The 133412-nt window shown below is 34.4% G+C and overlaps 9 protein-coding genes across 15 annotated transcripts; 4 read left to right on the top strand and 5 right to left on the bottom strand.

The window, feature by feature from the left end:
- Positions 1-12128: 12128 nt before the first annotated feature.
- Positions 12129-14644, top strand: LOC106720214 (eukaryotic translation initiation factor 1A, X-chromosomal). Of its 2 annotated transcripts, none has more exons than XM_014514806.2 (2): positions 12129-12743; positions 14445-14644. In XM_014514806.2, exon 1 carries the CDS (start codon positions 12266-12268, stop codon positions 12710-12712), a length of 447 nt encoding a protein of 148 aa, XP_014370292.1. In that variant the 5' UTR covers positions 12129-12265; the 3' UTR covers positions 12713-12743; positions 14445-14644. The 2 variants fall into 2 exon arrangements, with proteins under 2 accessions (XP_014370292.1, XP_014370291.1); XM_014514805.2 differs by having other exon boundaries at positions 12129-12737; positions 14445-14619.
- A 1553-nt stretch (positions 14645-16197) lies between these two features.
- Positions 16198-23628, top strand: LOC106720378 (A-kinase anchor protein 1, mitochondrial). 4 transcript variants are annotated; one of them, XM_045686719.1, is made up of 8 exons: positions 16198-16290; positions 18006-18877; positions 18968-19208; positions 19282-19421; positions 19993-20170; positions 21002-21220; positions 22172-22305; positions 22616-23628. In XM_045686719.1, exons 2-8 carry the CDS (start codon positions 18032-18034, stop codon positions 22685-22687), a joined length of 1830 nt encoding a protein of 609 aa, XP_045542675.1. In that variant the 5' UTR covers positions 16198-16290; positions 18006-18031; the 3' UTR covers positions 22688-23628. The 4 variants fall into 4 exon arrangements, with proteins under 4 accessions (XP_045542675.1, XP_045542674.1, XP_045542677.1 ...); XM_045686718.1 differs by lacking the exon at positions 16198-16290 and adding an exon at positions 16981-17016; XM_045686721.1 differs by lacking the exon at positions 16198-16290 and adding an exon at positions 17209-17359.
- A 1587-nt stretch (positions 23629-25215) lies between these two features.
- On the bottom strand, positions 25216-46219 carry LOC106720355 (NADPH--cytochrome P450 reductase). 2 transcript variants are annotated; one of them, XM_014515013.2, is made up of 12 exons: positions 45873-46219; positions 34796-34982; positions 34568-34717; positions 28629-28753; positions 28015-28209; positions 27809-27936; positions 27231-27472; positions 26807-27004; positions 26146-26309; positions 25740-25914; positions 25505-25662; positions 25216-25437 (listed from the first exon to the last, which is right to left on the bottom strand). In XM_014515013.2, exons 1-12 carry the CDS (start codon positions 46055-46057, stop codon positions 25293-25295), a joined length of 2052 nt encoding a protein of 683 aa, XP_014370499.2. In that variant the 5' UTR covers positions 46058-46219; the 3' UTR covers positions 25216-25292. The 2 variants fall into 2 exon arrangements, with proteins under 2 accessions (XP_014370499.2, XP_014370500.2); XM_014515014.2 differs by lacking the exons at positions 34568-34717; positions 34796-34982; positions 45873-46219 and adding an exon at positions 28998-29227.
- Positions 46220-55586: 9367 nt separating this feature from the next.
- LOC106720184 (60S ribosomal protein L23a) lies at positions 55587-57955 on the bottom strand. Its single transcript, XM_014514770.2, has 5 exons — positions 57861-57955; positions 56904-57358; positions 56301-56428; positions 55987-56163; positions 55587-55714 (listed from the first exon to the last, which is right to left on the bottom strand). Exons 1-5 carry the CDS (start codon positions 57889-57891, stop codon positions 55630-55632), a joined length of 876 nt encoding a protein of 291 aa, XP_014370256.1. The 5' UTR covers positions 57892-57955; the 3' UTR covers positions 55587-55629.
- An 846-nt stretch (positions 57956-58801) lies between these two features.
- Positions 58802-61945, bottom strand: LOC106720334 (serine/threonine-protein kinase PLK4). Of its 2 annotated transcripts, none has more exons than XM_014514974.2 (4): positions 61831-61945; positions 61581-61739; positions 61362-61454; positions 58802-61058 (listed from the first exon to the last, which is right to left on the bottom strand). In XM_014514974.2, the coding sequence occupies exon 4, from the start codon at positions 60960-60962 to the stop codon at positions 58935-58937; it is 2028 nt and encodes a 675-aa protein (XP_014370460.1). In that variant the 5' UTR covers positions 60963-61058; positions 61362-61454; positions 61581-61739; positions 61831-61945; the 3' UTR covers positions 58802-58934. The 2 variants fall into 2 exon arrangements, with proteins under 2 accessions (XP_014370460.1, XP_045533719.1); XM_045677763.1 differs by having other exon boundaries at positions 61581-61701.
- A 173-nt stretch (positions 61946-62118) lies between these two features.
- On the top strand, positions 62119-80167 carry LOC106720127 (protein phosphatase Slingshot). Its single transcript, XM_045677761.1, is given in 9 exon segments — positions 62119-62429; positions 64944-65002; positions 72438-72606; positions 74296-74459; positions 75505-75570; positions 76162-76356; positions 77732-78001; positions 78076-80056; positions 80058-80167. Coding segments are annotated over 9 exon segments (2994 nt in total). The 5' UTR covers positions 62119-62375; the 3' UTR covers positions 80094-80167.
- A 305-nt stretch (positions 80168-80472) lies between these two features.
- Positions 80473-84587, bottom strand: LOC106720209 (transcription initiation factor TFIID subunit 5). Its single transcript, XM_014514800.2, has 6 exons — positions 82875-84587; positions 82116-82339; positions 81623-81812; positions 81200-81401; positions 80838-81035; positions 80473-80679 (listed from the first exon to the last, which is right to left on the bottom strand). Exons 1-6 carry the CDS (start codon positions 83090-83092, stop codon positions 80506-80508), a joined length of 1206 nt encoding a protein of 401 aa, XP_014370286.1. The 5' UTR covers positions 83093-84587; the 3' UTR covers positions 80473-80505.
- Positions 84588-85965: 1378 nt separating this feature from the next.
- Positions 85966-89136, bottom strand: LOC106720169 (TAR DNA-binding protein 43-like). Its single transcript, XM_045686758.1, has one exon. The coding sequence runs from the start codon at positions 88987-88989 to the stop codon at positions 87763-87765; it is 1227 nt and encodes a 408-aa protein (XP_045542714.1). The 5' UTR covers positions 88990-89136; the 3' UTR covers positions 85966-87762.
- A 1456-nt stretch (positions 89137-90592) lies between these two features.
- Positions 90593-112165, top strand: LOC106720366. The gene is made up of 23 exons (XM_045686832.1): positions 90593-91738; positions 92445-92575; positions 92782-92942; positions 93221-93490; positions 93562-93676; positions 94184-94455; positions 94681-94809; positions 94974-95083; positions 95679-95889; positions 95963-96452; positions 96534-96644; positions 97396-97560; positions 97964-98025; positions 98491-98642; positions 107218-107378; positions 107601-107674; positions 107755-107852; positions 109471-109630; positions 109831-109948; positions 110054-110242; positions 110356-110497; positions 111426-111659; positions 112005-112165. The coding sequence occupies exons 1-23, from the start codon at positions 90661-90663 to the stop codon at positions 112163-112165; spliced, it is 4794 nt and encodes a 1597-aa protein (XP_045542788.1). The 5' UTR covers positions 90593-90660.
- Positions 112166-133412: the final 21247 nt, after the last annotated feature.

Here is a 133412-nt window from a genome sequence, read left to right as displayed (position 1 = left end):
CAATTTTACTGTTATATATTTACGACTACATCAAGTTGATATTTGAAAATACTTTATAATTTAGTTATTTCCTAATAGCATTTCTTTTTGCTTTGGAATAGTTCAAGTATAAACATCAACTAACTACGAATTATGAAATATCCATTTATCCCTACAAGATTTGTGCATAGAGTTACTAATCCATTGAGCTTTGGATTAAACGACTGAAACGGTTTACTTGGAATCACTTTGCTACCTTACCTTTACAATTCTATTATTAAATTGTTAATGAGCCATGTCTGTTCAGATCAACGAACCCAAATACTCGGTATGCTTGGGTTCAATTAGAAGTTGGATTGCTTGTTTCAAATCGAACTTATTGATCAGAAAAGTTCTAGACGTTTTGTCTCTGTCTGAGAGTTTATTGCACTATGGTTAACGTTGATCATAAATATGTAGAACTTAGTGAAAAAACGCACAGATACTTAGATCATGAAGAAAAACGAAGCATTTAGAAAAATTCAACGCTACCTACTTTATTCAACGTCAGCACTCTTTGGTAGTCGGCTTTCAAATACTTATGTGTGTGTAACTAGAGATTTTTAAAATTATTTATGACATTATTTGCAATAATTCGATGTCATACGACCAAGTAAGAAAGATTGTAAAAAACAATAAGTGACTACAACATCATTGTACCTTGTCTATTGCCTAGTACTAAAATGTATTAATTGTAATATTCTTTTCATGTCATTATGTAGGTTAAAACAATGTCATTGCATAGCAGTTGAATAATAAAACGGCTGTACCGTAGAGTTCATTTTAACCGAAAATATAGTCCGCGAGTGTTTCGACCCCGCAGGCCTTGAAGACTGCAGTAGTGGAATGCCCTTGCAAGGGTATCTCAATGTCGGACTTTAGGTGCAAGTCGTCGCCCTCTTGCGCTGCGCTCCCTTGCTCCCCCCGCCCTCAGTCCGCGCCCCACCACCCCGCACTCAAAACACTTTTTCAAGAATGCAATTGTGTAAATAAACAATGGCGGCAACCGTAATCAATGGATTAAAATTACGCATCGCATGTGATCAAAATATAGAAGCCTTAAATTTTACGAAAACACACCACACAACAATGGAAATTTAATCATCATCTTCCAGTCCATATCGCAGTGATTTGGGGCCGGTGCTTTAGTTTTTCGTCATCCAAATAGATCTATCTTCCTACAGTCCAAAGTTGAAATTTAATATTAGGTATATGGTTTGTTACGACTTATTGACTTATAACTTTATTAATTTATTCGCCTATCGTGCAGAAAAACGCAAAAATTGCAAGCATCAGTTACCATCGAAATATTTCGCAAAGGTAAAAAAGGTATCAGCTTTAACTACATAGGAAAGATCCGAAAGGAATTTATAAAAATATAGTAAGTAACCTATGAGTTCTTGCAAACAGTCTCCTACATCTATAACAATTTCCGACCAGATACATGCAGCTATTCTAGAGACACCTTCTAAGAAACATCCATCCATTCATCCAAATTTTCGTTTATAATATTATCACTAGCTGTCGCCCGCGACTCTGTAGGTACGTGCGGAATAAAAAAGAACCTTAATTAGTAGCCTAGTAATATCGAATGTAGGGATCTGAGACTATAAGTTTCATCAACTCCATTACCTCAAATGAAATTGTTGTGTTGTCAAAATTGGGAAATCTACGTACTTTTTTGGAAAATAATATTAAACATTAATACAAATTGGAAAGTAAGCAGGTTATGTGAGGTTGGCAGGGTGGGGGATGGGGTATTGAAGGGGGAGGGGACATTCAGCACGCGTCGAGGCCGGCTGTCGTTGACACGGCTCGAGGACAAGCGATCCAAGGTCAATTTCCCAAAACTGCCTCGCTCCTCGCTCCTCCTAACTCAGTTTATTTAACGCACCCGCTACTAATGCTTTAAGGAATCTGTTACACAACAAGTACTCTTTCGTGACAACTCACAACGAAACGAATAACCTTTTTCCTTAATTTATGCATTGACTAATTAAAACTTTGTTGATACATAAATATAATTATCATGAACTAAATGTCAAGCGAATGCTCTTTTAAACAATTAAGAAACATGTACAATATTTGAAAAAAGGATCTGTGACATTGTGACGTGAAACATCCAAGTTCTCTCTGCGACGAAGAGTGCTGGAAATATTTAGGGAACACAATCGTATCTTTAAAATGCTTATGCCATCAAATCCTCAAATACAATTAAATTCTAATTGCAAGAAAAATAATTACCTTATCGTCTATTCAAGAGACTAGCTGTCGCACGACTCCATCCGCGCGGTGTAAAAAAAACTTAATTTATAGACTATGTGTTCTTCCAAACTATGTTCTACATCTATGCCAAATTTCAGGGATATCTCCAGCAGATCAGAGTAATCGTTTTGAAGATGTCTTCTAACATACATCCATCCATTCATATATCCAAAGATAAATTCCAAGTCAAAGAAAATTCGTCGTCAAATTGACATTACACTAAACGGGACACAGTTTTAAGCCTTCGATAGTAAGAGAAACAGGTACTAACCTTGAAATTTAAAGGGGGGTCACACTTTTTTCTTACTTTCTTTCCAATTTTTCAGTTTTGAATCTTAAACATTTAAGCTTAATGTAATAAAAAGATATACTAGTAAATAAATATTGCTTATTAATACACTGCACTGAACTTTAAAAGAGAGGTAGTCGTAGAAAAGCAAATAATATGAAATCTGAATATTTTTTTAATTATGAACGAAGCTGAGAACAAGTGAATACGCTTTACACATGCAGTGTACGTACATACAGGATATTGTTAAGTTTTTAACCATCATTCAATTTCAAATGAATAATGTGTACGAGGAAATATTAAGAAAACTTCTATATTTATAACAATAAGTGACTCGATAGATGAGACATAAGGAAGGTTCTTCACACTCAGGGTTCAAGGTGAGCCCAGTGTCTATAACTCGTAACCATTATCGCTAACGACCTTACGCAGAGAACAACACAACACGGACTTCGTTCGTATATAATAAGTATTTGTATCGCGTTGTGGTTTTATATTTTGTAAAACAATTCAATGTCAATGATAACGACATAACAAGCTGGTTTTTTCAATTGCAACAGCTGAGCCGATGAGCAGGTCGAGCGAGCGATTCATTATAATTTGTGAATTTTCGAAGACAAAGAAATGAGTGGTAATCGCCTCGTTTCAGGTCAATAGCAAATTCCAGAAAGTGGCTAAGGGGGTTGCGGTAGTCTGGCGCCCCCTACCGGCGTGGGGGTGGCGCGAGGGTTACGGTGCATCGTACGAAAGGGCAACTGCAGATAACGCAGGCGGGAGCCAGACAGTCAACGTCCCGATGCACTCCGGGCGCTTCGCCCCGCGCCCCCCACGTGTCCCCGCGCCCCTCTCTCCCTCGGGAACCCGTATCCGGCGCGACTCCGCACCACCGTTTTTGCAACGCTCCCATCGGCCGCTCTTGATGAACCTTGATTTGTTCGACTAATGAAAACGATTACCCGCCGCATACTCGAGACAATCAGACACCGAGACACGTATTTTTCCCACTCATGTCATTGCTACTTGGTTAATATTGACTCCTATTCTACTTACACATAGAGACCTTGCACTATTTCTTATAACACTAATAGGTCAATGAAACATATTTGATCATTTTATAACTAGCTGTCGCCAACGACTCTGTCCGCGCGGCATTAAGATAAACTTTATAAGTAGCCTATGTGTTTTTCTAGATTATGTTCTACAACCGTGCCAAATTTCATCAAGATCCGTTGAGAAATATCAGAAACATTATAGACTCGACCGAATGCTTAAATTAATAAACCACAATCGAAATTATTGGTAATTCCTGAGCTAAAAATAGTCAAAGGTTAATTAACATCTAATAAATATATAAAATAAAACAACAGTTATTCTATCGCAGCACAATTTTTTTCCAGAATAATGTATTTTTCAAATTTACAGTCGTTAATAACATACTATTATCGTACGCTCATGTTCCTCTACTTAAGTGTTGTAACTTGATTATTAGGGTTTTTTCTTCAAAAAAATTAAACAAATATATACTTAAATAAAACTATTATTTTTTGGTTTAAGTAACTTTAATTGTTTTCTGTTATAGCTTATCCGTCTGTTTTAAGCATTATCATCTCCATCATCCTAGAGAAAAATACATTCAATCCCATCTAGCGTTGCGAGGCGTCCGGATAAAGCCGGACATAATAGCTAGGCTTTTTGATTGCGTGTCCGGCCAAAATAAACGGTGTCCGAGTTGTCCGGCTTTTGTTAGGCTTTTTACATTTCCAAAACGAGAGTGTACCTATTAATGCTGAGAAAAAATTCTAAATAATATAAGGTGTCCGACCTTTCTACCAAAATGTCCGGCGAAAGTGGCTGGTCTGTCCGGCTAGTAGCTTTGGCGACCTGGCAACCCTAATCCCATCATCCAAAGGAAAAACAATTTCTGCAAAATAACACAAAATCCAACGTCCTAAAAAAAACAATTTCTGCAAAGTAAAGTATCGAGATTTAAAACCACAAATTAAAAAGTATCGCGATAGGCATAAATTTATTTTATCCTATTTTTTAGCCCACTTCAAAAAGAAGGAGGTTATCAATTCGACTGAATTTTTTATATACTTTATACAGCCTAGAAACGTTGTGAAAATTGCCAACTTTTGTTAATAAACTTAACGCCATCTGTTAGCCAAGCCTTGCACTTTTCCTAACTTCTCTTACTATTCCGTCTTTCTATGATTCACCTATGTATATAGTCCAACTTCATTGCTATATTTCAGCACTTGAAAATTAGAATGTACTTTTAAAATACATATCTTTGTCTCACTCGACATTATAGGGGTCCGTAAGAGTAAAATATATATCACACATACAAATATAACCTTTTCATAATAATTTTTACTACAAACTTAAAAGAACAAGAAAAATAATTAAAACTGTACAGTCATGTTTGATTCCAAAGTATATTCATGTGGAGTTAAATTCAATTTTTTATCATTTGTATTTAATAACATGATTTGATTTAAAAACATGTTTGGAAGTAAATAATGTTTGTTGTTTTTGTGTTTCGGCTTTAGCTGTTTTTGTATAGGATATAAAACAATTCCGTGTTACATTCAAAGGTCGCCTGGTGCCTCATTAACTCAGATTATTATATTAATACACTCGGCAGCAAATTATTGATTGACCTATTATATTACATCATGAATAAAAAAAAATTACTGTTTAAAATAGTACACTTATAAATAAAGTTACCTATATTAAGGTAGCGTAGAACATTTTAAATTCAGACACGGCGTTAAGATACCACAACTCCTTAAATAGTACAAAGAAGTACTAGGTATTAGAAAAAAAATAATCGCAAAAATAATTTACATTTAAATTTATTTAATATATTGTAATAGTTTAGTTATTAATTAGTTTATAATCTCCTTAAAAACATACATAATATTGGCGGCCATTCGCGTACGAGCTGTGCTGCATGCAGAACAACAAAATAAATGCGGAAAAGGTGATGAATAAAGTATAACGGAATTATAATCTCGGTCTTGAGGACGGAAATAAAAAGAATATTAGGTCAGACCAATGACCAATGTTGTATTTTAGAAAGTAATTTTTGCCTCTTATAACTATTTAGCAAATTACCATCTAATATTCCATACCAATTCGTTTGATATTTATCAGTTGCCAAAATATGACGATCTATAAAAAAAGCATTGAGAGATGAGAGATGAGATGTATGAAGGAGTAGCACATACTGTGCAGTCTCTCCATAGCGTTAAGATTGATAAAAAAAAATTAAAAGGTCTTTGAATTCGCCTTTTACCTTTGCAAAATAATTTAAATTGTTAATAAATTACTTCACAGTCCCAAAACATATGAAATGTAAATGTAATTAACTAAGTAAACCTGAACACGAGTGTTAGCCGATTGCGGGGTATAGGCGCGGGACGTGCGAGCTTCGCGGAGGCTGCGCGGCGCGTGTCAAGGCCACGTCCTCGACCGTGACCGCCGCGCAGCCCCCGCCTGCCTCACCCCGCTGCACCCCGCTGCACCCCGCTACACCCCGCAACCGCCTGTAAATCGGCGCGTTTATACGATTTAATAAAAACCTTTTAAATTGAATACTATGGTTTTATACTTTAGCTATATAGCTAGAGCTACCATGGTTTTAAACCCTATTCTGTTAAAATACATAAAGCTTACAAAATATTTTATCCAAAAAAAATACATAAGTATGATATAACTATCTATTTCGATTCCAAAATTCATTTCAATTGAAAATAATCGTAATTTAAATTAAATAAATTCGAAACAAATTAAGGTGTCTGCGTCGGTAAAGTTTACAATTCAAAAAATTGAAATCAACCACCAACAACCCCTTTACAATAAATAACAATGTATTGAGACCATATGAATAAACATAATGTATTGATTTTTGTGATATTATTAAACTCCCTTGACCTAATGACAGCTACAGTAGACTAGAGGGAAGAATCCCAGGGTCGTATCGAGCCGAGGTCGAGGTTAATTATTTCGTTATGTAAACTACTTACATACTTATATTTTTAAGACTTGTATTTTTACTTTATATAAATTGTTACCAGCAGCACGGCAGCCAAAAATGCTTTATTCATAAGACAAAGTTCTTGATGGCCAGTAAGTCACTTCTTTGGCAGAATGTTTAATTCTACACTCAACAATTTAAATTTTATCTATAGAAACAAAGATAAATTAACATGTCCGCTTTATCCTTAGACAAAAATAACCTGTCTTGTCATTTGCATTATTTTAAATTAATTTAATAGAACTTGTTTAGTATTCGCAAACTAGTTCTTAACGAAGACTAGGTTGGTTAGGGTAAGTTCCAAGGTTTGAGGCATCTTAGGGTAAAATATTATTCATGTATCCATATCAAACAAATACATAATCAGAACAATCTGGTCAAAAATAATAACAAACAATTTTCGTGGCAATCGGATTTGTTTTGAAATGAAAAAAATGGATAATTTTTGTTATATAGTTGTTGCTAGTATAGTCTAACTAATATACTACAATAAATAAAAAATATAATATTATAAATAATAAAAAATGAAAACCTTTTTTATTGTTGTCTCTAAAAATGAAAATACAGTTTCGTATGCACTATAGTTTAACATAAATTGACAACAATGGGCTGCAGGCTCAGCGTGAAACGCAGCCTAAGCCAAGCGGAGCTGGTTTTCAGCCTGTCCAATAATACATGTTATAATGAGACAATGTAAAATTTTTAGAATTCTGCAAAGTGTTGGCCCTCACTGTACTAAATTAGAAGTGGGTGTAGTTTTATTAATCTACTGTTTTATTTATTAGTTTTATTGGTTATTGTTTTAGTTTTTATCTTTTTACTTTATTATTTTATATAATTGTATTTGAAATTTAAAAATTTTTACCGTAAATTTTTAACAATATTTATTATTTATTGGTTTTAACAATATTAATTTACTAGTTTTTATCGTTGTTACTTCAGACACTAAATTTATTTTCTAATAAATAGGTATATCAATAATTGAACACTCAGCATCAGATATTTTCCATTTAGCACAATCGTGTCATATCTTTCTAACTTTATCTTCAATCACATATTATCTGTTCATACATGTTCTTCCAATGCATTTTAATTGATTGTTTAGACTTAGGTATATTACGCACGGACAAAATTCATTCTCGGAAAGGTAGACCTTTAACTGACGAACGTATTGACACAGATCTGTTGAAGTCGAAAATAAATAAAAACAAATTTTATGGTCGATTTACAGACCTTTATAAAAAAGTTTGTATAAAACATGGTATGAGCAGTAACGAGCAAACGGTAATTCGGTTACTATTTTATTAGGGAGATAAAATCGCAGGGTTAAGCCGAGGTGTTTCGCCTACACGTGTCGTAGCGCGGCCTTCACTTAGTTAAGGTCACGCGTCCCTACGCGTCCTCCAACAACCCCGAAATAAGAACCAGGGCCATCGAACTTCGAGAAAATCTTCCAGGGTTCTCGGCCCTGACCTTTACACGCGCAGGCGCTCTACTCCTCACCCAGTACCCTGACCTTGTTACAAATAGATCTTAAGGCACTTAGCGGCCTAATACAAAAATATGTATTCAATGTTTCCAGCTACTCTTTATTAACTTTATCAGTTTGGTATATATTTTTTCTTTGAATAAATGACATGATGTAATATGGGCCTTTCATGAGGGCCAGCAGAGAGAGCCCTGTATTATCCCACAATGTAATACTAACAGTTTTGTGGTAGACTGTGTGTACTAAGACACTATTACTTTTTCAGATTTGGGCTTCGGAACATTAATAATGAAAAATAAAAGATTTCATTTAATTCGAACATTATTGTATTTCTAACATCTGTTAGAAAATTATAATACATATGTACTATTGCATATAAAAAACCTATACATTAAAAGGTATGGTCTTTTTTTAATTATATATTTTACAAATTATGACAAGGTAGAAAGCTTCGCGAACAATCCCTAAGCAATTTGAGGCAAACAAATCACATCTAACAAGTTCTAAACTCAAATTCATTAGTTAATTCGTTATGTCAATTTAAATTTAATAAAAGCTATTTAAATAGAGTTGTTAAACTTACTGTTGAGTGCGGTGTTATTTGATTCATTCGTTCGATTGAGAGGTTTGTTTGAATACCATTCGCCATAACTTTGTAAAATTGCTATTTTTTTATGTTTTCGTGTACATTCTGAAATAAGAAAGTGTTACATATAAAATAACCGATAAATATGTTAAAAATTAAAAATGTCTGGTTTGAAATACAGATGGCGCTATGTCATCTATTAGATAGTCGGTCGTGTTTTTATAAATGAAGATTAGGATAAGCATGTGGGTTTGTATGTATGTAAATTCCATTATGACGGCCTAGAGCAGTGTTTCCCAACCTTTTTGGATCCATGTCCCATTTTTCAGGATGAACATGACTATTGCCCCCTTATAAATTTTGATAAGAAAAAAATTTCTCTCGAGGCCTTAATTTACAAAATTAGAGAAATAACTAAATACTACTTTTGGCCGACTAGATCAATTTCATATATAATTTTTAAACACGAAAACACATATAAATAGTTTAAATGCAACAGATTTTTGTCTCTAAAACGTTTTTATGTACTTTTTAGCACTGGCTATCATTGTAAGGAGGCCTTAAGTTTTTAAATCTCCGAATTTCCCCCTCTAAATCCAAATGTCCCCCAGGTGGTGCGTACGCCCCACCTTGGGAAACACTGGCGCAGAGACTCAACGAATGTACCGATTTTGAGGAAGAAGTCATTCGATTCATCTTATTTCTTGATGTGGCATAGTACGTAGCAAGTAAAATTCGAAATTTTATTCGTCACTACTTTTTCGAATATACTCTTATATAAAAAGTATTTTATGTAAATCAGAGTTTATTTAGTTTAACTAAAAAAGGTTAATTAATAATTGTTTTAAAAAGTACCCTGTAGATGGTGCTATCCATTAGAGTTTATAGCCTGTCAGTCGGATTTTTTGGTACCAAATAAAGAAGTAACTAGAAGATATTAGAATTGTACGCTGAACCTGTCAGTTGGGTATGTGCGTATAAATGTATAGATGTCGATGAAGCGATGGAATTAGCCTAATATTGCACCAAATGGAATTCCGAGGGGTGTACCCCCTGGATTAAGGACGATGGTACTAAAAATATTTACTTGCGTCAGCCAATTTTTTTGTATCGACTACGTATTAAACACACATATCTCAAAGAAAATTAATAAAACTGGTTTTGAAAATAGTGTACCCCTAAAAAAGATGAGGACATTACCATCTAAAATTGAATTCTGTGTTTGTTCTACCTTTTTAAATTATGAATATCATTACATATTTCTTTTCATTCTTAAATTCAGATAAAATGGAAGCACGTTTGAAAACAAAGCATCTCTTTTAAGACTTTCTCATACAGTACACAAAGGTAGGAGCAGTTCAGTGGCAAAAAACTAAGGTGGGCGCAGGCTGTGGTGCAGGGGAAGCGAACATTAACCCTTTCTGCAGTTCATTCGCCGTCTGGCCTCACCCCCTGCACCGCCCACGCCGGCCGCCGCCCCGGCTGCACGGTGTAGCTTGCCGTTTGCAACTGCAAACCAACACTTTTTCATGTATCTACAAACAGCTACTCTTACCCTTTAATGCTGAAAGTTGCCAATATTTTTATGTAGGCGCTTAGTTAAATGACTTAGTTTTAAATTTTATAGCTACGCTCTCAATTAAATTTACTAAAACTATTTAATTTGATTGTGGTATGGTTTAATTATAATTATAGGTAAACTTCTGCAACTATAAGTTGGAGTAGCCAACATAAGTTAACTATTATAGGTCAGCAAATAATAATAACATCAGGTCAAATTGCTTTCAAATTTTAAGGATTTTATCGATTATATTAAGAATTTATTTTACCTATGGTTTAGTATCTTTATCTTCATTTTATCAGGAGATTAACGGTTGTACCCTGTATGAGGTGCAAAAAGAAACTACAAAGAATTGCCTGACAATTAAAAAAACTGTAAAAAAAATATTAAGTGTGACAGACTTTCATTAGCCAGTTAGCTCTTATAAGCAGCTTTCTTTGAATATACGGTTGATTCGTTATGTAATGACTAACCCCGCATGCTTTCAAGGCTTGGTTGTTACTTAAAGCAGGCGCAGACACTACGCCGCCGCTGTAATTAGTGCGGGCGAACGCTACATCAGAGACGGGCCCTCAGACCTCTCGTCTCTTCAAGTGGCCCTACTGCCTGCGACACCACGCTGAATGATATCGTCATTACCATCTTTAAATTATATACCTCTATTTACTTCTCGATATAAAATTGGAACCAAAAAATAATTTGATCATACCATCTTTAAATCAGAATCAAATCTTTACATATAAAAAAAACATGCAGTGTCTAAATATACCTAAAAAATATATATTTCATGCATGATATATTTGCATAACTGATAACGAAAAACCAATTTTTTAAATGTTTGTCTGTCTGTCGGTATGTCGTCCGCAAAGCTGCGTTTTTCCGGGTAATCTTCGGACGGATTTTGACGGGACTTTGATGGGAAAGTAGCTGATGCATGTGGACATATTATGGGCTAATTTAATTTTAATTCTACGCTTATGAAAATCACGGGCTACCGCTGGTTAGCTATAAAAGAGTAGGTCAAAGTATACTTGCTTTATTTTTTTATTTCATCAGGCTAATATTAAATCCTTTTAACTTGAATAACAAAAAATAACAGTTTTGCTTAGTTTAACAAACAAAACCCATGGTTTCAATATGAATAAATACTATTAAAGACTTTTTGAGATAGTTTAATATATTATAAAAATAAATTATAAAATTTGGAAGCTTCTAGAGCCTAATCTACGTAACTTTGGATAAAACTAAGATGGGTTAAATCGTCATATTTTCGACCAAAGAATCCGTTGTACAAGTCATTCCCGAACATACTGTATACCGACAAGACTATCTAAACCAGTGGGCATTATCCAAACTAAATTATCATAGCTCACTAGCGCTTCCCTATCAACGAAAACAAGATCCTCTTTGTACTGTAGTTACTCACTCACTCACTTCGCTGGCGCAGCGACCCAAAGTGAGTCTTGGCCTCCGACACAAGAGATCGCCAAAGTCGCATTTAATCTGCCTTCTCCTGCCAGTCCATCGCTGGTAGCTCCAGCAGGTCCAGCTGTACGGCGTCTCGCTGTACTGTAGTTGGCATGTCAATTTTGAAGCCCTAATCGATTCATTCAATTCAATCGATGTTTTTAAGCAAAACACCACTATGAAGCCAAAATTGATAGATGTCCAATGTGGCGTATTAAATTGGCCCTATATAGTAGGTGAAATTTATCTAAAAACAAAATTAGATATTTAAAAACGTTGTTTACTGAAAATTTAATTGAAGATCAAATGAAACGTACGTTTTATACTTTAATTCAATAATTATTCTGGCAATTTTATCATGTTGCCGGAACACTATATTTTTTAATCTTTTGTAAAATTTTAAGCCTGTGCCACTTACTCTATACTCTCTGGTTGCGCGGTTGTGCGACACGACTGATTGTCAAGCGCATCTGTCAATCAACATTACCAAATTTATTAGATTTCCGTAATTATAGTTGTATATGTTTTTACTCAAGATAATTTAAACAATGCCGAAAAACAAAGGAAAAGGAGGTAAAAACAGAAGGAGGGGTAAGAATGAAAACGAAACTGAAAAACGTGAGTTGGTCTTCAAAGAAGACGGACAAGAGTACGCCCAAGTCACAAAGATGCTCGGTAATGGCCGCTTGGAGGCCATGTGCTTTGATGGCATAAAACGTCTATGTCATATTCGAGGAAAATTAAGGAAAAAAGTGTGGATAAACCAAGGAGATATTATACTTATCGGCCTACGAGATTATCAAGATGCCAAGGCAGATGTCATCCTGAAATATACTCCCGATGAGGCAAGAAATCTGAAAACGTATGGAGAGTTTCCTGAAACAGTACGCATCAATGAAACTGTTGTCTATTCTGTTGACGGTCTGGATGAAGACATTGAGTTTGGAGACGAAGTCAGTTCAGAAGATGAAGCTGATGCAGTAGATGCTATATAATACCATTCAAAAGTATACATCTACCGTAAGTTTATGTAAATTTATTTTCTGTTATAAAAATAAATTACGTATATGATCTTTAATGTCTTGTTCACAAAATTAATATGTTATGCATATTAGCAAATTGTCTGTTTTTTTTTTGACACTGGCTATATTCAAACTTAGATGATTCAAAAACATATCTAAGAATTCTAGTATAATTTATCCTAAGGACTACACATCTCGGACACCTATACCTATACACAACAGATATAAAAAACAAACCAAGCACAACATTCCTTGAATTTATGGATCATCTTTGAAGAACATATAAAATAAGGAATGTATATAATTAAATTATAGTAACAATATGTTTGTTTTATTTTTAAAAGCGATATGACATATTATTTTTACTTTTATGTCTTTTACTATTAAGGCTTCTTTTAAATCTTACCAATATAATAAATGTGAAAATTTAGATGAATGGATGGATGTTTGTTTGAAGGTATTTCCAGAATGGCTCCTAGTATCTTGATAAAACTTGGCACAGATGTAGAACATAGTCTGAAAGGACACAGGCTATTTTTTTTTATTTCCCTCTAGATAGAGTTGCACTCGATAGCCTGTTCATTATAAATACTACAAAAATAATGTTTTTCTGTTAGATTTATTAATGGTCAAAGTTTTGTCTTTAAGGTCTCGTTTTATCCTATTTCTTATGACCACTAACTAACCTTTGGCTTCTTTTACATGTTAATTAGTTGTGACTGGTGTAAAGGATAAGGTTGAATCATCTTTCCATTCATCTATTTCTTTAAATAGTATGATAGGAACAGCACTTGAATTAAAATTAAATCAATGTTGATTGAAGGAATACAAAGTATAGCTTGACCAGGAATATAAAAAACCATATTGTGGAAAAATCAGACTAGTTCCTTAGTGCACATATTATATACATTATTAACTGATGCTACAACAAAGGCAATTAAAAGTCCCGCAGGCTAGGATTTTATCAGAGACATTGAGGGATTTTATTGGTTCAACTGATTAACAGAATAGATATTGTTACTGTTGACTTCCACTGTTAGGACTTGCTACAGTTTGTTACCTTACTTATTGAAAATATAAATATGATTTAAAACGATTTATGAACAGTTGGAGAATGAAGATCTGTAAGGGACACACAAATAATTACATGGTCTACAACAGGGATCCCCAAACTATTTTGGACAAGTGACCCCCTGTTCCAAAATGAACCGTTTCCACAGACCCCATGCCCAAATTATCTACTTTTAAGATCAATTATTGTTATTATTATTTTTCATTCTGACTTAGGTCAATAGAAGAAGACAGGGACAAGGTATTAGCAATGCTTTAAGTTCGATTTCAACCCCTTTGGGAATCCTGGTCTACAATATACACATTACTGTAGTAAATTGTAGATTTAACCAATATTAATTTGAAAATCTAAGTGCGATATAGATTTTTTTATAAAAATAACATCCTGTGATATCAGCATTAAAAGTTGTCTATAATAACTCAAAGGTAGGTGTACCTACCTACTAATAGCTATTGAATGGTTCTCTTAATTCACCTTTCTACTAGTTTTACTTATTCTTGTACCTTATCTTGGTTGCAAATTTAACTGCCAAGAAATCTCATTTCCTAAACACTATTTTAAGCATATTTAACATCTTTATAAAAAAACTATTTCTGAATATTTAATTAATTATTATACTTATTTCAATTTCAGAGATGAATTCTGGGCTGATTAGCAACAATTCGGAAAACCTTGAATAGGTCCTGGATGGCGCATACATGTGTTACATGTATGATAAAATTTAACTTGGTTTCTAAGACAGCATTGGTAATATTCAGGCAGCATCTTAATATCCACCACCACTACTACTACTACTGTATTAGTAACCATTTTTTCCTTTCAATCAGGATAGATTCATTTCTTGTATAAAATATTTATTTAATGTATGTTTATAATAAATTACAAAATCCAATCTAAATAACAATTATTTATAACTTAATTACTGTAATAATGTAAATTAATTTTTACATCTGAATGTGAACATTGACAACAAAATCTTAATCTTTTAAAACCCCCGACTGACTGACAATGGATAGCGCCGTCTACTGGGTGATTTTTAAAACAAAGATTTTAATTTAAACAAAATTAACTCTGACTTACTCTTAATACTCTATGAATAATAAATATTTGTAAGAACCACCTGTGACCCACGACTCTTTACGTGTTAAATAAAAAAAATTAGTAACCTAGGTGTACTGCCAAGCGGATATGTTCTACAACTAAGCCAAATTTCACTGAGATCAGCGGCTCTGGAGATATCTTCTAACAAATATCCATCAATCCATCTAAATATTCGCATTTATAATATTTGTAAAATATACTTGAAAAATTCGGAAATAGATTTCGCTATTTTAAAAAGTTGTGACGAGATTTGAACTCGTTTTTCAGTAATTTAGAATTTTACTTCCACTACGTGTGTTTTTTGTCGATATAATATACCCTATGACACTCCTAGGAAGAAGACGAATCGGATAACACTTAATTCGTTCACTCGTTTAGGCTCAAGGCCATCACAATGCCATACATACATAAAAACAAACATTAGTACGTGCGAAAAACTATACCCGCTGTCAGTCGGGAAATTAGAGTCAACAGTATTTGCTGATCAGTACCAGAACCCTTAGAAGCCGAGCAATCAGACCATGTTCCCTCGCCAGCGCCATCTAGGTTAAGGAGCTGGTTTCATCATTATTAGTCCAAATTCGTCCACAGCTGAACGTACGCCTCACCTTCGTTTGCAACAATGCCCAGTATTATTCCGCCCGCATCCAGTGCACTCCCGCAATCTTGACCTGCCACCTGGGTTGGCTAGTCAAATGACATATAGGAGTAAATCATAAAAAAGCGACATGTTGTATTTCGACACTTCATACCGATTAAAGTCCCGCTTCACTTTTAGAAGTGAATATTACTTAGGTAATAGAGCCAGGATTGTGATTTAGCGAGGGGCTTTTGACAGTAGATTTAATCGTAGAGATAGTCATTTACTAGTCACTGTCGGCGGGTATGTGCAATGCTGGTTAAAATATATTAGGACTAACTGCCAGACAGTCTAACTGTTTCTATGATCTAAATCTATGCCAAATTTCATCGAGATCCGTTGAGCCGTTCTATAAATACCTTCAAACAAACATCCATCCATCCATCTAAAAATTCGCATTTATAATATTAGAATTAAATCGCATTTAAAATAGTAAAAGTAAGATAGTAGAAAGTAATGCAAAAAAGTATCAGCACGCTCATTTAAAAATAGAACTGTATAGCAACTCCCAATTCCTTTATTACCTGTTTTTGTTTCAATAAGGAGTGAATTTACATTGTTGGTTGATTGCCAAGGTCTAGAAAAGATTTATATAATTGCGAATGCAAAGTTCAAATCGCTACACACGCCAACAACTGTAGCAAATGATTTTACTGAATAAAATAAATAGTGTGCAGTGTAAAATAAAAACAAAAGAAAATTCCTCGTCACATAATGATGAATCAATCAAAAGAAATTGTAAGTAGTAAAATTGAATTTGTTATAAAGACGTCCTCAACCAAAAGATGCAACCACAATTTTGAACTATAAACGTCCTTTTAGAATTACATTAATTTTCTTTTCATGAACCACGACTTCTCTTTTTTTAGTAGGTAGAAATGAAAAAGCATTAAGCTTATAATCTTATTGTTGTAAAACGTTTGCCTTTATAATATTAAGCATGTTCACTTTGTTGTAAACCCATTCGATTTTACAATTAAAAGAAGTGTGCCTGCACCTGGATCGTGAGTTTCGGTGTCGCATATATCGAAATGGGTATTTCGATATAATATGGATACGATATGGTAAAATTAAATGGGTAACTGAACAATGATCTAAGTGGCAGTGCTTGCGATTTCAACCATATAAAAACAGGTATGTATAAGATGTCAACATTTTTAAAAAACTCAAAAAATAATTATAGAAGCGTGTTAATTTTTTAGTAAATCTGTGCTTCTCGATAGAAAGGAAGGCAATCAGTTTTTTTCTGAGATATTTTTTCTGTGCTTTAGAATGTTGCCAACTCCTACTTTTGTCGCCATATTGGATTTTGTTGTGCTTCGGTCGAAAACATTGTGAGCACGTGGATTGTTAGATTTTAATTTTGGGCTAAATTCTTTAGTTAATAATACAATTTAGTGAATTCATTTGCTTTGTTTTTAATTCGGCGTTTCATAGTGCAATCATTTTTATTTGGATACCAACGTAAGTTTACAGTAAACGTGTCTACCGGCAAGTAATATTTCTGGTTAAGATTCAGATCACGGGTCCAACCTCTATATGAAATAATTTTATGGTTGTATTTTAGTTCTTTTTAAGTAAAAAAATGATCTAACTAGAAAATTGATTTTTTGACAGCTTATTCTAGTCTGAATTGACATTCTCAAAATTGCGTAACCTTTCATTTTACAATATCGTGTGCGCTTACGTGTTGTCCGTGAAGGTTTTTACAGCTCGTGACCCTCGCCGGACAACATATTACGTATACGTAGAAAAGACCAAAAGCACATGGTTTCCATTACTCTTATTGGCTTTGAGAAAGTGCTGTGTACGTGTCTTATAACTGTCAAGCACTAATCGTGATTGTAGCGATTGTAGATTTAATTAGTCCACACCTGAAACGTGCAAGTTGCTTTCTAACTTTTATAACTGGTATTCCTTGTGCTTAAAAATGGTTATTTTTTTGTTATTTCATTCTAAAAAATAATCTTATCTCTCTTGTTCTATTTTTGTTATTGATAAACTACATTAACCTAATTTTTGTATGTTCACAAAAAACATGTGACTTTTGTTATTGTAGTAAAAAGAGCTTTTCTAAAACAAACAATGATTAATTTAGAAAAGTTTACTGATTTATATTTTTACTTAAGTTGTTTATAATCGGTTTTTACTTTTTTTTATTTCAATATACTTTCTAAAATACCAATTTCCTAACCTCAATTTTTTCATTGGCATGGTGTTGTTTTTAGTTTTATTTTAATTTATTATACTATACTACTACTACTTGAAGAATATTTTTAAAGTTTGTAAAAATGCTTCTTCAAGTTTTTTTTTATGTTAAAATGAAAAATAATATAATCTCATGTTTTTAAGACATTTGCAAGATGGTTAACATTTATTTAATTATATTTATATATATTATTTAACATAATAGTGCATCAATAAATTAATATTTTTTTTCTATTTATGTTTAGGTTTCTGGTAAAAGTGGCTCGATACAATGGCACCTTGTCGTCAGCTGCTTATGTGGTCAGTGCCATCAATAGCAGTGCTAATCGGCATATTTTGGTTAAAGAAAAAGAAAGAATATGCCAAATCTGACCCAGGAGGAAGAGAAAGACTAAAAAGTTTAAAAGAGGAATTAGCAGAAGCATTGAATGCTCAAGCTGAGTTGAACAGGACCTCTCCTCTGGGAAAGGCTGAGCGATCAATAATTAAATCTGCTCCAATTGACATCATTCCTAAAGGTAGCGGATCACAAAGGTCTTCTTTTGAACTGACTGATGAAGAGGTTGACTTGGAAATAGACAAAATAATAAGAAAGAAATCTCTTGAAAAAGATAAGAAATCGTCAGTGGAAGTAGGGAAACAGTATATGAACTGTTCATACATTTCTTCAACAATGAATCAAAACCCGGTTGCAGCAAAAGAATCTGTAGCACATAAATTTTCACCACTTCAAACTGAAATGTCTTGCAACAAAGGTGATAAAACACTTGACTTAAAAGTCAGTGTCACCGATGCTGCCATCATTGAGAAACAACATTCAGAAGATGAGTCTGTGACAGAAATTTTGCAACAAGATAGTACAAATTTTGACAATAACAAAACTGAAGATGTTTCCACTGAAGAGGGGGATATGGTCAATGACCATGATGATCTTAATAGTAACAATAATGTAAATGATAACAATAATATTAATGAACCTAGTGAAAGTAATGAAAGCAATAATACTTACTCATCACAGAATAGAAGAATTTCAGAGAGGGATTCAGCAAATCATAGTCCCGTAGATCCTTTGTTAGCTAGTCCTTCAATGTGTCATTTTTCGGATAGCCACAGCGAGGTTTGTAATTATCAGACTTTATTTATTTAATTATTTTTCTTTTATTTTCAGTATATGTCTATTGTTTCATTATTGGTTTGTGAATTTTAGGGATCAAGTGATAGTGGTAAAGGATGTTCAGAAGCAGCTAGTCCACCCCCGGCCAATTTAAATATGGTTCCTTCGGATTCAGGTCTTAGAATACATCAATTTGTAATACCTCAGAACTTGGTCGGTCTATTAATAGGCAAACACGGATCATTTGTTAACCAAATTAAAGCTAAAACTGGGGCAAGTGTTTATGTAAGAAGACATCCAGATTCTGTTAAACAAAAAATTTGTGCAGTAGAAGGTAACACTGATGCTTTATAATTAATGTTAAAAAAATTAAATTCATCTTTTCATGCCTTTATTTATTATTTTAGGGACTCAAAATGAAATTGAGGCAGCTATAGATATGATAAAAGAAAAATTCCCAGAAAAGAGATTCCCCAATTTTTCAATTCAAGAAATTAGTGCAGAACTATATCAAAGATTAGCACCATTTATACCAGAATTTCTTCAAGTAAGTTGTTGTCTTGTGTTATTATTAAGTTTTCCAAAAAGTATTAAATTAGTGTTAGACTTGACAGCAAAAATTCGCTTCTTTATTCACATTACACTATTTTCAACTAATTATGTATATATGTATCATACATATAAACAATAGACAAATAATAAAGTTATTAGTATATAAATTATGTATACACACTTTTGTGATGCATGTCTGTCTTGGCATTTTAGTATAAGGTAAGAAGACTTATGCTTTGATGTTGTATTTATTTTTATAATTCTGGAACTTATCCTAGCTTAGTTAAAAAAAGCAGTTTTTCAAATTTAACCCAAGTCAATATATTTTATTATCATCTCACAATTAAAACTTGGCATCTTACACCTTAAAAAACACAAGAGAAAGTTTTTCTCAGTCTTTAATGATTTTTTTTATCAAATTTTATATACTCCACATCAGACACAGATTATATATATTAAATTAATGAGTAAAATAAAACATAATTCAAGATGTCATATATATTTTTAATTCTTGATTAAACAATTATTAACATGTATAAAAATAAGAAAAACCGCATGTTTAACAGTTGCAGCTTGTGGAATCTGTGAACAATGACACCATAATGACCTGTCTGGTGAGCGCGGGGCACTTCTTCCTGCAACAGCCGCTGCATCCGACCTTCCCTTCGCTGCACGCGCTGCACCGTCTCATGGCGGCCACCTACCAGAACCCGGACGTGCCCTCCCTGCCGCGCCCAGTGAAAGGTACCCTACCCTGCCCTTGACATTTAAGACCACTTTAATTCGTACAGTTATGTAATCGTGTTAAATGTTCGTATACGTATGTGCGATGTCGGAATATTCATTGCGCGATTTAAGATTGTTTTTTAAAACTTAAAATTTTTAAATTCTATGATTTATTTTTAAACTTAATTTCGATTTATTACAGTTTTGTCATATAACTTAATAATAATTTAGGTTTTATCATGATTTTAAATTATGACATTACAAATTGAAAATGTAATAGCTTTATCACAACTTTTTATCTTTTAGTTAGTTATACAATAATGTAATAATAGAAAGTAAATATTATTAATAAATGTAATGAACATTGGTTTAGAATAGTAAAAATTTAATAATAAACTTTAGAGTTTATTTAAAAAAGATGTTTAAAATGAAAAGTAGTAAAGAGTAGTGTAGACAATTAGTTTGCACTCCAGAAGTACTGATTAAATCTTGTTATTTACACTGTGAATGTGGAATTAATACATTAAGAATTTACTTAGATATTTCAGTTTTGGCTAATCAAAAATTAATCCTTATATACCTAGATAACCTATTGATCATATCTTTTTTTGTTTAAGATGTGCTTATAAATTAGTCCAATCAATAAAAAAAAACTTGTCTGCATTCTTTTATTATAAATGGGAATGTTTAGATGGATGGATGAATGTTTGTTTGAAGGTATCTCCAGAATGACTCAATGGATCTTGCTGAAATTTAGCATAGATTTAGAATAATTCAGTTTTTTTTTTAATTCGACGCGGACAGAGTCGTGGGCGACAGCTAGTAAAATGTAATAATGTTATTCCACAGAGGGTTCAATCTGCGCAGCGCCAACAGAGAACAACTGGTATCGCGCACAAGTTATATCGACGTCGGAGGAAAACGACACATCTGTGGTGAAGCTGGTTGACTTTGGTGGTTATCTCACCGTTGACAACGACCAGCTCAAGCAGATACGTTCAGACTTCATGACTCTGCCTTTCCAGGCGACAGAAGCACTTTTAGCATTTGTCAAACCCGCCAACAATGGTGAGTATCAATGATAATATTCATTTCCATAGAAGACATTCTGTTAGCAGGTCGTAGGTTCTGTGATCTATGAACATCCTCAACAAAAGAGGGACCGCTGATGCTTTTAAAGGAGGTACACTCTTTTCTTAAAGGTCCCCGAGGCGTAATTTGAAAAAATACCTTTGTTACCACGTCTAAACTTCCACATAAATCCCTTTGTTTTTTATAACCTAATTCCTTCAAGATACGAAATAATTTAAATTTATCTTATCTTAACATGATTGATATTTACACAAGTTTCATTTACCTTACAAAGAAGTTGTTTTTTTTTAAAGATTATATAAAATGTGTATGAATCATTCAAAGCATTTTTAAATTTAATGACCGATTCAATAATAAAATAATTCGTGATAATTAGAATGGTCTCATACTTATTTTATTCCAAAAGCGTGATGTTTACGATCAGTTTCAATTTTATATTACGATAATTTTTGATCACCTTTCTTTATATGTGAAATAAAAAAAAAACTTATCCCTAATTTGTCACAATTTTCTTATGAACTAATTAAACAAATTAATGTTCTTAGATGTAATCTAAAATTATGTGATTCCAACTATCGTGAGATTATCATTAACTAATATAGAAAACGGCAAAAATAGTCACGTACACATCTCCGGTGTCGGCACCGACTCGTTTCGAGCCCGGACAAATGTATGTGAGTGTTTTAGCCGTTTTCTATATATGTTAAAATTAAGTGCTTTTCAATAGCATTTGAGTTTTAACAATTACTCTAGCTTTTACAGTATAACTTTATTCATTGTGTCGTAATAGCAAACCCAATTCAAAGTAATCAATATTTGTTAGGTTAAATGTAAAAGTACTTCTCTCAAGAGATGTAAAACACTATGTCGCACAGGTAGAGATGTTTTTTTTTTATTTGATTCTACACTTAATTGTAATATGTGCAGAAGAGGATTGGAGCAGCGAGGCGCTGCGTATAATGGCGGGACTGACTGCGGGGCAGTTGCTGCACGCGCAGGTCGCCGGCTACGACGAGGCCGGCCTTCCTCTCGTGCACCTCTATCTTACACTCAACCCACAGGTATATCTCCCATTTGGGCTTATTAACCGTCTGTACTCTACACTAAACATCTCTCATTCATATTTTTAAATGTCTCGTGTTTTTCCTTTTCATAACATCCCCATAATCAAATATACCAACAGTTAAGTTCCTAGACAATTAATCCAAGGTTTTCAAACATCTAGGTGGTCTCAGATTATCGCATGAATGTTGTATAGAACACAATTTTAGGTGTAGCGGGGCGTTAATGGATATGAGGCAGATGACCTTGAGCCGTCCCAAATGATTGAAATGGCTTGTAATAATTTAAAATGTTGTTTATTTGTTGCAGCAAGTAATATTCTTGAACAGAGAGCTGGTGGAGCGCGGGCTGGCGGAGTGGGACATTCCGCCGGACTCGTGAGCCGGTCACCGTTTGCATTTCGGTCAATGTACTTCAACAGACCCCATTGTCCTCTAATATCTTAAGAAACGCAGTTTCGCAATGTGAGTTGTGTCATACATTTGTCTCGCACGTTCTTCGATTTAAACACCAACAGGATTATGTTTAAATTATTTAATTTTTTTACGACTGGTAATATTGGTTGTGTTTTGACACGACTTGTAACAAAATATACTTATTTTACATGTCAACTTGTTTCAGTTATAATTTTACTAGTTCAAAGCATTCAGATGCTGTTACAATATTCTTTATTATAAGGGATTGAAAATTCTTTTTCGCGACTTGTTCATCTAAACTCAAGTATAAATTTGCAATAATGTTACTTTAGGATACGTAAGTTAATTTTAGATCACCAATTGGTTCGTAAATTTCAAGTTTACTTCTATAATATTTTTTTAATGATTTTCTGAACGGTCAGGATGCTCATTGTAATACTGCCTTATGCATTTCTGAAGTCAAATGTTGAAGATATTAACAAAGAGAACAATTCAAATCTAAATATTGATCCATTTTAATTGTATTTTTATAGAGTGCTTTAAGACTGCTTAAATTGTGCCTTTGAAACAGATATCCGTTACAGCAGCCTTATTACAATAAAATATACGAGCCACATTCTGTTGGAAATTGCAGTATATAAATGTGTTACGTATAATCGACTGTTATAATAAATATAGTTATTGTAGATTATTTGTATAATACCTATGTAAAATAAGAAAGTAGAAGTATAATGTTGCGTGTTTGCTTTAGTGAAAATGTAGTTCGAAAGTGTGTAAAATTTAGAAGCGGCACTTCCATACATACAAAAATATTGACAAATTAATTTTGACTCGTATAAATGACTAATTGAATACATTTATGCATACAAAATAACACATTACAATAAAGTGAATAATTGAAGTGTTAAAAGTATATAATATTTAGTGATATATTGTGAGATTTATCTCACAATATTTTAATGGTATGTATAAGTTGACTCATTGATTCAGTCACTAAATTCTCATGTGTTTCAAATGTAATTTTGTATATATGGAAGATCCGTTGGCTGGTTGTAGTTGTCTGGTACGAATTTGACAAAGATTTTCATGTCTTCATTCAACAATTTATTCCATCCTTTTACTACCTTTGAAAATTGTTATCTACTAGAATTCTAGAACTTGTTACTCTTACAAATTGTTACACCACTTTAACAAATTATTAAGTAAAAACGATTTTCAAACAACAAATGTAGCTTTGATGATATATAATGACTAGTAATGCATTGACAATCTTTGAGCAAATTTAGTTATAATGAGCATTTCGATATTCCTGACTTAATGTAAATAATATTAAGTAATAAGTAGTAAACAGTTTTGATATTTCAGTTTTTTTAATTAGTTTGAAATTCAGTATTTTGAAAGGTTAAGTGTTCTTTTAATAGATTTATGATAATGTAGTGTACTTGTTGGAAGCTACACTTAGCTTAAGATACAAGATTTTGTAGTTTTGTAGGTATTTTTGAGATGCTATGTGTTTTTTTTTGTTTATTTATAATCAAGTCCACCAACATTGATTTCCATCGCGGTAGTTTTACGCGTAATTAGTTGGTTCACTGTATACCCGCTCTCCTTTTGCATTTTGTTGACGTCGATTGTACATATACTAATATATTTGCGGTTAAATAAATTATCGTTTTAACAATTTCAGTTGAATTATTTAACACACAAATACCTATTGAAATTCCAGCCATCAATTCTGTAAGATTGACATCTATATCATCTCTACACCTGTCCATCCCTGCATTGTGTTCCTCTTGACTTATGAAATCTTAATTTTCCTCTCACCCTTTTTCTTATTTATGACTTTAAGGTCTTTCTATTTTTTTGCCGACTTCAAAAAGAAGTTTATAATATATAATAAGCGTCGTAATTAGTTGAAATCAAAGTATTTGGAAATATCCAAATAGAAAAATTATCATCAATGAATATGTTCGCAACAGCAGCCTTAAAAAGGTAAGTACAATGTTTTCTAACAAACACAAAAAAATGAAAAAAAGTGTTGCAGCAGTGGTTTTCAAATCTACAAAGCATCAACAACTTATTTAGAAAAACTTTATGGGTATAATCAAACACAAAACATTTACATGAAATGGTTTATTGATATATAATATAAAAAATTAGAATATCCTCATTTTCTTAGTCTAATTCCCAGTCCACTTAAATAGAACATACTAACAACTCGGAAAATGTACACAACAATAACAATCACTATTAACTTGTTAACACAATGTAATTCCTTTCAGGAAATCGTCAATTACAATATTACATTTATAATGGTAAATTTCACTTCATGTCAATTTGAATAAAAATTATACTATCGTTTTTTGTACGTCATTTAATAAAATTTATTTTAAAAAAATTTGTACAATTATAAACATTTAAAAAAATATAAATCGTACTTTGATAAAGTAATGTCATTATTATATTTTACTATTACTGCTTCAAGCTGTCATATTTTACATATTTTAATATGTATTATTTGGATAATGTTCTTAAGTAGATAAATTAAATTAATATATGCGGCCTGTGCCTTAACTCCATACATCTGATGAATATTTCTTCATAGACTCAAGTTTCTTCAAGAATTGAATTGCGTCTTCCTCGGGTTTTCCTCCCACCTCCTGTATCGCTCTCAGCACGATGTTACGAACATCCACAGCCATGTATTTAGCGTCCCTGTATTCAAAACAATTATCATTACATTGTAATTAATCATTGTAATATTTTATTATAATTTACATACCCGCAGATGTAAAAGTGTCCATTTCGATTGCCTATTATATCCCAAAGTTCTTCCATATTCTTTTCAAGGAGATGAGTCACGTAAACTTTCTTCTCTTGGTCTCGTGAGAAGGCTACATTCAGCTTTACATCACCATTCTTTTCATATTCTTCGAGCTCCTATAATTTAATACATTTGTAGTAAATTCTAAAATAAGTAAGTATACCTATATATTTAATAATAGTATGAAATTTACATCTTGGTAAATGTAATCTTGGTCCCGGTGTCTGCAGCCAAAGTACAGGACAGTGGTGCCGACTTCCTTTCCACTGGCACGGGCGTGGGCTCGTTCCTGCAGGAAGCCGCGGAAGGGCGCAAGTCCCGTTCCTGGACCCACCATCACTATCGGAGTCTGCGTTTGCAATGGCAATCTGAAATCAAACAAAATATTAATAGAAAAGGTAAGTTAAAAGAAATACACAATGTATTAATAAAAAGAAATGTAATTTGTATATCTTTTCAAATATCTTGACATTGAGCTGCACAGTGGCCTCCCTCTGCATCCCCTTACTCATCGAATGTCCAGCGACGAGTGTGATGTTAGGAGCCACTAAGATATTTCAAAAATAATAGAATTAGAAGATATTTCATAAATACTATACCTGAATTGAGATTTTCTAATGTAGACAGGGACTCTTGGGAATGGTTTGCCCTCTTCGGGTTTGTGCTGAGCGAGCCAGGTGGTGGCCACACCCTTGTTAGTGCGGCCCGTGGGAGTCTTGTACTCCACAACAACAGCTGTTATGTGCACAGTCTCGGGATACAACTAAAAGTATTATTATTATTTAAAGACCATACTCTATTTTTTTTTTCTTTTAACTGGAGCTTAAGTTATTTCCAATACAAAGCTAAGACCATACAAAGACTTACTAAGTAAACATTAGTTGCTTAAATGCATTTGCTTCCATTGCATCTACTTAAAAGCTCTTCTTAGACAATACATTTTTTATGATACATAAATATAAAACAATATATAGTCAGACAAATAAAAAAAACCAGTTTAGAAAATCATTTTTGTTTAAAAAAAATTTTGTGGTATAGAGAGAACTTATTAAATACTAGCTTTTACCCGCGACTCCGTCCGCGCGGAATTAAAAATTGAAAACGGGGTAAAAAATTATCCTATGTCCGTTTCCTGGTTCTAAGCTACTTGCCCACCAATTTTCAGTCAAATCGATTCAGCCGTTCTTGAGTTATAAATAGTGTAACTAACACGACTTTCTTTTATATTTGAAAATAATTAATTGCTATTTAGTAGCAAACCTTAGGGCTGGAGGATATTGAGTAGTATCTCGGTTGGAGACGAGGCAGCAGTTCACAGAGGTGGTCTAGCGTTGGCTTACAAGATTTTAGATCTTCCAAGATGTGCACAATATTCCTGCAGGCGTCCACTATGAAACTCTGGTACAACGCCTTGCCTTCTTGTGAATTAGTTGACATGAGCAGAAGTTGGTTCTTGTCCTAAAATTTTAATTACATTAACTGAAACTTACTAACTTACTATTTTGCTTTGTTGAATTATGGAAAGACTTGTACGAGCTTCGATAAGGTCAACAGTTGATATGTTGATAGGAAAGTCTATTGAAAGATGTCAAAACTATTAAATCTCTGTTTTAGTTGTAAATTGAAAGTAATTGCTTTAAAAATATAATTCTGATTTTTTTTATAGTCAATGTGAATTACTCACTTCTTCATTGGTACAGTACTCTGCAAGTTCTCTAAGAACATGCGTACGAGGTAAAGCTGTGATTTCTACATAATGAGAAAGAGCCGTGCGATATGATGTTGGACAAGGGAAAGGATTCTTTTTACTGCTGTCTTCGTCTGTGTTGATCAGCGAAAATATTTCGTCAAGATTTGCGCCGGTCAAATCACCAAGACGGTTGACTAAATCAATATCATTGATTGGGTAGATTGCCACATGATCACCTGCAATATAAAACAATTTATAATTAATGGAAACAACAATTTTTAATCAACAATAAGCCTTATTAAATTCCCAATATTATGAATAATGTAATAGTAAAAACTTTAAAGTAATATAGCAATTGTTAAGAAAAAAATTAACATTGCTTGATCATATTGCTATTTTATTAAGTTCATACAAAATTAGCATTGTTTTTATAAATTTTTCTTTGTCTACCCTATGTATTAAATTTATCTACCCTTCATCTCCTCCTATTACCACTAAAAAGTTTATCTAAGCATCCATTATACTTGATTTTGACTGTCTTAAAAAATAAACATTTTTTGAATGTGTCTTACCAGCATCATATCGCATTTTCGAATCTGAAATGTCAAGTTCCACATGAAGACATGACCTGTCTCCACCTTTGTGCAGTTCTTTATTGACTATGATTTGTGCTAAGAATGGATTCTTAGCATCATAAGGTCTGCAAAGTAAATATTTCTAATAAGAATCTCAATTAAATTAGGAGAATTTAAAAAACAAATCTTTGTGAATTACTTACGGTTTCTGTACTTGTAGTGAATGCAGTCTAGCAATTTCACCCTGGAATATTTGATTGGGAGTAAATTCATCAGGTTGATGTGTCACCAGACGGAACTGCCTTGTCAACTCTTCTTCCCCTGTGCTCTGAATGTTAAACTTCTCACAGACTGCAGGCCAAAACTTTTCTTTCCATGTGATGAAGTCATCTTCAATGCTAGAATTGTAACAAAATTAAATTCATTGTGAATAAATCATATGTTATACAAACACAACAAAAAAATTATAGATTTAAATGTATATAAAAAAAAAAAAAAAAAATGGGACCCATCTGCAAGCACTTCCTTTCGATTAAAATATTTTTTATCAAAATCGAACCACCAGGGGCGGAGTTTCGCGGTAACACACATAAAAAAAAAAAGAGTCGAATTGATAACCTCCTTCTTTTTGAAGTCGGCTAATAAATGATGGTTTTTATAAGCAATTTTATCCTATGTATTTATAAGTTAATAAATGGTAAATAGTATTTTGTTATTTGTGTTTATCTATTATCTCAGTTAGTATTCTTTTAAGGAATTACCAGCAGTTGTTAGGTATAACGATGAACGGAATAAACTTTCATAGAGCAATACTTACTTTGCATCATCATCACCTAGTCCAAGTTCAAACACTCTGTTACCACCGAGTTCTTCAAGACGCTTGTCAAGAAATATGGCCACTTTATTGTAATGCTCGTATGTTTTGTTGCCCAAACCAAACACCTGCAAAATTTATGAATGCCTTTAATTCTATAATTACACTACATTTCAATCAATTGATAATTTTTGTTGTGTTAATACTAATTATTACACATATTAAATAGTAAGTTTTTGTGCACATAGTTTTTAGGTACGGAAAAATCTTCAACTTTAATTCATTATGAATCAAAGACAAAATTAACGTTTTGGGGTTAGAACCGATTTTAGATCGGTCAGAATAATTTAAAATACTCATAGAATTACATACCGAATGGCGAAGTTTTAACAATGGTATAACAATCTTTTTTTGGGATATTAAATATGTGATGTAACGCGGTAAAATTTTTTCAGAAATATTAAAAAGGGAAACAAACATTCTAAATGTTGGTTCACCGATAAACCCACTGAATTACTAACTTATGCTATTTATACACATTTTCTAGTGTTACTTATATCATAACAAAAAGTTTCTGTTCATATTCCTTTTCATTTAAAATATAAAATAACAATTATACGACCGACGACAAATATTTGAAAAAGTCACCAATGATCTGTCACTTTTCGTTATCAAAGATTTACATTTTATGTCTAAAGTCCAACCATAGACAATTTTATAATCACAACGTCAAAGATTAAGTACTGCGTACGAAGAATGAACGATCTAAAAATATTATTATGCTATGAAATACGCTTATTTACTGGAGAATACCAATGATATGTGGTAGTTGACGATAAAAAAAAATCTTATGCAGTTTTGCAATTAATATTGAAAAAGTAAGTATAGCCCGCCCGCGACTCCGTACGAGTGGAATTAAAAAAAAAACTTATTTAGTTGCCTATGTGTTCCGACTGACTATGTCCTATATCAATGTCTAATTTCATCCAAATCCGTTGAGGCGTTCTGGATATACTTTCATCTATCCATCTAAACATTTTTACATTTTTTACAAATAACAATCAATTCAACAAATCTGATTCATATTATATTTCGCATCAGCCGTTATAGTTATCACATAAGTGGTTGTTCTTATCTTAAAAAAGATAACTGAATTACGTTTCGCTTATAAAACTACATACATACATATTCAACGATGCCTAAAAGCACTTTTCGAAGTAAGATATTTTAGAATATAACTATATTTGTACCTCTTTGGCTCGATAGCAACATATGTAAATTCTTTGTGTTTTATGAAACAAAGGAACCTATTAACACGGACGGATACGGAAAAATTACGGAAAATTTGGTAAATAAGTTTTAAAAACCTCTATTCATAAACAGGATATGAAACGTATTATATGACAATGACAACTACCTTGATGTCTTTAGAACACACTTTTCATGAATATTTTTAATTGCTTTTCCTAACATGGTGAAAACCGTATTTTGATCCTGATGTAAACTTTTTACTTGAACTATCAGCCATAAGCTAATGTCATTGTCAATCAGTTTTTGTTAGTGTCTTTGTCAATGTATGTAATGTAACCAAAAGATATAACTGTTAATTTTAGCTTATTAAAACCTTATATTCATTAAAGGTTTTGTCTTATTTCAATTTAATAAGCTAAAATAAAGCAACATGGACAAATATCTTCGCCCTGAAAGGTTTGATATCGACCCGTCAGATAGCTCTGGTACGAGAGCTTGGATACACTGGCGTAAGACTTTCGAAAGCTTCATTTCCGTGCAGAAACCGACCGCTCCAGAAACAGATGCACAGTCGGTTCCTCCGCCAGAAAAATGGGACTGCATAAAGTTTCAGCTTTTAGTAAATCATATATCACCAAATATCTATACATATATAAGCGAAGCTACGAACTACGAAGAAGCGATCACTATTCTGCAAAAACTGTATGTAAAACCAAAAAATCTGATTTTTGCTAGACACATGTTAGCAACAAGGAAACAACGACCAGAAGAAAGTATTGATACATATTTACAAGCTTTGAAACTACTTTCAAAAGATTGTGACTTTGCGACTGTTGATGCAGAAACAAACAAAAACGATAGCGTGCGTGATGCTTTCATATCCGGCATATCATCGCATAAAATCAGACAAAGGCTTTTAGAAAACTTAACTCTAACACTTGATCAAGCTTACAACCAAGCACTCTCTCTAGAAACTGCAGAGATCAACTCCCAAAGCTTCAATACTCTGTCTTTAAATGCTGTTTCCCAAAAAGAACCAACATTAATCTCTCCAAAACCACAAACTATGCACGACGAGACCTGCTCTTCTCTTAATAATCCTCGACGTCGAAAATGTTTCTTTTGTGGGGGACAAATACATCCTCGTAAGAACTGCCCTGCATTTGAAAAGACTTGTCAGCTCTGCAACAAGAAGGGGCACTTTGCCACTGTTTGCAGAAGCTCTTCTAAACCTATAAATTCTATGGTAGAAGGGACTGAAGATCTTTCCGCTTGTATCACTGCAGCATCACCTTCTTCATTACGTAAAGCTACTGTACCCGCTTATATTCGAGGAATAAGAGCAGAAGCACTTCTCGACACCGGTAGCTCCATCAGTTTTATAAATGACAGTTTTGCAAGACTCTGCGGGTTCAAAAGAAAATCCTGCAATCAGACTATTTCTATGGCCTCTCTTAATCATACTTCACAAGTAGAAGGTCAAACTTTGCAAACTCTGAAAATCGGAAATCATACATATGTTAACGTGAATCTTCTTATCGTGAAAAATCTTTGTGCTGACATAATTATCGGCCATGACGTCCTCGAAGAACATTCATCGCTAGAGTTCTCTTTCGGTGGGCCAAAACATCCACTTCAAGTATGTAACGTGGCTGAAGCATCAGTACCAGCTGTACCGCTTTTTGCGAATGTATCTCCCAACTGTAAACCTATTGCTATTAAATCTCGAAGACACAGCAAAGAGGATAGTGAATTTATTACAGAGGAGATCAGAAATCTTATAGCAGAAGGGGTGATTGAAGAAAGTAAATCACCATGGAGGGCCCAAGTCCTAATAACAAAAAGCAAAACTCATAGAAAACGCCTTGTGATTGATTACTCTCAGACGATTAATCGTTTCACGGAACTCGACGCGTACCCTTTACCAAACATTGAGGACTTAGTTTCGAAAGTGGCAAAGAATACATTTTTCAGCCTAATAGACCTGAAAAGCGCGTACCATCAAGTACCTATACTACCCGAAGAAAGGAAATTTACCGCTTTTGAAGCGCTGGGAAATTTGTACCAATTCAGGCGTATTCCTTTTGGAGTAACAAATGGTGTTTCGAGCTTCCAACGAACAATCGATTGGATTATAAGAAAAGAGAAGCTTCAAAACACATATGCGTATCTTGATGATATAACTATTTGTGGCCGTACTCTTGAAGAACACGATCATAACTTAGAAAGTTTTGTGAATGCCGCAAAGAAATACGGTTTAGCACTGAATATACAAAAATGTAAATTTTCTCAAGAGTCAATAAATATTCTAGGCTATAATATTCAAAACCACATAATCAAACCTGACAGTGAGCGACTCAAGCCACTGATTAATTTGCCTCCACCAAGCGATTTACCGACCTTAAGAAGGACACTCGGCATGTTCGCACATTATTCTAAGTGGATTCCAAACTTTTCTGAACGGATCCACTCACTTGCTAATACGACAAATTTTCCGCTCACAAGCGAGCAAATTAAATGTTTCGAAGGCCTGAAAAATGATATCGCAAAGTCTTCTATCCATGCAATTAATGAAAAAATACCTTTTACAGTCGAAACTGACGCATCCGACCATTCTATTGCGGCGGTACTCGCGCAAGATTGTAGACCTGTAGCTTTCTTCTCGAGAACTTTGACTCAAAGCGAACGAAACCATTCAGCTATCGAGAAAGAAGCCTACGCGATCGTTGAATCTTTGAAGAAATGGAGACATTTCCTTATTGGTAGACACTTTAAGTTGGTAACTGATCAACGCTCGGTTTCTTTTATGTTTAATATGAAACATTCAAGTAAGATAAAGAATGAAAAGATTCAAAGATGGCGACTGGAACTTGCTGCTTTCAAATACGATATTATATACAGACCGGGGAAAGAGAACTATGCTGCTGATGCACTATCCCGAATTTGTGCCACTGTAGAAACACGTACTGCAAAACTTTTCTCGCTGCATGAGGCTCTTTGTCATCCAGGAGTAACGAGAATGTTTCACTGGGTTCGCTCTAAAAACCTACCGTATTCCATTGAAGAAATCAGAACAATGACAAAATCTTGTCGAGCCTGCTCTGAAGTAAAACCTAGATTCTTCCGAAATACCTTTGATGACCAGAGGAAACTTGTTAAAGCGACGGCTGCTTTTGAACGCCTTAGCATAGATTTTAAAGGACCAGTTCCAACAAACAATAATAACAAATTCATACTTACCGTAATTGACGAATTTTCACGATTCCCGTTTGCTTTCCCATGCTCAGATGTAAGCTCGAAAACAGTGATCAAACACCTTAACAACTTGTTCATGATATTCGGCATGCCTTCTTACGTACATTCAGATCGCGGAACTGCGTTTCTTTCTGCCGAAGTACAGGAATTTTTACATGTTCGAGGTATTGCCACTAGTAGAACTACAGCTTATAACCCTCAAGGTAACGGTCAAGTAGAAAAATTGAATTCTACACTTTGGAGAACGATTCTTTTGGCGCTGAAGACGAAGAATCTTTCGGTAGAAAATTGGGAGCAAGTATTACCACAAGCCTTACATTCAATTCGATCATTACTTTGTACAGCCATAAATTGCACTCCACATGAAAGAATGTTTAGACACCCACGAAGATCTACTAACGGCACTTCTGTTCCATCGTGGCTTACAAATTCTGGACAAGTCTTGATGAAGAAATTTAATCGTACAAATAAATATCAGCCATTAGTAGAAGAGGTTGAATTGATACACAGTAATCCTGATTTTTCATACATTCGGTTCCCAGATGGCCGAGAAACAACGGTGTCGAATCGTCATCTAGCACCATTGGGTTCAGAAGGGGTAGATCTGCGAATAGATAATGAACACACTACTGATTATCATAATGTCGCAGAACCACTTCTGGAAACAGAGGACCAAAACTTGGAGATTCCTTCATCTAATGAAACGGGACCTGTGGAACTTGATAATAGCAGAGAGCTAGAGACCGAGTTACCATCATCACCACCGTCGGAGCCAACACTTCGTAGATCTGACCGCGTCCGTAAAACACCAGAATTTTTAAAGGATTACGTTTTAAAATAGTGCGGGAGAATGATGTAAACTTTTTACTTGAACTATCAGCCATAAGCTAATGTCATTGTCAATCAGTTTTTGTTAGTGTCTTTGTCAATGTATGTAATGTAACCAAAAGATATAACTGTTAATTTTAGCTTATTAAAACCTTATATTCATTAAAGGTTTTGTCTTATTTCAGATCCGTTTCATGGTTTAGCAGAACATTTGTGTCAAACAGAGGTCACGAAAAGCGACTTTCATTTATAAGATTTAATAGATACTACATCTAGCTATGTTATAAACTTTAAGTACTAAGTTTTATGTAATTTTAAACAGAATTGATAAAATTCACGATTAAAAAGCAATGGTTCAACCAAACGAAGGCCATGGGGATGACCTGCTGCGTTGATTGAAATAACCTTTGGTGATAAGCGGATAGGACAATTTAATGATTGGTCGAGTCGACCTCCAAATAAAAAATACGACGCAATAATTTTGTTACGACTAGTTCATACCTAGACTATTATGAATTATTTTACAAGTATCCTTGAAATTGATAAAATGAAATAATTAGACTGTATTAACTACTCAATAACACAAGTTCATGTGATTTGCTACATACCGCGAAGTTAAGTCCTTCTAGATTTGGATCTTCATTTTTCAACCAATCGAAGAATTCCATAGCATTATCAGTCGGGTCACCTTCACCGTATGTCGCCATGCAGAAGACAGCCAACGAATTGGGTATTTCCGGTAACTTAGTCAGTTCTTCCTATAGATCAAATAAAATATGCTATTATATAAATAAAATTGTTTAATTTAAATGACTTTTTCTAGTTATTTTACATACCATATGACATTCTTCGGGGTCAGCGACCATACCCTTCATTTTATACCGGGCGCCCTCCTTAGCGAGCCGACCGGCAAATTCCTCTCCGGTACCAGTTTGGGACCCATAGAATACAACAAGTTTACGTCCAGAAGATTGTAGTTTTTTTATGAACGAATTCTCTACTATTTGTAAAGAAGCAGCTGGTCTGTAAAAAATATAAATAAATGAACTATGCATGCATGACTAAAATTATTAATATTAATATTTAATATAAAACAACATCGGTGTTAATACATGTATTAACAACAATTTATTCATTAATTCTAGAAACCGATAGAAGTCAACACAGTTTATGTAAATATATTCACACAATAAAAAAAGTGACTGTCCCGAGACCAAATTTATCATTATGTAGTAAAAAATAGCGCTTTGAATCGAACGAACATTCCAGTTCTTAATGATATGTTTTTAATTCGCTTTTTAGGTCCGATCTTATTTCAGGTAAAATGTTTTTTCCCATTTTCTAAAAGTTTTTGTTTGTGCTCATTTTGCAATGATAATTTGGAATAACATGGTCCTGTTTGTTACCCGATTGACACAGATGAGAATTTTTACCGTGTTTTTCCATTGTTATAATAAGATTAAAATGGGCGTTATTTCCTATTCAATGAACATTCTTGAATGACTTGTATTAAGTTTATCTTTTGCTAAAATTTTTGGTTGAGACTTAAAGATGTTCGATAGTTAACAACTCGTTTATGCAAGATTGGTAACATTTTAAGATTGATGTATTCGTATTTTTTTTTAATATTATGAAAATAAAAAAAAATAATGGTAATAAGAGTAACCTACTTTTGTCCACAAAAATCAGATTTATTTCAAGAAAATTTTACTCACTCAAGATGACAAGAAACATCTTATTCCCTTTACAAGTTAACTGCACAACTAAACATTACATTATGTAGGCTTTTATAGTGGAAATTGAATACTATTGTTAAGAATTCAGCGACAAAAAGATTTTTAATATGATTTCTATATAGGTAACAGTGGTAGACGCCAGCAACATCTGTTGCATGAAAAGGCCGGCTCGAACAGTGAAGTACCTCGACCACACAGAAGATAGGCGTGAAGTGGAACTAATTCCGCGTTTCATCTGATGAATGTACGTGCGGGGGCCTGATTTAGTCCTCTTTCCCTTCCCAATCTTATAAGGAAAGGATAGTAAGGATAATCGCATAATCGTTTGCTACCTTATACTATAAAAAAAATCAAAATACATTAAACTTTATATATATATTCAACATTCGTATAATTAACCATTTTACGTACTTAATTAAGTAACAACAATTAAACTTCAATCATATTGCAACACGTGTACTAACATTGGTAACATGCTATCATAAAGTTATTTAAACTTTGACCTTATATTACAATAATTTACATAATAGTGAGACATGGTGCTATAATGAACGTATGACTGACTAGCCAAATATTCGCAAGTCATTAAAAATGTACTTGTGACGAGACTCTTGTATTGATACATATAGTTGTCTCTGTTTTGTCAAAGACAATGAAAGGGATCACAATAGGTATTAATAAAAATAAATATTGTGTCCAAGGGAACCCACAGTAATATAGAGAACCTCCTAGGACGAAATAAACATAATCTTTAACAGCCACATTTTCAAGTTTATAGCATTTGAAGTACGCTTCGTTTATTACGTTTAAGTTGGCACTTGGCATGCCGTCAGGTAAAGCTTGCACATTTACTGTCTTCTACTGTTAAAAATATAAGGATTAATTTTTTTACAATAATATGAAAATGTTATTAGGGAAGAAATGTATCAAATGTAAAACGACTTCGATAAGTTATGATAAAATTTCTGATATTGTCTTTAATGAAACAAAGATAGGAAGGCTTATTCAGAGCGTTAAGTTTAAAATTGCAACTAATAATGACTGGGCGAACAAGATTATACGTAGATTAAAGTCCAAACTAACGTCATTTAGCATGTCCAAGCTACGTGTAAACGTTACAAAGCGTTTATTTCAAGGCCTACCTTATTATAATTCACTATTAAAATTAAACATCGCCTATATATATGTATATATAGGCTGCCCAGAAAAATACAACTCGCTATACTGCGAGAAACCTACGGAACTAATTTCTTGTAAAGGCAACAAAAAAAATTCTAAATAAAATTCGTTACCATGGCATTAACATTGTCGATTGTTGTCGAGTTGTTAAAGTATTTTATTGTAATCGCGATGTAATTTTTGATAATTTTCCTAAATATACTTATAGCGTCGTCGTTGAAAAAAACTTTTAAGCAATTAAAATAGGATAAGTAGAAAATAGAGCGTCGGTGGCTCAGGAGTTAAGCACTTGACTTGCAATCTGCAGGTCCTGGGTTCGAATCCCGCCATGTACCAATGTGTTTTTCTATTTTCGATTTACATATGTACATTTATCCGACGTTCTTACGGTGAAGGAAAACATCGTGATGCAACCTGCACATATCTGAGAAGAAATTCAATGATATGTGTGAAGTCAACCAACCCGCACTTGGCCAGCGTGGTTGACTATGGCCTAGTCACCCCTAACTTGGGGTAGGCTCCGAGCCCCTCGGTGGGGACATATAGTGAGCTGATGATATTAAGTAGAAAATAGTGAATTTTAAATGACGTTAGTTCGTTTGATGTATTGAAGATATAAAGTGTTGCAATATCAATGAAGATTGTGGCGCCCTCATGATAGGGTTTTTATATTGTTATAGTTATATTAAAATTTGTATACGCGTAGTTAGCGCGCATTATTGCTTTGATTTAACTATCGAACATTCAATGCAGTCAATAAGATTTTTGTACCCTTTCCTTTTTAATTGTTTACATTTTATTTAAAAAGTGGCGGTTCCTGAGATTACCCAGAACAAAGGCCGCCTTCCGGACTGACATACAGACAGACAAAAAATTAAAAATTTATTTTTCTTTATCAGCAACGCAAATACATAACGTGTACGAAATATGTTTTTTTTCTCGACATTACATATAGAGACTCCAATTTTATTAATATGTATAGATAAAACAATTTTAACAAATAAGTTTTGTTTGTTTTTTTATGACCCGAAGAACATAATATAGTGTGCTGATAAATGTGTTTGAATAAAAAAATGCCAAAGCTTATCACACTATGGAGCAATCTCGCTTAGCGACTAGATTGTTATTAAAAGAATCACATTTAAGAACATATGTACTAATATCAGTAAAATATTGAAACATTCATAAGTACCTATAAGAATTGTAAATAATGATCACAATAAAATAGATAACGCAATACCTATTTTCGATATTAAACTTTTTCAAACAAATGTGTGTATCATTGTACATAATTTTTTTTATTGGAAATCCGAAAATATATTTTTGGATGTCGATTCTCGTTCGTTTTAAATATGCAAATACCATAGTATATGTACATTATTCATTTAAACACATACAACATGCAAAGTATGCGCCAGACTTGGAATTGCGGAAACTGTAGACCCCACTAAAGTCACACACGAAGAAAAAAAATATTGAACAATTCCAAACGTAGGTACGAAATGAATTATTTATGTACAGTGGCCTCCGATCCTGGTTATACCATTTATAGAAAATTGTCTCATTGCACGCAACGAACAATATCTCCTCTCCGCATCCTCCTTGCAAATAATCAATATTTTGTTAAAATAAACAACAATTGACAATTACTTGCACTGTACCTTTAGATTTAGACCATTGTGTAGTTACATTTACCAACCTATGAGTTATTCAAAATATTGTCGACTCGGTTGCATATTTAAAATTGTGCCAGGTAACTGTTATGAATTCACAAACGATGTTAAAACTCGCCGACTTCTCGAAACAAGATAAACAGAGTTAATACATACGAGCTAGTAGGTTGGTCAAAGCACCGAACCTTCGTGATAACGGTTTTTCTACACTGCCGTACTTAACCTACATACATAACTGCATCGTAGGACGGCCTCTTTCTTTTTACTTTTGAATTTAATATTTAAATATTTTATATCAGGGACTATTGAATACGTCAGCGATCTTCAATTTCCAGACAAGAACATATTTATGATCACAAAGTCACGTTTTTTGCCATAAAAAGCGAGTAATTCTTTTTCTATTGTCAGCGAATGGCTTATTTACTATTCAAGGCGAATATAATAAAGTATGCCATTGGATAAGCTATTGAATATCTATTCCAAACATTAACCCAAAAAATATGTCATGTCTAAATTATTGTAATAGTTATAAAATAATGTGGCTTTTTATTTTGACTATGCCTCGTGGCATATAATAACAGGTGAGCAGAGGCGCGTGTATTGCTGAGGTAGCACCACATTGAAACATTTGAACTTGGTAATAAGAATTATCGTGAACGTGTTCCGGGCAAACATTTAAATGTGTTTCGGTTGGTTTAATTGTCAATACAGCTAATTTAATTATAATGTCATTATGCTTTACCTATTGGTACTAGAGGTTACTATTGTATCGTTGTTAATCGATAACCGTTAAATGAAAACTTTATTTGAAGGTCGTTTTAAACTATTAACATTGAATGATCATTATTACTGTTATCGTAAGTTTTCACTTCTGAAAAGCATTTACAAAACTATTATCTCTCTGTTTTGCAGACATTGGGAGTTTTCAATATGTTTTTGTGTTTCGGCTGTGGGAACAGGATAAATTCAACGATGGATCAACCACGTTCACTATATTATAAATACGTAAGCAATTATTGTGACATTAGTATTTCGTTAACATTTTTCGTGAAATGCAAATTAACGTTCCATTATGATCCGATGGCTAAAAACCAAATAAACCTTACTCTACGAGTTTACCTTGGGTTTACCGGTAATACTATTTTAATCTACAATTCTTCGGAAATCTACAATTAGTCCTTTACATAGACACTTCTATGTTACTAATGCTTGACTTATTATAATATGGATTTTTTTTTTATGAAAATGAATCAATGTAAATATTACAAGTTTCACATAAGAAATATGACTAAAAGTGGGTTTCTGATACCAAAATATAAGATTTAAACATTTTTTTTTCTTCATTTTATTAAAGATGACAGGGATGACGATATGTTTCATACAGAGGTTTTGATCTCAGAAACCAACGGTAAGAGATTTAATGTTTGATGCTAACATTTTACAATATTAAAAATAGATTAAAACGGATGTTGACAGAGATCGTAGAAGTTACAAAAAATTATCACGTACTAATGCTAAATTGTTCTGTTGATAAACAAACGTTAAAAAAATCAGTAAGTAGATAAAAGACCTAAAAAACAACTGCTAAAGTTTATCAGAAATCCTGTCATTCATTAGTTTGGGATAATATTCCCGGAATATATCAAAAATGAGATAATTTTGTCATGAGAAAGATTATTATATTGTATTTCTGTAGTCCTTAAGTGTAGGTTTTTTATAAAAAAATTACACTAAGTGTCTCCCTTATCTCTCTGAGTGTTGCTGTTAGCGTAAGTTACAAATAACTACGTTGATGACTCAGCGGTGACGCAATGAAAGTGAAAAGTAACTAATTAATAGAGGACAAATAATATGTAGCGTAATAGTGCCACTACCACAAACATAATATTGATTAAAATTTGTGTAATATTGTTAGTTAAATTTTTATCTATTTAAATACGAAGTTCTCAAGGTGAAATACATAAGTAAATACAGTAATTACATATAGATTCTAACTTGTTGGTATAAGGCCTCGCCACGCCGGCCTTATTCCAACTACACGGAACAGTTTCGCGTAATTTTCTTGAAAACGTTTTACAACATTGGAAGTGTTGATGGCCGTCTTCTACGTCACAATGTGAATATTACTAGTTTATAAAGCAAGTCCGTTATTAACGTACGAACAGTGTCTTGTTTTTTCTTACATGATACATGACAGGGCAGAATTTTAGACATGGGTGTTATTAAAGCCTGTTTACATCAGTAGCTGTACAAAACGATTGTGAGATGACAAAATGTTTAATGCTTACAGATGTTTGAGCAATGGTTACATATACAGGGCCGGCGTTAGGAAATGACGCGGTTGGGCGTCTGCCTAGGGCGCCGGACTGAACGCCAAAGGTCTGCGAATTACATAGTATCGCATAACTCCGTTAACCAACCCCTAGCCCATAGGCATGGTAAAAAAAGAGGGCGCCGTAGAAATCTTTCCCAGGGCGTTAATAGAGTTCTAACCGTTACTATATTATTTATATTAGCTGCAGGTTTAACTTCTGTCAGCAAAATGTATTAAAAGATCTTCTAGAAGAAACAAGAAATAGATATAGTAATAATTAAACTCCAAGCATTTGTTAATTCATCCTTATAATATGAAATGGTTTCTTTTGCATTTCACGATGATCAAGCGTTCTTTATCATGAATACGAAAAAAAACAGTATCATCGTGATTCAAATAATTATACGAGAACAATTAAAAATATAACATAGTATGTTGAAAACGTGTTATAAGTAAATTGTGTAGTTCAATTAGACCATTATCGCTATCACCTCAAGCCATTAGCATACAGATAGTGAAACGATTATATCAGACGCGACTTGTGATAACATTCAAATATTAAATTATAAGACACTAGTTGTAGCCCGCATCTACGTCCGCGCGGAATTAAAAAAAACATATGAAGTATCCTATGTGTTCTTCCACACTACGTTCTACATCTATGGTAAATTTCATCGACATCCGTTGAGCCGTTCTGAATATACCTTCAAACAAACATCCATCCAATCTTTCATTTAAATATTCGCATTTATAATATAAGTATGAAGTATGATGGATAAAGTAGCACACACGTAACAGACACGATAGGAAAAATATATCTAGATGGAAACTTTTACCCTTCCTATTTCCTCCTCATTCACTGAATAAACATGAAATAAGACGTGATACGTAACAGTGATATGATACGTAGTAGTTCAAAAATGTTCATGTAATTTTTCAAGTAATTATAATAATTATTTTATTATAATAATAATTATATAATTAATTAAGTATACATAACATTGCTCCATGCATATTAATATCCCTACTTCAACCCCTTTGAGGATTTCGGTACATCCTTTCTTAGAACGTACTTGTCGACGTAGTAATAATTCGACGTAGCTAGACTATATTTTTGCACTCCTAACATATTTATCATATTTATCAAGGAAGTTGTAATGACAAAGCAAGGTTAACAAAATATTATTTTTATCAATCGTTACGTGACTTCTACTAATGCGACGAAATAATTTAAAATGGATACATAATTACGGTGCTAAATATATATATTTTTTTTTAGCTTCCGTGTATATAATTACTAAATGTATCTTAATTTTATTATTTTACTAATATTATAAATGCAAATGTACGGATGGACAGAGGTTTGTTAGAAGATATCTCCAGAACTGCTCAACACATCTCGATGAGATTTGGCATAGATGTAGGTAACATAGTCTGGAAGAACATATAGGCTACTAATTAAGTTTTTTTTTAATTCTGCTTGGACGGAGACGCGGGCTACAGCTAGTATATAACATAATTTATCCTTAGTGTTTTCTTAAATCTAAACTTAAACAAGAATATTGTGTTCTTTTGTACTTTTTCAATGTTGTCTTGTTAACATTTAATGAAATATTATAAAAAAAATGTTTCTCTAAAACTATGTAACAGTTAGGGCGCGTAACATATAAGTAGAATGAAACAAAAATATTTATACATAAGGTGTACCTGCTAGTCGAATGTATTCGTTTAAAAATTATGTAGATGTTAACATATATGGCGAGGAAGTTCTGAGAAAAAAAGGTATTGAATAGCAGTAGCGGAATACTACCACTCTACGTATGACGTAGTAAGGTCCAACTTATAAACCAAAACAGGTTAGAGAAGTGCGAAAACCTTGTGCTATTGGACTTTATATATGTACGATTATATACCGCAATGGATTTCTGACGTGCAAATCAGAATCACGTGTACATGGAGTGACTGTACTACGTTTACAAACGTTTGCGTGATCTTGAAGAAAAATCTAGTAATCATTTCCGACTAGATTAACGATAAATACTGAGATATCTGATTACCACAACGTACTTGAAAAATAACATTGTATCAATAGTGAAGAATCGATATCAATAATTATTAATAAGCATTGAATTAAAGCAATTAGTCATAAGAATAAAAACTTTTTTCAAAGAATACTTTGTCACCGTAAAGTTTTTTTATAACATCCTGTCGAAAAACAAGAACCTTAATATAAAAATATTTCGTTAAGTATAAAGTAGTTCTTGTAGGAATAGAAATAAATTTTTACGAATATACTACAGCCAAACTTACAGCAGATCCAGACTTCGCATCCGTTGTAACTCAAAAAAAATACTAAACGGATTTTCTACTTATTACAAATATGTACATATTAATAGGAATGTGTAATTTTGGAAATCAGGCCACTACATATGGACACCTCTATTGAACAAACTGAAAATTATGTATTAAAATTATTGTATATAAAATATTGTGAGGTTGTTAGCATACCATAACACATAATAGCAATGCAAACATTATGTGCAGCAGGTGATTGCCACCTGTTAGCTCCGTCGCTACGGCAATACCTTGAAGATAACGTTTATTAAAGTTTGCTGCAGAACATTGGACTTTTATACTTGTGCAAATAAAACCGTGGTTTCACAGAAAAACATCTCGGTGTAATCAAAAAGAATGATAGAGATGACATGTTTATTATTTGATTAAATGTTTATTAAATAGTTTATGTCGACGTTACGACAGTGCGAATCGATGGCATGACAATACTGCCAGTCTCAAACAAGTTTGTATGACGAACTGGTAGTGGTACCGGTTTGTATGGGTCGCTGGTTTATTTATTGAATCTGGTATAATGAATTCATCCAAGTTGGCTAAAATAGTCGTTGGTTCGATGTACAGAGTCCGATTAATTAAGAAGTACGGAGTTATTTGATAGTATCTTGTGCACGGATGACCATCACTTTCATCAAAGCAAAACAAACCATTTTTATTATGAAGAAAATATGTGATAGCAAGACTAGCTTCATTTATTTTTACTTGAATTCAATTGCTGATTCATAACCATATCAGCTCGAGGGGAAGCACTGTAACATCACAATGTAGGCGTGAAGAAGTAATATACATATATTTCTCACTTTCTTCTGAAAAGGGACGAATCGCTGACTCTTATCTACCCATCTCTAACTTCTCCATTTTTAATTCACTATTGTCTAAATGTTGGAAAATATTACATAAAAAACCGCAAAATTGTTCGTTTCTGTATGAACTACAATTTTAAGGGTATCTACCGTTACAGAAAAATATTTTTTTTTATTTCTTAGACATACAAAATTAAAAAAAAACTCTAAATCGAACATTGCGCATGACCAATGTTTGTTGCCATATGTAAGTAACATGCAAATTTATTTATTTTTTTATTTGAAAAGACGTTCCCAAGACATATTACCTCGAGACTTGTTGCGTAGAAGTGAGAAGGTCGAAATATATAGACATATATAAAATGACATTAGCGACCGAGGCAGTGTGTCAGCGATTTATATATAAAAAGTGTAAAAAATAACCTTCAACGTTACGATATTTGGAATAACTTATGTTATTATAAAATTGACTTAGGAGATGTTAACAAAAAACAAGTATAAGTTTAAATTGATTTTGACACGATCTTACAGAACGAACTATAAATTTAAATTACAATTTCGGACATTATGACATTACCCAGTTTGAACCGAGGAAAAAGATTTTTAATTGGTTCCGCTTGACTGCGGAATTCGCATGACTTTATGAAGTCGCCGATTGGTCATTATAAATGATTGAACTCTCTTGTCCAGATTTAGGTATCTGGATATGATTTTTATTACAATATTTATTACATTGAAAATGTATCGCTCAAGTGCAGATTAGGTTTCCCGGTCGATAACTAAAAGTGAATACGTGGCGCCTGATACTATAATTATATCTTTAACATTGGGTAGATAGTAATGATTAGTACGATATTCATTATCTATACTGCTATATTCTTTTTAATTATGCAGTCTTATAGCGTATAAACTTAAGGGTATTTTGTCCATAAATAAAGGAATATGACGTTTGAGGAATATTATCATGCCACTTGTTTTCCTAAACAGTTTTTCTTATAGCAAACGACATCTACAACTCTTGATCCATACTCCTTCCTTTCCTTTTCTACACAGTTTCATCAATATTATCCCAAGTACCATAGACACTATATAATGCCGTGTATTTTACAATACAATATGAATGAACCACAAGTTTTAAACGTATATAAAACGTTTTTTTTTTATTTACGTAAACAAAAGACATAGACTTACTTGCGTTTTAGGGTACTTAACATAATTTACACCTAATTCAAACGATAATAGATGTGAAAAATGTGTTCTTAACTGTGGGTTTTTCCGTCAAAGCTTATTTAATCTGTGCCAATGAAAAATCTGTATGTGTGTGTAAAAATCGGAAAGCGTATTTAAAAAGTTTAAGTTGTGACAATTTTTACCTACGATATGCATTATTCTGATTTAAATAGGTTTAGCGATAAAATGATAAATTACACTTGCGGGCTAATTGCAAACAACTTCATGTAGGTATAGATTGTATGTATTTCGCGACGTTTGTGCAAATTCACGTTTGCAAATATAATTGCATCACAGTGCAATAATATAATGACAACGTAATTCCAATTAGGAACGAGTTTACGAGTTCCTTTTTGCATATTATTAATGTAATATTTTTTATAGAATGTTTACTGAACCTCAGTAATATTAATTAAAATTTAATACGCAAATACTTGTTTCAAAGTTATATTGATATTTAAACATCTTTGATCCTTAAATCAAAAGTAATACCGATCTAGGCTACAAACGAATACTTCACTCCAACTTAATACCTTTATAATGCTTTTAAAATGTAATATAACCTATACCTGTTACGCAAAATGTTCTGTGTTATGAAGATAATACTAATAATGTTCAAGACTTACTGTATTGAATATTTACTAAGAAGAATTTCGTCCTTTTTGTTGTCTTTCTTGGAACTATATAACCACCATACAGCTGCTCCCAATAAGAGAATCAGCATAATAATATCAAATGTGCTAAATAGCGATCCGGTAACCGCGGCAGTCGCAGCTGCTTCTTTTAATATATCATGTGCGTTTTCCGACATTTTGTTATTTTGTGCACGGTACCTTTGAGGTAATTATTCACTTAAGCGGTTATACAAGGTCACAAAGATTTAAAAAGAAATATACGTCGAGAGTTACCGTAGCACATTTGCTTCAAAACGACACGCGCGGTCTACTGTTGAATTTACACTGACGGATTGAAAACGTTGTGTTGCCGTTTGCTGGATTGCGATATACCTATTATCTGTACTGTTGTATATCGATTCAGGATTAGAATTTTAATCTTTAAATACTTTTTAAATTAAATTAACAGATAAATTAGAGATAGACACAATAGTTTTTTTTTTTAAATTTTATATTAATGTTTTATTTACAAAACCACGAATAAACACTGCGATGTTCCGTTTTTTAAGCGTGATTAGATTTACGTTTTGGATTTTTTTTCATGCAAAAAAAATCTTTTCTTCGATTACTAATTAAATTTTCTGACGTAATTTAATTTTTCTCATCCGGAACTTTCCAATAAATGGGAAAATTGGCGTGAGGTGGGTATCACTGGCAAACAAAATGATAATGTATGAATGAGCGAAAAGAGCAGTAAACCGTATTCATTTCAGTAGCCGAGCAGAGCCGAACATTACCGAATGTATACCTTGCAGAATATATTTCGTGCAAACTGATGATACTTGAAAAAAAAAATGACACCGTTCCAACATAGTACATCGACGCCCGAGTAACAAAATAAAATGTAATAACAAGAATTAAAATAGGTATTCCAAGAGATATAAAGAACAGAAGGTTGTTAGCTACACGGCAATAACTTGTTAATACAATTGCGACCCATATGACGCCATTTCATTAGCAATTCCAAGAGAAATGTTTTGTCTTTATAGCCAGTACTGAATTGTTAATCGGTATGATGTAACTATTTTATTTTTTAGTTTTGACAAACTTTTTCCCGGTCAGGTTACGGTAAGCTACATAGAGATTGCCGCCCAAGCTGGGTAGCGCTGGGTAGATGCATAGCTAAATATCCAATATAATAATCAGTTTATTTGTTTGGATCTATCAACTCCTGGCGCATGGAGTTTGGGGGCAAGCCAATCTTATCTTTATTATCTTTTGGAATCTCACTGTTTGACTCAAATGTTCTGCTAAATGAAACATGCCATACAGTTTTCCCCATCGCGTAGGTTATGTATTCTGGATGGTTAGTGTATATACTTCATTCTAATTAAAGTATAGTGTACATGAATAAACAGCGTATTTCTAAACCCCTTAATAGTGGTAGACGCCAGTAACAACATCAGTTGCACAAATTGGCCGGCTCGCCCGGTGAAATACCACGACCACACAGAAGATAGACGTAAAGTGGAAGTAATTCCGCGTTTCGTCTGATGAGTGTGGTACCGGAGGCCTAATTTTAGTCCTCTTTCCCTTCCCATCTTTTCCTGACAAGGAGGTGGATTTCATGGAGGAGGAGATGCATAGGAAGGTTAAATATTCTCTTTTTGTGCGTCTCCTCCTTCGTCGATTGTGGGTAGGCAACGCATCTGCGATTGCGAATGTCTATGGGCAGCGGTCGCTTCGCCATTTCGGCGGTTTCATGTGGCCGCTTGCTCGTTTGCCACCTTGTAATATAAAATAAAAAAAATGCCTTATATTGACTAACGCAGACAAAACGGTTAGACCTATGTAAAAATGATACTTAAGAGAATAGCAGATTTCAAAAAGTGCTACAAGAAATCAAGAAAGTCAACAGTGGTATATCGCTATCTTTTACAGTTTTGTCACAATAATCACTTTTTGCTTAAGGCAAAGAAATTAAAAATCGTATATTATTTGCGCCGCCATTTTTTCTCTTTAAATGTTAATCTTTCTCAAAATAAGTGTGTTCGATATCAGGAAAATTCTATGTAGATTAAAATTATCTTTTGAAGTATACAATACAATTTTATTGGTAATATATAAATATAAATTATATATACTGTGTATACATAGGTCATATTACTGACATAGGTAACTATAGGTTATAACACTACCAAATAGTTATGATCACAAACAATAAGGGCTACCAAAAAAAGCGGACGTGTTTAAAAAGTTTTTACGGGACGAGACGTCACCGGGTAGGGTACTACTGATAAAACAGAAAAGATATCACATGCATATCATTTGCCACCCGGGCGAAGTCGGGGCGGGTCGCTAAACTCTAATATTAGAAACCATCATAAAAAAAATCTAGTAATAAGTTTTGAAAATTACACTGTTCTAAGACGTTATCAAATGAATGAGTCAGGGCTTGAATTGATAAATTTTACTTGCTTGGTCAATTTAGTGTTGAAAATTCCGGGAATTTCTTTTTTTGTGTTTTTCGTTTTACAATGGTTATAACAATTTTTAAAATGATGGTAATCTCTTAATTTCAGTCCTGACCATACCCAGTCCTTCAAATTAAAAAAATTGCACTTGACATACACCGCAGCTTGCACCGCGGAATAAAAAATAGAAAACGGGGTAAAAAATTATCCTATGTCCTTTTCCTGGTTCTAAGCTACCTGCCCACCAATTTTCAGTCAAATCGATTCAGCCGTTCTTGAGTTATAAATAGTGTAACTAACACGACTTTCTTTTATATATATAGATAGATATAGATAACTTACATGAATACTTTATGGACACAAGCTGACAATGACGCTTTCAGTATCCAATACCAAGTAAGTAGGTCGCTTACATCGAATCCTTTATTGTTTTTATTTTTAATTTTAACAAGTCACAGTCGCCAGTTACACCGTGTGCACGGAGTAAAAAAATATAATAAGTAGCCTATGTGTTTTTCCAGACTATGCTTTTATTCTATGCCAAATTTCATGGAGATCCATGCAACCATTCTGGAGATACATCCATCTATCCATTCATCTAAACATTCGCATTTATAATATCAGTATGATAATAAGATTTCTTAAATTCTGGGAAACTCAGCAGTGAATAAGAGTGGATATGAATATGAGAGTGTTTTGTTTAAAACACAGTCAATATATTACTACATTGGTACTTTGTCTGACATAGAGCATTATCGACAAAACATAGTAATGCAAGTAAGTAGTTATTCGATATTTATAACACTTTCTGCTAAACTCCTTAGAGTTTATACTTATAGTTTATGCTGTACCAACATAATCATACATAATGCACAAAATATAAACAGATACTGACGCCTCTCGTCTCGTAGAAATATATTAGTGATCGACAACCGCTAGCGCAGAATTTCAAATCGAGCATAAAATTGAGGTCGATGTTCCCCATGAAGGTTGACGACCCTACGCTAGGGTTATCGTTCGGATCCGCAACAAAAAATGCATATTGAAATGCATACAAAGCTCAAGTTTTAAGTGTGAACTCGACTACATAAAAACTGTAATATAAAAAAGAGACGTCACGGTAGGGAGCTGACAAACATAACAAGATCAAGATAGGATCGAATGAGGGTTTTTTTATTTTTTATAAAGAAATTAACAATGTTATGCAATCAGATTGCTCCAGAGGTCATGGATTTGGCGATGCTTTGTATAAGATGACATGTATTTAAAGTTACGCAAAATAAGTTCGCGTTCACGTTGCAAAAAATAATTAAATTGGCACTCTTGTTGATAATTTAATGTAATGCTCGACCACTGGCTAAGTATCTGAAAGGCAATCCGATCGGATGCTATGTTGTAAATTACTGTATACGGTGGCAACACCAGGTGCCACCTCGTCGGTACGAAGAGATTCCACAAAGTAGTGTACTAAAATTCGCTAGAGAGTGTCTTATTAAGAAGGCGAATAGACGAAAGTTGTCTTTTTTAGCATCCATTCTGTTTTTGTCACCTGAATGTGAAAAATCCCTTTTTGGAACGAAGTTCCTTATCGCGCGTTGTGAAAGGGGGCTAGACGGAAAAAATTCTTACGAAAAGTTGTCACGACACTTTTTGCTATATCACCATGGCAACGACGTGACAATATATAACGAAAATTCATAGAAATAAAATGTACTTCTTGTGAAGACTTAAGTTTTTTAATGCATAGAATAAACATTGGTTCCTTCACTAATTAATTGAAAGGAACTTCGTTCCATCCGGATGTCCCTTGACACCTCTCAAGTTTTTTTCCTTCTTTATCTCAACTCGCTGGGCCTGAAGCTTCTCTTAGAATCGACGTATATTTATATTTTAGTATATTTGAACATTTAAGCAAAATATAAAAAAAAAAAACATATTTAAACTAAGAGTAACTTCATACAACGATAAACCTATGACGAATATTATTATCATATGTAACTTTGTATTGGATAATATTTAGACTTGTCATGATAAATCGTTTGTTTTGTAGAATCATATGAAATTGCTACTTTAAGTGAGTTTCTGTGAGAGAATGTCCAAAAATTATTGTTATCTCTGTTTTTTTCAAGACAAATGAAAGGGATGATCGAATGTGAACCGACGCCACGTAATAGCTACAAGCAATTTTCTAATATTTTGCTACATCATCACAATGAAGGTGCAACTTAAAATTATAGCGTTGTCATCAATAATTGTAATTTTATTTATATTTGACTCATCCGTGTAATTTCGCACACGACGTTATCGCTTAATGTCTTGTACTAATTATAAACGACTAGCTGTTGCCCGCGACTCCGTCGCGCAGTTTTAACAATAACGAATAAGTACCCTATGTGTTCTTCCAGACTACGTTCTAGAATCTGTGCCAAAATTCATTAAGATCCGTTCAGCCGTTCTAGAGGTACCTTCAAACAAACATCCATGCATTCATCCATCCATCTAAACTTTCGCATTTATGATATTAGTAAGATTATTAATTGAAGAAACAATTCTGCAAAAATAAATTGTTGTTTTACAAATGCATATTCTGTTTCTTTTCATGTCAGAAAATGGGCACTATTTAAAGAATTCAGAATTCAAAATTATATACACAAGTAGAATTTCATTGCTACTGTTGTCATTAACGGCAATTTTCGCCTAATTGAACACACATATCTAGTGTACAATTGAGGACGTTTATTTCCTAACAAAACCCGTTTGTAATTTCAATTAATAACTAGGAGTAGTGTGATATATTTCGGCAATTTGTAAATGTAATATTTCATTTCTAGGGCATTAATTACAGTGCGACGTCCGTGATTCTTTATTGTCTACACATCCAATAAAGTATTACTTTCACAAAATATCGAAATAAACACGTCACTATGCAATTTGCTTTCAATTTGTTAGATGTATAAATGTACTGTGTTTGTAGTTCGTAGTGTGCGTGTTTGAACAAGGAAATTTTTGGATTTATTTTTAATAACTGTTGTGATGTTTACCTACAGAGTACAGATATGTGTGATGCAATGAGAGCGAGTGAGACGGTTAATTTTATTTGGATTGAACTACTAGTCTGATGATTAAGGTTTTTTTTTGGGCATTGAAGAAAGTTGACTAACTTATACTCTTTAAACTTGTACTCAATTAGTCCCCATGTCGAATTATTTAATGCTAAATATTTCATACTAATAACAATAAGTACGTTGATATAAAATCTTTGATTTACTGAACAAACTGACGAAGTGTTGCAATAAGGACAAACCAAAACTTGGAACAACACGCGTTGCATTCATGATAAATTTGTAATCTCTGTCTACCTCTGGGATATATGCGTTTCTTTCTTACTTTGCCATAAAATTTATACTATTTCAAAAAACAAAATTTCGTTTAAAAATAAACATCCTACATTATGAAGTATGTCGATTTTTTTATTATTTAAAGTCATTCTTGAACTTGGTAGTCGATCGTGTCAATTCATGATTATATTTGATAACACATTATACTTTTTATAATCAACTTGTACGTGAAATAGCTGTAGTAGATATTCAATACTAAATCATTCATTATCTATTAAAACCGAGGAATACTAATTCTAACACTAATTAAAATTAATAATAATAATAATAGGTTAAAGCAGAGCTGGGCATTAACTCGTTAATCCGTTAATCGTTAATTAACGAAGTTAACATTTTGCTTAACGGATTAGCTTTTAAGTTAACTTCAAAAAGTGTTAACGCTTTTGTTAACTTCCGTTAAACTCAACTTCCGTTAATAAAAGTCCGTTAATCGTTAAATTAGAAACTTGGAGACGTGCTGTCATTTTGTTTAAATTACGCGCCACGCCAGGTTCGTAAATTCAGCTATGTTAGGAGACTGTCGGCGACTCGAATGGTGAACTGATAATTGATATGTGAAGTTCGCGTGCAACTGTGGTGCATCAGTCCGTGAAAGACGTGACCAACAGGACAAAATCAAAAAAAGGTTCGAAATACTATATTTCATAACGAGTATATAAAAGCACGAGTATGTAATAGCCCACATTCCGAACGCTCTTCATCCCTGCAATACGCCACTTTTTGAGCAACTGTATTAAAACACTGTTTTACTCGTGCTTTTTCTTTAGCTTTTCCAAACTCGTGCGTTCTCTTTCCCAACTGTCAAAATAATGTCTATTAAAAAGAAAAAACCAAACACGTAGTTTTGACAAAAAAAAATCATTGCAGTTTTTATGATTCATGCAAATATTTCTAAAAAGAAGCTCCTAATTTGTTACAATATCAGAGTTAATGATTTGATTCAATGAATTAGGTAAGGTTTCATTTTATCTCATCTCATTAAATTTAATTTTCATTTCATATCAATAAAAATAATCTACCGAAGACTTCGCTGTTTGGCATAGTTCCCTTTGCCTACCCAGAGTGGGTGAAGAAAACAAAAAAAAACTCTGTTTGTATTCTTTTATGGTTGGCGACATTTCACAAACATTTTATTTAGTTGAGTTTAATGTGTTTTTATTATAATATTAAATTGCTTCATTTTTTCGCAACTGTATTTAGAATAGTTGTTTAGTACATGGGCGGAACTGTCATTACAACTTATTCCAACTGTGAACCCTCACCTTCGGCTGCGCCTCGGCTCGGGTAGACATTTGTCGGAACTCTTTGCAATGACAGGCTTTCTGCACTCGTAATGAAATATACTATAATGCATTCATACTTGTCTCTTATACTAATGTTTTATAGAATTAACATTAATTTTTATATCAATAAAAATTAATTTTATTTTAATGAAAATTAATTTTCATAAATAAAATAATCAAATTAATATTTTAAACAAGTGTCGCCACTATAAGTGTGAAATTAGTATGTATAATTTTGGTATGGTTAACTGTTAACGATTAACTTTAACTTGCGTTAAATTTTCCAGAATTTAACGCTTTAACGATTAACGAAGTTAAATTTTAAATTAACGAATTAACGATTAACGAAGTTAACTTTTCGATTAACTGTGCCCACCTGTGGGTTAGAGTATTGGTATTGGTGGTTAACTTTAACTGCGAAATTATATAGGACTAGAAGTTGCCTGCGACTTCGCCCGTGTTGAAATAAAAAACAAATTAGTAATGAATATAGCCTATGTAATCATGGATTAATGTAGCTTCCCAACAGTGAAAGATTTTTTTCTGTTCAGTAGTTTCGAAGCCTGTTCAGCGCAAACAAAACAATCAGTCAAATTTTTCCTCTTTTTTATATTAGTATCGATAACACAGAACCGTAATTATTTTACTTAAACAATTTTAAAACAGAAAATTCTCGATTAATTAATACAAATATTATACAATGTGAACGAAATTAACCCTCGACCTACATAACATTACATCGATCAACTTGGCATTGGCGTAATTGTACGTTTGCGCATTTTGACGAATGGTTTTACATTAAAAAAATCAATGCACTTACGTCAACGGGAACTACTTTATGTCGAAACGACATTATTATTCAATTGAATAGAATTAGGGATACCGTAACCGAGGTGCGAGTACGTTGACTTCGGAGTCTTCTTGCCTACATCCATACTGATCATAGTTTTGTAAATTATACAGTTCGTGTATTTTCCAGCATTGTATTTGAATTGAAGTATTTTTTACATTCAAAGTAACTACAGTTTCTGTAGCTTATTTAAGTAACAGCTAAGTATAGATTCGAATAATAAGATATTATTTAATTCATCGTTGAATTACAGGCTCTTAGGACAAGTTTATCTTACTAGGAAATAACGTTGGCCTAAGTCGGACTTGGCTTTATTTTTTTAAATTGTTAACAATTATGCCTCACGATTATCACTGGCTTGGATAATAATATCGCATCATAATAGCTTCCTTGATCGTGGAGTAACACATATTTGGAAGAACGTCGCAATTAGAAATCACCACACAAACAAGTGACCACACTTCTAAGTAGGTTAAATGTTCGATTCATACAAATCACAGTCATATCACATATGCAGTACTCAGCTCTGTAGCACAGCAATAATAGTACAAAACAGACAATTATATTTTCCAATATTAGACTACTATTTAGCAGCTTATATTGTTTCTTTTTTTAGAAGGTGTAAACGAGTATCTTGTCGCGTAATGTTAAATGATTTAATTTAATGCTCAGGGATATAAGCAATGAATGATGAATTTCAGCTTCTCAACCCTTTTTTGCTAGAAGGATACAACGTCTTAACTATTAGAAAAATGTGTCCAGTCTACATATTGATGGCTCCTACGTATAAGGGCCACTGTGCAAATTGAAAACTTTTCAGGAGAGGCTCTCAAAGTTTCGACCAGAAAATAGGCCGTATAGGCCCTTTTACTTCAGCAAAAAAATAACATTTACCTACACCTGTACATGTGTATTTTGTTTCGTGCATGTTGATATTTAAAATAAGAGGCAGCTTTTAACACAAAAATACCAATTTGTAAGTTCGGCCCTTATACATCGACATACACAAACTTAAAAGTAACCACGGAGCAGAAATTTGTTACAGGCTCACATCACAGCTGCACGTTTTAAAATTTAAAAAAATGTAAATGTATAGCTACGATCTAAATTGATAGTCTAGTTCACAATATTACGACAGTTTATGCGTATTTATTTAATTCTTCGTACGTTTTAAGACGTAGAAAATAAATGGACTTATTCAGACTTCTATTATTAGGTATTACTACCACGTATTTAGTATTTACTCTGCAGTCTGAATACCGGCCGTGCAAAAGTTAATAAAATTTAATAGTTTATTTTGTAATTTAGTTGTAGATTTTGCTCGATTGATTTAAAATAATTAAGGTTAATATTAGTGTAGCGGCAAACCATGAGTTAGTAGAAATTATTGTTTTCTGAATAATTGTTCTAATAAAAAATCTATTGATTAAATTTTTTTTTACCATTAGAAAGTTACAATAGACCCCAAAATGTAATTTGAAACATTAACAAAACATTTTGTTTCACAACTGGGAGTATTTGAGACATTTATGTAAGTTTACTAGCATTTGCCCGCGAGTCTATCCGCGCTGACTTAAAAACAACGTAATAAGTAGCCTGTGTTTTTCCAGACTATATTTATACCAAGTTTCATAGATCTGTTTAGCCATTCTGGAGATATCTTCTAACAAACATCTAATGCATCCATCTAAACATTCGAATTTATAAAATAAAACAGAATAGTTTTTGTATGTTTTGTATTCTTAGAAAATATGGTACATATGCTTATATGATTCCAATCTTGTTGGCAACATCTAATGCGTCGTAGTCTCTCGCGAGTCGCACGTACGCCTTCTTTTTGCCATCGGGTCTGAAATTAACATTCAATGCTATAGTTTCTTGTAATAAAATATATTATCTATAACATTGACATAAAGCAATCAGTAGTGTGTAAATTTTCTTTCATTCTAAATCAATGAGATTCCCACAAACGTTTCATCATGAAATTTTGCTATTGTATAAGAATTACAAATTACAATAATTGTAGTCTACTTTTGTCTTACAAATTGATGATTGAAACATAATTATATATGAACAACAACCAGTTGAAAGGTAGTGAAAAAGAAGTGGAGTTTAACCAACCTGATCAAGGTGTTCACTTTAGCCACATTAATGTCATAAAGTTTCTTGACTGCAGCCTTGATGTGGTGCTTGTTTGAGCTGGTGTGAACAATAAACACCAATGTGTTGTTGTCCTCAATCTTCTTCATTGCCGCTTCAGATGTCAATGGGAACTTTATGATGTTGTAAGCATCCATGCTGGAAAATTCATTATAACATTTCGTTTAAAGTACATAATGAAAGTTAAATGTTTTGTTCAAGAATCTATCAAAAATACAGCATACTTAATGTAAAAAATATACTATAGTATAAAGTGAAGAAAATTTAAAACTTACCGATTCCTTCTTGGTAATGACCTCCTAGGATATTTAGGTTGTCTCGGGGGTTCAAAGGTCTTAGGCCTGCGGAAATGCACAGATGTGCGGATTTTTCGCACGCGCTTGCCATGTTCTCCTTTAACTACCTGAAAGGAAAAATTTTTACTAATCAAATGAAATGGCAGCAAATAATATAAACATAATGAGAATTGTTAGAAATATTTATATTAACGGAACATCCAAAAGCTTTGTAAATTAAAAACAAAACAATAACAGCATTAAATAACAATCAGTGGTAGAGCAACAAAATTTATTGGGTGAAGACAAACATGAAGTGATTCCACTTTTCGTCAGATGAGTTTTCGCACCAGATGGCCACCAAATTTAGTCAAAATTCTATTCCCACCCTATTCTTTTAAGAAAAGATGGTAAGAGGAATCAGAGAGAGGGACAAAAAGGAATGGGAACTATATTCTTTCTATGCATCCCCTTATGATTAAGTTAGGCAATAGACATCTGCAACTGCAGATGTCTACGGGCGATGATCCCTTTGCTATTCTAGCGAATTCAAGTGGCCACTTGCTGTTTTTACTTTAAATGAAAAAAAATTAAAGACCTTACCTTTCTTTGAGCTTTAAGAGCCTTTACCACAGGCTTTACAACTTTCTTCTGTCCCTTGATGCCGGTCTTCTTAGGTTTAGGTGCAATTTTCAATTTAGTAGCAGCTGGTTTAGGTTTTGTGGGCTTAGTAGCAGACGCGGCCTTCTTAGCCGAGGGCTTTGCACTTGACTTGGCCTTAAGAGCAGCAGCTTTGGCAGAGCCTGGCTTAGCTGTAGGCGTGGCCGTAGATTTTTTCTCAGCTGGCTTAGCCGCAGGAGCCGCAGCAGGTTTTGCTGCAGCAGGCTTAGCTGCTGCGGGCGCTGACTTAGGGGCGGCAGCCTTGGGCGCTGGAGCAGGAGTTTTAGCTGTTGCCGGCTTAGGGGCACTGCTCGTTGAAGCAGCGGTGGCGGCCTTAGGAGCAGCTGCTGGAGTTTTAGCAGTTGCAGGCTTCTTCTCAGCGGGTTTAGACCCGGAGGCTAAAACGGAATTCTCGAATGAATGTTGTTTACAAACGAAATTTAATTCACGAAATATATTGTTAACATTCGTTAATAAATGTAACGTTGCGATAATAAAGTAGGAGAGAATACTATTTAAGACATGTGCCAATAGCATTAATATTACTTTTAATAAATCGCTTATCTTAGAACATACGTTTTAGAGGTTACTTTTGACATGTATTGGTTTCCATATATAACGAATAACGTTTTCAAATAAATACTAATAAAGTACAATAATAAAACAATCTTATCATACAAAACCCTCACACATAAAGTAAAGAATGCAATAAATAAAATAAAGACTAAAACAAGAAAGACCATACCGCGTGGCCCGAAAGTTGTCAATGTTTAATTTTTTATAATAAATATTTCCATACCACAATTATTTACATTTCAAACACAGTGCACTTGTTTATAATAAAATTCATGATATTTTAACTATTTCGACATTTATATTCAAGGAAACCAAACAACTCACCAGATTTCTCGGGCTGCTTCTTAGGAGGCATCGTGACAAAAAAGATGGATGCCTCTTAGAGTTGCCACACAATAAAATTTGTTAACTGTCTTGTAGTGTGCTCACAGCAAAAAGACTTTACTACTTTAACAAAAATAGTAAATTAAAAAGAATTATTTTTTCGAAAAAAGAGTGTAATTGCTCACATTTTAAACTTATCCACGGCGTATATCATAAAAATTACATTTTTCAAAATTGAAAATAACTAAAGTAGCTAAAGTATATCTGACGCAGTCGTATTGTATAAATAGGCGTTTTAAATTTGATGTAGGCTTTTTACATAAACTCGGCGTAAAAATCCTAACAAAAGCCGGTCAACCGTTTATTTAGGCCGGACACGCAATTAAAAAGCCTACCTATGTCCGGCTATATCCGGACGCCTGGCAACGCTAATTGTGACCACGAGACTGCTTTTCTCATAATCATCAATCTAGCCTTAATTGATTCATGACATTATTTAACATGTTACAAACCAAACTATGCAGTTTGATAACGCCTTTTTATTTCCTTTAAAAAAATGCCCTTAAAAGATCTATTAAAAATGCGATATGATTCGCTATTACCTATCTTTTTTAACCACTGCTCATTACCTTCTATTTTTTCATCAGGTTCTATGGACACCTTAGCATTTTTTAGGTGTTTGAATAATCTTATCGATTCTCTGTTCCGGTTTTTAATCGATAGTTTGTTGTTTAGGCATAATATTAAATGACGCGGCAATATTCAATTTGCCTACTGCCTAAGGCATTTTATATAAAGGCGGGTTTATGTAAAATTAAATCACTTATTTCTTGAACTTCCTTTTTTATTTGTCAATAATTACGTGCACGTAAAACTTAAAAAATTTATTATAGTGACGAAAATACTAAAATAATTAAAAATGTATTGAAATACATTGGGGTTCATTACTTTAGAAAGATGGACACTAAGATTTAAACATTTGCGAATCATTAATAAAAAAAAAATAGTCTTATGTATTTCTAAATTATACCTACTTTTCAAAAATAATTAAACTAATATTGTTTAAAGCTTAAATTAGGAGGAATCTATGCTTTTTGTTTGACTAAAACCAGTTGTTCTGCTGTTTGTTCTGTGAAATGACCCAATATTAAATACTGGCGTGGTAAAGTTTTTACTTGCAGTTTCTGGTACATTTGTAGCTGGGGTTAAATGCACTGGTCTTTTACCAATGATTAAAGGGAAGCACTCATCTGGAATACTGGATAAGGCTAACTGTATTCTTTTCATGCGATTGGAACATTCCTCGAAATGATCAATTAGATACTTCAGCTCTGGAGTTGCTGCTAAATTAGTATGAGTTTTTAGATTTTTGTCAATAACTTTCATACCTTCAGTAGATGTAAATGTGGCTTTCTCCCCAGAATAAAAGAAGAGATCAATATCAGTTCCATTCTCCATGAGCTGACATTTAGCTAGCGAAGAGTAAAGTGTTATTTTCGGCGTTTTAGCCTTTACCAGATCAACAAAACGTGATGCATATAGATATTTTTTCCAATGCTTTTGAGGCAGGTTATGATATGAAAATACTTCATCAGGTGAGGGATCATGTTCCATGTAGCAATTTGCATCTTTTTCTTTATCTACAGAGTAAATTATTATCTTCATACCATCTTTAGATATTTTGCAAATTTCAACAACTTTTTCCTCTCTATTTTTTCCCTTTTTTTTAATAAATTCTACACTGACCCCTGAGGGTTCTATTTTTAATATAGCATTTCGAGTACGATGCGAAATTGTCGGTAATCTTTCGGAACAAAGTGGTGGGACACTTAATGAATTAGTTTTAACAACACATTGTTTTACCATATTTTCTTTATTTTCTTCGATGTTATAAGCTTGCAAATTGCTTTGTCCAGGACCCATATTTAATTTTTTTAGACTATCAGCCAAGCTTGAAGTACTGCCATTTTTCTTTGTTGAATTTAATATATTATTTTCTGCCATATGATTTCTTCCATCAAGCAACTCAACTGATCCTCTACTATTAGAACAAAGTTTATTACTGCACTTATTACTAAAGGTTGATACTGATTCTTCATTTTGTCTTCCAGAAAATACTTCATATTGTTGGTTGTTTTCTAAATAGTCCCTGGGCAAGAAATCTTCATTACCTTTATAGACACCTAAATATTCTGAAGTTTTAGTAGATTCAGCTCTTATTTTTGCACTGTGTTGTGTGCTATGCATTGTTGTTAAGAATCCAGAGTCTCGTGATAAATCTTGTTTGTTGAAATTCATTCCATTAAATATACTGTTAAGAAAAGGATGTTCCATTATTCCTTTTAGTGTTATTCTTTTGGTTGGATCTTTACACAGAAGTTTTTGTAACAAGTCTTGTGCCTGCACTGATAACTCAATGGGTATTCTATAATCAGCATTAATAACTTTATTAAGAGTGGTTTTAACATGTTGAGTATGGAATGGCGGTTTCCCCACCAACAAGGTATACAGCATACAACCTAGTCCCCAAACATCAGCAGGTAATCCATGAAATTCTCTTGATGCTACCTCTGGAGATATATAATTTGGTGTTCCACACATTGTGACATGTTTTTCATCTGGTCCATTTAATTGTGTTGCTAAACCAAAGTCAGCTATTTTTACATTCAAATCTTTTGTCAATAGTAAGTTATTCAATGACAAGTCTCTGTGAATTATATTGTGAGTATGTAGGTACATAACTCCACTTAGGACTTGTCTAAAAATATCTGCAGCTGCTTTTTCCGAGAGACCATGGGTTCCTAATTTAAAGTGCTTAGCTAATTCACCATTATGTGCCAATTCTAATATTAAATAAACATAATGTGCATCTTCAAAAAATGTATATAGTTCTAGAATGGCAGGGTGCTTTAAGCGAGAGTGAATGGTGACCTCTTGTCTTACACGACCTATCATACCAGCGCTCGCCATGAGAGCCTTGTCTATCATTTTGATAGCAACAAACAATCCTGTTTTCCGACATCTTGCTCTATATACATGTGCAAATCCTCCTTTACCTAAGTGCTCTAATAATTCATAATCTTCAATTTTTTCTCCAAACATTATAAACTCACAAAATATTCTTATATTGTATTAATATTTTCAGGCATATTCGAAAAGCATCCATTATAATCAGGATTGCCATTATTTCTGGGTATACTGAAAATAAAAAAAAGGATTGTTCAAGATAAAACTGATTAGTACTTAAAAATGACCACCATTAGAATCAGCAGATTTGTAGCCTTTGTAGCTAATTACAGAACTAAAGTCATGTTCTTGGTAAAAGTTTAAATAGTAAACCTCCTTCAAATTAGATTAAATATGTTTGTATAAACAAACAATTTAGATTTACCAAGTGTAAAAGAGAAATAACATTGACATCAATCACCTCCAAGTTATTGTTTTTAATACGGTGCAAATTAGAATGAATACAATTATGTATATAAAAAGTGTGATATGTACCTTATTCACTATCCATTTGGCATCCTCAATGCTTTTTGCTATTATTTCTTTCACTCTTTCCGGATCACTTTCGGATTTATGTTGCTTATAACTCTATAATAAATTACTTAGATATTATTCAAGCCACCTTTAAAACATAAGCTTTAAAACATATACATCTTATTTAAATGTTTCTTTGGATATATTGGTTTAGCATTAGCAAAATGTAATTTCTCTTACCTGTTTTATAGAAAATTTGTAATGTTTACATGCATCTGGGGGCAATCTTTCACATTGACGTAATAAGTATTTGTACAATTGCAAAGATGTCATAACAAACTTTGGGTTCTTTGTATGTAACCTCAAAGAAGCACAAATAAACATTTCATTTAATTCAACCTAAAATCCAAGTAGGTATAATCGTTAATATGATAGCATTAAAAACTTAATTAATCTTTAAAAAAGCAATTTTAAGTAATTAAAAGCTTACTTATAACTTGGCAAGATTTTTTCAGGTTTCAGACAGCACAATATTACGCAACTTTTGCGAACTGTATAATTATTATACCACAGGAGACGTGATGAAATATACGGTATGCTGTAAAATTATAAGATTTACATAGGTATTAGTCATTGAAAATAAAAAAAATTAAAACTAAAATGCACTTCTATGTATTGATTCAATGACAGTTTCTTTGTAGTTAGTAGTCTGTACTTCAGGTAGTTTTTATCTGTGGTTACTCACAAAATGATGTGTGTCCCTCTTGCAATGCATTGCAATTGCAGCTATATTATGTCGGTTGTTTCTCGTACAAGAAGAATATAATTACAAAATAAAGTTTCAAAACTTTTGGCCAATATTGTTATTATTGTTTAAAGGGCCAAACATAGAAAAAAAAATTATGTGCGTTCGAAGAGATTACTGTGCATTTAGTGATTCATAAAAAGATTAGTATTATGATAACTCAATATTATTTTACTTTATGTTTGTGATTGTGTATTGCTCCGATAATGATCCGTTATTACTGATGTGGTATGGCACTTGTAACAATTCGACGTACTCCAAGTGTGCAAACACCAAGGAAAACGGTGAGTAACAAAAACGGATGTAAAAGTTAGGTCAATAATTTTGCACAGGACTATTAAGGTTGACAGATGAAACTCGAACCTTTCCACTCTTTGTTCTTGATATTTTTCAAATCATTACAATTTTTGGGCATGCGTCCAAATTTAAAAACATAGATATGAATGTATGTTCCTGCCATCTAGATATCCATCTAGATGCCATCTGCCATTCAAATAGATCATTCCATTTAACCTAGGTAAACTATCTGAATCATTATAAACTCTTCCACATTACATTTTGATATACAATTTTCATTTAGAGCACAAAGTTAAAATACACTAAATAGCTAATATGTATCGTCATATAGTCTTTGTGTGAGTTGGGTTCCATTACAGGGTCAAAGATTTTAATTTCATACAAGTTTTATGATCTATAAGCAGAGCTGGGCATTAACTCGTTAATCCGTTAATCGTTAATTAACGAAGTTAACATTTTGCTTAACGGATTAACTTTTAAGTTAACTTCAAAAAGTGTTAACGCTTTTGTTAACTTCCGTTAAACTCAACTTCCGTTAATAAAAGTCCGTTAATCGTTAAATTAGAGACTTGAAGACGTGCTGTCATTTTGTTTTAATTACGCGCCACGCCACGCTCGTAAGTTCAGCTATGACGGGCGACTGTCGGCGACTCAAATGGTAAACGAACGCGTTGATAATTGATATATGTGAAGTTTGCGTGCAAGTGTGATGCGTCAGAGCGTCCGGGAAAGACGTGAACAACAGGACAAAATCAAAAGAAGGTTCGAAATAGTATATTTCATTACGAGTATATAAAAGCAAGAGTATGTAATAGCCCACATTCCGAATGCTCTTCGTCCCTGCAATACCCTCCAATCCCTTTTTGAGCAACTGTATTAAAACACTTTTTACTCGTGCTTTTTCTTTAGCTTTTCCAAACTCGTGCGTTCTCTTTCCCAACTGTCAAAATAATTTCTATTAAAAAGAAGAAAACCAACCACGAAGTTTATACAAAAAAAAATCATTGAAGTTTTTATGATTCATGCAAATATTGCTAAAAAGAAGCTCCTAATTTGTTACAATATCAGATTTAATGATTTTATTGAATGAATTAGGTTAGGTTTCATTTTATTTCATCTCATTAAATTTCATTTTCATTTCATATCAATAAACATAGTGTACTGAAGACTCGGCCGTTTGGGCATAGTTCCCCTTGCCTACCCAGAATGGGAAGAAGAAGAAAACCAAAAAAAATCTCTGTTTGTATTCTTTTACGGTTGGCGCCATTTTTCAAACATTTTAGTAAGTTGAGTTTATTGTGTTTTTATTATTCTATTAAATTGCTTCATTTTTTCGCATCTGTATTAAAAATAGTTGTTCAGTGCACGTGCGGAACTGTCATTAGAACTTGTTCCAACTGTCAACCCTCACCTTCAGCTGCGCCTCGGCTCGGGTAGACATTTGTCCTAACTCTTTGCAGTGACAGGCTTTCCGCACTCGTAATGAAATATACTATAATGCATTCATACTTGTCTCTAATACTAATGTGTTATAGAATATATAGTCAAATTACTATTTTAAACAAGTGTCGCCACAAAAGTGTGAAATTAATATGTATAATTTTTTGCATGGTTAACTGTTAACGATTAACTTTAACTTGCGTTAAATTTTCGAGAATTGAACGCTTTAACGATTAACGAAGTTAATTTTTTAATTAACGCTTTAACGATTAACGAAGTTAACTTTTCGATTAACTGTGCCCACCTGTGTCTATAAGTTATATCTTTTAAATAATATTTTCATTTACTTTATAGAATAACATATTTTTGAAAATAAAAAATAATATTCCAGAGTCAAAAAAGTGTAATATACAATAATATGAGATATCATAGTGCAAAACATTTTCACAACTTCACAAACCTTTACTTAAGTCCTATGAATAGTCTATTCATCAAAATTTAATTAACTATTTATGAGAGAAAAATACATATGAAGGAGCAGTTAAAAATTAGATAAATCTGCCTTGTCTATTTTCTATCAGAATTGTGATAAAACAAGTACTGTTATTAGGCCTAATAATTTTGAGGGACTTTAACTTAGTAACTTTTAAATTGTTTCTCATCTTTACTGTAGTATCGGTGCTTATGACTAGTGTCTGCAAAACAATAATTAGAGAGACATAAGAAACATGTGAAAATATAGAGAAAAAGCAAAACAAGTTAAACCCCACTCTTAAAAAGTCATTTAGTTTAGGCTATAGGAGGAGTAAAACATACACAATGGTATCAATTGACCTAAATCATAGTAAAAAAATTACTCATATATATTAAAATCATTATAAATATACCTCACTTGAACAAAAAATCTATTTTGATTTATTGATGATTTTTAATTATATACTTTTCAAATTTATGTATTTACATTGAATTAAATACATTTTTTTAATTAAAAATTTATATAATTCCACTTACAGACATATTAGAAAGAACTAGTCTAGTGTTGCAATGTTTGTTTGTTTCAGGATGATGAAGACAAATCTAGCGATACAAATGATGATGATCTCGGAAATCGTACCAAGAGGTAGGATATGAATTTTTATAAACTTATTGTTTGATATTACTTGAATCATTAATTTAAACTGAAACTTCATAGGTGTAATAAATGTATTCCCATTTGGTAGATTGATTTTATGAATTTGATTTTCCATAGTGAGATAAATTCCCATTGGTTTGATTGATAACTGGGCCTTCATATAGTCCTAACTGGAAATACCTGACTTCATCACATTAATATTAACACATTTTTTTGTAACATGTAATCTAAGTTAAAAAATCATTTGTGTATTGAAATGGAAACTGTAACAACTTCCAACATTACTAATTATATGTTTTTTTCTATGTTTATTTGCGTGGTCAAAATGTATGATAGCTTTCAAATTTAGATAGTGTTAAAAAGTTGGGTGAAGTTTCCTTTGAGAAAAAGGTATGGTTGGCGTATTGTTTTCTTAATATTGTGTAAATATTGTTTGATGTATGTACACAGTACACACACGTCTACCATCAAAATGCAACAATAGTCGCGGAGCGTGTTCCTGACCGCCTCGTGTTCCTGTTATACGGTTTCTATATTTACGCGGGCAGTACGCGCGGCGCGCTCGGCCGGGAGGGAAGCCGTGACGTCGGTTCGGGCGCTGCGCTGATCGTGCCCGCGCGCGTACTGTGCCCCTGGTCGCCGCGCCGGGCGGTGCGCGTCGCTAACAAACCGCATCCGCCAGGGAAATCGCGACCGCAGATCCGTTGTTTGTACGAGTGTCTTAGGAGAGGGAACGCGCCACCTCGTCGATTGTCGCTCGGGTTACACCTTATGTCTTTGTGTATCACATGGTCGCCTTCAGGTAATGACGGCATCAACGTCTCCGCTAAACAATTTTAATCGTATCCTATTCGAATTGAAATAAGCGACGTAGATTAAAATAATTAAATGAATATCAATTTATATATTATTCGTTATTTATTTAGTTTATCGTAATTATTTCTACGCACTAGTAAACATTGAGCCTTGAATGTATAAAATTACTTCGCACAACTTTAACCGCGAAAAGAATTGACGTATCAAATTATCTGCAAATATAATGACCTTTTTACACTGATGTAAACAATTTTTTGAAAGGCTATTTGATAGTTAGCAGTAGAATATTTTTTCCTCTCACGCTAAGTCCCGAAATATATAAAATAGCGTTAGCAATATGTATAGATATAAAAAATGAACAACCATTGTTGTAACTAAACAATTACATAGTATGTTTTATCTGTCATTGAATGTGTTGGATGCGTTTTTATGCCGTACACGTGAATCTCTGATCTATTATCTACGTGAATGAACGCTCGTTATTAACGTAGCGCATTACGAATTGTAACTGGTTACATATTTTTGCACCTAGAAGTAATTATAAAAACAAATCACGTGTAACATCTTCATTAGGAATGCTAGTATTCTTTTATAATATATTACTCATCAAATTCTTTGTCTTTTAATTCTAAACAAAGGTACATTATCATACGTTACCATTAATTTATAGCACAAAGTTGCTTAATTTTAGACGGTGTCTCCGCAGATATTTTCAACATTATATTGTTGATAGAAGTTAAAATTAAGTTTAAAATTTTATAAAATAGCATATACTATACTATTTCATGTAAATATTGTTTTACTCTTAAAGTACATAATTGGAATTGGGATTGATTATTGAGTTAAATCTTTACAAAATTCATAATGCTGTATACATGAATTTTGTTTTATAATGACATTTTATGTATCCTGAAACAATTATTAACGTTGTGGCAAAAAAACCTGCTTCATTACGCGAATTGCGAGTTTTTCGTAGAACATATGTATCGATAAACAAAAAACTTAAGCAAAACAAACGCACCATAAATTGGTTACCAAAGTTATAATTATTATTTGTGTTATGATTTTTGACTTTTAATAGATTTGCTATTATAGATCATTGTGAATCATTGTATTTACATGATGTTCATAAATCACTTATTTTTCCTCATCTTACTAATATTATAAATGCTAATGTTTAGATGAATCAATGGATGGATGTTTGTTATTATGTATCTTCAGAACAGCTAAACGAATCTGAATTTTGACATAGATATATAACATAGCCTACAAGAACTTATAGGCTACTAATAAGGTTAGTAATAAAAATTTAAATATGCAGAAGAAATAACCTTTTTTGTTTACATCGATTACGAGATATTATAGTTGATATGTTTAGATATACTTGCATTAATTACACTATAAAAAACGTATACGAACTTTCCGTGTGATATTTGCTGAGGCAAAAGAGAAGGGCTCAACGTAGAATGTAGCCGAGGCTGGCCGACCTTTCCAGCTTATGATATATAAAAATATCATTTTAAAATATCAGCCCCAACATCCTTGTACCCCCAATAGCCTTGTGATAACATAGATATTATTGTTCGGTATAATAATAGCCTAGAGGTAACAAAATAGCGCGACCCTTGGCGTTTAACTCTTGCAATGAAGTTACGAAAGTTACTTTTTTTTGGATTCCAATTTTAATAAATTATTATTATTCACTAATTAATTGTTGCCCTCGACTTCGTCCGCTTGGAATTAATAAAACGTTCAGTTCTTATTTTGTATTATTAATCTATCTCAAGGGACATGTCACCATAATACTTGATTATATTCTATATACGTTTCAAATTTGATTTAGATTTTTACAGCCGTTTTTGAGTTACTTGGTAAGAAATCCGTTAATAGAAACTTTCTAATTTTAAATATATAAACTAAATGCTTATAATCTTTAAACTTGTAAGGAACTATTTTTAAGCCCTTGACATGTCATGTTTCGAAATACCTTTATAACTCTTGCTTGTGGTGGAGATTACTTCTAGTTGATGGCCGTTTCTTAGGAGGACAGTTTCTTATCTCGTGCGCCTTCATATCTATGCCCTTCTAAACACGCAGCTCAATCACAAAAACGTAATCTTTTACTCATTTTGTCTCTCTATTGTTGTGCGCAGTTTTTTAATGCCACATTATTCGTTCTAAATCTATACCCATTTCCTTACTTTAGTATGATTCATTCAACCAAGATACCATTATTTGTAACCCAATCGCCGATGACGTAAATATAAGTCGGTCATAGAATACAACAGGCATCAGACGATAGTCTGATTAGTTCATGGCTACTCACAGCTGTACCTGATTACAATATGTCTGCAAATGTAACGTTCACGCAATGCTTCACAATGAAAAGGAAATGTAAAAAATTAATGAAAACCTTTTTAAAATAAATTGGTCCAAGTTATAAGGCACTTGATTATCAAATTAGACTAATTCCTACTTTTGTTCCTTCAACAATTTTAAATAATCAACGTATTTACATTACGAAGTCACACGCGGACAGAATCGCGGATGGAAATCCCTTAGTGGAAAAGCGTTTTATAAACCAAATAACTGTCGCGTGTGTACGATTGAGCGATTGTGGAGGCAGTCGCAATAGTCCTTCATTTAACTTCTATTTTTTGTCGGAGGAGACATCTTAGATTTCTACTATAATGATACATAAGAGTTCCTTTATGAAACAATTCGATTTACGCGACCACTATACAATAGAGACGGCACGTTCAGGTAGGTGAGTCAAGAAGTGCGTCTGTTACAGGTCTCGTAAGTGTTTGTGTTGTTGTGTCTCCGCTTCCTCTCGCCGCACCAGACACTGCGACAATTCAAGGTTCATACGCTGGGAATGTTGACTCATTAGTCTTCAGATAGTTTATCATGATAACGTCGAAAAAATATAATGATATAAATGACAATAGTTATTCAATAAGCTTCGGTCTCAATAGATTCCGAAATAAACTGTACCTTTTTGAAATTAAGAAAATGTTTCTTTGATTTGAAACGCATACAATTTTCATAGTATATTCTTAATTCAAAAGGGATTGCGTTTTCTTGAACGTGGCCATTGCCTTTTAATTTGCTATGACATTATCATACTTACTTATATACTTTATATCTATATATATAAAAGAAAGTTGTGTTAGTTACACCATTTATAACTCAAGAACGGCTGAATCGATTTGACTGAAAATTGGTGAGCAGGTAGCTTAGAACCAGGAATAGGACATAGGATAATTTTTACCCCGTTTTTTTTTTTTTTTTATTCCCCGCGGACGGAGTCGCGGGTAATGGCTAGTTATAAATAAATGCGAATATTTAGATGGATGGATGGTTGGATGTTTGTTTGAGGGTATCTCCAGAACGGCTCAACGGATCTTGATGAAATTTGAAACATAGTCTGGAAGAACACCTAGGCGTAAGAACACATATTACGTTTTTTTTTCAACTCCGCACGGACAAAGTCGCGGGCAACAGCTAGTTTAATTATAGTTACTCATATTCAGTGTTTTTTTCGAAGTGACTTGAATTTTAAAATATGGTCTCGTTTATTGTGTGAAAAGGTATGGGTTTCTGGACGCAATAATTTTGTTGACGCCGATACGTCGTAATATTATAATTCCCGCGCAATAACTGAAGCGTGTTGCACGCCACGCCTCGCCACACAGCGGAGATGTGCAGAAGTTCTCCGGCCGCCCTAAATTGGGTAAAGCGGCAAGAGAAGCGCGCCGCGGTCGGCGGGCGGCTGCCTCTATATGTACGCGTCGACGTGGCAATGCTTTGGCAACACGCCGCCGCTCTATTTTTATCGAACCTTGAGAGCACCCGCCCTTGCCGCCGTAATCGAAGTGACAATGTTAATTCGTCGCTAGTTTCTGCTTGCACTATAAACAAATATCCACTTTTCATTCTATTATTAGAGAGCCCAATGTTTGGGTGGAGCGTCATATCTATATATTTTTATCCGTGCGTATAATCCGCGTAGCTATTTCCTTCATATTTTCCGAATGACCTCATCAAATTTTTGACGTTCGAATGCCTCCTTTACGAAGCACACGGCCCATGTAAAGCTAAATGTCACATTGCGACCCTACCCTTCGATTATCTCTATTTTAGACACACGAGAGCTCGACTTGTACCTCTTTATTGTGATCGGTGGTTATTTGCGAAATGTTAGTAGGTATCGAAACTGCTTGTGAGTTTTGTAGATTTATATCTTCACTGCTTGGCATTTATAGTTGCATCTCCAGTTTCAATTTAAATATAATTTGTTTTTAGAAACATATTTTATAGTTTTCGCTATTTATGGTGATCAATAGGAGATGGAAATGTAAATAAATAAATAAATAAAAATAAATGTATAATATTTAAAAACAGATTATCTCTCTAACCAGGATTGATGTCAAAAACCTGGAAATAAATTTCGTAATAAAAAATGTGGCAGATCAACGCAGGGTTTTTTTTAATTCAAAATTATGCTATATGTACCGTGCACATATACATAATGGTGGCGTTTAGATCTGCTATACCTTACTTACCATCCTACCACTCTTTGCCCTTTTCTTATGTCGCCATTTATCCGATTTTTTAGTGATCACAGATATCCATGACGAAAGGTACAATGAAAATGAAATGGTCCATGCTAATCTTACTAACATTATAAATGCGAATATTTGGTCGATGGATGGATGCTTGTTAGGAGGTATCTCCATGGCTCATCGGATCTCCATGAAATTTGGTATAATTATAGAAAAGAGTCTGGAAGAACGCATAGTCAACTTATCAAGATTTTTTTTTAATTCCGCGCAGACGGAGTGCGAGCGACACACATGTTATAATAAAGAAGGTCTAAGACTAGAAACAAAATGAAGATTGAAACTTTATCGAATAATACAAAGCACTTGTGTCTGTTTGTTGTCAATCAATCGTCATAAAGGATGATTTTGAGTTATTAAAATAATACTAATATGTATTTTTAAAGAAATGTTCCTTAGCATTATTCTCTTAAAGGCTCTATTATCATTGTTCGAAAACATAAAGCTCATTTAAAAACACGCGTCGGTACACCGTGCGTGCTAATGGATATAAGTGCGGTTTAAATATACACGAGGTGCGCGTTGTCGATGCGAGCGTATTGTTAAGCCTCATAAAATAGCGGGGAATTCAATGAGTAATCGCGGCTGAATCGCGGCGAACATGCTGAGGCGAGCCCACGGCCGCGCAGCCAGCGCGTCTGCGGCCGCGCGGTGAAAGGAACCCAGCCGCCGCAACACCGATTGCAGCAACTTTACTAAAAATGGCATCATTCAAACATTTCGCGGTTGCATTACATTAAATAAAAAAACAATATCGCCGACTACCGCATTCGAAGTTCGCACGCTACGCGAAGGACGTCTCGTACTCATTTCCTTGAGCTACAACTAAATTACGTACGAGTTTCGAAGGTCGCGAGTAGTTGACTCTATTTGTTTGTCGGATCTACCAGACTTATTAATAAAACAGTAAGGCAACATGTCTGTCATTTCTTTAAACATTGGCATTAAAGCTTACTCATATTTTTATCTTGTGTTTTGTTTAATTATGATAGAAATGCAGTTGATCCAGTTTTAAGCGAACCAAAATCAAGTTGCGTCTCGAACAGACAAATATGGCTACTTAAGATAATGCGTTGTTGCGTTATGTAGTGCTACATTGTGACTAGACACTGTCTTGGAAATGATTGATTCGCGTTACTCTGCGAACTGGTTTCCACAACTTGGCAGGATGCGCATACTTAATACAAGCTAGGCGTTGCCGTTATTGTTACTACTTCAACACGAATACAGATACTGTATTGGTTAAATATGAATATTAGTATTACAAACGTTAATTTCAATATAACAACAACCCTATTGATACAATAGGTAAACATGAGATATTGTGACTATATAATACTTGCATTAATATTTTAAGAAAAAGGTAATGCAACTGAAACGAGCGGGTCTTAGCAAGCTGACAGTCAACCTCTATAGTAGGTCACTCGACGTCAGAGCCAAACAAACACTGAGATGATGGTCTGTCTTTAAAATAGAAAATGTTGTACTTCGCTTATGAACATTTTAGGCGTAATCGTTAACCAGTTTGAAATCGCAAATATTAGGACTTGGACATTTCTTTCTGATGGATATCTACAATAGTGGACAACACTAGATCCATCGTTTAAGGTTTAAAATTAAAGTGTTTTACCGTCTACTATATTAATAAACTTGTCTTGACATTTAAAATTGTAATAGTTGTACATATTCCTAAAAAGTTACGATCGTCTTGTGGAATCTGTCCCAAAGAAATGGACTGGTTTTCTTGACATGAGTGTACCGTATTAAAAGACTACTCATTCGATACAGAGCAACGTACTTATAATGGATTGTATTGATTGTTATCTGAGTAGCCCATTTATATTTTCTTCTTTACATTAAAGTTGAAAAAACAAAGGGAGGACTTGCCACGGCGATACTCTGCCAGTCGATCAGTGGCGGTGTGGAAGGATGCCGGTGGGTGTGGTGGAGTTCCTGTTGAATGGGTACATCGCTTGTTGCAGTCTCAATGAGTGCTACTTCGCGAACAAGGGGGCGGCGCTGGTGCTGGGCGGCGCGGAAAGCGGGTGTGCGGAGCGGCGGCGCTTGCCCGCGCCCCCGCCGCAGCCCGACATACACCACCACCTGCGCGCCATGTTCTACCTCGTGCGCCCCGAGGACACGCTCAAAATGGTAAATTAATCAACTAATCACGTACCTCCATGTTATAGGTTTCTTCTTCTGTATTACCAAAGGATAGAATATTTTGATGTCTTATCATTCCTTATTGATGATGTTCGGGTCCGGGAAAAAGTAAGAGTCTCCCGCTCTTTTTTTTTTTTTTTTGTAAAATAGTGAACTTCCTAAAGATTGTTTCAAGTAAATACCTGCGATACGCAAGACGTTCGCTAAAAGACACTGAAAGAAAAATCGACTAAATATACCATACCACAGCAGTGGAAGGTAACTTGGCTTTTGAGTACGTGACTGCGACACTTTAAAGTTTCATACTTGCGGTGATAATAACTGAATTCTATTCGAAGTGGATTTGAAGAAAATCTACTTAAATATTCCACAAATATATTTAATCAGTGGCTAATCACTAAAAAGGTAAAGGTAATATGTGTCAATGTCATTCATTAAAATAAAAATGACAGTCTATGAAAATGTTAAAATGAAATACAAATTTTACGGATTCTAATTATAATGGTAGGTATCTGATTATTAATTAGATCTTACGATATACCACTGAATTTGTTAAATCTTTTAGGTCATACATATTTATGTATATTTTTACAAAAGGAATATTTTTTCGTATAGGTAGGCACACATGTCTACACGATTTGTCGAAGACAACTTACCGTATCACTTTAAACACCTTTGCAAGCCAATCGAAGCATAAATCATCTAATTTGAAGTTTCCTGTACATATTACCTCACCGTTTACTTTATTGCCATACGTCTGAAGCAATGCAGTAGTATTTCAATGACATATTTTAAGTAGGAGGATACTAGTGTAACAAAACTTTAAAAGATATTGAAAAATAAAGATTATGACAAAATATATTTAGAAATACACAAAATAACAATCCTGTTTGGATTATTATATACTATGACATCATGGTGCGTTTTAAACAATAATTGACAATTTAATTTATTATTTACTAGCGACCCGCCCCGGCTTCGCACGGGTGCAATGCAAAATATACCTACTACAGAATAAATGCACAATTTATTTAAGGTACTTAAATGGATAAGGATTAATGCTGTATTGTTTAAAATCACTTCGTAAAAGAATAAAAATGGTTATGCTGGGTTATCCCTAAGAGATAGACATATACCATCGCGGACTTTTTTGTTGAACTTTTTAAGGTGAACAATACTGTAGTACATTATTTTGGTCTATCTCGTAGGGTTCAGCCAGCGTTTGCAATATAAGCGCAAAAAAACGTGCTTATTTACGACATCACATTAGAAAACTTTAAATTTATCAGTGTTTCTCTACTATATTATGCATTTATTATAATATTACCGCGTCAAAATCCGTTGCGTAGTTTTAAAGATCTAAGCATACATACGGACATACAGCGAAAGCGACTTTGTTTTATACTATGTATATTGATTGATAAAAGTAATCAAATAATCAAATTACTGTAAAGATTTTAAACAAAAAATAAATGCTGACTTTATCCATAATTTAGATGTCGATTTACTAATTTCTATGACAAGCTGTTTAATTTACGTATGTTTTAAATACTTCAGCGCTTCTTTCGACCTGAGACAGAATCGGCATTTGGTGCATTTTTTAAATTCAAAACACTGGTATAAGTAGGTTATAGAGAGAAAGGTTTGTATTGTAATGGGGGTTAATGGTGATGACAGGCGGTGAAGCTGGAGAGCGCGCACGCGGGCCGCACACGCTACCTGGTGGTGGTATGCCGGCACGACGAGGCGGCGCTGCTCGGTATCGACTGCAACGACCGTACCACCGTCGGCCTCGTGCTGCGCGTGCTCGCCGACACATCAATTAAATTGGACGGGGACGGGTGAGCTAAGCCGCCTTACACTATCTCACTTTCCTCACACGACCATAACATTGTTATAGTACTCTTGTCTCACTCTACCTCGCCTTTGCCACACCACCTAGTCCACAATAACACTAGTAAAGAAGAGAACCGGTAGACCATTGTAGTATCTGCATAAATATATGTCTCATTACTGCAACTGAAATGAATATAACAGGTTAAAATTAAAATGTAAAGTAAAGGACATCATTTACTGTAGATATTTTTCGTTTATTAAAAAACTTTGAGTGTATTTCATAAATCCAATCAATGAGTTTTTACTAAAGTGATATTTTTCTTATAAATTCGATACAAAAATTTTGCAACGTTGAATTACGAAAGAGAAATATTTGAAATCGGTAAAGGACAGTAGGGCTGGCGTTGCAAAATACCTGGTGCGCCGGCTGCTAACTCGTTTCCGATCAACATGGACGATTAATATATTTATCACAACTAACTAATGCCCCGCACTTTACTCACGTAAGAATTTGACTTATCTGGTCGATCATGATCCATATTATATGAAACTCAAAGTGCAAATAAGTCAAACACAATCTTTACTTTTGATATAAGATCTCATCTCGCGTTTTACTTTTATTGTTCTAGTCGTAAATAATTCTATGCAGTATTTGCCAGACGACGACTTTATGCTTCTGTTGTTATCTGTATGTATCATAAAAATGTGTTGGTAAATAATCATACTAATTGTTAAAAGTTTGAGAATTGACTCTTGCTCGTGATACTACAGATAAAATTATGTTTACGGCCGAAATGTAAAGACCGCAAATTGTCCTAGATGGGTATCTGGGCAACTAGGTCTTGCCACTTAACAGTTTTAACATTACTCATAACCGATGGCCGTAGAATTGTTTATGAATACGCACATTGTGGGCGTTGCGGCTCGACGTTCACGTGCGAGGGATATTATCATACCCGACAGGCGCGGAACAATCGCAAGAAGCCACCTAGCAAACTGCCGACTGCACCAACTATGAACAATAACTAATTAAGGATTCATTGTCCGCAGAGGGTTTAGCGTGTGTGTGTGCAGTCAGCAACACATATTCAAGCCCGTGTCTGTGCAAGCGATGTGGTAAGTACTATCTTATACGATATAATGAGCTGTCTATACATTTAAGTTTACATGAAAACACGGTTTAACCAAATACTACTAGTACTATTGATTCTTATTCTATTACTGTTTTGTTTCAGTTGTATTGTTTAATATTTTAACATATATCATTGCATTTCGTACTTTTCCTACAACACTGTAACATAAAAGTTATGTATTGTTTACTAGACATTTTAAACAATGCATGACAACACTTTTGCTAACAATCTCAAAGCTGAATCACTAAAAGATTTTTAAACAGAATAATAGAACTTAACGCATGAATTTAAGTTTGGTAAGCTTTACATCAAACTTATAGAATGTTTTTTAATAATAACTATTATTAGTCATCTAAACTCTAAAGTATTTGTTAAAATGTTTTTCTGGCTTACGGCAAAAATTTCTTTTAGTTATTTTTTATGCCTACTCCTTTAAACCCTGAATGACACGTAAACCCAAGCCTAAGATTATAAAACTTTTACCAAGGATATTTGATTCTTGTTCCCTAAAACATTACAATTTTGCGATGAATTGTGTGCAAATTGCAATGCAATATGTATATGTATGGTGCAGGTCCGCGCTGCAGACTCTGCACCGCGCGAGCGGACGCGCTCGCGAGCTGAACCACTTCGCGGGCGGCGCGTCGCACGCGTGGTGCGCGTACTATGAGACGCGCGTCGACTCCGACCGCTCCTGCCTCAACGAGTGGCACGCCATGGACTGCCTCGAGTCGCGCCGCCCGCCCTCCCCAGACTCGCTCAGGCACAAGTCAGTCTACAAACAATATCTTTGACACATTCATTATCTATTTATCAACATCTTGGCCTTCCTTAATTTTAAGTACCGCAGGGCGTACGAAGATGTAGGTACCTTGAGCCCCTGATAATATTGAGGCGGAGAATACCCTTCTGCATATGCAAGAATAGAATTTAACCCATAGGAGGTTAAATTATCTACTTTTCCTTTCATAAATGTTGATACTTTCATCTTAATATATACAAACCAGCCACACATAGTATGTGCGCAAAAAGCTTGGCTGAGAGCCAATATACTAATTTAATCAAGAGCCCACGTCACTGTTCAAAGTTGCTACACACATATTTACTAAATAAACAAATAGTATAGCTGCACCCGAATCTGTAAATATAAAAAAAATATAAAAATGTGTATGTATGTTTAACACCAAAGTATGAGCAGGTAAACTTTTTAGTTGAACTGTTGATTAAATGCAGTGGGATCTTATTTGCTTTGAGATATTGAATGGATTTATAACATGACGATTGCAAATGCAAAGCTAATCGCTAATGTATTATTCAAGACAATCTAGGGCGCGATTTTATTGCTCTGTGCCAACCGTCAATCGATGCTTACTATTTATAAAATGGTAACACTGCGATTGGTTTTAAATTTATGAAAGTTAAAATTTAGATTTATATTTTATGAACTTGTATGTTATGTATAGTTAAGTTTCTGTGGCAGTGCGTTTTGTAGGAGCAGATAGACTTCTAACTTTTAGAACTAAGTCTAAAAGGACGGTAACATTTGCACCCTAATATTAAATACCTTTTACAATATCACAAGGGAAAAGGTGTGTTTTCTCATAAGTGAACAAGGGGCTTTACATAGTGTAAAACAAATGTTTATATTGTATGTAAACAATTGGTACTTGGAGGTGTTTTAACGTGAATTAATTAAAACAATGAGCGGCACCGGAGGAAACTATAATGGGCTCTGTTCGAGAGTTGTTCGTTACCTAGACCTCGTTTCTTAACCTTTACAACAATTCGACATCAGTAAAGCTGCATCAAATTTACCAGCGTGTAAAGTGGAACAAATAATTATTAAATTTGATGCTCATTAGCATTTAATTGCGTCACGGAGCGCGCGGATAGTTGCCATACATTTACGGTGTCATTGTTAAGGTCCACTACTGTTTATTTACTTTATTGTACAATGACTATTAAATTCACATAAAAAATTGTTTATCAACTACATAGACAATATAAAAATAAATTCGTTGATGTTTGAATTGTTATGACAGTGGAAATATCATTATTAGCTTGTTACCAAAACTATAAATTAAAATAAACCCGTTTTGAAGAATTATTTTTTCACATTGTAATAAACAAATTATACATTACAGGCCGAGAGAAAGAGACGAAACCGAGCGCGTGATTCGTTGCACGTTGAAAGAGATAATGATGAGCGTGGACCTGGACGAGGTGACGAGCAAGGCCATCCGCGGCCGGCTGGAGGACGAGCTGGACATGGACCTGGCCGAGTACAAGTCCTTCATAGACCAGGAGATGCTCACCATCCTCGGCCAGATGGACGCGCCCACAGAGATCTTCGACCACGTCTACCTCGGCTCCGAGTGGAACGCCAGCAACCTCGAGGAGCTGCAGCGAAACGGGTACGGTACCACGTTTATGACACATTTAATATTAATATTAGGACAGTAATAATGGTGGCAACTTTCGTTTTCAGGGTTAGACATATATTGAATGTGACAAGAGAGATAGACAATTTTTTTCCCGGTATGTTCGATTACCTTAACATTAGAGTGTACGACGACGATAAGACTGATCTATTGAAACACTGGGATAACACATTCAAATATATCAACAAGGCGAGGAATGAAGGCTCCAAAGTTCTGGTGCATTGCAAGATGGGCATCAGCAGGTCCGCGTCAGTCGTCATCGCTTACGCAATGAAAGCTTTCAATTGGAACTTCGACAAAGCCTTGAAACACGTCAAAGCGAAAAGGAATTGTATCAAACCGAACACTAATTTTCTAAATCAGCTCGAAACTTACCAAGGTATACTCGATGCGATGAAGAACAAAGAAAAATTGCAGAGGTCCAAGTCAGAAACTAATTTGAAATCTCCTAAAACCGCTTCGAAAACAGAAAATAAGATAACGGACCCCACGCCTTTTATATTAGCTTTAACCGGATCTTACTCGGGGCGGCCGCGCTCCTGGTCGCCCGACACCAAGCTCGCCTCCGAGCTGCTGCCTCCCACCTCCGTCTCTCTGGAGAACCTCGCCGCAGAGACCCGCCACATGCTCATGCCCTGCGCCCACGGCAGCTACAGCGTCTCGCCAAACCAGATCATCCGGCTCAAGGAGGAGAAGGAGAGCGGCCTCTCCGTCAAACACATCGTTAACGAAATTGAAAATGCAGCCTCTGGCGATCGCCGCGATGTCGCCCGGAGACATCAGAGGCTAAACTTCGGAAACCACACCGACGTATCGAGCGGTAGATCGTCGGAGGTTTCGATCGGCTTGTCGGCTCAGGTCGCCGACGCGCCGACCAAACAGTCGCAAGTCTCGCCCTCGCGACATCTAGGTCACAAGTATACTTACTCGGAAGCGGAAGCCGACAAGATACACACGTGGGATCCCGGGGAGGTCTCGTGGTCCAGAGGCGACGAAATTCGAAACGGGAACGATAGTGATAATATAGTGAAAAGTGACAGCGGTATAATAGACGTTAAAATTAAAACGAGTGACGCTTACGTTAATTGTATAGACCGTAATATAGAGTGTGACGATAGAAGGACGATAGAGGAGGACGCGCCGCCGCCCAGCAGGCAGAGCTCCTGGAGCTCCTTCGACAGCGCCGTCGTACCGGACCTCTCGCGGCACTCCTCGTGGGGCTCCTACGACACCAGGACGGCGCGGCCCCAGGTCGTCGTTCGCGAAGACTCCGCCAAGAGAGTCAAGGATAGGGCCGACGAGCGAAGCGAAAGGAGCGCGGAGCCCGCGCCGGCGGCCAAGCAGGCGTCCGACCTCGGCATCATCACCGAACACAGCGAGCCCAAAGTCCCGCGGCGCGTCGACATCTCGGCGAACGAGAGAAAGTTTAATGAAACGTGTGCCATACTGAAGGAGCTGGCGAGTGCGGCGGCTCGCATGGAGCGCGCGCGCGACCGCGGCGCCTCCACCTGGGGCGGCCGCCTCTCGGCCTCCGCGCCCGCCGACACGTGGCTGCGCGCCGGCCCCCGTCGCCGCCGACTCGCCGCCGTGTCGCACCCCGACCTGCCGCGCGCCGCCCCCGCGCCGAGCCCTGCGCATCCCGCCCCGGCACCCGCCGCGCCCGGCCTCGTCAGCAACCTCAAGAAGGAGTTCGAGGCGCGGTCGGAGGGCGAGGGCGCGCGACGGGGAGGGTCGCGCACCCGCACCGGCGCCTCGCCGCCTCTGGGCGAGGACCTGTCAGTGAGGGTGCTGGTGGGGCGGTACGACCGGCCGGGCCGCGTGCGCAGCGAGTCCGGCGGAGAGGCGGCGCGCCGGCCCTCCGAGGTGCAGAAGGGAGCTGGACGCGGGGTGCGCAACTCCTTCTGCGGTGGCGAGCGACCGGCGCCCGCGATGCCGCCCCCCGCACCCCCCGCACCCGTTGTGCTGTCGCTGGCGCCGGTCGACTACTCGAATGTGGTGGTCTCAACTGTGATGTCGAAAGCTCAAAACAAAAAACAATTGCAACATGGGAAAACCCATCCCTTGACGAGGCTCAACTTGAACCGGTCGAGTAATAGATGTTCAAATCCTGTGTATAATACTATGTAGTAGGAATATTACGTTTTTATTTATTATGGAATTCTTGCCAAACTCGATATTTTATCTTTCTAGAGTTTTATATACTATTTACAAAATGAATTCACAGTGTATTTGTCTATCACCTCAAATGTATTAAACGGCTGTTTGTGCGTAGAGAAAAGTTGAAAGAGAGAATAAATTCGATACAACAGATGTACAAGTTTTACGTTTGTGTTTTTTTTTTATCACATCATAGTCTGGTGTCGTGTGTGACACAAGCTCATTCGCGTGCGATGAGAGACTATCATGGAAATGGTAACCATTAGAGTATGATAGGGTAAAATAATAGACATCTAATACAAAATGTATATTGTATTAACTTAGCCAAAATCTACAATTTGTAGTTTTTTCCCGCTTACAAAGGCCACGCGCGGCACCGTATGCAGCTCATTTACTCTTTTGTAAGTGTCTGGAACTTTTTTTATCTTCCTTCGAACTGTTCCATAGTCAAATGCGTAAATGGCGCCAGGATTATATCTGATAGAACATTCCGTCTGTAAAATGTACACATGTTTTGTTATATTTATGGCGAATTTTGCTACAAAAAATGCGGGAAAATATATGTTTATCCTAACCTGCTGAATTTTAGGCGTAAAATATTTCCGCAAGACAAACAACTTTTGGATTATATGTCATAGTTATATGAACTTACCAATTTTAAATTGTAATCCACAACACGAAGCATATTACCGTCGGAACCACCGCATACAATCAAATTAGTGTTGGGCACGAACTTGCCGCAGTACAGTTTGGAGGGATGACCATCTGGCACAATAGTATCGATCAATTTGCACGATCCGTAGTCCCATATTTGAATTGTGTCATTGTCTTGCCACGAACAAGTTAAAATCTGCAAGAAAAAGGTTCAATGAGGTAAATAAAATTATAAAAGTGAACAAAAATGTCAAAAACAAATGGTTATGTTGCTGAACTTAGTATTTGCATTTAGTATTAAAAACACAAATCTATTATATCAAATATACCTGAGAATAGTATAAAATGATTACATCTTACCTGTTTGCCCGGCTTATCAAAGTCCAATCCTTCACCGCACATGTGAACTCCAACAAAATATCGAGTTGCGAAAGGCTGACGAGCGTCCCAGCAAATGACGACGTCATCCCAACCGCCCGATACAAGCTCGTGGTTCGATCGCGGATTGAAAGTGCACGCGAATATTCTCGACTGATGACCATCTATCGTACCTCTTTTACCACTGAAATAAATATATTTTGTTACAACTACTTTCTGTAATTGTTGCACAATTTATTTACAACACAGCTAATAGACAAGCTAAACGGTCAACAAATGTTAAATGGTCTAGTCTCCGACTCGAAGGACCATTGTCTAGTATTTTTAATGCACACATTCTGTGTGAATTTTATTTTACCTACACAATAAAAGAACGAAAAATAATTAAACTTGGCTATAATTCACCTGGAATGAAAAGCCCTTTCCTGCGTCTGAGTTTCATCATCGTACATGTTCAATATAGCATCATCTCCGTACGTAACGAATTTGGAGTGGCGTGGATGATAGCAGAGGCCTAACGTTTGCCGCTTCTCTCTTATCGTGTATAGACATTGGTGATAATTGTACTTCCAACATTTTACGTAACCGTTGACATCTAAAACGCGTTTGATAACATTTTACCCAAAACTTCAATTTCCATAAAATTCATTTTATGGTACTTACAGCAGTTTGGGTTCTTTGATTACTTGGTCATTAGAGTAACGGTAGAAATTCTATAGCATTAAATGACAGGTGAAGTTTTAACTTTACGCTTTAGCCTCTCTCCGTGTCTAAACTACTTTCAGCTGTAGTCCTTAAGTGGTCACTTAGGAAGGCCTTTAGGGTTGATTTAATATAAGAGCTAGACTGTGACGTTTATGCTGCAGTTTTATCGTACAGCGAAAGTTCTACGACTTACACGAAGTCAAGAGCGTGTTGGTAACGGGATGAGACTTGCTGACGGGGCGGTGCTTGATGCCGGTGACAGGGCCGGGGTAGGTGCGGCACTCGTCGTCCACCAGCGTGTGTGAGCAGTTGCCGTTGTTGCAATCGAACAGCCTCACCGTGCCGTCAGAGAAACCAAGCGCGATATCATTCACATCCTCGGTATATTTACAACACATTATATCCTTATTTGTGTTTCTATAATGAATTGTTTGGTTACAAAATAGTTTAGTCGGAGAGAGAGAGATGACATGTTTTATTCAAATTATTCAGTCGTACCAAGCCACGGTTAGAATCTGACGGAGCGAAAATTTAATCCGGTAGATGGTAACAGCTATATGCGATTATTTCATTGACAATAAAAGATGTAAAATAAATAACCTCCTTCTTTTTGAAGTCGGCTAAAAATCAATATACATAAACATTTCTTTAAAAAGTAAATAGCAGTTAACAAAGGTGTTTAATAGATGGCGTTGTTCTGTTATTTATTTTTCAGAGAAAAGTGAATATGAAATACTTTGGCCAAACAGGAGATTTACTTAAAGTGAGAATTGAGCATGATTCGGTACTTTTGACATGATGCCGATAAACTATGGCGTCAAAATATTGTCCGTATTTATTCTCTTTTGCCGCTCCATGTTAACAGAACTGAAGTGGGTAAAGTAATCCAATTACTTCCGTAATTCTTATATTAAAAGCAATAATAGTTGAAAGAGTAAAAAGGGTAACATACATGATGGACAAAAGGTTAACGTCGCCTTGATAAAGTTGACATTGATCGGCATGAAACGACCGGTGCTCTACGTTGGGCGTGCTCGTGTGCACGGTGAGGATTTCACCTTTTTTGTCTTCGCGTCGCACAAATGCATTTGTTACGGCAAAGCTCTTTCTAGCTGATTTCAAACTGGAAGGAGCTACCGGGCCAGCCGCTACTTTTCTTTGAGGATCCATCAATTATGATAAAATGATTTAGAATTTCCGTCATGACGTTAATTATCCATTAAATAGTTTGCCTTTTGAATGATTGACATCGCCGAAAATGGATATCGCATTAATATGTGACATTTGCATTGAAAATTTTACATGTGTCATATCGAGTTTGCTCATGTAGTGCGACAAGTTTATCTGAGCTGGTGAGAGGCGCTGTTGTCGCGGTTAGTTCTGTCAGAAAACATGTAAAACCTACATAGGCATAGAAAATTACATAAAAAAAAACAAGACAGTTACAGAACGACAAGGACGTTATATGACTTTTTGTCATTGATAGGGGGCGCGAGTGTGCTATCATTATTTTGTTTGACTTGTACCCGCCCACCGGGTCAGATATTTGTTTTGGTGTATACAGTATGAAATCTCGAAAGCTGTAATAATTAATATGGTACCCAGAGTACTTTGTTCTTTGTCAGAAAATTTTAAATAGACAATAGATTTATCACTATGTCTCTGAATGAATTTTAAAATTTGTGATCATGGTTTTACTCGTTTCATAAACCGAAGATTTGTATTTAACTATAAAACTTGTGTAGACACACACAAAGTAGTTAAAATCTACAACGGATTAGTTTTTTACATGTTAACTAGAAAACTAAAGGTTGAATCAGAGGCTTTCATAGACTGGAATACGGTCGCATTCTAAAAGATACAATGCTGCGTGGGCGAGGTGTAATACATATACGTCATCGACTCATCGGTTGCAAAAGCGAAGAACAAAAATATCACAACGTCTGCTAAATGCAGACGTTTATTTTTTAGATTTTGGCCGAACAGGGAATTTTTAAAAGCGTGACGTCATATCCTTGCCATTATGCATCACGGGTTTGCAGGAAGACGACTTAGGATTTTGCAGGAAGATTTACTCACGCTAGTCTCATACTTAGAGTAGATAAGATAGAATAACTTCTTTATCGCAATGCTGGCAGTTTAATAAATATTATCTAATGTGACGCAAGTACAACGATAATGTAATTTTTTATTACTATAAGCGATTCTGACATTGCAAACTTTGCTTTTATATAAATCTTACTTACCAATTTTTGCTCTTGACCAAGGCTCTTCATACCCAATTAATAGACAGACACATTTTGATTACGAATTTAACTTTTCTACTACTTTAATATAAGTAATTTATTAAGTAACATATCTTGTAACCATATCAATTAAGATCTAAGCTTGTGCTAAGATATGGTTTATGAAATTAGTCGAATGACGGGATTCGAACCCTCGACCACGTGATATGTCCGTACCCTTAACCATTAGGATATTGTCGCATCATACTGAATTAGGTCTAATAAAAGTAAGATGATCTTCAGTTCGAATACGGGGACTTTACAGACTACATTCCTAGGGAAAAAAGGAGTATGTTTATGTATGCAAAAAAACCTAATATTGTGTATTCTAAAAAGATTAGATAGTGATTTTTTAACATTTTTACTGTTATGATGCTACAAAGAATTCTAATATTTTCCCAGTCTATTAAAGCTATTAAACTTTAATATTAATGTTTATAACGTGGATGTATTGATTTGAAGGAACACGGTATACAAAATTTGAGGGACATTCCCTAATAAGAAAAGTGCCAAGTGATCTCAGGTGGTATAAATAATAATATTTATTTATTTGAAAACAACTGCCCAACACATCACTCCACACAATTTTAGTAAGAATAAATAGACATATTTTATATTCTATAAACAAATGGATATACATAAATCGCATGTTATGTATGTATGGCCCCGCAAATTAAGGGCTTTGATAGTTTGCGGTTATTACTTAAAAAGATAAATCGACAGAAAAAATAATATTCGCATTAAACACATATCGTATGGGGAAACGTATCATTTTAACAAGCGAACAATTTTTTATAACATTTCATAATGTCGAAACTCCGCATAAATAAAAAAATATCTGATACATTTGACGATACTATCGATTGTGGATTACTATCACAGCGAAATGTTTAAAATACAAAATGTTAAAAGGAAGCTATTTAGTAATAAAATTTTGAAGTTAAAAAACAGGTGTGAACAAACGCACTTTACGGTTTAAAAGTGCATCGAAATATTGATCTGTAAAAGCTAAACGAATTTAAGTACAGAGCTAAAACATAATTACAATTGTATTTTTTTAATTCGATAAAATAATAAAAAATCATCAATTCATCAAGAAGAGTTTTCATAATGTGTGTGTAATAAAATAAACATAAAATGTCATAAACAGATATTGTTTTCTTGATTCTATCAGAAGAAAAACACGCATAAACTCAACATTAAAAACAATTTGATGACACAGTATAATTAAATGAGCAACAATTGACTGACACTTAGCAAACTTTGAAATATAACACGACATCTCCAAATAATCGAACAACTATGATTTTTGTTATAAAACTATAGTATTTATTTTGGTACATAAAATTGTTTTAAATATATTAAATAAAAATTTCAATCAATTGCTTTTATAACGCAACCCAAACAAATCAGCCGGTAACTATAAGAGGTTATGATGAATTTACAACATAATGACTAAGCGCACACAAATATTATTTCTTATATAAAGTTATGTGCATTTTACACAAAAAAATTGTTGAGAATAATTTACAATATATTCGTATTGCACTTTCATAGACATTTTTTTAATATACACAGAATATAATATTCATTGAATGCAATTTATCGTTAATTATGGACACCTAATATGATACAATTTGAAACTATTTCAATTCAATTAAAATTGACATGTCATGTTGCTATTAACACCTACTATATTGACAGATACACATTTATTATAATATTTTAACAGCATGCATGTTTAGAACTTTGAATAATAACACACAGAAAGCAATTTACATAATAAAAAAAAAAAAAATGAACTTTCACATATTATTTTTTTAAAATCAATGTAAAATTCATGAGATTGAGAGAAGCAAGTGGATTCATGGTATATCAGATTGCTCAATTGGATGGAAAAATGGATGGATGGTTAACTAGCGTTATGTAATAAACAGCAATCATACATGTTATTATTCTAAGAGAACCAAACAAATATTGACCCACATTAAAATTAGTTAATAACACAAACAAAACCAAGCGAAAACTATAAAAGCCAGCAAAGAAAATCGACAATGTCGAATTAAACTATAACATCATAAGGTCCTTAAATGTTTTCACAAGAATAGGTACCTGTTGTTACCTGAAGGCTTAAATAAGATCAGACAAAAATTCACAGAATGCATGACACCAAACATATCCAAATATTGTGATACTTTAAAAAATACAATATTCCGGATTGTTATATTGGAGTTAAATCTTGTTTGTTATATTAACTGATTGATTTTTATGTATTTTTCAAAACAAAACCAAAATATAGTAATCTACCTAAGTAGAGCATATTAATAATAGGAAGTATAGATAACATCCCAGTAAGGTATTGTAGCAACATTTTCAATTATTATTGAGGCAATGTAATCTTCCAGATATTGCGTAATCATCGAAGAATAATGCCAAATTATGCCACAGATTATTCAACACTACCCATACAGTCTGACACTATTCATGCAATGCTACTAGTTTGAATAGTACATTGTAGACAAAACATTTTAATAAATCTATATGGTGTTGTATGTTTTCAACAATATTTACAGTCTTGTCATTTGTACAACCATCTATATTTCTGCCTTAAAATTTACATATACAATGTTTTTGCACCAGTGTGTTTTCTAACATTACATCTAGGTACCCATTCAAAGAACAATTCCCATATTTCATAGTCACAAAAATATTCTAGCCATTTATTTAGTCAAAAATAGACATTTGTCCTCAATTATAGCCATGTACATGTACCGAGGAAACATACATAATAAATTTATAATAATCAACATTATTTGTTAAACAATGATAACAATCGATAGATCTCTATGTTTATTATACAAGTATGAACTCTCAACAGTCTGTTGTAAAAACATATACCTATTAATGTACAAAAGCACAATACACTTAACCTATGATAGGTACTTACACATCTGCTCTTTATTGAAACATGCTACAAAATCAAATGTCACCAAAAGCAAAACTGAGTCCTACTATAATAAATAAAATACTATACATATATACTCTCAATTCATAAAAACAAAAGACTTCACAAAATAGCAATCTATTTTCATGAGTCAACAATGAAATTAATAATAACTCAAAATGGTAATGAATTGATACTAACATGATTTTTGTTACAAACCATTTCAGATAGTCCCGACCAGCATTATTTATTTATATTTATCTCTATAATTCTTTGTTAGTATGTTAAACACAAATTAATACAATTAGGAAGAAAAGAAGCACATGAACAATTATTTAACTATATTATTTACTGTCACAATCTATCTACTGTTTAAAGTGTATACCTGATTCATCAGCTACTCATTTTTGTAAAAATAAAGGACTCAAGAAAAACAACAAAACACAAGCAATTCCATAATAAATTAAATAACATGAGCGGCTACCCACAGGTGTGCCACTGCTTCTATCAACAGAACAACCCATTTATATTTCAGATGAAGACAAATAATAATTATCTAATTCTGGCTACAATCACAGAGATTATGTGAGCTTATCAAATTAGACACTGGATCAAACTGAGTGACCTTGGGATTGGTGCCTCTGTCCCCACTGACTAGAAGGTCCCTGTGCAGAATTACCTTGTTGCATCCATGACAGGAAGTTAGGTGGACCGGGTGGAGCGGAGGATGCAGGCCCTGCAAATGCTCCTTGCTCTGAACCTCCCGATGGGATGTTGTTTATCAGCCCCCAGCCTGCTTGATTTAGAGCCGCCGCCACCAGTGCCTGGTTTACTGGTAGGCCTCCCATGCCCAAAGGCATGTTGCCACCTTGGGCTTGTCCACCACCGCCGGCAACTGCAGTTTGACCATGTTGACCGGATAAGCCTAAAGCTTGCATATTGACCATGTCCATGTTACGATTATTCCAAGAGTTGTTATTAGAAGCATTGTGTGGGTGCCCTTCTTCATAACTTCGGTTAGGTAGGTTTCGTTGAATAGACCCACTCTTATTTTGCTTTGGTGATGCATTGGATACATTGACAGAAACACCCTTTATAATATGATCTTGACCGCAAAGGCTTTGTGCTACTTCTGGGTCTAAAAATGTTATAAAACTGAAGGCTCTAAACGGCTTAGGAATAAAAACATCAGTTACCTCTCCAAACTGGGAGAAGTATTCTCTTAAGTCATTAGCTGTCAAATCTTCAGTACAACGGCCAACAAACACTTTACAAGGCATAGATGTTACAGAGCCTTCTTTTGAATTTGGTATTCGCACATCACACCACCTGCCATCAATCATATGCCTTTGGGCTAACACTCTCATTTGAGAAGCATAAGATGCAAATCGAATAAAAGCAAACCCCTTTGACATACCAGTTTTGGGATCTCGTTTAAGTTGGGCCATTAACACTTCTCCAAATTTTTCAAAATATTCTCTTACAGTTTGCTCGGTTGCTTTCCATGGCAAGCCCAGAACTATTAAGTCAGAACACAGATTATCATTCCGTTTGTTCTTAGCGGCATCAGAAATTTCACCCGGTTTCCGTTTATTTTCTTTCGGGAAGCTACAAACGTACAAGTGATTACCCCATCCTTCTGGTGGAGGGTAAAGTCGGCCGTCTCTTAGCCTAATACCTCTTATATTCTTGGTGTCAGGATGACGATATTTTAGTCCGCAACATCCAGGAAACTGCGCAGACACTGTTGTTAACATCAATGTCCCATCCTCTTCTATAGGAAGTTCTATGGGTTCTTCATTTTCGTCTTCGGCCACAGGTAGGTATTCGAATGACATTATTTCTTAATCATGAACGATATTAAATAAAAAAAGGATAAAAATTAACACGATTATTACACTTAATACTATAAAAATGTACAACTTCTACTTCTTAAAAATAAAAAAATTGTTTAAACGTCAGCCACGGGTTAGGAACCCATTGCAATTTGCTAGTTAAAAACATAGTTTGATAGACACATCTTGGTACTTGATTTTTTTCAACGTTGGGCAGTTTGAGATTTAACGAATTATTTTTAAAGAAAGATAACAAAAAAAACATACTTGTATTTACTGTAGAAAACAATCCAGTGTTTCAAAGATTTCTAATTTTTTTTTTAAAATTAGAACGTAAAATTATTTAGACTAGAAAATTAAGGCGATACATCAAGACTTCGTATCTTTTCTTTTTTTATCCCTTCATAAAATTTGGATCCCAAAATAGTAACACGTTTTTATTCTATTAACACTTAAAACTTTAGGTGTTTTGAACCGTTTAAACATGGTTACGGTTTTGAACTGTTTTGTTAAAGTTAAGATAATTTTTTTTTTTTAGTCTGAAGGTGACTCGGTGCGTTGTGCCAACATGCGTATTAACATCGTAAATTTGTGGAAATATACCTATGATTGTTTATTTTATTAAATGCAGGTATTTCTTGAACTTCAGTAACATAGGGAATTTATATCAAACGAATTTATTTAAATACAATTTCTTTTTAAATATCAAACTGTATTAATCGCGCTAAACAATAGACAATTTTACTTTCTAAAATTGACATACCACTGACAGAGTTACCAAATAAAAATAATAAACATTCGTTATAATAAGATGCGACAAAGCGACAATAGATGGTATGGAATTATGATGTAATGGTCTTTTACGTAATAGTCTGAGTTCGCTATTAAATTGTATGAAAAATGCATTTAACGTTGAAGAAATCGGATTTTTATCTTAAACAAAAACAAATACATAACTATGAAGAATAAATAGTCTATGCATACGGTTTTTAATGTGTTGAGCAGCGTGGAGACTGGTGGAGACCATTTCAATAAGTTTTCACTATATTTAGCAGACTAAGAACTTTAAAATTCTTATCATTATTAATTTTAGATTCCTCCTACTTTCGTTATCGTTTTTATGTATTATTAAAATGCGTACTCTAAGAGTGACGTTTCATGCTTTAGTGGTTTTTTCGAAAATATTTGCAACGTTTCTTTTAGTTTGTTTATAATATTTATGACTACATTATATTTTTATACATTATTTAGATTTTTTAAATTTGATAAAAAAATAAACAAAAAACAGAAATATCTTAACATTTAACTAATTTGTAGTATCTGTGCTTTTCTAGATAAATCTGTAACTTATTTTTGCATCTGTATCACAATACAAACGTTATATTATTCGATGTTGATTCGATGCATTGTTTTCATTGTAAAATTTTGATTATTAGATTATCGTACACATTTTAAGGTGAAGAGTTTTTTGCCATTTAACAATATACATTAACCAAAGTTTTGATATAATTGCTTTTTTGTTCAACTAATAATTGCAACATAACCTTTATACTGTCAATAGTCAAATTATTAGTTTTTTTAAAAGTAAAACATTAACTAATTAAATGTAGTCTGACCCTTTTAAATTAAATAGCATGCGTTTATTTTAAATTCCATAAATTTCACAATATTACTATGGATGATGACTGTAAAGATTACAGGAAAAGCAAACCACAACAAAAAATTTACAAACCTGGCAGTGGGCCTTTAAGACGATCAAGGCATGGCTTGGACTGCAAAATGGAATCTTATGAAATAGATAATAGTTTCAAAGGTAAAGAACCTAACCGTTATGGATCCCAAAATTCCGTCAACGGCGATGAATTAAGATGTAGACCGCAATCATCTAATCCTCGAAATAAAAAACCTGAACAGCAATTGTACGTGCCAAGATCCGCCGACTCCTTTGGAGATGCCGATAGACATTCTAAGGGTTTCTTAAGGTGTGATAATTCTAGTCAGTACAATAACAGAAAAATGTCAAACAATCAAGAAAACAAGATAGCCTCATATAATTCTTCTGTACCATTTCCCAAGACTGCTCTGGGTCGGGAAAAGTCTGTTACAGATTACTATCATAATGATCGGACCAGTAATGATATTAATTCCAACAAACAGAATAGACATGGCTCTGAATCTAGATCATCTTCACCTGCACACCATTTGCAAGATCAAAATGCTGTAGATAGAAATCGTGATAGCAGGAGTATGGAGACATGGGCTGGTAGACACAAATCTGGTTCTGGTGGAAAACCACCTTCGGGTCGCAGAAATTCTGCTGGTTATCCAACAGATCTACCTAGGCCTAAACATATCAATTTGGATAATATCCCACCAAGATTTAGAAAGAAATTTTTGGAACAAGCTGCACATCAAAATTATGAAAGTGGAGACCAACTACATAGAGATGGACATTCATCTTCAGCTCAATCCATAAACAACCCAAATCAGTTTTGTACTACAAATGCAAATTGGTCCCAAACTTTACCATCAAGAGGTAGAGGTCGTTTACGGGACAATGAGCATTTTGATAGGGAAAAATTCCTCAACTCATATTTGAAAAATCATGATGTACATAATTCTAGAAGATCCACACCCAGCAGTTCTTATATGAATTTATATGAACCAAATGTAGTTGATAATAGTAATATTGTTGCTAAATCAGAAGGAGTAATTAGCAAGGAAGAAGATCAGCATGAATTTTATGATAGTGGTGAGTTTTTAATGTTATTTCTTTCAGTCTAGTGTTAGTATTATTGTTACCCTGGATATATTTTAATACTAGCTGTCGCCCCCCTCACTCCATACGCACGGAATTAAAAAAAAACGTATTAGTATAGCCTATGTGTTCTTTCAGATTATGCTCTACATCTAATACCAAATTTCATCTAGATCTGTTGGGCTGTTCTGGAGATACTTTCAGACATCCATCTATCCAAACATTCGCATTTATAATATATATATTAGCTTGCCATATTGTATTTAAATAGATATATTTAAACTCTTAAATTCTGCAAACTTGACTGTTGTTAAGAAAGTTATTTTGTTTACTTCAACTAATGTAAAAATTTAGACTTATGTTTAACATTCCAACCATTCAACTTATTACTTTTGGATAATGGTATTGCAGTAGTCAAATCTTTATTAAATGTTATTTTTAATTGAATAAATTTAATATTAATTGTCTCTTCTTACCTAAAGTAGGAAGTAAGGAAAGTAACTAAAAATACAATATTATTGTTTTTCTTCCATTTATTAACTACCCACCTGAATACTTTTATTTTCTTAAATTAAAATTTTCAATTGTCATGCCATCAGATACTAGGAATTGTCATATCATCTTCATATAAGTGTTAATGATTGTAAATAAATCATGTAATTATTATTGCAATGTATGGCAAAATTTTTATTTTTTTCAGTAAGTGAAAATGGTGTTAGTAAATCAACTAATGAACAAGATAAATCTGAAGAAGTTGAATCTGGTAATGATAATCAAAATGACAATGAATCTGTCTTCAAATTAACAAGCCTTACTGATATGTCTAATTTGGTAAGTTTCTCAAAATAATTGTTTAGGCATGGATAGTAGTGGCATAAGACCTTGAATATAAGCATTTCGAATAATTGTTGAGAAATTTAAATAAATTATATTCCCTCATTATCAGACAATTCCAATAAGATATTCATTATACTTATTTCACATTATTAGTGCTAAATCTTCAATTTATTTATATTATATATTTCTTGTGTTGATAGGATTGGTCAGAAGAAGTGGAAAAAAACATAAAGCTAGATGATATGTGTGACACTTCAACAAGTTTTTCACAAAGTGTCAAAATGTCTGTAACAGAAGAGGTCAAATTACCTGAACCCAGAGAGTCTAGACGTAGTGGAAGATCAAGGCGACGAGACAAAAGGTATGATAAATATATTATAAACTAGCTTTTACCCGCGACTCCGTCCGCGCGGAATAAAAATAAAAAAAAAAACTGGGTAAAAATTATCCTATGTCCTATTCCTGGTTCTAAGCTACATGCCCACCAATTTTCAGTCAAATCGATTCAGCTGTTCTTGAGTTATAAATAATGTAACTAACACGACTTTCTTTTATATATATAGATATATTATTTTGAAAAAGTTAAACAAATTTCATGATGTGATATGTCAACATATGATGTAAACTTTCTGTTATCAGGAGCTCTAGCAGAGGTCAAAGGAACACTGAAAAGAAGGAAAGAAATAGGAAGGATAGTAATGTTAGCACTCAAAGTAAGCCAGATTGGAATAGACGGGATAGTAATGTGAGCATTCATCATGACGTAATACCATCAAATCTTAAGCATAGAGAGAGGGAGAGAAGAGACAGTCACAGAAGTAACCGCTCATCCACTATTGGAAACAGTAGGGATGACCTAGACAAGTGGAGATCTCTAAGGTCATACAGTAGGGAACAGAGCACCGAAAGGTATGTCATTTTGACATATTCTGTATGCATATATATTTTATTTGGTATACTTAATTAAATTTATATTGCAGAAGAATTGTGTCCCAATGTAATAGCAGAGATACTTCATCTAATCGAGCTTTGAGTCCAAGAGATAATGATGGTTTCAGATTACCAAAACCAGTTGCATCAATGTCAACAAATCAGGTATACTTTGATGATACAATTAAATTTACCCATTATTTTCATTAATGAAATCAACAGTAGTAGACACCAGCACAAAAACATCAGTTGCACGAAATGGGTAGCTCGCCCGGTGAAATACCACGAAAACACGGAAGACAGGCGTCAAGTGGAAATAATTCTGCGTTTCGTCTGATGAGTGCGCTGCCGGATCTTAGTCCTTAGGTGGATTGGATGGAGGCGGATATGTATAGGAAGGATAAATATTCTCTTTTTTGCCTCTCCTTCTTCGTCGATTGAGGGTAGGCAACGCATCTGCAATTGTGAATGTCTATGGGCAGCGGTCGCTTCGCCATTTTGGCGAATTCATGTGGCCGCTCGTTTGCCACCTTGTTATATATAAAAAAAACGAAAACCCTTATTTTAACAATAGATTAAAAGAATTCGTTTAGTCATGTATCATAGTTATTTAATTTAAAAAGTGCATAATTGTCAAGAGTAATTGTCTATAATTTAAATTGTTTATTCCAGAAGAATAATGGTAGCTGGTACAGTGGACGGACATCAAGTGTAGAGAGAAGAAGGCAGTCTCCAGCGCCCAGTACAGTCAGCAAAGAACCTATCAGTGAGGGTCACCAAGGTGGGGGCGGTCGTCGGTCCAAGAAGCGGTCGTCTCGTCGCAGAGGCAGGAACAGTGAGAACATACAGCCTGCAACACATCAACCTCCGGGCTCAACTCCTGCACCCACCAATATTAATTGGCGCGAAGAAATATTGGAGTCGAAGAAACACCACAATGATAGGTATGTTGTTTAAATAATTACTTTTGTTTTATTTAATATTTTATTTGAATTGGTAAATTCAAAAACTTAGGTAAATTAATTCACTTTGATAATTTTAAAGTACTCATCCAAAAATATATAGTCACATTGTATTATGTACTCCTAAATCTACCTCCTCCTACTCACAATTCCTATTACTTTGGTTACATTAATAAAAAAGTAAAAGACTTACATTTATAATTTCAGACCACACGATCATCAAAGAAACAGGTTGAACAGTGTTATGTCTGACAAATCTGTAACAGAGACGTCTAGTGGACAGCCGGGCTTAATTGTTTTACCACAAAGTTCTATGTCTACATTACAAAAGGATGGGTAAGTAGCATCGTAAATATATATTCTTTAATAATAATAAAAAAAATCTTATTATTAATTTTAGATTTAGACCAAAGCCAAATAAATAGTTTTAGTACATTTGACACTATGCCAAAGCCAAATGTATGTTTTAAATGTATGTACATAATATGTTTTAATTTCAGGCGCTCTGGACCTGTTGATAATCAAAAGACTTTGTTTGACCATCATAATCCATCGAAGCCTATTATTGTACAAACTAGTCCTTCCAAAGTTGATATCAGAATGGAACATGGTAAGTTATATTGAAGAAGATTCATGTGTTTACATATCTACAAAATAAAGTAGCATTTTTGATAACAAAATGGCTTTCTATCAAAATACCGTGCATCAGAAAAACTTTTTAAATACTCAACTTCAATAATTTTATGATAAACTAGCTTACGTCCGCGACTACGTCTATGTATTAAAAAAAAATTTGTATGTAGCCTGTTTTCGTCCTATATGTTCCGAGTTAAATTTCATACACATCTGTTGAATTGTTCGGGAGGTACTTTTAATAAACAACACTACCTGTCGCCCACGACTTCGTTCGCGCGCAATAAAAAAAGGCATGATAAGTAGCCTATGTGTTCTTCTATACTATAATCTACATCTATGCCAAATATAATTGAAATCTGTTGAGCTGTTCTGGAGATACCTTCAAACAAACATCCATCCATCCAAACATTCGCATTTATAATATTAGTAAGATTAGTAAGTTAATACGTTTAGTCCACCAATTCCCCCGAATAGCTCACACTAATACGTGAAAATCGTAGTGGCATTAGTCGTGTCAGAGAAAACACGTGTGTAGAAAGTTATAGTTAGTTTTGTTTGACATTGTGTAGGTATGAGGGAGTCGATGTGCCGGGGCGGGCTGGGGGCGGGGCCGGGGCACGATGTGGGCGGGGCGGGGGCGGGGGCGGGCGAGGCGGCGCGTGCGGCGCGTCACGTGGCGCTGCTGCAGCAGGTGGACCGCGCCGACGCCATCCTGCGCACACACGCGCTGCGAGGTCCCGCCGCACTCGCCGCACACTGGCACGATGTCATCGAAACTAGGTACGTATGCAGACTGAGATACGAAAGACATTTGATTATAAAAGAGTAATTCTATTTGCAATTATTGTTTCAGAAAGTTTTTGCAGAATGCACTACAGAGTTTGTTAATGTCGGATTTAAAATATTGTCAGTCTGATAACATCGAGCATCAGTTTTGGAAAATGTTGTACTACAACTTTCTGGAGGTGTTGAGGAAGAGCATACCTCAGGTCCCGCCCGAAGTGAAGCCGGATGTTATAAAACTGATCAATACAATAATTGAGGAGGGGAACGTTTTCTTCGAGAATCTCGTACAAACTTTGGAGAAAACGTACAAGTTCAATACGGACGATTATTTGAACGATAATCATGTTTTGCCGCCGAAGGGTCTCGGTTACGTGGGACTCGCCTTGATCTCAGTACAAAAGTTATACGTCTTTTTGGGAGACTTAGCTAGATATAAGGAACAAGTTAATGAAACTAATAATTTCGCTAAGAGTAAATTTTGGTACACGAAAGCTCAACAGATAAATCCTAAAAATGGAAGGCCATATAATCAATTAGCATTATTAGCTATATACGCTGTAAGTATGTAAATACGCGATTTCAATTACTTTGCAAAGCATTTATTTCTTTTATAATAATCCATTATTTTATTTTTTCAGAGGAGAAAATTAGACGCTGTCTATTATTACATGAGAAGTTTAATGTCCTCGAATCCTTTTCAATCGGCTCGTGAAAGTTTATTATCATTATTCGATGAAAACAGAAAAAAGGTAAATGCAATATTTAATTCTCGCTACAAATAACATGTTGTATTATATGTGTAGAGCGCCGGTGGCTCAGGGTTTAAGCACTTGACTTGCAATCTGCAGGTCCTGGGTTCGAATCCCGCCATGTACCAATGTGTTTTTCGATTTTCGATTTACATATGTACATTTATCCGACGTTCTAACGGTGAAGGAAAAACATCGTGATGCAACCTGCACATATCTGAGAAGAAATTCAATGATATGTGTGAAGTCAACCAACCTGCACTTGGCCAGCGTGGTTCACTATGGCCTAGTCACCCCTAACTTGGGGTAGGCTCCGAGCCCCTCAGTGGGGACGTATAGTGAGCTGATGATGAATGATTATATGTTTATAATAAACTAGCTGTCGCCCGCGACTCCGTTCGCGCAGAATTAAAAAAAAACTTAATAAGTAGCTCATGTATTCTTCCAGACTATGTTCTACATCTGTGCCAAATTTCATTAAGATCCATTAAGCCCTTCCGAAGATACTTACAAACAAACATCCATCTAAACATTCGCATTTATAATATTAGTATGATTAATTGGCCTTGTTCAAAGCTGAATACTTTATCATATTATTAAATATAGCCTATGTTACTCCGGAATAATGGAGGAATCTAATGGTAATTTTTTTTTAAATCGATTCACTAGTTTTTGACTTTATTCATAACAAACGTATAAATCTGTATTATTTAACATCAAATAAATAAAGACGATATTGTGTGTATGTTAGTACGAGGCAGCGGAGAAGAAGCGTCGCGCAGCGGAGGTTGTGAAGGCGACAGAGAGTGTGGACCTGGGCAGTGCGGTGTGTGAGGGCGGCCGACGTGAGGTCTGGCTGCGACCTTCACCAGCAACCCGCCACGACGAGACCTTCGACCACATGACACCTGTCGAAGTGAGCATCAACAATAAAACTAACTTACATTGGCTTTCGACTGCCGTGAATACTGATTTTTATAAATGGATAGGTTATTCATTTAAAATGACGCCTGAAGTTCCTGATTATTAGATCTATATAACAATATAGATTTAACTAACAAGTTTAAATTTTCACCACCGCTACTAACGGCAACTGTTAGCGCCAAAATGACGAAAAGCAAATAGGCACAAAATGCCACGGTTTATAGCCTATCCATGTATAGAGGTGGACGTATTACTTGTATTGTCATTCCTTTCATTCTTTTTGATAAAACAAAGACAACAGTATTTGTCAATACAAGTGTCATAGCAGGCTAATTAGGTATTTATAATAGAACAAAGACATTTTAAAGATTTAATTGATTTTTTTTTGTTTGCAGTTAAATAAAAACTTCATCACCAGTTATTTACATGTTCATGGAAAATTAATAACCAAAATTGGGTACGTATATTGTGTATATTTTTATGCAGATACTGTTTTATGTGGCGCCAAATAGCTTCTTAAATCTTATGAGAGAAAATTTTAACCTTTATTTTTTGGCCCTGTCTTAATATTTTTTTGAGTACGAGAATATCTCCTAATAAGCTTTCTTTTCATCATGGCTCGGATGGAATATAGCGTGAAAGACTGCAAATAGTACTATACTATTATATTATATGACAAAGTGATGGGGATTTGACGGAGCAGGTGACGCATAGGAAGAGGAAATATTCTCTTTCTGTTACAGTTGATAAAAGGTAGGCAAATTTGCAATTGCAGATGTCTATGGGCTACGGTCGCCACCTTATAATACATAAAAAGGTAGAACAGAATGCGGGACACACTCGCGTGTGCGTTCACTAAAGTTTGAATCTTATAATACTGTATCAAATGTTATAGTTGTTGAATGTAACATGTATATGTAAGTATGGAGACGCTGCACGAGAGCGCGCGACGAATGCTGCGCCAGTTCCGAGCGCTGCTGCACCGACAGCCGCTGCCCACGCCCGCAGCGCGCCTGCTGCAGCTCACCGCACTCAACATGTTCGCTGTAGAGACCAACGCCGCAGCGCAACCAGGTAATCTACACAACTAATACATTCAATTCACATATCTTAATTATCTTACTAATTTTATAAATGCGAATGTTTAGACGGTTCTATGGATCTTAATGAAATTTGACATAGATATAGGTCATAGTCTGAAAGAACATATCGACGCTGGAAAGCATAAACGCTGTAACCCTGTAAGGGTTGCCGTAAGGGTTACAGCGTTTATGCTTTCCAGCGTCGATATTATATACTTAGTATGATTTTTTTTATTTTACGCGGACGTAATTTCGTGTAAAAGCGAGTAGATATAATTTAACTCTGTTCGTATGTTGTTAAGACAAGTTTTCAACTTAATTGCATGGGTAGGAAATAAACTTCCGCAACTGTACTCATGGACACAACAACGGTACTGCAGTTGCTATACATTTTCTCTATACATACCAAGTAAGAACAACTGCTAATACTTTTTGTTGACATAAACCTTATGGGACCAGAGACAAATCTAGTTGCTTCATGCCAAATCGTTAATTGATAGCTAAGTGTAGATTTGGCTCAAGAGCGTCGGTGGCTCAGAGGTTAAGCACTTGACTTGCAATCTGCAGGTCCTTGGTTCGAATCCCGCCATGTACCAATGTGTTTTTCGATTTTCGATTTACATATGTACATTTATCCGACGTTTTGCGTTGAAAGAAAACATCGTGATGCAACCTGCACATATCTGAAAAGAAATTCAATGATATGTGTGAAGTCAACCCGCACTTGAACAGCGTGGTTGACTATGGCCTAGTCACTCCTAACTTGAGGTAGGCTCCGAGCCCCTCGGTGGAGACGTATAGTGAGCTGATGATGATGAATCATAAACTGTGGACTCTGTCCAGTTGCGATCTTTACTTTAATAGGAATATGTATTTTTTAATGATTGTTATATTAGTTGAAAATTAAAGTTCTTTTTTAGTCGGCGTCTTATTTCAAAAGTGCTTAAAATTATGTCATTAAGTAAGCTATTTAGTAAAATCGTGCAATTATTTTACGGCCGAGCGCTTTACACAACACGGAATGCAAAAACTGTACGACATGCGATCCCTTGTTTTTGTTCTCGTCTGACTCTTGTCATAAATGATACCTATATGGTGAATATTACCATTAAAATTGGATACAAATTATTGTTATTTCTTAAGAAAACGAGTATGAGTTAATAATCAGACAAATTCAGATTTTTAACAAGGTGTTTATGAATTTGTTTTACGGTTGAAATTACGGAATTAAAAAAAATAAACACGGAAAAAATAAATTACAGAATACGGATTGAAATTTGGAATTACGGGTTCAAAGTTTATTTATGTCATTATATACTTCAACGTTTCCTCAGTACTAAAATATCCCAGGAAGCGAGCGAGAAGGGTGTGCAACACACTGAGTAAAAACAAAACATTGGTTGTTATTTAATTAAAAAAAAACTTTTATAACAGTTAATAGGGTAGAAAAAAAATCAGGTTCAATTTATTTAAACCTTTAGCCACGGTATGTTATCATACAAAGTATATTTATATATCGTTTCCGCTTGAGGTGATCGACGTGAGAAATCTTGATTTTTACGACTCCTTTGCCGAACGAGGTTAAAGCGAATAATTTAAAAACAGCTCTCACGATCTTATTCTCCTAATAGCGTGACCACAGGTACTGACAATTTCAGTGTGATTCCACTTTTTGCCATAGTTTTTTTTAACGACTCAACATGTGGTGAACTCTTGCTAAATCAATTCACATAAATAAGTTGTTGAGAAAACCATAAAATAGCGCGAGGCGGATTTAAATTATTTAATTCTAAATTTTAAAATAATTTGTTACATCATATTTTGGCTTCTACAGATCAGTCTTAGGGAACCATTGTTGTACTCGTAGATTATCTTCATTTCGTCTTTTATACATAAATTCCAGTAGGTTATAAAATTTGGCCCTTTGCATATTGTATGCAGCATTTGAATATAAAAATTCAGATGTGTCCATGTTAATTTCATCACCCCGCCTCGCTAACCTTAAATCTTAACAATTGCTGCAATACCTTAAAAGTGTCCAACTTGTGACTAATTTAAAAATTTAGTATAATACTAGCTGTCGTCTGCGACTCCGTCCGCGCGACATTAAAAAACCAAACTACGAGTATGTTCTCTATCTATGCCAAATTTCATCGAGACCCGTTGAGCCGTTCTGGAGGTACCTTCAAACAAACATCCCTCCATCTAAACATTCACATCTATCTATATATATAAAAGAAAGTCGTGTTAGTTACACTATTTATAACTCAAGAACGGCTGAATCGATTTGACTGAAAATTGGTGGGCAGGTAGCTTAGAACCAGGAAACGGACATAGGATAATTTTTACCCCGTTTTCTATTTTTTATTCCGCGCGGACGGAGTCGCGGGTAAAAGCTAGTATATAATATTAGTAAGATTAAATATTGTAGTAAAAGTATAAAGTTGTAGTTTATAGTTTCAACATAATCGTAATAGATCATACTTATGTAAATCTGTATATTAAAATGATCAAGCCACACATCTTTACGTATTCATATGTATAGGTAATAATTATTGTTATTTAAGACCGCGTTACCGTTGTTTCTACTTTTACCGTAATTTAAATTTTGAAACGCTTTAATAACGGGTTGTCCAATTTTCTCAATTCCCTCTGCTTTTGCTGTCTTTTTGAATGTATTTTTATTACCCGTATCCGCCTCACTCGTTGCCTAACATCATATAATAAGTATGATTTAGTATTGTGTAATAGGAGTACCGTTACCTGATATCATTCAAGGTTAGCTGGACATAATAACTTTCCTTTATCCACATTTTTATTGCATCTCTTTGTTGTTGTTTGAAGTTAATTTTAACACATAGGCTTTCGTTCTGTTAATAAGATTAGACACAGGTTGTGACAAATTCAAGAATTTATAATTCTGTGGGCGTTGATTTATTTAATATTATGACGTTAGTATTATAATAAAATGTAAAATTTATTTATCTTACTTCTTACTAATATTATAAATGAGAATTTTTAGATGTATGGATGGATGACTGGATTTTTTTTGAAGGTATCTCCGGAACGGCTGAACGTATCTTGATGAAATTTGACACATGGGCTACTTATTATGTTATTTTTTTTAAATTCCGCACAGACAGACTCGCGGGCAACAGCTAGTTATATTATAATGTTAAGTTTTACATAGGTTTTACGGTAATATTTGCGCATATGATGTAGGCTCAACGTAAGCTTTCCTGCTTAACATAAGCTTTTAATTATCATACATGTTGATAATACTGTAAGCTATTTTGCTAACTTCTTTTTTTAATTAACTTTAACGAATATTTTATCGTGATAGTTAATTAGGTTATTAGAGTAATCATGTAAAAATCGATAAAGCGATAAGCATCAAATACCTATATAAGTTAAAATTACTGTCTTATTAATACTCTATACGAGTAAAAGCAGAATTAATTACTGCGCCTCAAAGTCAAAGTTAATTATACATGAAGAAGTAATCAGCGGACATGAGAAATAATTGCTTATCGTAAAAGTGTGTATCCATTATCCGCGAGCTGACGCCGGGCGCCGGTCGCCGGACTTGCGACAAGGGACTCGCGCCTCTATGAGCTCAGCTAATGACCCTTTGCACAAGGGAATCATTTTTTGCGACACTATAAAATAATGCAAACAAGTGACAAGCATAAAAACAAATTAAATAATGTAAAATCAAATTCTAAGTGCATTCGTAGTAGACATTTTGTAATTAACCCCGACGTAAGTTTGAAAAATAATGAAAGGGAAACTTTTTCTACGTGTAAATTTTCTAAGATAGTGATTTTTTTTATCAATTTCACGGTTCGAGATCATGATTCGCATTGCGCCTGCAATAATTGCGTGTACACTGAATAGATTTTCAAAATTAGCCCATAAAGGCTTGTAAAGTTGGCCGTTTCCTGCGCCCTCGTCCGGGAGCAGTAAAGGTTTGTAATTACAAATTACAAGTTATCGGTGGAGGTTGATGCACCGCGACCGCGACACACCGACAGTGCTGCGGCGCTCGACAACGCTTGAAAACGCTGCAGCGCTGCAGCGCTTCTCGCCGGCGGACGGACAGGTTCAACAAACTGACTCCACGGAACGGTGACGCCGTTTTTACGCGATTATACGTAATGTTATTTTATATTACACGAGGGGAAATTACGGCCAGCGAGGGCCTTAATTACGACATTCTGTGCGATCGTGCCCTTTGGCATCCTTCATAACATAACACCGGCAAAATTTATTATGTAAAAATGAGTTATTTATAAATATTCATGTTATGTCTTTTTTTTTATAGAAGTAACATTTTATAAATTAAGCTATATCGTTGATCCTGTAGCTCGCTTTATTTCCGAATTAGTTTCTATTTTTCAAACCGCTATTCAAGTTCATTCATATGTGCCCAGTTCGATGAATAACTTAAAGCTCTTGTAGTGTGATAATGTTACGCTAAAAATGCACTCAAAAGTAACATAAAAAAACAATTTCAACAAAATGCATTCAAAAGTACCATATAAAACAATCTCAAACAAAATGCACTCAAAAGTAACATAAAAAAACAATTTCAACAAAATGCATTCAAAAGTACCATATAAAACAATCTCAAACAAAATGCACTCAAAAGTAACATAAAAAAACAATTTCAAACAAAATGCATTCAAAAGTACCATAAAAAACAATCTCAAACAAAATGCACTAAAAAGAAACAAAATAATGACATGAAAACTTCTTTCTTTCTTTCTTCTCTCTTTCAAAAACCCTCTAAACTCTAAAGAAAGTTCTCTTCTTTCTTGTAACATGTCTATATTGTATAATTATTGTTATTTTGCAGTCGGTGTCGGCCGAAGTAAATATAATATTATACATTTTATGTCCCTACTTAGGCCGAAACCGACTCCAAAATAACAATAATTATACAATATAGACATGTTACAAGAAAGAAGAGAACTTTCTTTAGAGTTTAGAGGGTTTTTGAAAGAGAGAAGAAAGAAAGAAAGAAGTTTTCATGTCATTATTTTGTTTCTTTTTAGTGCATTTTGTTTGAGATTGTTTTTTATGGTACTTTTGAATGAATTTTGTTTGAAATTTTTTTTATGGTACTTTTGAATGCATTTTGTTTGAAATTGTTTTTTTATGTTACTTTTGAGTGCATTTTGTTTGAGATTGTTTTATATGGTACTTTTGAATGCATTTTGTTGAAATTGTTTTTTTATGTTACTTTTGAGTGCATTTTGTTTGAGATTGTTTTATATGGTACTTTTGAATGCATTTTGTTGAAATTGTTTTTTTATGTTACTTTTGAGTGCATTTTGTTTGAGATTGTTTTTTTTGAAGTCGGCTATTTTTTTTTCTTAAAATTTTTGTTTTATTTCACAATTTTTAGTGAATTTGAAGTTCAATTAAAAATTTCCTTAATACGCATGAGGAAAGAAATAAGACAAATAAAGAAAAGGACTTTCCTATTTAATATGTGTGTACTCAAAAACTAATATACAATGCAGCAGATAACCACTATTCCTTTAAACAATGAACTAATTATCAAAATCGGTATACAAATTGAAAATTAACGAACTAATACATCGTAGCTTGCCTCTAATTTTGTCCAGCCGCGCGCCGCAGTAGCATTTTTCGAATGCGCGTAGTTTTTAATCATTTAATATCTTCCAAACTATTGATCAGAATTACATAGTTTAAAGGCTAATGTAATCTGCATTTAATACTCTAGCCATCAAACATATTTATTTGGATAAGGATTCATATCGAATATAATATAATAGCGCCGTAAGTTTACGACGCTGTTTTTCGTGTGCATTTTAATCGAAGTTTGTTCACAATAACATGGTTTTTGTGAGACATCCATAGATGATAGATATATGCCACCTGAGACTTTTATTTAGCAAATTTAAGGATCTATAATTACTCCATACATCATTTTAATGTAGGTCATATAGTTTGACCTACGTAAGCCCAGAAAGCAAATTTGTGCTATTCATTGTAACGCGATGTAGCATTTTTCGTTTCCGCGTAATTTTATTCTTACGATATCTCCTAAACTATTAGACAGAATGATATAGTTTCAATTGCAAATATAATCTACATTAAATTCTCTTGATAATGAACATATTTATTTACATAAGGGTTAATACTGAACTTGAATAATAGCGTCGGAAATAGGGCATAAATTTAATTAATGTTTCGTAAAGAAAAAAATGGTTATTGTGAGAAAACTATAAAAGATAGATATATGCTATCGCGGACTTTTATTTAGCACATTTAAAGAGCTACAATTCGCCATACATCATTTTGATGTAGGTCTTATAGTTTAGCCTACGTAAGCGCTGAAAGCAAAAATGTCCCTAATTTCCGCAACAAATTTTGAAGCTATATTCAAATTCTACTATTCTTCTAGTTTTTTAAAAAAAAAAACAAAAAAATGGGACCCACCTGCAAGCACTTCCTTTCGTTTAAAATAATTTTTATCAAAATCGGACCACCAGGGGCGGAGATTCGCGGTAACACACATAAAAAAAAAAAAAAAAATTCAGTCGAATTGATAACCTCCTTCTTTTTGAAGTCGGCTAATGATAACCTCCTTCTTTTTGAAGTCGGCTAAAAATAGTATATCCGTGCGGAGTGGGGACGTGTTTGGTCTGCTATAGTTCATGTGCGTGACGATATCAACATGCAATTACGAAGATTGAAGCATGTGTCAATGTCATGTCAGTAATGGGGGAATATTAAATAAAAATGTCTGGTAATAGTGTGTAAAATATGATAGGTTGTCTTATATAGTTTATAGTAATAGGAAAGACGTGGGTGTCGTGTCGTGTGGAGCGGCTTCGACGGTGTCAGTCGCAGGCGCAGGTGTAATCCCTGCTGTTATTTTTAGCCGGCACTATTTATACCGGACCGGCTCTGCGCCCGCGGCACTGGCACTCATCTCCGGTCCTTCTAGATTCCTTACTTCATAAACTGGCATTATCATTTTTAACAGCTTGTTATTCTCAATTATATCGGCGTGATGGATATTATATAGCGTGTGACCGATATTTAATGGCTCATGTTGCATCTAGTCGCAACGGCTCGGACGCCTTCTTTTTGCTCCACTTCTATATTAATTAAGCGATACCATCTTATCGAAGTCACAGGATATTCTTGATATTACATTTACGGTTACTTGACCCCGACTTTGTATAATATTGACGCGTTATTTTTTATTTTGTTTTATTATAATTGTAATAGAAATTCTTTGGAAATATTTTTAATACTTTTAAGACCAGACTAAATAAGGTACGAACAAGTGATATACCTGATGATAAAAGTCACAACTCTTTTTTTCGTTTTTATTATAATTTTCTTTGTTGTTAATTGATATTAATGAACTGATGATGAAGGATTCGGTTTGAAATCTTTTCATATGTAAAAATATTATTATCCGAAGTATACTTTTATAAGAGAAAGGACAATATTTATTTAGAAACCAGTTTTAGTTTGTGTAAATAAAATACATAAAGTGTTGAGTGGTGGAGTGACTAGGTGTTGCTAACAACTGTTTGATGGATGCCATAACAGTAAAGAGAGGATATAAAAATTTTACCGCTTCCTTCGCATGACTCACATCCTTGAGAGAATTCAAGATGGTTTGATAAATAAATGTGTTCGATTTGTTTTAGAGATTTGCATTGTTTAATATAACATTTATGTTGAAAATATAAATGCAGTTAGAACACACCGCAACGATTGAGATAAGACTTTGAAATAAATGGGAGAAGTCTGTGAGAATGTTATGAATAAAAATCTAATAAAACGGTATATAAATTGGTGTAGCAATATATTAAATTTATTTATGACTGAGCATATAGTATTCGATTTATCGTAGATGGTCCTTTTATTTCACTACTCATTACTTTTGAGTATTCATTTAAAAATATTGCTTTTTACATAAAAAATTTGTCCTTTAATATCTTATTTTATATGCAAATACATTTTTTCTGTAGCTACTTGACCTTACTTTATTTTCGGATTAGTTTTTATATTATACTTTTTTTTTGACAATTTCAGGTATCTTAAACATTGTGTTTCAAACGAAGTTAACAATAAGAGTTTGTTTTCATTGCCGACTTTATTTCGAAGTTATGTTTGTGTATATGTGTGTGGACAAGTCTTAGAATGGCGAATCAAAACGGGTCTAGAGCGAGGCAATTTAAATTTTATGATAGTCGGAAATTGAAAAAGTCATTACGAAAATTAGTAACAGTAGTATTAATAACAGTAATACGTAAAGTGAAATTGGCAAGTTATTGAAAATAGTAGAACAAAATAATAAATATGTGTTTATGTTCTAAAAGTAATTTTAATCACCCTTCTATTTTAACTAGAGTTGAAGATTGTCAGGATGTTTGAGAAGAAAACGTGAAAAAAACAAGAACTGCAAAATGATGGCACATCTACTCGTCTTATAAGATCGTAGAATCAAACATAAAGAAGCAATAAAAATTATCCCTTTACGGGCAATAGTTAACATATAGTATTTTGTACAGAGTCAGGTGACTTGAACGGTCGGTCGGCGTGGCTGGAGTGCGCGTTGAGCGTGTCCCTGCTGATGTTCGGCGCGCTGCTCGAGCGATGCTGTGCGCTGTTGCCTGAACCACCCAACTCACAGCAGCACGCTGATGCCTTTCTGCTGTTGCCTGCTATAAAGGTTACATTTAGTTTCTTATAGTGTTATTCTTGCTCGTTTGCAACCATCTAGTATTTTCTAGCAGCACTTTAGCACGATCTATTTTATAAGGTGCCATAAATCTTGCATCTCATCTCATCTCTTTACAGATACAATACGATATAAGAGTTTGCACTGAAGTTGTCTGTTTAAATTTGAACATGCATTTTGATTATTCAAAACTCAGATGTATTTTATTTGCAGGTGTGGTCTGATTGGATGCTATGTCATAGCAGTATATGGAATCCACCACCTTCATTTGACAATTTCGAAATTGAGTAAGTTTCAAACTTTAAGCATGACATTATTATATGATTGTATATTTTTAACTTTTACAAACTTTTATTATATTGTGTAGAAGCGAAAATGAGCCTTGGGATTGGCTCGCGAAGCTGATGAACATTCTCGAAACACTTGATGATAAGTCTATAGATTTGGAAAGCGAAAGGAAAGAGGGTAAGTTCGTTTTTAATAATTTAATCTAATGGATTAAAATTTGCGACATTTTTAAGGTCCAATTAAACTACGACATAAATGTCATGCATATAAAATGTCCTATATATATAAATATCTGTATTTTTTACACTTGTACGGATTTTTACACAGCGGCTGACTGGACACCAATTATCGTGTTAATAAATTTTGCAATCAGACATACGCGTGTTCATGCACAGATATCCGATGTATATACTGAGTGTACGGTGTAGTGTCATAGTCTTTTTTACTATAAGAGTTGTAAGAGAGGAAAGTCACACAGAGCTGATCATTAAGAAGAGGAGCTTAGTGTGGACTTTCTTGCTAAATTTGCATTTAGGAGTTTATTAAGGTTGCAGTGAGTTACAGTTAAGGCCATGAAATTCAGAGCAGTCTAATTAATTAAACAATGGTTGAGTTAAACGCTATCAAACTTTAAATTTCTAATAGGCTAAGATGGTAATTACATTGTCGTCTATGAAAAAAAATGTTGAACTAAATTTTAGGCAACTGTGGTTCTACGACTTTTACCGTTTAGAGCAGGTTTATCAATTAAAATCATTATTGATTAATGAGAGTTAGACCACTTTCCGCCTTATTATAAAAAATCTCAACAACTCTGGTTTAAACCCGAACTACGTAGTCTAGCTTAATCTCTAAAACCATGGTCTAAATGAATCCTTATTACAAAACGTAGACCAAACCAGAACTTCATAAACTATGAATTTGAACCACGGTCAATCGATTATGACAGATAATCATTCGCTCACTAAATGTCATTCGATAATAAACGTTCCGTTTCTGCGAAAGTTGTAACATCTGGCTATCTTTTATCGGGTATGTATATAAAATAGAATAGAATAAAGCACGTCAAACGGAATTCTTTTGAAAGTGCCCGCCCCGCGCGATCTTTGTTTTTACGTGTGTAATTGTCAATAAACTAATTGAAAATGGATCAACGATATGCAAAATGATCTGCAAATTGGACTTCTGAGAAGAAAGTAAATAATTAATAACCTACTACTTAATTTACTACTACGTTTAAAAACTTTCTTTGATCCGGAAGAATTATTTTATTTTTAATATTTTAGGAAATATTGCGTCAATTAGTCGCACAATCGTGCGTTACTTTTCCCATCCACTATTTTTTCCGCAAAACGTTTGGTAAATCGGTACTTTTGTCTTAAATCTTCATTCGACAATTCGACAAAAGGAGCCAAACGAACTCGACGTTTATTAGGTTGACGTGACATTTCTAATATCTCCATTGTTTCAATATCTATATCTATCCATGTCCATTAACCAAATCAGATTTTTAACAAAAACCCGATAAGGCACAAAACTCGTAACTCGACACTTCTGACATAAGTCTAAATCTGTGGTCTAAATAGTTAAACCTGGGAACGCAATGGTTTAAAGTTGTTACCATAGATAGACCAGGTTTAACGTTAAACTACGTTTTGTAATATGAATTTTAAATAAACCACTTCGAATGTAGGTTTAAACCAGGTTTTATAGTTAGACCACGTTTTGTAATAAGGCGGTAAGTGTCTCATGGTGTCAGTTTATGTGTAGTGTAGCAGCAGTCGTGTGTGTGCAGGGTACGTGGCGGTGCGGCTGGCGGAGGACGCGTCACTGGCGGGGTTCACTCCGCTCATGTACATGGAGCCGGCGGTGGCGTGGCTGCCGGCCGCGCACGCCGCGCATCACGCCGCGGAGCACGCGCTGCGCACCAGGAAACTACTCTTCTTTGGCACCGAGTGAGTCCTCGACCAGATCATACCATCATATCTATGATGGAGTCAATAGTGAACGTAGCTCTCTACTGATTTAGATAGATAGATGTGGCAAAATTTGAGGTATACCATACAGTATGCTATATGTCTATCAAACACAAAATCTTTGCTTAAATTGAATCCAGACTAATGAAGTAGTTGTTAGTAATGTTTTTTTGTGTCAGGTACTTGGTGGGCGTGGAGCCCCCGGTGCTGAGGCTGGAGTACCCTGCGGGGGAGTCACCACGATACGTGAGCGCGGTGCAGCGGACGAAACCAAACTATCCACCTTTGCAGAACTTGGTAAATCGTACTTTTAGATGCGGTTGGCAAGAGAGAGGGTTTTAATAAAACTTACTTTCCGAATATTAACGATATTAGTGTATTGATCGTTGTATTGTGATGTAGGCGGAGGACTCTGACGAGGGTGAGAGCGTTTGCGGTGCGGCGGGTGGGCCGGCCGGGGGTGCTGTGGGCGCGGAAGGCGCGGGCGAGGTGCCCGAGGGCGCGGACGAGGCCACAAGGAGGCTGCTAAGACGTAAAGAGCAGCTCGAGTCCCGCAAGGCGACGCTCGAACGAAGACGACAACGAATGCAGGTTGGAAAAAATTACATTCAAACAACTAAAGGGAGGGGAAGTGAATTTAGTGCAGTAGACAACGCACTTGCAAACCTGTTTAATAAATAATTACAATGTGTTTTGTTACGTAGGAGATGGTGGGTAGCGGTGCGGAGGTGCGCGTGCGGCCGCGCTGGCTGGTGCCCGACACCAACTGCTTCATCGACCACCTGCCGCTGCTGCAGCTGGTGGCCGCGCCGCCCAGCCCCTACACCCTCGCCGTGCCGCTTGTCGGTCAGTACACAACACATATCATACTTTTATGTTTTTTTAAATCGTAATTTATCTTTTAATACATTAATCTCGTCTTCTGAATTCTTACTAAGAGCATAAATATGTCTATTAATATAGCATATATTTTTTTCCCTTTAAATAGGTAAGGCCAATATCAGTTGTGTGTTTGCAACGGAAACCTCATTTTGTTTATAAGAATTTGTACTTTTTAATGAAATATAAAAAAAAGTGATGCTATATTTGGTTCGTTCTATATGGCCGGTTTTATACAAACTGGTTTATTACAATAATAGGTCGGGCCGACACGATGTATCACTGCAATATGTATTGCACATCACGAGTAAAGTAATTTGTAAACATCATGTTTTCATGTGAACTAACACTTGAATTTATCACAAATGAGTTATGGTATATCACAAAAAGTTTTAGAAAACATATTGTTCTTTTGTGTTTCTTTAGTGTAAACTTACGTTAAAATTTATTAAGACATGGTGGTAGAAGTCCATGAGATCACAGTTGTAAGTGAATTTTTTGCATTTAGTTTTTTTATATCATAAGGTGGCAAACGAGCACGCGGCCACCTGAATCCACCTAAATAGCGAAGCGACCGCTGCCCATAGACATCCGCAAATGCAAAAACGTTGCTTACCTTTAATCAACAGAGGAGGGGACGCACAGAATGAGGAGTATCCTCTTCCTAGGCGTCCCCTCCTTCGTCAAATCCACTTCCACTTCCCATCCTTTCCTTATAAGAAAAGGGTGGGAAGAGAAAGTAGACTAAAATTAGGCCCCCGGTACCACACTCATCAGACTGTACGCGGAATTGCTTCCACTTGACGCCTGTCTTCTGTGTGGTCGTGGTATTGCACCGGTCGACCGAATAGTTGTTGTTGTGGGATCTACCACTGTTAAAATATTTTGCATGTAGTGGTGGGCGAGCTGGAAGGTCTGCGGAAGTGTGTGCGTGTGGGTGAAGCGGCGCAGACAGCGCGCAGCTGGCTGGCGGAGGGTCGCGGAGTGCGGCTGGCGACTGCGCGCGGCTCGCTGCTTGCCTCGCGCGCATTCACCGCAGAGCGCGACCTCCCGCGAGCCTCCAACGATGACCGCGTGCTCGCCACCGCGCTCAACCTGCACGCCAACATTGAAGCTAGCGCTGACAACAGTACGTATTAATATTCTTCTTCTCAGCTACGTAACGCCCACTGCTGGGCATAGGTCTCCAGATCGCCACGATGCGGGTCCTGTGCAACCCTCATCCAGGATACTCCCGCAACCTTGACCAGATCATCGGTCCATCTTGCGGGAGGCCTGCCCGGTAGACGGTATTCTCTATGGCGACTACTGTGTCCTTTAAGCATATTTTTGACATAATTTGTTTTTACCATTGATATTTTGATACATATTAAAAAAAATTGTGTCCAGTTTCTTGTAGAAATAAAATGTTTGATCTTCTGCTAGATCTTTGTGAATTTGTTATCAGGACTATGATCACAAGTACGTATTGTAGGTACACAGGAGGTGGTGCGCGAGGTGGTGCTGCTGACGGATGACCGCAACCTGCGTGTGAAGGCGCTGGCCGCGGACCTGCCCGCCCGAGACCTGCCCTCCTTCGTAGCGTGGGCGGGCCTCGACACTGCCGGCAGCACCGAGACCACTGTCAGCTATTAAAAACTCTTACTATTTGAAAAGCAATTGTTTTTTGTGTGATGTTGTGCAATTTTCTTTAAGTGAAGTTGACCACATTTGACACTTGTAACTCGTCACTTAATTCATAACACGTAACGTGAAGTGACGTGATGACGTGTCGTAGACTTATTTCGATATTTTTTTAAATATTGAATTGCAAACTAGCGAGGGGCCACCTGCATTCGCCGAAATGGCTATGCGACCAATGCCTTCTTTAATCGACGGAGGAGAAGACGCACAGAAAGATAATATTTCCCATTCTTATCCCTTTCCTCAAATCAAATCCACTTCCCCTTCCCATCCTTATAGGAAAAGGAAAAGATGATTAAAATTAGTTCTCCGTATTGTTATGTCATAAAGAAGTAATATTGATGTGTTTGACAGAGCCAGGCGCCGCGAGCAGGGAACAGTACAAGTGCAAATAATTGAGCGGCGTGGTGCCCGCGTCGTGCCCGCGTCGTGCCCACGTCGTGCCCGCGTCGTGCCCGCGTCGTGCCCACGTCGTGCCCGCGCCGTGCCCGCGCCGTGCCCGGCTCGCTTACTCTAGGAATTGATTAGTTACGATGAATATTAATATACTAATAGAATGAACCAACAATACAATACAAGTACACTTTTGTTACGGGCTTTAGGATAACTCGTTTAGCCAATCGATGTACCAAAACATTGATGTTTTTCTACGTATTATTACGAAATTTTTAAATTAATCGATATGAGTGATTTGTTGTATTGGTAAATTTTTTAGATTAATTTTTGGATTGTATGTGACATCGATATTTTAGCTGCATGTTTGGACGTCAATATTTTCGTCAACGGTCATCTCTAATTCCACCTCTGTGTTCCTGACCTATACATATTTCATTGTTGTTTTTTTCCATCACTTTTTATATGTAAGATAATGTAAATTTGGCATCGCTTTTTTATATTTACGTTAAGTATATTTTTTTAAATAATTTTAGTTGATTGTTTCTATTAAATATCTATTATAATGTAAATGCAATGCTTAGGTTATCAAATATAACTCGCTAAGTATTTCTTACTAATGCAAAATGTTTTCATTCGCCATGTTCCGTGCAACAGGTTTACGTCTAGTTCTAATCGCCCGTTGTCTAGATGCTTTAATATTTTATTATTATTGATATATTTACTTTACTAATATTACGATTTTTTTAATTAAAAATGTCGTAGAACTTGAAGGGATATTTCACGAATATTTTTATGAATGATTGCAGTGGTAACGTAGATAAATTTTTATAGGATTAAGAAAGGTAATTAAAAATTATATTAATTATTCCATAGGAGCATATTATCATCTTATACATGGTTTTTGTTATATTTTACTTATTACACAGTTTTGTCTGTTGATATACAACATAATTTGTTTTAAAGTAAAAAATATTCCAACTGAAACATGTTTTGCTGTATTGCAAAACGGTTGATGGTACACACAAACAGGTTATTTTTTTTTCTTATTATAGTTAGGGAGATGAGAATTGTAAAAAAAAAAGTTATAGTGAAAGTTAATCTAAGTAGACATTGGAAGATCTTTAAAAGGTTTTACATTTTGAAAAATTGTTTGATGCTGTTAGTTTTTGTCGTAATCATGATAATTTAATAAACATTGATAACTTCTGGTAATTGTTTTCTTTTAATATACCTTTCCTTTGTGTTGTTCTAAATACGTGTTGTAATTGGTCATAATATTTGTACGATCAATCCATAAAACGGAACGTTTTAGAACTTCACTATATGCTATTATAGCTCAAAAACTATGGCTTTATCTTTTCAAATATCTTGTCGGCCCAAGGTCATGTGCGCGCTGCGCAGTGTCCTCCCCCCCTCACCCCGCATCCCCCTACACCTAAAATTATGTTCTGTGCAGTTAAGAGCTACCTAGATATCTGAAAATATATTCTATTATAATATTACATAGTTAATTTATACAGTTATACCTCAATTTAAAAAAAAACATTGTTTTAGAATCAGTAAGTACGCACCTACTTTTGAAAAGTCTTATAATAATTTAGGTAATGGGAAAGTAGAGACTCGTTAGATTAAAAGTAATCTGTTCAAAGCCAATTAAAAATACATAAATCTTGAAACCTTTGACTAAAACGGTACTTAGCTTTTTTTGATATTAAAAAGTTATTAAGTGATACACGTTTGACATACAATGTAAAGCTGAAGGTGGACGCATACTTTTAAGAATAAAATGAATAACGTTGTCGTTTCCAATTTGTATAAAAGATAATGAATAGTAAATCTATTTATGGTGTTTCGAGTAAGAAATTCCGATGTAAAGAGTGGAATTGGCAATGTTCCGAGTGGAGGCTAGCTCGCGCAGGTTGTAAAAACACCGTTATTCTTATTTACCGTGCGCATCTCCGCGCATCTCCGCGCAGGCGCTGCGGCCACCTTATTTACGATACATACGAGATGTCTACACGCGTGCCGTCACCATTCTTTTTTATGTTTAATTTCGATTTGTCTACTTTCTTTATTGAATCGAATAGAATTTTATTAAATATTACAGTAACAATGGAAACATCAATTGCGATTTGTAAGTAGAAAGTTGGTCTTTATCAATGCAAATGGGTCCTTTTCTAAATATGCTAGGACAAAGGGAATTCGTGAACTACAACTTTTTAAAATTCATTGAAACATGCTAAATCACTCTTGTTTTAAATCCAGAATATCAGAAATATGTGATGGATTTATTTATTTTTAAAATCAAAGGAGAAAAATTATTGTGTTTTGTTATTTATAAATTGTGCGACCATCCTATAACTTAAAGTGCATAGTTTCTCGACTCCAAACATAATCGATCGGACACCAAAGCTGGATTTCTGATGTCTGTTTTTCCGACTTCATTTCCTGTCACGAGAATGAGGAGTATGGAGGTATATAAGGCAGAAACATCCTAGCCTGGAATTTGAAAAAGTTGCAACACTACAATCAAGTTGGAGGAGTTGACACTCTTGTTAATGGAGGATTAACTGGAGGTTAGAAGTAATTAAGAACATTGACTTTTCAGAAGGCACAAGTTAACGTAAGTTAACTGACGGTTAACCGTAACTTTTCTCTGGCGAAACTCATGTACAAAAATGCATTACAAATTCCAGAGATAGAGAGGGATATCAATAGGTTTTAAACAAGTATTTCATGAAGTACCTGATAAATTTTAAAGGAAGCATTTCCATTTAACATGGTTTACATATAGTTAAGCATCGTATTTGTTTTATCAAAATTTATTCTTGAAGTTGAAGTACAAACAACTCCTCTCTAGGTGTTTGTTAATAATGTTAACAATTTAGTGTTTTTGCTTAACAGGAAGTTATTTTGTCTAGACCCTCGTTCTCCACTTTTAATATGTCAATTCTAAATAATAGACTGGTGCGCCGACCCTACGTAAGTGGGACAAGGTCAGGGAGATAATGATGATATTCTTTAGAATTGGATGGGGCCATCTAAAAAATCTAGACGCCAGGGTGCGAAAATTAGCGGTAGTAGGTTTTGACAGTTTTAGTAATGATTTAATTTATTAATTGTTTTTTTATTATTTGTAGAATTCATAGAATATAGGACACTTGATATAAGTCAACTAGACACTGAATAAACTTAATATACGCATACCAACGACAATCTTTAACAAAAAAATAATGCTAACAATCTTAAAAAAGTAGGCTTGGCAACTATCGAATAAATAAAACATGGTCGACCGCTTTGAGATTAACTCTTAAACTATGTGACATAAAGTAAATAAAATTATGAATTAAAGAAAGTACAGTAAATCACAGCATGTATGGATTGTTCTAGAATATTTCCCTTCTCGTCGAACCAATTGATTTATCGAACATTCTGCATAAATATACTTAAAGTAAACTTCGCTAAATAAAAAAAAAAACTACTGCGCATGCAATGGCAGGTTATATGCAGTAATTTATGTCACAAGCTATTATTGAATATACCGTTGTGATTTGATGTGATACAATGTAGGTATATAGGTAGGTATACCAATTTTCCTGTAGGTCATGTCATCAAAGCAGACAAGACAATAGTGGTCTGATATGGGAATCCGTTGTTATATTTGCTGTAGCGTATCGTTCGTTTTCGTACGAGATCATGAAGTTATAAACGATGACTTTGATTTTTTTTAGTAATTGCCTAATTTAAAACTATATAATCTTTGCCAAATTAAGTAGGAATTGGTTTATGGTTAAGACTGTGTGAATCAATCACGAAAAATAAACATATATATTTACAGTTTAATCGAGTAAAAGGACGATAAAGTTTAAGGACTTTTCTAGAGATACAGCATGTTATTGACACTACGAGTGACGTAAATCAATGTATCGTTTACTGCGCTTGAAAATTGTTAAATATCATTTCGACAATTATTAATAAAAGTTTAACATTTTGTACAACATTAATCATGCTTTGTTCTTTTAATTTACTTTTGTTTTGTATAGTTTAGAATAAAACGAAAAACATTTTCATGGTTATAAAGTATTAGTTACATTTGTTTAAAATAGGCATTATGGACAGAGTCCCTATGCAGAGCTGGTATGGGTGACGAAGAAATAGCGACCCAAGTGATACTACACTGCCCGGCAGTGCATGAATACAAAGTAAAATATCTCGGATCGCCGGAATCATTCCCGGAGATCACCGACAACACGAAGGGGTTTCTTCGGATAGTTGGGTTGGCTGAGTCCAGGTCCTGCTTACACGCAAAGTACGCACTAGTTGTGGAGTTGTGAAAAGTCGAACCCATACAACTAACTAAACTACTAGTTGGTACCTGCGGCTTCGTCTTCATAGGTTATCAAATATATTTGTATCGAAAAGCGTTTGTGGAAATTTTCAAGTACTTAATTAAGGAAAATTAAACCATACAAACATCCTTTAATTAAACTTCCTTTTACATTCAATATATAAAAGTTTAATGAATGACGTAATATCTTTATTAGGATATATCAAACAAAAGAGTTAGTCGTAAGATGGGTTTGTTACTGTGTCGCAACGAGAATCTACTTGTTACTGGGAATTTACTAAGTTGAATAATTTAAATGTTTGTCCTGCAAATTGTCCAGTGTCTTTGTCATAATATGACAAACAAGATGATACACAATTATAAAATACCTAACATCTGAATGTGTGGACGCATGTTGATAGTCTCTACGACTGTAGGAAGAGACCCCAAAGATAATCTTTGAATAAAATCTCACGAGTAGTACATTAAAAGGATTCGTTCTTAATTGTTGAAATCTAATACACTTCTGGGTTTGAAATACGCTAATATTTATTTATAGACAATTCGTTAACGGCGGTTTTATTCAGCACGACTATTGTAAATGGCGACTGTAGCTTTTAAAACATATTTAACATATAAAAATAAAACGGAGGAAGAAATATTTGTGATGAATTAATGAGTATAAATTGATTTATATTAATATCGTATGCTTGGATTGGTCAATGGGATATTTAACCAACGTATGAATAATACACAATATACATATATAAATGTGCAGTGGTTTTAACTTTGATAAAGATTGATTTTTGCCTTAAAATCATTTCAATAGTTTCATACATCTTAATAGTTAAGATGTAATAAGTATATTTTTATTATTTACGTCTTTAACACGAATTTAATTTTTACTATGGTTACATGAGTTCATTATTACATGCAAGGCAAGATAGAAATAAACACAATTATACGCCATTATTATGATGTATTTGAAATAATATTGAAATTGTAATAATCAGCATTTTGCTGTGCAATTGTATTACGATTGCCTCGTGACTGGGATGTAGTATGAGTAAATTGACCATGACACCAAGTTTCGTTATTGTAAAGTGTGATATTACAAGAATCGTCAAAGTATATAGAACTAAAACACGTGACATTACAAAAGTTCAGGGGCCTAGCATGAATTTTTGCGACAAAGCGTTCGTAGTGTAATGAAAACACTAACGTTAATATGAAGCAATTAATTTGTTCCAGATGAAATGGTAGATTCGATTGTTCTAGATGTATACAAAAGAAACAAATAAAGTACAATGTGTGAAAGGACTTTACCAGAGTGCATCAAACCGTTCTTGTATTGAGGTGATACAGGAAATTGTTCAATGACAGTTAATAAAATCAAAACGTAGATAATATAGAGCAGCAATATTGTCCACACTTTAGACTAATTTTTATATTTTTAAAGGTTAATTACCGGTTTCTTTAAATATTATTTTTAATGCTACATATGTATTTACCTAAATTACAAGTTTGAAACTAAATGTTATTTAGGGCTAATTAGTATTTGGTACAAACCTTGTGCCAATATAATAATTATAAACTCCTAAAATAAAGGTCTATGATATAAAACAGTTCATTAAAAAAATGGATTTTTATGCTTTGAGTACTTAATTTTTTCGTAATATTTTATCGTAAACAGAGCCGCAGCAACTCACTTTATTCAAATTGTCGTCATCTAGAGTAGTCTAAAGTTAAAGTATAGAGTTCATTTTCATTGGAAAATGAAAAATTGATTTAAAAAGTTCAAACTTGAAATTAAATACATAAATCTATATCTTTGCACGTTTTATTTAAAACCATATAAAGTTTATTGAAGCCAAGTGCTGATAAATCACAAACAAAATTAAAAGAGTGACTGGAAAAATAATAACTTAAAGGTCTACGTTTCACTAATTTAAGACATCATGTTCAGGACAAAATATTGACTTGCAATCGATAAAGGTGACAATTGTTTTTTATTTTTTTTATTTAAAGGCTGAAAGAGGATCAAATTGGCCTTGTAATCAAATTTAACTAGTTTAAATTATTAAATAAAACCTGATTAAACGACAGTAGGTACTTTCCTTTTTATTCTTCTTGTTATAGTCATTTGCATTTTAAAGGACGCTTCCTCGTCTATTTAATTTATCAATTTAACATTGTACACTCATATACTAAATGTCAGAAAGTTTGAGTTAAATGTGCTACAAATTAAAGCAAAAGTGACGGTTGAATAACCTTGAAATAATATACTATTACTCTTAATTTGTGGATAACGCGTGGGAAGGATTTTAATACCATCCCTTTTCACACGTGTTTGTGCGCGTGCAAGCACATTTTACAATATTTATATTCTGCCTTTCTAAAACATGGTAAAGTTCTTCAATTGACATTATACTCGTAAACTATTTATATTACATGTTTTCGATGGCTCATTTAATACAACATTTTTGTCACAGCTTTAAGATTTCACTTTCATTTGATTGTAAGAAAATACATTTTGTATTAATAATTAAATATATCAAACAATTATACTATACTGAAACAAATTATTTTAGATTTAATTAGTGTGTATTTTTTAACTAAGCCTTTGATCCAATGTCACACATTTTAATATAAATTATCTTAAAAATAATCTTCATTCTTATCTTAAAGTCTTATAAAAGAAAGTCGCTTTTCGTGACCTCAGTTTAGCCTGAATGTTCTGCTAAGCCACGAATCTGGTTAATATACGGTTTTCACCATTACATAAGTCATTTATTCTGAATGGTTTGTATTTATATTTCATTATAATTAAAGTTTAGTATACATAAATAATCAGTGTATTTCCGAACACCATAAAATTAACATTTTTGACTTACGTAGGGTAAACCATTAGTGTTATAAAAAGTCAGCGACAGCATATCTCTGTCTTTTACGGGTTTCTTATAAAAAAAAATTTCTTTAGAAAAAGGTATTCTGTATTAAAATTAATCCTTATCCGAATTAATGAGTTCGTTATCAGGTGAATTTAATGTTCATAAAAATTGCCTTTTGCAGTATATAATTCTGACGAGTAGTTTAGTAGTTTTTACTGTGCCGACCCTCCATAGGAATAAGGGCAGATTGATGATGATGATGATGATGAGTTTAGAAGATATCACGATATCTAACAATAAGCAACCAGCGGAACTGAAAAATTTACTAGCGGCAGGGCGTGCCCGTATTTACAAAGTTATTACTCGTTACCCTTCTTGTTAGAAAGGTACTTAAATGACAAGAAAAAGATTCTTTGTCACCCGAGCGAAGGGGCTGGTCGCTAGTATTTAAAAAACGTATTAAAAAAAGTATTTAAACTCAATTAGTTGAAATATACTTGAGGCATAAAATACAACTAGTGTCATTTAGGATTGGTTATTTATATTTAAAGTAAGATTTTAATATTAAGAATACTTAAGGTAAACCACTTTTTGTACTCATCACAGGTCTTTTCATCGGTCTCTGACATTTATTACGCGACTCGTATTCCGTACAAAGACTTTTATATCCGCATGGACAACTTGTATTAAAACGTTTTTACTAAACAAAATTATTTTATTACAATCAACTGTGATTTAATGCACGTATACGTGTGCACTTTTGTGGTAACAATGTTTTGTTTTAAATATTTTTTTATTTCTAGCAAAAATAACTATTTCGTTAACATTATTTTCCGGTATAATTAAATTGAATTATTAATATGTAAGAATTGTAACTTTTTCTAAAAGGTTTTGAAAGCACTATGAGTAATGGTTTAGATGTATTTTATACGAACTTATAAATGTATGGATGGATGAATGTTTGTTAGAATGTAACTCCACAACAGTTCTGTTGAGCTGAGCGATGAAATTTGGCATAGATGTAGAACATAGACTGGAAAAACACAGGCTACTATTTAAGTTTTTTTAATTACGCGCGGACGTAGTTGCAGTTGCAGTTGCAGCGACAGCCAATCATTATATATAAATACGTAATGCGAATACTACGCAACCTTTGTAAAGATTTTGCAGAAACAATTATAATAGAAGTGCAAAACCAGAAGAAGAAGTACACAAAGTTATTTTTAACTTAAAAAATCTTCGATTATGATTCACCGTCGATATTTGACCAATGGGTGACCACTAGTTCATTGATATAAAATATTTGTGTATTATTTATTCGACATTTGTAACAGCTTATTCCTCATAGCGGTGCCTTATTAATGTCCGTCTAACATGGAATGAAGCAATCTTTTAACATAACAAAAACAATGTAATTGCTCATAATTTGGGCAATTTGAACGTGTTGCTAGTAATGTTTCTTTGAACGTTTGTCTGATTTGGTTCAATGTGATTAGTTTTTTGTGATCGGTACTTCATGGGAACTGTGATATATCCCACTTTTTATAAATCTCAGTAGCGTATTAGATAATTGTCCATATTGAAAACTATGACTTCGTCTGACTGTGAATCCGTAACAGCAACATCTGTTGTACGAATAGGTCATCTCGATCAGTGCAAAACCACGTAGAAGACATGCGTGAATTGGAAGTAATTGCGCGTTTCGTCTGACGAGTGTGCTTGCTGGAGGTCCAAATTTAGTCCTTTTTTCTTTTTTCCTTTTATTTTAACAATGATAAGGGAAGATAGATTTAGTGGAGGTGGGAACGCATAGAAAGAGAAAATATCCTCTTTCTGTCCCCTCCTCTATCGATGAAGGTTGGCAACGCATCGAACGAAGGACGGGCAGCGGTCGCATCATGAATTTGGCAAATTCAGGTGTCCGCTTGCTTGTTCGCCACCCTATTACTATGAAAATCCAATTATAAGTTTAAGTTTCAACAACATAAACATTGGAACATCAAATAACGACAAACAACATCTAAAATAAAAGTTGCATGCGTGGGTGTTATTTTTCAAACCTTAATATTAAATTGCAAATAAGATGAAAAAAATCGAATATAGTTAGTTGTCGTTGATCGTTGTTTATCCGTGAATTTCCACTGGCAATTGTCGCTGTATAAAAATATATTGGGTCTGGCGGCCTTAGTATAATGTGGTACCAGAAAAAAAATCATTTTAATAGGAGCTGATGAACAGCAAAAATAAAAAAAATAGGCTGTAGGCGATAAGTGGTATTTTTTAAAATATTGAAAATCTTAATAATTATTTTATTGTTTTTTTGAAGATCCAGATTGACGTATCTTTACGTATTAAGTTATTGTTTGTGCAAAAACCAGTTAAATAAACTATTTAAAAAAGATACATACTTTTTTGGAATGTTGATGACTTTTATAAATTTTAATTGATTTTTCAAAGTGTTTTTCTTTATTTTTTTAGAACTGTTTATTATTGTTTGTGGTCGCCCTTTGGTTAAAATTCGTCATCGTCAAAGAACTGAATAAAGCTGTTTTTAACCAAAAAAATAATCGTTTATTATAAATTATGGGCGTTAAATTATAATTAAAAGACGAACACTAGTTTTAATAAATAGCTAGTAAATTTAGAAGATAATTGAATCCTATAAAATCTAGGTAGTGTAGTAAATGAATGTCCCTTTGGGTAAATATATTCAAAGCATTTTGCAGTAATCACCGACTGATCTCGGGGCGAGAGGCTTACGAATTGCAAATTGTGGATTCGATTGTTGGAAACGTTAGGTTTGGTTAGCACTGAACAAGGAAAACGCTTTAGTGAAAATTAGATTACATTTCAAAAATTGAACACTGTATTTACATTTTACTGCGAGGTGTCAGTGCAGTTATCCAAATGTTTTATATTGGCGAATATGTTTAGTAGTGTTTAGTTTTTTTTACATCAAAAAAGAGTCGTGCTCAAAACTAACGCGAACTTACTTATTGAGGAACAGGAAGATTATCAAAACGGTTGTTAAAATAAATATACGGTATTGTCTGGTAGCAACATATTATATTCTTAAGGCGTGAAGATTCTTCGTGACTACGTTAAGAAACGTAACAACGGGGAAATCAGTTTAAAATTAAATTTCGCACGCATTTTATAATTCTATCGATTTTTTTAGGTAGTTTTAAATATTTATCATACAAAACATAGTGATCGAGATTCAGATATGATTCAATTCATAAGTAATTGCAAGGAAACATAATTCGTAAGACATACTGAACAAAGCCTTTCTTACTTATCACTGGTTTCCGAGACCGAAATTCCCATATAAAACATATTGTTTTGTTAATGACAATGAGACGACGATATGTTTCATACAGGGATTTTGTTTTCAGAAACCAACGATTACTCCTTTAATATTTGTGACGACAGTATTGTACGAATAGAGTTTGCGTTTGACAATGAACTCGATAGTGATATTATGTAGGACGAGTACGCAAGGGCCGCGCGTCAAGTGTGACAATTTTGCACGCTTTCGGAGTGGCCGGTAGCCAAGTGAGCCATGTAGTGTCAATGTATATAGACTAATGTTAGAAACTTTCCATTCGAGGCCATCATCTGTGCAAGTGTTATCATCGCTTTCTCTACACATTTAAGGATGTAGATAGAACTTTGAAAATCATAAATATGAGTTGTAATATTCCATACGGAAAATTATTTTTATTTAAGGTAATATAAATATTAGTTGTAAAAATAGTGAATTAGTTTTGTTTTTATTTGAAAGTTTTGTTTTTAAATAAAATAGGTATCTTAATATAATATCGTTAAGTACGAAAAGACAAAAATTAATAAAAGAATAAACCAACGCAATAGCAATAGCGTAGCTTTTTCCACAGTTTAAAATAAATAAACCATATTTGATTACTTGAAAACAACAATTTAAGCTTATCTTATCATTTCGTTATAAAATATACTACAGTATATAAAATAGCAAATTAATTGCGAGTTCAATAAACTAATCTGCGAAAGTTATTGATTTTAAAATAAATCAGATGATTTCATTACAAGCGGCAAAAATATGTGATATGTTTATCTTGAATGCGCGGTGAATTAATAATAATCAAGATTGTAAAATTAACGAAAACTTGATTACTTTGTTGCTTGTTTTGTATTTATTAGTTGTTTTTTTAGAAATAAATCCAACACATAACTATATAAAATGATAATGTTCGATAAGTATCCGTCATAATAATAAAATTTAACGATACAAAGAAAAAGTTCGCAAATAAAAATGATTAGTTCGTTGCGCCGATGATATTAAGTGATTCGTTACCGCACGTTTAGCCGAAACAATAACCCGCCTCGGATACATCCGTAACAAGAAAAAAATGATGAACCTGTGTATTGTTCTATGCATGGATCTTATATAGTTATTGTAAAAACTTTAGAGGTTATTTCACATTTAATAATAATAATAATAGCCTTATGTAAAAACATAAACAATATCTGACTCTATTTGTCGGATTGCATACAACTTAATAAGTATACTAGCAGTCGCGCGAGACTACTTCCGCGCGGTATTAAAAAAAACTTAATTAGTAAGTAGCCTATGAGTTCTTCAAGGCAATGTTCTACATCTATTCCAAATTTCAGCGAGTCGAGCCGTTCTGGTGATAACTTCTAACAAACATCCATCAATCCATCCATCCATCCGTATAAACTTTCACATCTATATATATAAAAGAAAGTCGTGTTAGTTACACTATTTATAACTCAAGAACGGCTGAATCGAATTGACTGAAAATTGGTGGGCAGGTAGCTTAGAACCAGGAAAAGGACATAGGATAATTTTTACCCCGTTTTCTATTTTTTTTTATTCCGCGCGGACGGAGTCGCGGGTAAAAGCTAGTTTATAATATTAGTAAGATTAATTTTGTGTTAAAACAGCGGTAAACTTGTAAAATGACCGGTAATGTACAGGTAATGCCATCTTTATCAAGCTGTCAAGCATGAACTTGAATTTTTTATAACAGACCATAACAACCCAACGCATGTATATGAACGACTGACGGTAATTTCTGATAATAAGTACTTGCCATTGTTCATTACTTTTTTTTTAAGTAGACATAGCGCAATCTGACTAACGCTGTAGTATAAGCGAAAGCAAACTGGAAACCGTGCTGTGAGCAGCTGCAGGTGGTAATATTTGAAGAAGAAACGTCAGCCATAACCCGTTTTGATCCAAGTGAATCTCGTCCATCAGTAACACATTCTTGTCTGCCAAAATAATATCTTAGACGTCCGTTTAGTCATCATAAATAGTCGGTGATCTCAGAATATAAAACAAAAAATATAAGTAACTAAAGCTCGATTCTCGAGAATAATATCTGCCGATCAAGGACAAGGACGACCAAGGACCTCTATAGTTGCTCTTTTGTTTTTATGGTTCAATTCATTTCTAATTTTTATTAATAACAAATGTGATGATCTATTTGGAATTCCTATACAATTTTACGTACAGAACGGCGATATAAAAGGACTCTTAGTAGTCATTTTTAATGTCGTAACGTTAAACAAATTTCGTTAAAAACATCACTGAAACTGAAATGAACACAACTAATGTATTTACTAATGTTTTCCACATAACTATACCATGACGCATTTACATTCAAAAATCGTTACAACGTTTTTAACTTATCAATTAATTGAAGGTTTGTAATTTAATAAATCCAATGAGGCATGCGAGGTGATACGAGATCTTTGAAGACGTCATTCTGTTGACATCATCCCGGCTTATTATTTCGTAGACATCCGGGTGCTGGCCGCCTCATCTCCCTACCCAATAGAGATGTTGCGCTCGTAAACGAGATGATCACGATTACTACGCTGTATCATTACACGAACAAAAAATCTTTTAGCTCAAGACTACAAGACGAACTGTTTCATTAAGGCGTTTAAGATTGTCAGTTCTTAGCTTGGATTTAAATACAACAAGCTTGTTATAACTGGATAACAAAAAAAGAATTTCATGAAGAGGACCGAGGTTATAAGTTCTCATTTAGATGAATAGATGATCTGCAGTTCATCCAACATGAAAATGAATGGGGTCCTCATATGACCAAATTCTTTATACACACTATAGAAGGAATATTTCTAGAAGTAAACTGATGTACGTCGATGATTATAAATGACCATTCCTCGCACATATCTTCTACTACTTCACATCGGTTACGGGTGCTTTTAATATCGCCTTTCTTAAGTACAGTCACCCTTATGAATATAACATCAAACCAATTGTATATATGTAACAATGTTGGTTTCACAAGTAATCACCATATCATCATATAAATGAGTAAACACAGTGGCGCCTTATTCTTCAGACAGTTATTTATTTAATTATAATACCACAAGATTACTCCTATTATTATAATTACTTAGACTTAGGGCGTTCATTCATTGATTATATGAACAAAGTTAAAGGATAAGATTGCACAATTATCGCTGTGTATAAATTGTTTTACATATGTTTTACATATAATATGTAAAACCTGGAATTATAGATCTATAAAAGTGCAATGAGAATATATACATATATTATTCAGTCCCTCGGACAGTTTTATATTAAGCATGTGTTTCAGTGTTTATTTTTGGATCAGAGGTATACCTATATAAGTAGCTTTAATGGATTTTATAATTAACATTTTATTTGTAATGAAATGAAAACATCATTAATGATATATTTATATTATGTGAAGCTTTTCATATTTGTTTGAATCGATGTTAATATTGAACTCGTGTAGAAACATAATACGCGAGATTGCCAATACATTTAGCTAATTATGTTATTGCGCAGTAAAGTATTCGAATCCAAATTCATGAAGCAACCACAAATTACATTCAAAAATACGATCCGTTGTTGAATTCGATGATTTCGTTTGAATTATTAATTTTAGGCGATGTTTAAATTTTTTACAGACAATCGATGAGTCGTGCTCGGCTGGGGCCGGGCGGGGCGGGTTAGCTCATCTGGTGGCATTCGGCATTCGGGTGGTTTTTGTGAGGAGCTCGACGAGGAAGGCCTCGGCGGACACGATTTTAAACAAATGACGGCATCCTATGAGCTTACTTCAACAGTGTGCTTTTCACTCGAGTCGCTGAATCGTCAACATTGTGTTTACAAAGAGCACCGAGGTCGCGCACCCTTGACACCGTCACACTTCACAATGCTTGCATTAATTGCCAATAACTAACCACGAAGAATATGTTTGGACCCCCTCAAAACGAAACGTGCTGTGAAAACGATAAATAAAGAGTTTACTAAAAATAACTTGAATGGCTAAGTGGCAATTAGTGTTGATTTTGTTACAGCGCTGATTGCGACAAGGTAACGATGTTTACATTAGAGATGACGTACTCCTCGCGTCGTGTCGTGTCGCGTATTTGTGGCCTTCATTGAACATTGTTGTTTTTTGTGCGGGTTATTTATTCATTCATGACGTTTAATGACGGGCTCGTGGACGGGCATACATAAGACATCAACGCAACAACAAAATAAATCACTTAATTAATTAGAACAGTTTTTTACAACATTACGAGTAGTCACCTATAATAATTAAAATATCTAGATTAGTCTATTTTTATATTCACATCAATTTATTCTACATCTTTCGAAAAACGATCGTCGTTAGATCCAACGGTGATAGAAATGACAATAAAGCTCAGTCCACAGCTAGTTTACTATTTAAAGTGCTAAGTTGTTAAGGAGCAAGTTCTTTCAGAGAGCATTGTGTTCTAAAGAATTTATCATCATATTCATTGCGCCATTAACACTGTAATTAAATTATTGTACACCATAAAGGTTTTCGATCTATAATAAAGATAGGAATCTTGCTAGGCATCTATTACGATAATTATTGATAATCTTACTATGTAAGCCAGATCCCTCATCGTATAATACTTGACGTTATTAAGTAATAATTATACAATGTTGTCGTCTGAACACCTTACCCTCGCAAGGGAGAAAAGACTCTATATCATTGAGATATGAATTATTTTTCAACAGCATAGCTTTCTACTCATTAAGAACTTGCATTATAAAGTAAGCGGACAGCCCTTAACTGCCACCCGGTGAGATTGCTTTTCGTGGTCGGCGTCTATTAATAGTTATTTATAGGCGAAACTGAAAGAATTGCTAGCGTGGCCCGTGATGGATGTCTGCACAAACTGCCGCTTTACCGCGTCTCATTTGCTAAAACGTTGCACTCTTAGTAAATTTAAGGATATTCTCGAGTCTAATAATACTAGTACTCTCTTAATAATCTCTAACAGTTCTTAAAATTTACCACTATATCGAAAAATATTTTCATATTTTCATTACTTGCCCTTTAAACATTTCATGAAGATAAATGATTTAGTAATTGCTTCAAAAGTTTATAGGTTATGTAAAAAAATCAGAGAGCTTAAAAACACTCAACAGGATATTATATGTTAGTGTCTTTATTCGGAACAAGAAATGTTTTTCTGTGGCTAAGGTTCGAACCCAAATTAATCATGGGTTTCTGATAATTGCTATAAAACTTGACCGTATCTGAAATGGGTCGGTCGAAACCTAAATTTCGACGTCAGTTTGGAGTCTCTAAAAGAGGTTTGTGACTACGTCCTATCAATAACAAATTAAGATTATTGGAATCATTGCGGTCGAAGACTTTACTAAGAAGAGCTGTTTGTTATTTTTTGATGTTTCATTGGCTAGTCATAAAAATTGGTATTTCTTATGGGAAATCCAATTTCATTAATTTAGTGACGGCATTTTTAAGTGTAATTTCTTCAAATTGACGAATAATATTGCAAATTTTTCTGTTGATTTCAAAATATCGAATGTAATGACTGGGTATACTGCAGTGAATAAAAATTAAGAACTGATTTAATAATTCAAATAATCAGCGTCCACTAGTAAAAAGTATTGTTTTGTATAAGTTAAAGTGTTTTACTTATTTTGAGATGGCTTGACCTCAAATAATACTACTACAACTACATATTATGTTTAGCAACGAATGAAGCCAATATAAAAGTGCCCTCATTTATTTGAACTATGTGGCGAAACCCAAACATTACGTCAACTAAAAGTTTACACGAAATCTAGAATAAGCTGAATGCGTGTCTCAGTTCAAATGATAGCATGTAGACCCGTCCGTGATACCCTTGAACCTAAGTGGCAGCTCGCGCCGCGTTGTCATTGACCCCGCGACGGCCGCACCGCTTCATCGTTCGCCACCGCTAGCTCCAGGCCGCTCCTTCGCTAATTGTTATGTAACAGAAGACAGCCGGTCACGCACCAGAGTATTCCAAATATGCCAAACTATCACCAGATTTCTACACCACGAATTTAAAGGACCCGTTACGCGCTCGAATTCCATCCGAGTTCATGTGCTCGAAATAACTATAATTTGATTTTAGTTGACACATCCAAATAACTTGAAATTGTCGTGGTCAAGGGATAATTCGATATGTGGTAGTACGGTGACCCTCAGCCTCATTGTGACCAAAACTACGTACTTGTAATATTGGGGTGTACAAAACAGGTTCTGCGAACGCGAATATTGCTTCCTGGCGACTCAGGAAGGTGGAGTCAGTGAACTGCACGCCGCACGTCTGCAGTTTAGCAGTTTTATGGTAAAATAATAATTTCTTTCCTGTTCTCGAGCGCGCACTTTATCTACTAACTGAATTACTTACCGTTTGTTTTATCATCGGTTATACTGGCGTTCACATAAATCATACAATTGATATGAAATAATTTTATTTATATGGAAAGGTTTAGTTGTATAACTATTTTGGAATAAAAGATTAAGTAGAACGGTTGATATTTTACAATTTGTCAATTACAATAAAAAGTAGTAATACCATTAAAATAGTGATTTGAATTCTATAAATAGGTGAGCGTGGGGTGGTGTTTGCGTGTTTTTAATAAGGCTTACATTGTCTAGTTCGTGAATCAGCACAATGCGAGCACAATGCCGCGCCGCGCCGCGCCGCGCCGATAGCACGGTAGCTCGCCTGGCCAAAGCATGGAGTCTTCTCTATGCACGTGCTGCCGACGCGGACGCGACGTCTAAATCTTGTAAAAACATTTTCTTGTAGACGTCGTTTGCGGCGGGCAAGAGTGAGTGCAAGCGCCTCGGGCACTTGTGCTAGAATTTTGATTGATATTTTTTGTCAGTTTCTCGGTCACAATAAGACGATGTCGACAACAAGAGGAGTGCGAAATGGACGTCGTAACTGAAAGTACATATCAAGGTTAGCCGTTGGCGACACTCCGAAACTCGGCTAACAGTAACAGTACACCCGAAACACAAAAACTGCGCACCCAAACCGAACGCGGAGCAGAGACGCTATCACTTTTGAGCTCCGCCATTCAAATTAATTATATCAAAGTTGTGAATGGACGTCCAAACAGATGACACGTTCCGTGCTCTTTCAGTGATTGAGGTTTAATTAGATATGTACGTCGTTTTGCATGAACTCGGCAGAGTACCGTTCTCCTTCAATTCGAATTTGCTATAAATGTAGTATCTTAATTTTGTTTCGCAATAATAGAGGAGAGAGTTCGGCGTTGGGGAGCGTTCGGCTGTCTTCCGATACGTATTCGCTCGCATTTATTGAAAACCAATTAGAGTTTTGAAATTCAATTATTTTAACAATTAAGAGCGTTCAGTCGTTTCCGCGGAGCCAAGGGGAGTGCGGGGCGGCGCATGGGGGCAGTCGCGGTCGTGGCCACGGGCCGCTTTCTCGGCCTCGATCTTGACCGTCGATGTCGGTCTGATGGCGATGGCGCCGCGTTCTCATAGTCGACAAACCGATGTATCTATGTCGATTGCTCGTAGGCGGCCTTGAGCGCCGACCATTAATTTGTGTGCAGAGCCTCGAGCGGGGTCCCGTTACTGCGACCGCCTGAATCTCGTGCGTACTTGCAGATATCAGCGAATAACAAGAAATATCATCATCGATCTCATTTCTTAATTTTACATGTTTTCATCTTAGAACCAACGAAAATAAAACACACTGGATGTGTGTAATTAACTTTGAATATCGAGTCTGTAATATGTAACTATATAAGGCATCGTAAACACATCGTGAACTTAGCGTATTATCATTATGTATGAAGTCGTCACATAAAACGTTTCAGCGGAGCGGGCGAGCGGACAAGCGGGCGAGTGGTAGAGTGGCCGAGCGGCCGAGCAGGCTTTATAGCATATGAATCCATTGGAGATAATAGATTTTTTTATGACATAACGGTACACTGCGCACTATTTACGGATATGAATGCAATTTATCGATGCCGCTGGGCCGAGCCTTGCGCTCGCGAGGCCCACACCCAGAGGGTTCGATGAACTATGTTTAATTTCGTAAAAGCTGCGTTAAGATTTCATCAAGAAATTGTTTAAATTGCCGATTGCAGTGATTATATCGGTTATAACTTTTGTATAAATTATAACCATTCTAATGTTTTCCGTTTTTTTAATGAATTTATTTGATTATAGTAGAACGTTATTCTATGTTCTTTTTAACATAAATATGAGGTCTGTGATATTATTTAAACGTCATAAGACGTCTTTATAAATTATGTTTATGCTTTCTTATATTGCTTTATGACAGCGATTACTATAAAGAAGATAAAAATGACATAAATTTAATAAATTACAAACAAAATGCCAAGAATCATCGAATAACTACTATTCATGATAAAGTTTGATGGAATCGATAAAGTCGTAGATATTAACATAGACAACATAGAGTCATCTTGTGTTCATATCGTGCATATAAAGTGGTCGTACATTAAAAATGTTGTCTACAAGTGTTCGCCGAGCGTAAATAGCTTACACGAGCGAGCGAACGATTCTAAATGAACTAGTAGGTGTGGTGTGGTGTACGCAGCGCCGCGCCGTTGCGTCGCCGTGCCGTCGCAGCGCCGGTGTGATCAGAATTTGTTTACGTCGCCTGGGAATAGTCCGCGAAGATAGTGTTCTCGTTAGGCCAGGTAAAACCTCAGCGTTTTACGCGGAACGTCTCGCAAATACAAATAAAGCTGTGAATTTTAAAAACTCGAAGACGATTTGCATATATAAATAACATTATTCGGTCAGTATTTATAACGTTAGCGGCCAAGTTTACTCCTAAATGCGGTATAATGATCGCTGTGGGAAAAGCTCGGCATGTACTGTTAGATGAAGTAATGTTTCGGGAGGTATCGGTCGCCTGGGGCGGCACAGGGAGGCTGGACGGCGGGGCGCCGGAGTGGTCTCTTGTGAGACGTGACCGCATCGCGCCGCGCCGCCACCGCGCTGCCACCGCGCCCGACGTGCGACCATTGTTGCCGTTAATAGATTATTAGTTAGGTGCCGTTATTTATCCAACGATAGACGATCGATCTCCTCCGCCGGGCCACATAGCCCGGCTACCGCAAGCTGCAATGCTCACTGACGGCCAAATTTTATAGCCGTGTCACAAATTGGAGCATTTAATATAAGTATAATTGTGCTGGACATTTTAATATTTACTCGTCTGATATTTGATCATAGAATGAAATAAAAGCTGATGACACATAAGGCTTTTATGTTCGTTACATGCTCTAGGTATATCTATATGCATTACTTTATTTTCTTCTATATAATTTACACGTTTTCTATTTCTTTTTTCGATACAATTATACTTTTATTATATTTTATTTAATAAAGGAAATCAAAGCAAAGATTAATAAATAATAATTTTTATACGCAGTATTATATTACCAAGGAGATTTTTTGAGAGGAGCAAATTTGCTAATTATAACTGAGTTATAATATTAATGTTCCTTATAAAAAAATCTTATCAATAAAATCTTGTTTTCGAGGTAATATTTTATAAAAATACTTTTATATTGTAGGTTGTAGGTGTACTGGGCATTGTGCCGACATTTTCTATAGATTATTTTATATGGAGATAACTGAACGTGGTTCAGTATTTTTTGCTTAATTTGCTTCGTAATTGGTGTCTGGGTCAATTCAATATCTATCATTTAGTAAATGTATGTCACGATAGGTCAATTTGTTTCTTTAAAACACTATATAATAATGTATTCTAAACGGTATATAATCGGTTGTTATTTTGAATATTATTTTAGCACAATAAATGAAATTACTAGCCTAGTATTGGAGAGCTCAACTTCGTGAGAAGTAAAAAAATTTTTTTTCGCGCTGTGTTAAAAAGAAGACGAGTTTTGCTTTTTTGGTTGTACTAAGTATTCACGTTAAATAAAATAAAAATAATTTAAATGTGTAGTATAGGCTTGTTACACCGTCGTCGTGTTTCTGTTCGTGTGTCGGTGTGTAGGTAGTTAAGCTCTCGACTTCAGCCGACTCGTTAGGAGACAAGTAAACTTAAACATCCAGTATCAAACACAACGTGTACACATACAAGTATCAACTACTTGTGCTTGCGAACTTTGCAGCTATGCACAAATAAACTAATGTACGCTTTTACTTCGAGCTTTCGTTAAAATTTAAACATATTTAAACTATTTGTTGTATAACTTTGTCAGATTTAAACG

This window comes from Papilio machaon, chromosome 4 (assembly GCF_912999745.1).
Source record: "Papilio machaon chromosome 4, ilPapMach1.1, whole genome shotgun sequence".
Lineage (NCBI taxonomy): Eukaryota > Metazoa > Arthropoda > Insecta > Lepidoptera > Papilionidae > Papilio > Papilio machaon.
Note: the sequence above shows the minus strand (reverse complement) of the source record. Positions and strands in the feature narration are given on the sequence as shown.

Coding starts and splice junctions, on each gene's coding strand:
- LOC106720214 (XM_014514806.2), top strand. CDS start 12,266: ATGCCGAAAAACAAAGGAAAAGGAGGTAAAAACAGAAGGAGGGGTAAG.
- LOC106720378 (XM_045686719.1), top strand. CDS start 18,032: ATGGCACCTTGTCGTCAGCTGCTTATGTGGTCAGTGCCATCAATAGCA. Junction 19,422..19,992: donor TTATACCAGAATTTCTTCAA/GTAAGTTGTTGT, acceptor CATGTTTAACAG/TTGCAGCTTGTGGAATCTGT. Junction 20,171..21,001: donor CCTGCCGCGCCCAGTGAAAG/GTACCCTACCCT, acceptor GTTATTCCACAG/AGGGTTCAATCTGCGCAGCG.
- LOC106720355 (XM_014515013.2), bottom strand. CDS start 46,057: ATGTCGGAAAACGCACATGATATATTAAAAGAAGCAGCTGCGACTGCC. Junction 28,210..28,628: donor CTAGGTGATGATGATGCAAA/GTAAGTATTGCT, acceptor TTACAATTCTAG/CATTGAAGATGACTTCATCA. Junction 26,310..26,806: donor CAATATCCTCCAGCCCTAAG/GTTTGCTACTAA, acceptor TAATACTTTTAG/TTGTATCCCGAGACTGTGCA.
- LOC106720184 (XM_014514770.2), bottom strand. CDS start 57,891: ATGCCTCCTAAGAAGCAGCCCGAGAAATCTG. Junction 56,164..56,300: donor TCATTACCAAGAAGGAATCG/GTAAGTTTTAAA, acceptor TGAATTTTCCAG/CATGGATGCTTACAACATCA. Junction 55,715..55,986: donor AAAGTGAACACCTTGATCAG/GTTGGTTAAACT, acceptor TGTTAATTTCAG/ACCCGATGGCAAAAAGAAGG.
- LOC106720334 (XM_014514974.2), bottom strand. CDS start 60,962: ATGTTTGGAGAAAAAATTGAAGATTATGAATTATTAGAGCACTTAGGT.
- LOC106720209 (XM_014514800.2), bottom strand. CDS start 83,092: ATGGATCCTCAAAGAAAAGTAGCGGCTGGCCCGGTAGCTCCTTCCAGT. Junction 81,402..81,622: donor GAAAGGGCTTTTCATTCCAG/GTGAATTATAGC, acceptor TATTTATTTCAG/TGGTAAAAGAGGTACGATAG. Junction 81,036..81,199: donor TTGATAAGCCGGGCAAACAG/GTAAGATGTAAT, acceptor TTTTTCTTGCAG/ATTTTAACTTGTTCGTGGCA.
- LOC106720169 (XM_045686758.1), bottom strand. CDS start 88,989: ATGTCATTCGAATACCTACCTGTGGCCGAAGACGAAAATGAAGAACCC.
- LOC106720366 (XM_045686832.1), top strand. CDS start 90,661: ATGGATGATGACTGTAAAGATTACAGGAAAAGCAAACCACAACAAAAA. Junction 94,810..94,973: donor TCTACATTACAAAAGGATGG/GTAAGTAGCATC, acceptor TTTTAATTTCAG/GCGCTCTGGACCTGTTGATA. Junction 109,949..110,053: donor ATCCACCTTTGCAGAACTTG/GTAAATCGTACT, acceptor ATTGTGATGTAG/GCGGAGGACTCTGACGAGGG.